The 133,950-nt window shown below is 33.4% G+C and overlaps 6 protein-coding genes, 1 long non-coding RNA gene and 3 pseudogenes across 11 annotated transcripts; 1 reads left to right on the forward strand and 9 right to left on the reverse strand.

Annotated features, from left to right (window-relative positions):
- Positions 1-6,681: 6,681 nt before the first annotated feature.
- Positions 6,682-12,889, reverse strand: LOC112008882 (probable CoA ligase CCL13). The gene is made up of 3 exons (XM_024041246.2): positions 12,689-12,889; positions 7,862-8,488; positions 6,682-7,650 (listed from the first exon to the last, which is right to left on the reverse strand). Exons 1-3 carry the CDS (start codon positions 12,884-12,886, stop codon positions 6,832-6,834), a joined length of 1,644 nt encoding a protein of 547 aa, XP_023897014.2. The 5' UTR covers positions 12,887-12,889; the 3' UTR covers positions 6,682-6,831.
- Positions 12,890-15,575: 2,686 nt separating this feature from the next.
- Positions 15,576-15,694, reverse strand: LOC112036639 (5S ribosomal RNA; annotated as a pseudogene).
- Positions 15,695-33,602: 17,908 nt separating this feature from the next.
- LOC112036634 (endochitinase) lies at positions 33,603-35,996 on the forward strand. Its single transcript, XM_024069468.2, has 4 exons — positions 33,603-33,808; positions 34,308-34,736; positions 35,136-35,250; positions 35,517-35,996. The coding sequence occupies exons 2-4, from the start codon at positions 34,472-34,474 to the stop codon at positions 35,881-35,883; spliced, it is 747 nt and encodes a 248-aa protein (XP_023925236.1). The 5' UTR covers positions 33,603-33,808; positions 34,308-34,471; the 3' UTR covers positions 35,884-35,996.
- A 14,438-nt stretch (positions 35,997-50,434) lies between these two features.
- LOC111993388 (probable amino acid permease 7) lies at positions 50,435-53,627 on the reverse strand (annotated as a pseudogene).
- Positions 53,628-55,327: 1,700 nt separating this feature from the next.
- Positions 55,328-59,750, reverse strand: LOC111993389 (probable amino acid permease 7). Of its 4 annotated transcripts, none has more exons than XM_024025220.2 (8): positions 58,849-59,749; positions 58,217-58,324; positions 57,886-58,119; positions 57,669-57,762; positions 57,201-57,415; positions 56,715-56,848; positions 56,338-56,565; positions 55,328-55,776 (listed from the first exon to the last, which is right to left on the reverse strand). In XM_024025220.2, the coding sequence occupies exons 2-8, from the start codon at positions 58,284-58,286 to the stop codon at positions 55,375-55,377; spliced, it is 1,377 nt and encodes a 458-aa protein (XP_023880988.1). In that variant the 5' UTR covers positions 58,287-58,324; positions 58,849-59,749; the 3' UTR covers positions 55,328-55,374. The 4 variants fall into 4 exon arrangements, with proteins under 4 accessions (XP_023880988.1, XP_023880987.1, XP_065620615.1 ...); XM_024025219.2 differs by having other exon boundaries at positions 58,845-59,749; XM_065764543.1 differs by lacking the exon at positions 58,849-59,749 and adding an exon at positions 58,720-58,836.
- A 4,138-nt stretch (positions 59,751-63,888) lies between these two features.
- LOC111993391 (probable amino acid permease 7) lies at positions 63,889-74,531 on the reverse strand. The gene is given in 8 exon segments (XM_024025231.2): positions 63,889-64,435; positions 65,011-65,238; positions 65,379-65,512; positions 65,909-66,061; positions 66,064-66,122; positions 71,805-71,898; positions 72,799-73,035; positions 74,136-74,531. Coding segments are annotated over 8 exon segments (1,395 nt in total). The 5' UTR covers positions 74,224-74,531; the 3' UTR covers positions 63,889-64,033.
- A 1,097-nt stretch (positions 74,532-75,628) lies between these two features.
- Positions 75,629-82,657, reverse strand: LOC111993399 (probable amino acid permease 7). 2 transcript variants are annotated; one of them, XM_065764545.1, is made up of 7 exons: positions 82,440-82,656; positions 80,853-81,089; positions 80,134-80,227; positions 77,454-77,668; positions 76,934-77,067; positions 76,551-76,778; positions 75,629-76,118 (listed from the first exon to the last, which is right to left on the reverse strand). In XM_065764545.1, the coding sequence occupies exons 1-7, from the start codon at positions 82,525-82,527 to the stop codon at positions 75,717-75,719; spliced, it is 1,398 nt and encodes a 465-aa protein (XP_065620617.1). In that variant the 5' UTR covers positions 82,528-82,656; the 3' UTR covers positions 75,629-75,716. The 2 variants fall into 2 exon arrangements, with proteins under 2 accessions (XP_065620617.1, XP_065620618.1); XM_065764546.1 differs by having other exon boundaries at positions 76,002-76,196; positions 82,440-82,657.
- A 10,760-nt stretch (positions 82,658-93,417) lies between these two features.
- On the reverse strand, positions 93,418-97,066 carry LOC136063738 (uncharacterized). The gene is made up of 5 exons (XR_010625357.1): positions 96,659-97,066; positions 95,794-95,910; positions 95,659-95,712; positions 94,358-94,448; positions 93,418-93,787 (listed from the first exon to the last, which is right to left on the reverse strand). It is a non-coding gene; the product is annotated as an uncharacterized LOC136063738 (long non-coding RNA).
- Positions 97,067-99,312: 2,246 nt separating this feature from the next.
- On the reverse strand, positions 99,313-120,190 carry LOC111993405 (probable amino acid permease 7). Its single transcript, XM_065764548.1, is given in 7 exon segments — positions 99,313-99,547; positions 100,661-100,730; positions 100,733-100,841; positions 101,191-101,418; positions 101,569-101,702; positions 102,086-102,300; positions 120,076-120,190. Coding segments are annotated over 7 exon segments (981 nt in total). The 5' UTR covers positions 120,081-120,190; the 3' UTR covers positions 99,313-99,327.
- Positions 120,191-128,459: 8,269 nt separating this feature from the next.
- LOC111993401 (vacuolar cation/proton exchanger 5-like) overlaps positions 128,460-133,950 on the reverse strand; it is a 10,721-nt pseudogene continuing 5,230 nt past the window's right edge.

Below are 133,950 nucleotides of genomic sequence, written 5' to 3' on the forward strand. Positions count from 1 at the left end.
ACAGACAATATTTTCAGACCCAATCACTGCCAATTCAACATACTAGATGATATTTCGTGCGATGTGTAGATACTTTACAATTTTATTCAAAATAATTTTTATGTATATTAAGACCTATTATAATACTTATTTTGTTGTATAGTATTTATGTCTGTCCACAATATTATTGAATACTTTGAAATTTTTTTTTATTTCATATTTTATTTAAAAAAATTGTATAACACTATAAAGATTATAATATATTATAATATTTACTGTTTGAATACTTTGAAATTTTTTTTTATTTCATATTTTATTTAAAAAAATTGTATAACACTATAAAGATTATAATATATTATAATATTTACTGTTAAAATTAGAATTTATTTTTAAATTGATTAAATGATTTTGAAATATATAAATAAGAATGTAAAACATAAAATACTTTTATATCCTAAAATTACATAAATTTAAGAAACCTCCCAAACATTTCTTCAACCTCTCTATTCTCATAACCAAATATGGAGACCACAATCTCAAACCCTCAATTCATTATCTCAATGAAATTAAGGAAATCATTTGTGATTATGAGTATCAACATAAAGAGAACATGATTAAACAAAGGGAAATCGGCTATAAGCACATCCATTTATCAAAATTTAATTATTTTTAGTTGGGCTTCTGAATCCTATAAAAAAAAAAAAGAAGGAAAACACTTTGAAATCATCATTGATTTTTATTTTTATCACTATGGCTCATATCTTACAAAATAACAGTAAAAAACCTACAAAAAAACCTACACATTATGAGTTCTAAAAAAGAAAAAAGCTAATTTCATAAATAATCAATTAGAATGTTTCTTTTTCTTTCTCTTTAGTTCTAAAACAAAATAAATTTATGACATTTCCAAACCAAAATCTCAAACACCCAAAGATTTAAAGTAAATCACAACCTTCATAAAATCCACAACGTCCAACTTCCACATCAAAACCATAAGCTACCATCACTGAATAAAAAAAAAGCAAGCCCATTTCCTTGTTTATAGCCTACTCATACGTGTTAGGATAAAATGGTATAACACTGTTGGAGTTATGTAAGTGTCATTGTAAGGTTGAAGACTTGAAGGTAAATGACATCGTTTTTGGTTTGAGTGTATTTAAGATGAGATGACATGGAGAGTTGTGGGCATGTGTATATAAATGAGTAGAAGTAAAAATGGTGAATGGAAATGCAAAGAGTTTTTTTGTGTGAAAGAGAGGAAAAGTCTTGAAATATTGAGCCAAATGAAACAAATAGTAGTTTTGAAACATTATTGAATAAAATTTAACAAGAAGTAGTATTGAAATATTAAACAAAAATAAATAAATAAAGAGTCCCTATTTTTAAAGTTGTTCTTATCTCTTATATGGTTTAAGAGAATTTCAATTCTTTTTAGAGTGTGCCACATGATAGAAACTCATGCTCTCATGCATGAGGTCTTTGCTTTATATATATATATATATAATTTTTTTTTTGGGATGATTATTGCATAGGCCATTGTATGTCCAGTCATTAGTAAATCAATTCATTCACAAGGTGATGGTAAATGCCCTATTCCCTCATCCACAAGGTTCATTGAATACGGAAGGAAGACTTTAAAATGCAGTCACAAATCCTATTGCTATTGCTAATTGGCAGCACCCAAAGAGCAATTCAACCGGTAGATATAATGGCATTAATGGACCACACCTCAGGATGATCACAATTGGGCCCATTTGGTAATGTTGTTTGTATTTCTTGGAAATACGTGTGGGTGAAAAAATGTGTGAAAATACGTGTAATGTTGTTTAAAAATTGAAAATATGTGTTTAAATACGTGTACCAAACGGGCCCTTGATTTTCCTATTCTTTGTAAGACTGGTAAGCTAACATTTGTATTTGGCTTTGAACTTACTCAAGCCACCCTTGTCTTCTCTCAAAAATAAAAAAGCCACCCTTGTCGAGCTTCTTTGACATTTTTGAACAAGAGATTGATAATTACCAAACCAAAAATGGGGAATAGGAAAGAAAAAGTTGTCATGCTCTCTTTGAATTAATTCGTTCGCAATACAAAACATCTTGAAATCAAACAAGGATTGAAATCAAACATCTTCATACTATAATTATCCTTGTAAGGTTGAATTTAATCAACCATTGTGTTGGCTTTATTCCATACCAAATTTGATTGTAATTTAGCAATTAGTAACCTTGTATTTAGGTGGGAATTATGTAAAGGTAGTGAGTGAGAGAGTGTGAAGAAATACTCAAAATTGTACAAGGATACAGAGACTCGCGGCTGGGACTTGCGGGTGACTCGCGACTGGCAAGCTGCCAACTACAGCACACGAGTGAAGGCAGAGAAGATGAACAATCACGTCAGCTGGAGCACTACAAGACAAAAAGTCCAGCCTGGCCGTTTTGTTATCTCGTGGCTTGAACTCGCAACTCAGTCAAGTCGTGAGGCCAAGCCGCCAGCTAGCCCTGTTTTGAAAAACCTGACTCTTCGCATTCCACTCTCACCCTAGTATAAATACCCCTTATACCCACGAAATGTAGAGAGTTTCCAGAGAGAATTTTGAGAGAGAAACCCTAGAGAAAAACAAGATTGATTCATCTATAATCTTTACATAGAGACTCTTCAAATTCCTCTACTCTCATCTTCTCTATTGTTACATCCTTGAGAGGTTCTTACCTAAATCCTTTTCTCACCATACCCACATATGTGAGAAGGCTATTTGGTGCTTTGGGAAGCAGTTAGGAAGGGATCAATGGTTATTAGTTGATGCTATGGGCTATAGCGGAATCCGATAAGCTAGAAAAAAACAAAGGTTCGGCGTAACCTTGTTAGAGCAAGAAGTTTGGAGGGCTTAGGTACACTGGGTAGATTAGGCTTGGAGGGTCTATTGCTGTTCATGTATCCCAACTTCATTTTCTAGTGGATTATTGACCTCTTGGAGGGCAGCAAAGAGGTTTTACGTCGAGAGCTTCAGTTTCCTCTTCGATAACATATCGTTGTGTTGTCTTTGTATTTGCATCTCTCTTCCCTTGATCTTTTCCATTTAATTTCTGTTGTGGATGTGATTTTATTTGGTTTAGATTGCTTATCAATTCTGTTATAAGCTTATGTTCATTTTCGGCACCTACTTTGTTTGATATTAAGCTTGAATTGATAATTTGTAAATTGGGGGTCTAAACGTTCATAGTGTTTTACACACTATTTGAATATTCAATTGGTATCAGAGTGGGTGCACTTTCTGTGGTTTAAACACCTTAGTGCGATCCTTGACCCTGTATTGAGATGGACAGGTCTCAATCTTTAAAAGCTCTACCATATTTTGATGATAGCAACTATGCCTTTTGGAAAGTCAGGATGAGGGCATTTTTGTGTTCTATGGATAAAATCGTTTGGGATGCAGTGGATATTGGATAGACTAGGCTGGAGGCTGCCAAATCTATGTGGGATAAGGCAACCCTCGCGGCATCTCATGCAAGTAGCAAAACACTTAACACTATTTTTTGTGGTGTGTCTCCAGAAGAGTTCCACAGGATATCTTACATTTCTATTACCAAGGAGACATGATAGATATTGGAGACCACGTATGAGGGAACAAAAAAAGTAAAGGATACCAAGCTGTAGATGCTGACCATTCATTTCGAGGAGCTGAAAATGAGTGAGGATGAGTCTTTTGACTATTTCTATAGCAAGCTGAATGAAGTAGTCATCGGCAAGTTCAACTTGGGGGAGAAAATGGAGGACTCTAAAGTTGTGAGGAAAATGCTTCGTTCTGAACCCACTTAGTTGGCCCCATTAATGAAGAAATGACCCATAAATAGTGTCATCACAGATCATAGCCTGGTGTAGAAACCTTCTAGTAAAGCCCTGATGGGACAAGTATCAAAGGAAATGAACCCTAACCCTTCAAGTGGAAGGCCAAGATACAACCTGGGAGACCATATGAAGCAGAAAGGCTTCTGTGAAAAGGGGTTGAAAACATCTGAGAAGACAGAGAAATAGAGAATCATCATTGTAATCCTAGAGCAAGTGTAATTTGTATCTCGAACCAAACTTGAGGAACGTAATATAAGCAATCCGAGGTTGTCTTTAACCAACTCTTGTGTTTCGTGCATATACTTAACACTTATCTTTTCATTTTTAGCTTAGTTCAGTCCACCTAAACAGGGGGATTAAAAGGTTGATTGGCATCCCACCTCTATAAATTAATTGTGTGAGGAAAAAACAAGTTTGACCTATTTTTGCCCGCCATAGAAGACATAATACTTTATCATTATTTATTTATTTATTTTTGTGTTGAGTTACCACCAAAATCACTTAAATTTATCACAATTCTTCTATGAAATCTTGCATATATGAGATGCTTATACATATCGTACATATTTATATAGAAAAATATTTTCTTTTATTAAGAAAAGAAAAAAAATATTATCTATTATTATGGTTATGAAAATGAGTAATGTTACAGTTATAAATTATTTTACAACATACCTGACAAGTTTTTTGTCCATTGTTTATCTTCTTAATATAAGATGTGAAAATCCACTTAAAATATTATTTTAAAATTTAAAATAATTTTTTTTTCTTCACATGGCCATTTTCTTGTCCACTTTTTTTAATAAATTTTTTAAAAAATATTCTATTATTATCAATTCTTAAACTTTAACATTCAAGTTAAGTTGACCCTACCGTCTGTTAAGGTCTATAGAATTAACACTATTCGTATATGTGACATGATGTCATTAACTAAACTTAACGATAATGGACATTGTCAAAAGGAGCAATTTGATAGAAATGTTAAAAAAATATAAAGACTAAAAATGGTAAAATTAAACCTTAAAAAAAAATGACAATCTTTCCAAGCAGTCACACACTGTCCCAGTAGTGTTTAATATAATTTGGTAGAGCGGTACTTCTTTTTTTGGTAAATGTGGTAGAGGGGTACTTCAGTACTTTCACAAACCACCTGAAAAAAATTTGAGTCTCCTGGATAAGTGAATATATGGTCCCTAGGGCTAGGACCCCAACACCTAGATTAGAAAGGCACATGGCATGGGGCTAGGATTCTGATTCCTAAAAGAATCTTTTTTTTAATTAGTTCACCTCCTTAAACTCTACAATTTTCTGCAAGGAAATTAATATTATCATAATTTTAGTCACAACTTATTTGAGTGATAAGTCGTGAGTGGTAGAATAAAAGTGGTGGATTCATGTGAGTTCACAACTCCACTACTTATAACTTGCCACATGAACAAGTTGTAAGATGTAGTAAAAGTTATAGTCATACCATTACTCTTCCTCCCATGCCACCTAAAACATGTGACTCATCAATTGATAGGTTATAAAATTTTGGGAGCCAGACTGTCAATTTTCAATTTATTAGTACGTAACTATGAATCCATTTATAAAAGGGTAATTAAATTTTATGCCGATGGTCAACTTATTTTAACCCTATTTCTTTTTTGGGCTTGGGACAGACTATAAGTAAAATATAGAACACTAATTACGAATCCAGGCAAATATTGGGCCATTCCAGATCCATTCCAGATCGTCATGAATTTTTCTTACCCAAAGAGGAGGAGGAGGGGACACCTATGATTTGTCCCTACCCCACTTTGTTGCCATGTTCATATGGTGGTGGGCGTTGGGTTTTGGACTTTGGTGAATGAGGTGGGTTATATAGGAGATGAGTTTGGCTTGAAGAAGGAGAATATTGCACGTGACATGGGGTCAAGATGGCAATGATGCTCTAAAGAGTGATGGCTGTTGATATAGGTATGAGTGGAGTGGGTTTGTCAAGATGGTGAACATTTAAGGGATTTTTTTTTTTTTTTTTTTTTTTGAGAAATGAATTCCAAATTTGAAAAAAAAAAAAATCAGAGTTCTTTTATAAATTTTATCTATTTACTTTTTCAAATATACTCTTTAACATATTTTCTTATTTTTTTTACCCCATTTATTATATGGTTCTTCACTATTTCTTTATTCTTTCTTAACAGTCATATTTTTCAAAAAGTAATGTTTTAGTATAAAGAAGGCCATTGCCTCTCTAATTTTCATTACCCAATTTTCTCTTTCATTCACATTATTGTCTCTATGGCTAGTAATTACATATGCAATATGTTTCTTATTGACTCTGTCTCCAATGATGATTTTAAGATATATGCACTTCTTGTATGGAAAAAGAAAGATGGGTAAGTTAAGACAACATCACAATCATGTTATGGTAATGTTCAGGGCCACACATCATCCAGTGTGATTTTTTGCAAAGCAATCAATGACTTTTTCTTAACTATTTTGCTGAATAACTGGTGTATCCTTCTAGCGTATTTCAGAGGAGGTTTCCAATAAATCATCATTTTCTTTGTTCTTCATATTTCCTTTTACTTTATTCTCCTGATGATTCCTCTCCATAACCTATCTCAATATAAAATCTAAAACTTTAAAATGAAAATTCAAGCCATTGGAAAATTCATTAGTTGTAGGACAGAGAAGGTTAAGTTGGAGGACCTCACCATTTGTTCTTGGTTGCAAGTATTTGGATGGCCAATTATAGGGACAAATTGTAGTGGTATGTAACAATGGACCATGATCCAAGACAAATGCACATGGTGTAAGTTCAAATTTCATGCTTTATTTCTGTGCATTGTTCCTTGACAAGGACAGTATTACATTTCAAATCGATCTACCTCAATAAAATCACCCCTCAATCATTATTAGTAAATTATGCATAAATTGATAATTCATACAGCAACCAAGTTACTTTATTTTCATCTAACAAGCACACATGCAACAAACATTGTACAATGGAACAATGGAGCTCATTTTAGAGAGCCATTCTGCATACCCATGGTCTTGGCCTTCTCTCTAAGAACAAATTTTTGTATCTTGCCAGTTGAATTGACTGGCAAATCCCCAAAAACAACACTATGGGGAACCATATACTTTGGCAATCTCTCCCCACAAAACTCAATAATCTCTTCTGGCACACAATTATCACACCCCTCCTTCAACTTCACAAATGCACAAGGCTTATTTGTTCCCACCACAGCAGCTTCAAACACCTTTGGATGACTTAGCAACACTACCTCTACTTCAAGTGAGCTTACAATCTCACCACCCCCACAAATGATCATATCCTTTGCACGGTCTTTCATTTCTATAAAACCATCTTGATGTCTAATTGCAAGGTCCCCTGTACGGTACCATCCACCCCTAAAAGCTTCTTGAGTTACTTTTGGTTTTTTAAAGTACCCCAACATCATAGTATTGCCTTTAAACATTACCTCACCAATGGTTTTCCCATCATGAGCTATGCTTTTCATAGTACTCGGATCTTTTACATCGACCCCATCCATTATAAGGTTGTGAAGCCCTTCAAGACGTTTTGTTTTGGCTTGTTCATCCAAGGTTGAACTATATTGCAACTCGGGTGTACATGGGGTAACAATGGCTGGGCCAAGAGCCTCTGTCATACCATAGCCATGGCTCACATTGAAGCCTAATTCAATAACCTTGGTCACAACTTGGGGTGGTGGTAATGGACCAGCAACAATAATTTCCACTTTGAATGGCAACGGCCTCGCAAGAGACTTTGCTAGTATGTTTAAAATGATGGGTGCACCACACAAGTGAGTTACCTGTCAGAATAATGGTTAAGTGATTAAATTCAACTTTTGTTAACAATTTAAATTTTTGGGACAATAGGTAATTTGTCATTGTATCCGAGTTAAATTTTTCTATATCCTAACCTTGTCTCTGTTCTACCTTTCATTTAAAAAGTTGGAAATTTCATGTGTTAGTCAATAGTCCCATTTATTAAGGAGGAAATGTTTGAGTAATTTATCATACCTTGTGAACAAGAATTGCATCAAATATAAGTTTTTCCGTTAGAGTACTTCTGAGGCATATATTGCTGCCACCAAGAGCAGCCACTGCCCAAGGGAAACACCACCCATTGCAGCGGAACATGTCAACAGTCCATAAAAACACAAGCTTTTCTCTCACATTGATGCGAAAAATTGTTGCTATTGAATTGAGATAGGCAGCTCTGTGGCTATATATTGCTCCTTTAGGAATCCCAGTTGAGCCAGAGGTGTAATTCACTGAAATAGGATCACATTCATTTTTGGGTCTAATTATCTCAAAATCTGCTTGTCCCATTGCAAGAAGGTCATTGTAGTCCAGGCTACCTGGTGGGGTTGCTTCAACAATTGAGAATGATTTTTTATCACACTCAGCTATTAAAACAAGTGGGGGTGGTTTGCCTTCTCTCTCGGAAATTATGTTTAATGCTCCAAGAACAACTTCAAGGAACTCATGGTATGCAAAAATAATTTTGGCCTCCAATTGTTCCAATAACAAGGCTAACATGGTTGAGTCTAACTTGGTGTTAAGTGCAGAAATAACTGCCCCAGCCATTGGAACGCCAAAATGTAGCTCATAGAGTGCTGGAACATTAGGTGCAAAAGCCGCAACCTGCTTACAGAACAAAAACAAAGATGTCTATTAGAGATATTAGAGCCCATTGGATCTAAATCTATCCTTTGAGGACAAGCAACCTTGTCCAACTGAAACTATAATAGGTATTAGTCAATCTATCTTCGAGGGCGACTCTGAAATAGCCATAAACTTCCTCAAGCAGGGAGATGCTCTACATCTGCTTATGGTCACTTGATAAGAGACAGTCTTGTTCATGTAAACTCTTTACAAAGTTATTTTTTCTCTTATATTTATCGGCAAGTCAATACTGTAGGGCATGCTTTAGTTAGGAGAGCAACTTTTTCTTTCCCTCTTTTAATTTGGATGGAGGATGCTCCTTTTGATTGCTATTCCTTTGTAATGGTTGATTTACCAGTAGATTAATAATACCTCAATGGTCTTCTCCCCCCCCCCAAAAAAAAATGTATAGTAAAATCACTTTGAATTTGCTCTCTTCTCACAGTACCCAACCATGGTTGTGCATTCATATTCACATATGAGTAGACTTGGCAAATTGGCTGGTTCTGACCGGGCTAATTGGGTTCATGTCAGAAATGGGTCATTTGTGAGTAGGCTGAGTTGATCAAGTTAATTGGGTTATGGGTTGACCTCTATTTTTTTATTTATTTTATTTTTTAATTTTTTATACAAGATAGAATTTTTACTAGCTCTAACCTAACCTATAAGTATACATGTATGTGAAACTCCCTCATGAAGACTTGAATTTCGGCTCTTACCCTTCACATCCCACACACACTTATACTTGTGGAGTGACTATCGCATCAAGAGTGTGTGGTAATAATACCAAAATTTTTAAGTTTACACAATCCATAATTTACTAATGATATCATCACCATAAACGCATGGAAAAAAAAAAGTTGTAGACCATAAATTTTTAGGTACAACATATCATTACTATAAATTTTAAATGTCGTGGACCAATAATAAAACTTAAAATTCATCACTATAATCCAGTAATTGGAACAAAAGAAAGCCGAAATTTGTATCTTATCTTTAAATAAATAAAAAAATAAGCATTTTATTTTATTTTTATTAAAAATTCAGTTCTTTAAAAAACGGGTTCGATACAGGTTGACCCGTTTTTCAATGGGTCGAGTTATTCTCTTTGAATGGGGTTGAATTAACGGGTTCGGGTCCATTTTGTTAGGTGTAAAACGAGTACATGCCATGCTTCTAGAAATTATATAATGACAAGCAAAAGTTTCGAATGATTTGATTATTCAACGCAATACTAGGAACCTCTTAGTGGGGGAGAAGCTTAAATATATTGAGTAAAGGTAATTATGTCATTGTGGTGACATTGATCTTGATGAAGTCATGCCGACTTAGGTAAGATTCTTCTCATTTTGAGGGGTGAGAATTTAGGTGAAAGCAGGACACAAGTCACTCTAATATATTAATCAATGATTGATTTTGTGTTAGAGCAATTTATTCTTAAAATATTGATGATCATATCAACTTATTCATAAAGTTTTTAACGGTTTAGTATATATTACTTTTATCTTATTTTCCATTAAAATTAGCTATCAAATAATACAAATCGAGCATCTTTCAACTTTTCAATCCTGTATATTGACATAATCATAGTTCAATTATAAAATTGATACTTAACACATAATTCAAGGACCAAAATCATAATTTATACAATGCTTTTGAATTTCATAAAGGTCATACATTTATGATGGGAAAGAAAAGGAAACTAATCAATCACTATAAGATGACACATGTTTATATAATGTGTACGCATGTGTGTGACTGTGTATTAATATATGAAACATGCATGCTATGTTTTTTGTTTGACATTTTTTTTTGGGATAAATATCCATCTTGACATTTCCTATGCTGTTTACCAACTAAGTCAATTCATGGAAACTCCACGTTTCACTCATGTCATTATCGTTTTTAGCATTCTTTGCTACATCAAAGGCACCCCTTACCATGGTCTCCACTTAGAGACCTTATTGATCGCTACTCCAACATAGGTTTTAGCATCTTGACCCGTGATTCTCTCATTTCATGGTGAAAGCAAAACAAACTAGTCTCCACTCAGAGACCATATTGATTGGGCCTATTGTACTTGTACTAATCTATGTTTATACTTCTTTACATGTATCTTGAAAACTAGCTTGAAAGGGAGAGTGTCCAAGAGTTTATATATACATGGTTAAATTTACACTAAATCCATGTGGAATACTATGATCATAACATACTATCACTATCATGCTCTTCGCTGACATCCATAACGGCTCACTTTATTAACATGACCGATGATAGTCCTTAATTTCTTCTCTTGATGACTCCATTCACCTTTTAGTTATTTTAATCTAGCTTCTAGAGATCTGATCATAAAGCCGCAACTCATTTAACCCTATACTCAATGAGCTACGTTCGATTACTCGACTGGTGTTTAGCTTTGATACCAAATGATACAAACTCACGAGTAAACTTATATACACATGATTAAACTTTCACTTAATCTATGTAATACACTAGAATCCAAACATTGTATACATATAGTTTAGCATAGGAATTATAAAATGATTTCTGAATGATTTTTTATTATTCAATGTTTATCAAAAAGATTTTATATTATTCAATGAGATCCTAGGAATCTTAAATCTATTTGAATAAGGGAAATTGTCTCCTTGCGGTGACAAGGATCCTATCCTACGTTAGTAAGATGCCTCTCTTATTGAAGGGTACTAATTTGCGTGAAACGCATGACCACAAGGCCACTCCAATTAGTAAACGAGTCCAAGAGGGAATCAAAGGACTTCCACTACTATAAAAGTCAATTAATATATATATATATATATATTTGGGGTCAAATTACTATTTTACTTTATGAACGTTGAGTTGGAGAAATTTTGTTTTTCAATTATTGATTGTATCAACATTTTTTTTTTTTTTTTGAGAAAAATTGTATCAACTTAGTCCATGGTGTTTTGAAACCATTTAATATATATATAACTTTTGATACCACGTCCCATCAAAGTTATCTACCAAAGTAATACAAAATAATGCTTCTTTCGAACTTTATAATCTCCAATAGTAAGTATCAACTACCGCACTTCTTGGGAGAGTTGGTACCTCCCCTAGCACAAAATGTTTGAGGGGTCTTAACTCTTATGGGTAGGGGTTCAAATTATAGACAGCTAGGTATTTCTAACCATAAAAAAAGAAGAAGTAAGCATCGAAGTTAACTATAGATTAAATTACTCAATTTGTTAAAGATTTCATAGGGTATCCAATGATAATAAGGACAATAGTAACGTTGACAATAAAATTTTCTCCTATTGACTTATAAGTACAAGGAATAGAATTTTTAAAATATTAATATAATACGAAAGTATTGAAAGGTGTAACATTAATAAAAAGTTACATTTGATCTTGTCATTCTATATATAATTATATATGCACATGCACATATACATAATAATATGAGTTCCAGTTAATTTAATTGTTAAAGTATCTTATCATTTAAGAAGAGATTTATAATTTGAGCTCTATACCTACACTAAAAATCAATTGACGTATTAGCTTAATGTTAAAAAAACAATTATCTTGAAGCGGACATCATATATTAAATTCTATCATACTTATAAAAGAAAAAAAAAAAATGAAACACATAATAGTTTCTAAGAAAAATAAGAAGTACAATAGTAACAATGACAAGATAATGATCTACTCCCATTGTTTTTTAAGTATACTAGGGTGGAAATTTTAAAATATTAATTTAATATGAAGGTTTTGAATGGTGTAACGTTAATAAAATGTTACATTAAATATAACTTGATCCTTTATATATATATATATATATATATGAGAAATGCTAATGAGTGCTTTTAGGGTATTGGTTAATAATCCATTTAAAGAAATTTTTTATTGGAAATGAAAAAAAAAATAATTAATATTTTGACAGTTTTTTTTTATTTTCCATAAAAGTAGTATCAAAATTTTTTTAAAATAGATTATTAATCTGTGCTCTATAGGCACTCATTAGCATTTTCCTATATATATATATATAGCAACAACAATTATTAAATCTTAGTCCCAAAATTTTGAAGATAGACTATAGTCATCAATAGATTAATTAAAGTTGATTACGTAATTCAATATCCATTTTCATGAGACATAAAAGAGTGAAGCAATTGAGGACCAAAGTGTCAAACTTACAATATCACCACGAGAAATCCCCAGTTGGACCAAAGCCGAAGCAAGCTTGATGCATCGTTCATGTGTTTCTCCCCAAGTAGTTTTCTCAGTACCATAAACCATGGAAACCTCATCACCATACACAATGGCTGCTCTATCCAAGAAACCTATAGGTGTCAAAGGTACAAAGTTTGCAGAGCATTGAATCACACCCTCCATTGATTTATGCCTAACGATGAGGGTCTCCTACAAAATGCAAGATAGTAATATAGGTGATATTACTCTATATATAGAAAGTGAGCTCTGACTCAGCCATACGCGTACGGATAAAAAAATGCAAAAGACAAATTATAGTGTTCAATGGGAGGAGGTTAAGATAAGGACGGCAGTATATTTAGTGCTTAATGCGTTTATTCATCAGCAATCATAGACACTTCTTTTGTCATCATTTGTGACATTTATGAATAGTTTTTGATTCTCGATAAATCTTTACTAACTTTACCTGCCTTTTACTGAGATTGAATACAATTTTGTTAGAGCACATGAATGTGAACTTGGCCATGTATACACGTGCTGATATTTTTCAGGACTTGCATGCAATATTATTGGCTAACTTTATTGGCTTTAATCTCAAAAACATTAAAGGCTTTACGGTAGCATTTTATTTGTTAATAATTATATCATGTATTGGATTGGATATATGTTTGAGGGAGCTAAAAATATTATGTAAACATAATAGATGAAAATTTTTTCATGAAAAACTTGAACTGCTCAAGATGTTAATAGAATGTTATATATATATATATATATTAGAATGTTAACATTTATTGAGAAAAATGCTTTAAAAATCAAACTTGTTATGTTACAATAATTAATCTGAATTAAAATTAACATATTATCTCGTTGTTTTTCTATATATGCTCGTTATTAGCAAATTATGAGAATATACAAGTCTTCTGTAAGGGAAATATCTAGAGAAACCACCATGAATATCCACGTCAATGCCAGTCTGATATATGTTATTGAGCGGCCATTTTGAACATGAAGCTAACTGATGAATATTTGAAGCCAATATCTATGTTTTTGGTAAGAAACTATCCACAGCCTGTACTTTGGAATTAAATTCTCATGAACTAGAAGACTGCTTGTCTTGTACATGACAAGCTACATTTTATTAAACTATGAAAATACAGCAGAACTAGATGATTATTAAGAAAAGACATGTGGAGCTCGATTAAAAGATTTGTCTTGTACATGTCAAGCTCGATTCATTAAACTTTGAAAATAGAGAAGACAAGATTATTAACAAAAGACAGGTAGATTTTGTTTGCTTAATCATCATCTGCGTCAGTTGCAATTGGAGTAGTAGATTATCTTTGGTTTGTAGCAGAGTTCCATTTGTGTTAAGCAAACTACTTGTCGTGTTATCATTATATAAAAAAAAAAAACTACGGTTGTAGATGTTAACAAAAGGTTTGTTTGCTACCACGTAGTCAGAATCAAAGCTTTTTTTTTTTTTTTTTTTTTAATAATTTTTTTGTTGTTGAGAAGTTCCATTTTTTTTTTCTCAGGGAAAAAAAAAAATCTGAGTATAGTTAAATGGTGAGCTGTTGTGTAGTTTACAATGGATTTTCTGTCCTTAGTGAAGTTATTGCTTACAACATGTCAACATGTGGAGAAGGGAATCTTCGAATTCTGACTTTAATCATGTGGGAGATTTTGTTTGATGTTGAATACTAGTATAATAGAGGTTGACAAATTTTATTATTGACTTTAATTTCACTTGAAGTTTTCTTGAAGAGATTCGATTGTATCTCTCGTATATTGTGATTTTGTTCATTAAGTGAGATGCCTCACGTCAAAATTGGTATTTGAGCCAAGTTATGGGTGATTCACACGTTGAGTTACCCTACAAACTAAGCTTGATGAGATGAAAGAGGTTTTATTTCTACTTAATACTTGTCTTGATTAACTTACGTACGAATTGTGTTGCAGCAAGATCTCCTCTATGCTTGGTGTTCTCTCTATTGTTATGTTGACCTAAAATACGTTTTAATATATTTTGAAACTCTAGTTCACAGATTTCTAAGTTACTTGGTCAATGTGCTGTAACTTGTGAAAACGGAAATCATGAAGCTCGATCAGTCGATTGGAGTAGAGGTTTAATGAACCTCGATTGATTGAGGTGCGATCGAGGTAGCAGTCAAGGCAACAAAACCCTCACTTTTCTGAACAGTTTCTTGTGTTTTCATTGTAAATTTTCAATTACTTCTAGACACTAGAATTTACAGCTTAAATACATGAAAAAGAGTTTGACTAAAGATTTGCCAACACTTAACATAATTGACCCTAACATACCCATCCTATTTAATTAGTAGATGGTTTTTTCATGAAACATAAATTACTTCTTAAATCATGCCCAAATAAATGAGGCTTCAAACTACTGCACACCTTTGGCGCGATGGTAACTCTATAATTATAAGTGTTTGTGGGGAGTGGGGGGTAAGAGACCAGGTTCAAGTCTTTAGGAGGGAGTTTTACACACATATATACTTAGATTATGGTAGAGTAAAATTTTTACCTTGTATCCAAAAGAAAAAAAAAAAAAGTTTCAAACAACCTATAAATTTTAAACCCTTCTTTCCATATTATATAAAATATAAAAATAAGTTCTATACCTTAGAGCTTTGGATATGTTTTATTTAAATATTAAGCTTTAAAAATATTTAATTTAAATCTCAATATTTTGAAAAAAATTTGTTTAAAATTTTTAGTATTATATAATTTTATTTAAACTTTAGAGTATTGGGTAAGTTTTATTTTAATGGAGTTAAAGAAAACGTAATAGAATAGTCAAATGAAACATTTTGAAAGTTTTTTTTTTTTTTGGTTGAGAAAGTAAAAGAGAGGGGTGCAACATGAGGACTTCCCAAGAGGTCACTTGTCCTTGTACTACTCTCACCTAAACACACATAATTGTGGAGTTCTGATGGGATTCGGTACATTAGTCTTAATATGATCGCACCTAAATGAAAATGTTAATATACCAAAACTCTCATAAAAGTTTTAAAGGTAATTTATCTAAAAATATATTTTGTTAGAAAGAGAATTAGTTATGTGGGGGGGGGGGGGGTGAGAATCCAAAACAGCTGATAGGATAGGTAAGGGCATTTCTAAGGAGGTGAACTTCACGGAATATTGGCGGCATGCCCTTGGAAAGTACTCATCTAACTTGTGAAGAGGTTGAACTACTATAGTTGACAAGGACACCGAGGATTCCTACCTAACCTCGGAAAGTCAAAAGTCAGGAGTGAAGGGAGCATGACATAACCCGAGGGAGAAAAATGGTGACTTGGCTCTGAACGAGGAAGAGAAGAAAAAGGAAGGAAAAGCAGCCATCCTCTTCGCATTGAATGCACTTCAACCACTTAACTGGCCATTAATGAGGAAATGATCATAAATAGTGCTCATGTAACTCACACCTGAATGTAAAGAATAGTGCTCATGTAACTCAAACCTGAATGTAAAGCCTTCTAGCAAGGCTTTGATGAGACGAGTATCAAGGAAATCTAATTCTAACCCTACAAATGTAAAGTCTAGATGCATTTTTGGCTGACTATATCAAGCCAAGAAGCACCTGGACCAGGGAGGATTCTTTGGAGAGAGAGAGAGAGAGAGAGAGAGAGAGAGAGAGAGAGAGAGAGAGAGAGAGAGAGATCACTTGTAGCATTTTCCTCGGACTCAAATCCAAGGATGAACACTTACCCATTCAGGCTTTTTCCAATTGAATATATTCACTTTACACTAGAAACTGATCTAACTATCAACTCTTGTCACATAATGGGTACTTATAAATTTACTTTGCATTCCACCTCTAAAAATTAATTGTGTGAGCTAACAGTGATATGATTAACACCTACTTAATGTTTCTGTTCTACTTTTTGCCCGCCACAAGTTACAAACTAAAATTTATGGGTATTATAAATCTAATGGTGAGTGGTCGTATATTGATTGACGAGACATATTATTTGATAGCACTTTGTGAAGAAGTCCCATGTAATTACTTCTTTGTGATTGATGATTTAGAGGAAATTTAAATTTTGAACATTTTCGTTAAAAACAATAAGAAGTATTAGACTATTAGTTGAGATATAAACCTCTTTACCCGTGAGATGGTTTTTAAAGTGTCAGTTTTATTCATTAGTTTAAAAGGTTCGTTAACCGCATCCTGTCTTTTACTATTAAATTTGGTTGGTTTAGCAATCTCACTACTCACTAGTGACATATCTACATAGAAGACACACTTTGAATCAGCTCCGCAAATCACATGTCATAGGCCTATTGGCAATAATTAGCAATACTGAAAATTAAGCCTATTTGGTTGGCTCCTAATCTAGACTAGTTTTGTGTGAATTCAAAAAAATCAATTAATAATTTTAGTCAATGTAAAAAAAAATAAGTATTGTCAAATTTATCTAGTCATCATATCATTCACATAGAAAAACATAAATATTTATGTGAAAAATTTATTAATTTTCTTAAAAGAAAAAATTACAAAACAAACTCCAAATAAATTCAATATTAAAATATCTCTTTTTAAGTTTATGTCTAATTTAAGATCTACTCCAAATACAATAATATATTCACTCTACAAATTAATACAAAAACTTACTTGATATCTTTACTCGTCTTGATTCTCTTGAATGCAACACTCTTCGTTGTCGTAGCACCCAAAAACCTTTTCTTTATATATGTCTCAAAACTCAAAACTAAAGAAAATTTTCCTATTTTCGTTGCAATGGCAGACGCTATTATTCTCTCATCAACGGCTCTCACATTGCCTGTTTTCTCTTTTTTCTGACGATCTCACGCAGCTAGTCACGCTTTCCACACTCTTCTTTGCGCTTTCCACACTCTCTCCTGTTATTTTCACGTGAATCTCCTAAACCACACCAAACTGCCATTTTATAATAAACTTGAAGGTATTGCTTTTAGTGGAGCACATGATATGACACAATTTCAAATTAAATAGGAAGCCCCCCCCCAAAAAAAAAGGTTGACCTCAATATATATACACTGTTTTTGAGGAATTGGTTCACTTTAATATTATAAGGATTAATTTCTTTATGGATTACTAGCAACATCGTTTCAATATATATAGTTTGGGGTGTAAGACTATAAACTTAAGTCTAGGTCTTTTAGATTTGAATATCAATTAAATATAATTATTTTTTTAGAAGAAAAAAAAGAAAAATTTAAAACTAATCAACTTAAGTTTAATTTGATGTATCAATACTAACAAAACTAAAGTTGATTTTATATAGAGAACCAAATATTATGGGTTCAAGCATAAAATTTAATAAAATGAAATGAAGATTTATGATTCTTTTAGAAAGAGGGTTTATTTTAACTAGGATAAGGTGATGCATCATTGAAAATTATGATTTTGGAGTTACGAAATAAAAAGAGATTATTTGGTGTCTAACCATGTGAGAAATTAAGTGGCTAATATTAACAATTCATTGTCTAGGATATTGGATAAAAAAATTAAAGCTTCAAACATTTTTTCCCCAAATAGTTTATGCTATCAATTGGGTTAGGTTTTTAACTCTTTTTTGGTTTAATGTTTTGGACATCTTTTTGGAGATGAAGAAATAGTACACAATTTTGAAAATTGCTTTTTATTTTTTATTTTTATACAAGATAAAATTTTTACTATAGCCTAATTTAAGTGTATATGTGAATGAATCTTCCTCTTGTAAATTTAAACCCCAACTCTTCTCCCCCATACCTCACAAGTATTTATATTTGTGAAGTGACATCACATCAAAGGTGCGCAGTGGTTGAAAATTGCATACGATACTATAATTTTTATTACATAAAATTAACAAATTAATGTCNTGCCACAAAATCATCTGCAAACTTTGCATGATGAGCTAAAATATGGACAGGCTTATTGCCTTCTCTTTTAATGTGTGAAAAATCAAAAGAACGAAAAGATTGGAGGTGAAGAAGATTGCCATCGATGACATTAGCAACAGCAGAAGGGGCTAGAGAGAGTCAGGTTAGAGCATTGCAGACTTGAAATATTGATAAACGATATATTTTTTTTCTTGCTGGAAATTTTAAATCAAATTGCTAAACAGGCCAGAAAAAAACAAGATCTAAATAGTGTCTAGAAGTGGAATCTTAGTTATCAATGAAATTTATAATTGGGCAAGCTGCTCTGCCCATGAGAGACTCTCTAGTGTTGGGAAATGCTTTATTGGTGTATAAACTATTTCTGATTTTGAAGATCTTAATAAAGTTAATAATTGGATACGTAGTTACGTACGCAAGTTCTGGGGAATTTTCCTCATTTTTTATTGTAGCTATTGGTTAGGAGTTTGCGTTTCATCACATCATAAAAAGGCAGAGGGTCTACAATTAATGGAGCTTTTGACAAGAAACGCACTCTTACTGTATGTTGAAAATATACCAAACACTCAATTAGTAAGTGGGTTAACCTAATCTGTTTCTCAAAAAAAAAAAAAAAAATTCTTAACCTAATCTTTATGGTATCAATGGCATTCCTCTCTGACCATCAGTGGCAGTTCAATCAATCACACAAAAAAACAAAAAAAAAAAAAACAAACAAACAAACTATCATTTATTTATTAAGTAGTTGAAGCACGCCAATCACATTTATTATGAGGAGACTCCGCAAAGTTGTATCTGAACTGGAAATTGGGTATAAACCTAAGGAGGAGTCGGGGAAGGTAGCAAATATCTTCCAAGGCCATCACCTCCACATTAAATGCTTTCCATCTAACCCTCTGGCTGCATTTAATGTGGAGGTGATACCTAAACAGTAACTAAGCAGCTTTATGGCCACTGAGCAAAAGTTCCGGTAGGTGCTGGATGGGACAGAAAGGAGCTCCCAAGATAAGAACTATACGTGTACGATGGAAATGGAGGATAGAACGGAGTATATAACATAGAAACGGATGATATTACAAAGGGAGAAAGAAAAAAAGAAAGCAAAGAAGGACGGAGATTCCATGCAGAAGAGAGGCTTACTGAAACCTAGCCGAGGAGAGTTTTTCTCATACAATCAGCCTAAAATATCCCTTGTTACTCAACGAATATAACCTTTCCTGTCAAACGGTACCAGTTCTTGTACCCATGCTCTAAAAATTTATTGTTTGGGCTTGTTGGGCTGAAAACCCATTCATACTCCGGGTCCAATCCAAATTGAGTCCCTACATATATATATTTATATATTTAGCAATGATTTGTTAATACAATCCCTCTTAACCAATAGACCATCCCTATATCATATATCATATAATAAAAGTTGGGCTTAAAAATTGTGGTTGTGTCAAGTGGTTTCACCAAATTATAGTAATTTTTAGATAAAACAACATTTTATTTGTTCTTATCAATTTCTTTGGATAAAAGAATAATAAGTGCTTTTTTATTTTATTTTGTTTAGACAAGATAGAAATTTTACTCTAGTATAATCTAAGTGTATATGTGTGGGAAACTCTCTCTTAGAGATTTTGAACCCCGACCTTTACCTCGACACTTATACATGTGGAGTGACCATCGCACCAAGAGTATGCGGTGGTAAGAATAATAAGTGTCTTAACAAAACATGCAACCTACAATAAGTGTTTTCTAAAGTTTCAAAAAGAGATTAAATTTAGTTGGTTGGTGCCATACAAATACAACCTACAATTATGTCTATCTAAAATATTATCAACAAAGCCTTTGGATAGAATTACCTATAAAAAAAGGATAGAAGTTAAATAAAAAAAGAGATATTAAAATAATACCTATAAGCAAATAAGATAGAATTAAAAAAGAAAAGAAAAAGAAAAAAGATAGAATTGAATACTATTGTGATCAACCTACCCTTTTTTTTTCACTACTTTTTTTTTTGGGGGATAAATAAGCATCATATGTCATCTTTTTCTTAATAATAAAGCAACAAACTCCTTATTTTTATTCACATCAACTTCTTCACAACTTAAAATTATCTCTCTATATAAACACAATTTTTTGGTGTATTCTTCTTTCAACTACCTACCTTACAAATGTTTGCTATATTCTTCCCTTCTTGTCTCTTCCTTACCTACAACATTGCAAGTATTTTTTTTCCCATCAAATTGAATAGATTTTGTGTATTTGTTGCATTTTTATTATTTACTATATGATTTTTATCAACAAGTTTTATAGTTAGGTTGAATTCTATCTTTGTGTTTACGGATTATGCGGAAAATATAAACCTTTGTCTCTCTTAATATCAGAGTCATCACACCTTTTGTTTTTGTTGTTGTTGTTGTAGACATCTCATTTTTTTTAATGATAGCTTATAAAGTTTCAATATGAGGTATCCAAAGGAATTCTACAATAATGTAATGGTGTGGAATGTTTTCCCTTTTAGAAGATTATATAGCAAGAAATATATTTGTATAATTTATTTTCTCATCATATGATTATTTATTGTTGACATCAATATTTTATTGTGGATTTATTTTGTTGTGGTTTTTGTTTGGTGCTTTGTTCCATGTAGTCTATCTTATTTAAAAGCAAAATTTGTTGCCAACATAGAATTGGATATAAGACAAAAAGAATGATCTAATAATGTTCTTACATGTGGGCTAGGCTAAATTAGATCTATCGGTCCAAATTTCTATGTAAGTATATCTTTACTTAACTCCGTATTTTTTTTTTTTTTAAGTTTAGAAATTTGGATTGTTTTTCATTGTTAGGACATATGTGTTTTACATGTTAGGAACATATGTCACTATTTTATGTAATTGACTAATCTTTTAACAAAACATACTTTACTTGTAATTGGGTAGATCTAGAATATGTTTAATACTTCAAGAAACTTTGTTTCAAGTTCAAGTGTTAAAACCATGCAAGGCTGTCCAAGATTCAAGTGAAGAAAGTGCTGTTCATTAAAGCTCGATAGCTAGTTCGACAGCTAGCAATCTATAGAGTCTTGAAGAGCTGTTTCAACCCGTGGCTTGACAGCAGCTTGACAGATAGGGTATTTGTCGAGGTTTATGAAACTCAGAATTTTTGGTCTGTTTTTCATCAAATCCGTGATTGTATGTTTGGGCTTTCTTTTCTCACAACCCTAGACATATAAAAAGATTATTTTAAGGGTTGTCAAAGGAGACACAAGCTGTACAAGTGTTGAGCAAAGTTTAGTTCAAGCAAATTGTGACTGGAGACAGAATTTGCTCTGGTTCATTTTTCTTGTGAAGAAGCTGTTGTATTTGTACACTGTAGGGTTTTGTGACCAAGTATCTTCTTGATCTTCATCGTCGGGATGAACTGAAAAACTTTGCAGCCAACGACCTTCTCTAGTTGGTGATTGAAGTCACGTACTAGGAACCGCGTAATTGATTAGTCATGTACTAGGAGCTATGCATTGAAATGAGAGTTTGTCACTACAGAACAAGTCCAATTGGGTATTGGGGTAAGAGTTCAACTGTAGGTTGATATAAGGTACTAAGATTCCTTTTCTTGTAATTGTTTGTTGTGATAATAGTGAATTTTTGAGAGTGGTGATCTTAAAATCACCCGGTGGGGTTTTCGCTGTGTAAGTTTTCCCCATTCATAAACAAATTACCGTGTTAATTTATTTTTTGTTGCATACTTAATTTATTTGGTGATTTGTTTGTGCTATCACGCACTTTGCATGTTAATTTGATTAATTAATAAACTTGGCTTATTAATTAATTAGTTCATCACAAGGAGTCAATACGTTTTTGGCCTATCATTCATTAATGAATTGATATTTTGGCTTAATTTTGTTTTCAAATGTTTTAATTATTAAATTCATTATTTTTTCATGTGTAATATTAATATATGTGTTCTTAAAGGCTAATATACAATACAATTAGAGACATTACTAAAAGTTAGGGTGTTATATTTATTTATTAGTAAGTTGGAATGTTACATGTGGATACTATTACATAAGCCGATTTTACTACTAAGTGGGCGATATAACCATTGGAATAAAATCAACACTAAAAACAATTATTTAAATATCAAAATAAGACATAAAAATTGAATTTCTTTTACGTGTGCAAGTACAATTGATTTTTTAAGCTTAAATATGGAATCATCAATTCTTTTGTGCTAACCTTATTCATGCAAGTATTAGAAACAATTTAACTATTATAGAGTTCAAATCACCCTCTTCATAAATAAATAAGGATAAAAAAAATCAGAAAAGATTTTATTAATCATTGTAATTAGATATATTATATAAAAGGACAAATATACAAAATTATGCATTTTATAAGCAATTAATTACAAGTTATAATAATAATAATTTATTTAGTTAGATACAAGTTCTAAAACTATGTAATAATAATTAATTTAGTTATTGTTTCTCAAAAAAATATATAAAGAAAATTCATGACTAAAACCGTGCAACACACAGAGCTTTCACTAGTATATAATAAAAGTTGGGTTTAGAAAACCGTGATTGCACCAAGTAGTTACTCTAATTAATTAGTAAATTAATTTTATAGTTTTTGTTAGGATATATTTCCTCAATTAAAGGGTAATATTTACCAATTTTTTAATTTAGGTAAAACTTTATCATTCAAATTTTAACACTTTTAAATTATATTCAAATTAAAAGTCTATTATGAAAAATTTCTAAACTTAAATCCTACACAACAACCCATGTTTTCTTTCTAAAAAAACTCTATGTTTTGACTAAGGGATAAGATTTAACAATAATTTAAAACAAATTTAAATTCTATTTAAATTAAAAGTTTATTATAAAAAATTTCTGAACTTAAATTCCACACAACCCATGTTTTTGTTTTGTTTTGTTTTTTTGTTTTTGTTTTTCCTCAAGTTACATCTTATTAAATTAATGTTTTATTAGGATATTAAGCAACAAAGCTCTTGACTAAGGGATAAGATTTAGCAATAATTTAATTTAGATAAAATTTTATCATCTAAGTTTTAGAAATTTAAATTATTCTACTCTAACTAAAAGTTTATTATCAAAGTTTTTAGAACTTAGAACTTATATATATATATATATATATATTTAATTAGCCATGGCTTTTTGATACAATCCATCTTCACTAATAAGCCATCCCTATAATTAAATCCCACACGATACACCCCATGTTGTTATTATTATTTTATTCAAAATGCAACTTAGGCTTATGTTTTAATCTAATAAATTCATCCTACTTACTATTCTTTACTTTTGAATTTATGTGCAGGATATTATGCCAAAGAAAGTTTACTATATAAGAAGCAAAACAATGGATATCCATTTAAGTTCTTATTGGTTCTCTTATGTAAGTTTATTTATTTATTTTGTATATTCTCAAATTTTGAACTCTTTTTTGTATGTTTTAATTTTTGGTTTTGGTTATTGTATTTCATTTGTAAATGTGTTTTTCCTTTTAAAAAAAATGTGAGTGTGTTGATTTTTTCAATTAGACTATTAACCCAAATAAGAATGATCAAACTCATTCCATATCTAATATTAAGAAATTAACACAAAGTACAAAGAGAATTTTAAAAATATAAAATTGATAGATATTGATAAAGTCTAAAGTCTTAACAATCAGAATTTAAAATGTTTTTTTTTTAAATTAAATTTTTTAAATTATTTTATAATTTATTATTACTATTTATTTAATAATTTAGTTTTAATTATTTTAAAACTTTTGAGCTTACATATGAATTTTCATGAATAATACTAATTAACTTATAAAACTAGTTAACATATAAAAGGGAATAGTTATTAGTACTCCTTAAAGTCTTTGATGAGGACACGCCTCTATTTATTTGATGGATTTTCTTTTTTAGTTGGCTTGGAATACAAATTTTTTTTTTGTTGTTGAGGAAAGACACAATATACAACTCCTACTAGCAAACTATAAGAAAAAAAAAATGTTTGAAAATTTTAAAAACAGAATAAAGAAAAAAGGTGAATTACAAAACCTAGTACTATTTTATTTTTTTTGGGTGTTGACAAAATGTGAGTGAGTAATGGTCAAACGTGGTCGTGGAACTCGTATAGCTGTGAGGGGAATATAATTTGCACAGAAGATTTGTGGAAAAATCCTTTGTTTTGGTAATATATTATACACCGGCCAAAAAAAACAAATGGTTTTATAATTTAACTTGGGATGTCCATTAATTATCATCAAGACTCTGTGATTTATAAATCTTATTTTTGTACGGCCATTTTAGATGGAACCGCTATTAGCTCTTATTTATTTTTTATTTTTTTTGAGGGGGATTAGCTTTTATTCCTAAGTCTTAATGTTGCTGACTTACATATATTAATATCGCTATGCTTGTTTTTAAATTTTGCGTTTAAATATTATTTCACATCTAATAATGTCCACACATCCTAAAAAAATGTCCTCACTCTTTTACATTACATATAGAATATGGCTATTTGACATTATGTAAAATATGAATATTTGACATTATGCAAATATTTCAAGAATATAAAACAATAATTAACACAAACATCCATATGAAAAAGTACTGCGTCTACAACATTTTTACAAAAAAATACTATGTCCATGAGTTATTATTGGTTTTGATTTGAACACACTATTGAAATAACTTTTTTACATACTAATAATAACTAATAACTAATAACAACTTGCAATTTATAATTTATTGTAAAAATGTTGTGAATATAGCATTTTTTTATATATAAAAAATCTACTAGAATCTTGTAATCATAATGAGAAGCATTAAGTGGTTTTTTGTCAAAAAAGAAAAAAGAAAAAAGAAAAACCAATTAGACAAGCCCCACTGTGAATTATTTAAATGGAGATGATCTGCAGCCAGCTCCCCCAATGAAGAAAGCATTACATGGGTTTTACTTTTAAGTCAAACATAATAGAATGCAAATGACATGCCCCACCATCTGATGACTAACATTACCACAATTAATTTGACATCACTAGCTAGAAAGCAATAGTTTGATTTATATTATAAAACAACTGCTAATGCTCTCTATTATTTTTTTCTTTTCGGCTCCTTTTAAGTCAATGCTGCGGTTTCAATCCCATTAGGTGTGTGTGGGCAGTGTACAAATTGCACTTGGGTTAAAAATATGTTATCTTAGTTCTTGCTTCCCATTTTTTTGAGTGATGCCAATGTATTAAAGTATATATAGTTACTAGATAGTCATGACGATTCAGATGTTATCTTAGTTCTCGCTGGCAAACCATATTCCACCACGTACGTCAAGTGTTGTTTTTCTAGGCATATTAATTAGACCCGGTATTTACTATTTAGCCTACCAAAAATTAGAAAAAAAGAAAAAGAATAATTAAGAAGAGAAGATGATGTAGGACTTTATGGTATCTTGATAGCGAGCCACGTACTCAACATCAACAAGCGAAAAGGAAAAGAGCAACGATAGTTTTATGCTTTTTATTATACACGCATGTTGTCATATATATATATATGATTGAAATTGTGTTTTTAAAACATGATTTTGAAAGGCAGTGTATATGGAGTGTGTAATAAAATTTTTTGATAGAAAAATGCTTAGAGTATTACAAGTTTTACTATATAAAAATTACAAATTAATGTGATAATATAAATGATTAGTAAGAACTCAGTTTATAAACTTTATATAGTAAAACTTGTAGTCTGCCTAGAATTACTCCAGCAAAAAAATACCTACATGCTAGACGTGGCTTGAATCAATAAGACCGTAATGCCATGACATTCGGACATTACTAACCCATACATCAATATAGCTACATCTACAGAAATGAATCATTGAAACTTGAAAATAACGGGCATTACAATTTTAAAAAGATATAAACTTGAAGGAAGAAAGTACACACTTCTTGAGTAATTTCTTCGATCTTTCACTAAAATATATAGAAAAATCAAACTTAAGCACCGGAGCATCAGTGGTGGGACACCGCACCGCTTTTCTAGATTTTCTTCATTTCACTCATTGCAGGTGCTTTAGTCAAGTTTAGCTTGCAATTATCTGAATCATTAGTTAGTATTGGATGTGAGAAATCACATATTTATCTATTCCAAAGACTGTATGGTTCAAACTCGATCAATGGATGCTCGTTAATATAGAACTGTTACGCAAAGTAACAACAAAACATTGGAAACGATAACACACATGTGATCGATCGCCCTTGAGCAATGTAAAATCTCACTCTTTATCTATGGAATACAAATTTGGATTAATATTATTAAAGTGAATATTGTCATGCTAAGTCGCATCAGCATGGGCATGAACAACCAGACGTAAAGCCCAGTTTGCACATTCCTCAACCTTCTTTATTCAGGACCCAACGAACTGCTCATACACTCAACGACAAGACAAGGAAACAAAGCCCAACATATCGGGCAATGGTAAGCATGCATGAAAGCTTAAGCAAAAGAGCTTGAGCATGAAAAACGAGCACTAGTTGAGAGATTTGAGCATAATATCCAGACTGCTTTTACCCCCGTTATGGGGATAGAAGATTACAAATAAAAAAATCTTCACTATTTTAATATGTTAAATATATTAGTAACGCGATGTGTTATACCATGTTGTATAAGTTAGAGTGGATGCGGAAAGGGAAGCATAGAATAGGAACACTAGAACACAAGGATTATGCGGTTCAGCCTTGTCGGCCTACGTTATTCACGGAGGAATCTCTTAAGGGCTACAACTTTATTATGTAAGAGTGTAGTACAATAACCTATATTACAATGAACTCTAACATAAGTATATATAGGCGACTAAACCTTAGACTACTAGTATAAGCAGGAGTGAACTTGAGCCTATTACATTGGATTAATATGTTTTAATATATCTCTAATACCCTCTCTCAAACTCAAGGCGGAAGCTCGATGAAGGCTTGAGGTTAGATAAACTTGAGAAGATCACTTGGAGATGTCTTGAAGAAACCACAATGAAGAATGTTCCAATTGACCAATTTTGGAGCTTTAAACGAAGAAACAGAGTCTAAAATTGGAATCTACACGAAAAATTGAGAGAGATAGGCTCTTTCGAAAATTTTAACTTTTGGTCAAAAGTCAACGCAAAAGCCAAAGCCAACGAAGGTCAAAGTTAACAGTCAGTGCTCATAGGTCAAATATGAGTGGTCTGGGTCAACGGTTAGCTAGGTGACGTAGTATTGACGAGGCAACACTATTGACGTGGCAAGTTGCATGGCTGCTGACGTAGCTAAGGCTGATGTGGCCCTTAATGATGTCATTGATGACATCAACATGCTTCATCAGCGCGTGCGTTATCCACTGGTGCATGGAGTTGTGACCAAAATTTTGGGAGGCTTGTGAGGGCACGTGTACTATCGTATGAGGGTAAGATTCTCGAGCTACGTAGACTGGCAGATGACAAGGCCTTCATTGCGGTGAGTGTGTCCAAAATACAATCTAGGAGTGAAGAATCTATGGTGACACGTGGAGTGAGTGTAGGATCTTGGTTGGCATGTACAGATTCCTATGGAGACTAGTTTCTTGGGTTTTGGTCACGAGAGGCCATGGAGCATGTCTGTGTGGTTGGTTTCATTAGACAAAGCCTTGATTTGCACAAATCTGCAAGGGAGAGGCACAAATTGCTTAGGCTTGAGAATGTTGACATAGCAGTGAGTCATGGTGGTTGCATGAGTGGGCTTGGGCGACTAAACCTTAGACTACTAGTATAAGTAGGACTGAGCTTGGGCCTATTACAATGGGCTAATATGTTCTAGTATATCTCTAACATAATATTTCAGCAAATATGTAATTAAAGACTTAAAAAAAAACTCACATATTAGTTCCAACATGCTATTAAAAAAATTTAACTTTCAACTCTACCTCGCCACATCCATCGAGATACAATTCCTCACTACCAAATTTATAATTCTCTCTCTCTCTCTCTCTCTCTCTCTCTCTCTCTCTCGCGTGCCTGACTCTTAGTTTTTCTCTCTTTCTCTCTTCTCTCTCCTCTCTCCATCTTTCCTTCATGCGCCAATCAACATAAATCGGTGGTGGCAATGCTAGTTTTGTCTCAGTCTAGCAGAGGTGGTAGATGTTGTGATCTGGCGTGGTGGATTTGGGTGTTTGGAAGTTGATTTCTATCGGTTTGTGGATTTTTTGGCGTGAAGCTTATGGTTTGTGGGTTTTTGAAAGCTGATTTTTATGGACACATGTTTCACTCTAAAATTTTGCTAAAGGCTGAAGCTGATTTGAATGCTCTTAGATCCCTCAATATAGTGACTAGGCTATTCATGGAAGAACCACAATCAATTTGAATGCTCTTAGATCCCTCATTATAGTGACTAGGCTATTCATGGAAGAACCACAATCAAGGAAATCCCTAATGAGAGAGGTCTATATATGGAAGAATTGAAATTTAAAACAAGTATGAAAGTGATCCCTTACACTCATAAACACTTCATTAACTTAGGCATTGGAGCAACTAGGCTGATATCACATTGATCGCGAATGTCATTCTGAGATTTCTTTAATTTTGTGGACGTCCGTTTGGCTGGTCAACTATATGACCTATAATTCATCATTAGATAATCTAAAAAAAAAATGATCAATCTTTTACAATCTCAATTAGGGGTGGAGCCAAGAATTTTTGCTTGAGAGGTGGAGTTTTTTTTTTTTTTTTTTTGGGTGAGTTTTAATATAAAGATAGTAGTCAATACCTGTATGCATGCATGTATGCACATGCACGCGCATACACATATATACTTAATTTTTAGAATTGATATTAAAAAAAAAACAGTGAATATAAAAAAGCTGTCTAGTTTGATACTAAACATTTGCTTATATATAAAAAAAATAGCTTATTACCTCTTATCAAGTATGAGAAGTGACAATATCTTTTAGACTAAAATTCATTTAATATTATGCATCTTCAAATAGAATCACTTAAAATTTTCATTTTGAGCGTAAAATTACCAAATTGTCTATCAATGTGTACAAAAAAATTACAATAGAACCAATGAAGTCTTCAAAACCACAAATGTGCCAAAACTTTATCAAATATAAGAGTCAATTTTACAATAGAAAATTAAATAGAGAGAAAAAAAATATAATTGATCTCTATAATTACAGAACAAATCGCTAAATTTTTTTTAAGGAATTATTTATTATTAAGGGAATAATTGGAATTATTTGGGACCCGCGGGGGGGGGGGGGGGGGGGGGGTAATCGAACGTAACTCATTGAGTATTGGATCAAATGAGTTGCAGTTTTATGATCGGATCTCCTAGAAGCTAGATTAAAATAACTAATAAGTTAATGGAGCCACCAAGAGGAGAAATGACTATCATTGGGTTAGTGTTAATAGAGTAAACTGTTATGGATGTTGACTGCAGAGGGTAATAGTATGTTATGATCCTAATATCCCAGTTGGATTAAGTGTAAGTTTAACCATATATATAAACTCTTGGACACTTTCCCCTTTTAAGCCAGTTTTCAAGGTACATGCAAATAAGTATAAACATAAATTAGTACAACAAGTACAATAGGCCCAACTAAACTTGAGCCGAAGAATAACATAATCCAAAAATCCCTCAAAACTCAAGGTGGGCTATAGGACTTTGAGTTTGAACCCAAGTTCATTAGAGCTCCCTAATGGATGGTAGGGTAATTAGGTTTTAGTTATATATATATATATATATATAGAGAGAGAGAGAGAGAGAGAGAGAGAGAGAGAGACGGCGCTGAATGAGAGGCTGAGTGAAATGCGTGAGGCTAGGTAGGGTAATTAGGTTTTTAGTTTATATATGTGTGTGTGTGTGTGTGTGTGTGTGTGTGTGTGTGTGTGTGTGTTTTTTGTAATTTAATATTTAAACGAGTACGGGTCAAGGGTCGGGTCGGTTTTTAACAAAATCCGGACCCAACCCGGACCCGTTTCGGGTTTTTTTTTTTTTTTAACCCAAACCCGATCCTACTGTTAAATGGACTAGGTAAAATCCAGCCCATTATGGTAGGGTCGGGCCGAGTACCCATAGGTCGGGCCTTTATTGCCATCCCTACTGACTCTATCTTCATCGACCCTATTTCTAGTCCAATTCTTTGTGGAAAATCGTGTTGTTGAGGTTAGGCTGTATTTTATGTCTTGTTTTGTGGATGGACCATATCCAGGGCAGGACCCACTTCATCATGGCTGAAATATTATACTACGGAAAAATAATGAAGAAAGATGTTTAGATTTCTAGATGATGGTTAATTTCAAGACTTTTTTTTTTTTTGTTAAATGTGAGTTTAATTTTTNTTCAGCCGCCGTCTCTCTCTCTCTCTCTCTCTCTCTCTCTCTCTCTATATATATATATATATATATAAACTAAAAACCTAATTACCCTACCATCCATTAGGGAGCTCTAATGAACTTGGGTTCAAACTCAAAGTCCTATAGCCCACCTTGAGTTTTGAGGGAATTTTTGGATTATGTTATTCTTCGGCTCAAGTTTAGTTGGGCCTATTGTACTTGTTGTACTAATTTATGTTTATACTTATTTGCATGTACCTTGAAAACTGGCTTAAAAGGGGAAAGTGTCCAAGAGTTTATATATATGGTTAAACTTACACTTAATCCAACTGGGATATTAGGATCATAACATACTATTACCCTCTGCAGTCAACATCCATAACAGTTTACTCTATTAACACTAACCCAATGATAGTCATTTCTCCTCTTGGTGGCTCCATTAACTTATTAGTTATTTTAATCTAGCTTCTAGGAGATCCGATCATAAAACTGCAACTCATTTGATCCAATACTCAATGAGTTACGTTCGATTACTCGACGTGGTGTTTGGCTTTAATACCAAATGATACAAAATCACGAGTAGAACTTATATACACATGATTAAGCTTTCACTTAATCTATGTAATACACTAGAATCCAAACATTGTATACATATTATTAATTTTAGACTTTATTTAAACTTATAGTCTTCCACTATACATTTTAAAATCTTTCATAATATAATATACACATTCAGTTTAGCATAGAAATTATAAAATGATTTCTGAATGATTTTATATTATTCAATGTTTATCAAAAAGATCTTATATTATTCAATGAGATCCTAGGAATCTTAAATCTATTTGAATAAGGGAAATTGTCTCCTTGCGGTGACAAGGATCCTATCCTATATTAGTAAGATGCCTCTCTTATTGAAGGGTACTAATTTACGTGAAACGCATGACCACAAGGCCACTCCAATTAGTAAAAGAGTCCAAGAGGGAATCAAAGGACTTCCACTACCATAAAAGTCAATTAATATATTTATATATATATATATATATATTTTTGTCAAATTACTATTTTAGTTTATGAATGTTGAGTTGGAGAAATTTTGTTTTTCAATTATTGATTGTATCAACTTAGTCCATGGTGTTTTGAAACCATTTAATATATATAACTTTTGATACCACTTCCATCAAAGTTATCAACCAAAGTTATACAAATAAGTATCAACTACCGCACTTCTTGGGAGAGTTGGTACCTCCCCTAGTACAAAATGTTTGAGAGGTCTTAACTCTTATGGGTAGGGGTTCAAATTATAGACAGCTAGGTATTTCTAGCTATTAAAAAAAAAAAGTAAGCATCGAAGTTATACAAATAATGCTTCTTTCGAACTTTATAATCTCCAATAGTAAGTATCAACTACCGCACTTCTTAGGAGAGTTGGTACCTCCCCTAGCACAAAATGTTTGAGGGGTCTTAACTCTTATGGGTAGGGGTTCAAATTATAGACAACTAGGTATTTCTAGCTATTAAAAAAAAAAAAGTAAGCATCGAAGTTATACAAATAATGCTTCTTTCGAACTTTGGGGTCTTAACTCTTATGGGTAGGGGTTCAAATTATAGACAACTAGGTATTTCTAGCTATTAAAAAAAAAAAAGTAAGCATCGAAGTTATACAAATAATGCTTCTTTCGAACTTTATAATCTCCAATAGTAAGTATCAACTACCGGACTTCTTGGGAGAGTTGGTATCCCCCCTAGCACAAAATTTTTGAGGGGTCTTAACTCTTATGGGTAGGGGATTATAGACAGTTAGCTATTAATGGTATTTCTAACCATTAGAAAAAAAGTAAGCATCAAAGTTAACTATAGATTAAATTACTCAATTTGTTAAGGAATTTCATAGGGTATCCAATGATAATAAGGACAATAGTAACGTTGACAATAAAATTTTCTCCCATTGATTTATAAGTACAAGGAAAAGAATTTTTAAAATATTAATATAATACGAAAGTATTGAAAGGTGTAACATTAATAAAAAGTTACTTTTGATCTTGTCATTCTATATACACAAACACATAATAATGTGAGTTTTAGTTAACTCAATTGGTAAGGTGTCTTATCGTATAAGAAGAGATTAGAATTTGAGCCCTACATGAACACTAAAAATCAATTGACGTATTAGCTTAATGATAAAGAACAATTATCTTGGAACGGATACCATAGATTAAATTCTATCATACTTATAAAAGAAAAAAAAAATGAAACACATAACAATTTCTAAGAAAAATAAGAAGTACAATAGTAACAATAACAAGATAATCTACTCCCATTGTTTTTTAAGTATACAAGGGTGGAAATTTTAAAATATTAATCTAATATGAAGGTTTTGAATAGTGTAACATTAATAGAAAGTTACATAAAATATAACTTGATTATATATATATAGCAACAACAATTATTAAATCTTAGTCCCAAAATTTTGAAGATCGACTATAGTCATCAACAGATTAATTAAAGTTGATTACATGTTATGTGATTCAATATCCATTTTCATGAGACTTAAAAAGAATGAAGCAACTGAGGACCAAAGTGTCAAACTTATTACAACTGAGCTCACTCATTATTGTAATAAGCATCACCAAATTTTAGTTTATATATATATTGTAATAAGTAGCCCTATCTGGCCTCACTCATTTCACTCATTTCACTAAACCTCTCATACAGCCGACGTCCCTCTCTCACTCAATCTCCTCTCCCACTCTCATTCACGCTCACTCACCCTCAAGCTCACCGCCTGTCTCACTCACCCTCAAGCTCACCGCCTGGCTCACTCACTCTCCTCTCCCACTCTCACTCACACTCAAGCTCACCGCCGGTCTCAAGCTTCTTCACAGGTTCGTTTCAATCTTTTCAGTAAAAGAACTTGCGATTAATTTCAATCTTTCGATTTTTTTCTAGTTAAAAACTTGCGATTTATTTTTTGTTTATTTTTTTTTTTTAATAACTTTGGGTTTGTTAATGAAATCGTTATTGCTAAAATCGTTGTGATGTTTCTTTGTTGGAATGGTTGATAATATATTTGGCTTTGAAGTGGTTCAAAATGTATCAGTCGGCTTTCGGATTTATTTATTTATTATTATTATTATTATTATTTATTTATTTTTTTTTTTTGCTCTTAATCAGTCGACCTTTGGTTTAAATAAGGTGTAAATTTTTTGTTGCCCTTTTTAAAATTTTTTTGTTGTTGAGAAACACAGATTCTGTCGTAGTGGGTAATCTTGTTGTTTGAGTAGTGTTTAGGGCTAGTTCATTGTAGTTGATCTGTTGTGAAAGCAGTTGATTTGTTGTAGTTGGTTTGTGGTTGATTTGTTTTTTGTGTTGTTGTTAATGCAGAGCCTAGAAGGGAAATGGGAGACATCGTTGGACAGTGATTGGGCCTTAAAAAAAAGACAATTTGTTTAACCAATCCATTTTGTCCTGCTAGAAAAGTATTGTCCAGATAAACCCATTACACTTTCCTACATACACATTCTCAAAGCAAAAAAAGAAAAAGAAAAATGAAGCTCTTTACTTTGATACTTTTCTTAGCTCCCTTCTTACTTGGTTGTAATGGCGATGTTAGCAGCCTCCTCAACTCGACTCTTTTTGAAAGTATGCTTAAACATCGAAACGATCAAATATGTAAAAGTAATAGATTCTACACTTACAATGCTTTCATAACTGCTGCCCAATCTTTCGGTGCCTTTGGCACAACTGGTGATGTTGCTACACGTAAAAGAGAGCTTGCGGCTTTCTTTGGTCAAACCTCTCAATGCACCACAGGTTATTTACTTTGTTTTTGTACTATTGAAGTTGTGTTAAGGACCTAACAAGGTGTTTCACAACTATTGTCCCTAGAATTACTCTAATTACAACAAGTGAAAAATATTGTGTCCCTGTAATAACTCAAAGACTTATAGGTTTACAAAATGAGAAGAACAAACATGCCATTATTGTAATAAGTATCTCCAATATAATATAATATTTAAGTGTGTGTTTGGTATCTCCTACTTTTCATATAATTAGGAATACTAGGCTGTAACTTTTACTAACGTATAAAAACATACATCAGTTATGATAATACTGGTAAAGTCTTTTTGTCGTCGTCGGATACTAGTTGTTTGTTTTAATACGTGGGATTGGCCTAATTTTAATTGTAAAAGATGATTATATTTTGTGTAGGAGGGTGGCCTAAAGCACCTGATGGACCATATGCATGGGGATATTGCTTTGTTAGGGAAGTTAATGGGCAAACCGGAGATCAATACTATGGGCGAGGACCTATCCAACTTTCTTAGTAAGTCTTTAAAATAATAAATTTGTCAATTATAAGTTAGGGGTGCAAATTTTTTTTTTTTTTAATACAAACTTTCACAAATATGGTTGACATAATTTGTTGTGATTGGTCCATAATGAAACTCATGTTAGTGGTGAAGTTAAATGAAATTGATGATGCTCATGTCAATATATATCAACAGTTAAAAAATATGTGTCAGAAGTATTACTGTGACACACAAATCAAAGACTTTGATCCTGACTTTGATCATCTTATTGACATGTTAGCGAATATAACTACGATCAAGCAGGAAAAGCCATTGGAGTTGATCTTCTAAAAAATCCAGATCTAGTAGCCACAAACTCCACCATATCATTCAAGACAGCCATATGGTTTTGGATGACTCCACAAGGAAGCAAACCATCTAGTCATGATGTCATCATTGGAAAATGGACACCCTCCCCTGCTGACGCTGCAGCTGGTCGAAAATCAGGTTATGGTGTAATCACCAACATTATCAATGGGATCGAATGTGGCCATGGATATAATGATGATGTGTTTAATAGGATTGGGTTCTATAAGCGGTACTCTGACATGTTGGGAGTAGGCTATGGGACCAACTTAGATTGCTATAATCAAAGGTCTTTTGCCTAAATAGCTCTGGTCCAGAGCAAGAAAATGCTCAGCCAAGTACAATAAGAAGACCATATAAATGTATGATCATGAATTGGAGATTTTCTTATTCAATGAGAAATCACTTATTTAAACCTTTCCTCTCAATCATTTACACTATACTTGAATTTTTTTTTGGGAGGGGGGGAATGCCCCCAAGCTATATGGTAGCTACGCTCCTATTCTCAACCAAGAGGACAATTTCTTATCTCTTAACCTCTTCTCTTTAAAAATTTCACGTTTCTCTTTTAAAATTTCACGTTTAAAGACTGTACACGCACAACTTACTATTAATTTAAAACAATTAATCAATATCAAGTTCAAGTTGTTAATTAGGCGGTTATAAGTGTAATATGGATAAAACAATCACAACAAGAATAATTACCCTCACAAGATGAGGAATTGTTCACGAAGTGAAAACCCAACAGTAAGACCTAGCTATAGTTGTCAGTATCGTATGATACGCGATACGTATCGTATCGTGTGTAAAAAATTTTGTATCTAATCGGCGTATCGTAAGTGCTTATGAATCGTACGATACAGTGTACGTATCGTACGAATAGTATCGTATCGTAAAATCATACGTATCGTATGATACATAGAACAAATGCTTTAAAATGAAATTTTTTGTTAAAATTTGTACTTTTATTTGAATCTAACAAGTTGTTAAACTTGTTTTTAACGCAAAATTATTAGGTTACTTTATTTGGCCTAATAAAATAACATATTCATAAGTTTTTTTCTCCTCTCTTTCTCTTATAAAATTTGGACTACACAATACACACTTACACTTCACTTTAATATTTGCAAATTTATTTTCTATACTATGGATAAGATATTAATTGACAATATAATTATTTTTAATTTGTGTCATTATTGTTATAAGTCCAAGAAACTAGAATGCCAAGAAGAATTTTTTTTTTTTTTTAGTTATTAAAATAAAAAGAACAAGAAGAGAGAGTAAATGTTAATGATGATGAGAAAAATTTTAATGAAGAAATAAATTTGCAAAATGATAAACATGATAATAGCCTTATTGATTAAAATTTGGAGGCTTTTTTTCTACTTGGGGCCCTAGACGGCTGCATCAATTGCTTTACATATAGAGCCGACACTGCTTTAAAGTAATCCAACACCACAAGTAGATTGCTAGCTGACTGCAAAATTGATTTTTGTAGTCTCTATGATTTCCAACAACACAGGTGTAGATCTTGTGGTGGGTGATGAATTCTCCTCCCAATGATTTCACCATTGGAGAGGGTTGGAAGACAAGAATATTGAGTTCAAAGTTATTTATTTATTTATTTAGCTGTCTTCCTTCTCTTGAGTTTAGGGTTAATTTACATATAGTTATGTAGGGTTTTGGGCTAGAGTTTGTCCCCAAAAAGACAATTGGAGCAAATCTCAAAATATTTTGTAGCAGATTTTGGTCGATTGAGAGTTAACTGAGATTTTTTGCCTAGAGCTTGGATTACCAAGAATGTGCTCGCATGACCAAGAATTCCAATTTCACACTACCCGAACTTGTCTTTGAATTTAGCCCTCAATACCCCTTGTACATTACAAAATTAAAACTCAACATTTAACCAAAAAAAAAAAAATCGTCTTGAAATTAACCATCTATGGACGACTAAATTTCTCGGTTCGAAATAAATCAAACAAGTAAAATAGTGTCACAAGTGTGAATTTGTATTGATGATTGTGTGGTACAATTCTCTGTGATTACAAATGAGTGATCCTCTGATTCGATCTCCTTGAAAGATTTATTGATTACAGTTGTGGTAATGTGATTTTGATTTAAACATCAAATATACTTCAATTTGGCTGAAGAATGGATTGAAGACCTTTGAAACAGAATTACAATGAATCTCTAGCTATGAGCTTGTTAGAAATTCTTTGTTCTTCGTGTTCTTCGTGTTCTTGGTGCGTTCTTCGTCTTTGAAGATTTGTGGTGGAAGTTCTTCGGTGCTTTAGAGGCTTGAATCCGTAGAGCTTCACTGATTTGTGGTTTATGAGGTTTCTGGAGGCTTTTGAGCTTGATTCCAGTGAACTTTGAGATCTAGGAATATGATTTGGATGATTCCTCTTCGAATGTTCTTGTATTCGAAGGTTTGTGGTGGAAGTTCTTCGGGGCTTTAGAGACTTGAATCCGTAGAGCTTCACTAATTTGTGATTTGTTGATGTTTTCGGACACTTTAGGCTTGATTCCCACAAACTTTTGGATCTAGGCGGATGATTTGGATGATTTTCCTTCGAATGTTCTTCGTATTCGAAGTTGAAGTTCTTGGAGGCTTTAGAGCTTGATTCCGGCAGAGCTTCTAGACTTCTGAGTGCTTCAAATGGTTTGGTGTCCTCTCCAAATCTCCTGATCTCTAGATCTCCTTCTCAGATCTCCTTAAATGCCTTAGGAAGGCTTCTATTTATAGGAGTTTAGGGGTAGGTAAGCGACACACGGCGGAGCTTGATTGGTGACACGTGGCAGAGCTTGATTGGTCCGCTTATGTCATCGCTTATACGTGCGAGACTGATTATGTCATCGCTTACATGTGCGATGATGTGTGATTGGTTTTTGCATGACACTTGGCAAATTTCTGTTGGTTTCTGAGTAGTGATAGCAAAACCTAGCAGCAATACGTGGCGCTTTGTAATTGGCCGTATTTTGTGGACTTAGTAGTGTGACGTGTCAGCTTGTGATAGGTCGGGAATTTTTCCTATCTACAAATGCCCCCTCGAGACTCGTTCACACACACAGTTTCAGAGTGTGGTGTGAGAATGAGTTTCGAAAACAGACTTTTACTCTTGGCTCTTCAAATGAAGTAATTGAAGGTGGCGGAGCTTTCAGTAGGATGAGATAATTTCCGAGGAGTAGACCCACCCATATGAAAGGTTTTGATGAGGCTGAAAAGAGGTTTGCAAGTATTTGAATGTACTTACATGACCGAGCTTTCTCAGCAGAGGTTAAGTTGAAGTAACTTCAGAAGAGTATTTTTGGATCGTTGGCGGCGATCACATGGTGTAGAAGATGGGGAAGACGCGAGGATGGTGGCTGGGTACAGCATACAGAGTCATGGGGCTAGCCTCGTGCTTTTAAGAACCGTTGGTGAAGTCATCTCAGAAGGGTATACTTCAGATTACAGCGAGGCCATATGGGAAAGTGGTTGAGTGCGCTTGTGTCATCGCTTTACTCAGGTTAAGTTGAGGTAATTTCAGAAGCTTATAGATTCTGGAGATGATGATGTTGGTGGTGAAGAAGACGGGGATGAAGCAAAGCGAAGGGGTGAAACATACGCCACCATGGTACTGGTCCTGTATGTCGGGGACCCTCTGGTGTAGGTGTTTCTAGGAGATACACCTTCGAATATGGTACTGACTGTATGTTGCATGGGGTCTGACAATAAGTCGTAGAATGTGCATGCGTGATTGGACTGCATTGATAGACGTTAAGTTGAAGTAATTTCAGAAAAGCTCAATCTGAAATACTTCAAGTTGAATTTAAGTTGGAGTAATTCCAGAAAGTGTGTTTTGAGGTACCAGTAGCGATGACCTTTGAGTCCCATAGTGGTGGGGACATGGAATAAGGCTCTGGTGACCATTTACCAGCCCCAAAGGCTGAACTTTGATGAGCTGGTGCCTTGAAGGTTGTTTCGAGTGTTGGATGAAAGACAATTTGTAGGATACCTCAACACTTTTTACCATCTTCTTTTACTGCTTCTTGTTGGAAAAGCACAAAAAAATGAAAGATGGAGCTAACTTGTGATTCTGGTCCTAAAAACCAGCCAAGTTGCTGTTTGTTCCGAACCGCTGCTTCTGTTAGAAGGCCAAACAATTGGAAAGAGACTACGGGAGACCTGAGATTAGGAACCGGTGTCTCTGCTGGACTTGGATTTCCTGGCCAACCAAATCCACGGAAGCATGGAAGGTCGATGCAGGCCTTGTTATGAATAACTTTATGGACAAACGTAGTTGTTAGGTGGAGAAACAAAATTTGTTTGGATCTCAAAACTACAATGATGCTGCGAAGAGGGTTTTTGCCGAACCATGGGAGGGTTGATTTCAAACTGATTATGAAGCGATATTGGTTGCTAAGTGTTGAGAATGATGAAGCCATAGTGAGAAATGGCTGTGAGAAGGAGGACTTGAAAATTTGAAAGAAGCAAATCTTCATTTCATGACTCAGTGTTTTTTTTTGGATAAGTTCTTGATGAATCCGGCCCTTCTATTTATAGCGAAGAGATGAAGAATGGTGGATGGATAGTTGAGAATGGCGGATGTGAATTTTTGGTGAGACCGGTGGATGAGAATGGTAGGTTGGAGACCGGTAGAGAACGAGAATGGTAGGTGAGAGAGATGAAGAATGGTAGGTGGGAATGTTTGGCATCGAAAGGGGAATTGTAGGTTGGATGGGTGACCCGATGTGATTTCAAGTTCAAGACACACTTGTGAGAGTTCATCTGTACTTTTGAAAGGGAAGCCTTGATGAAGACTGGAGAATAACCTTGAGGGGATCCAAACTAAATGGATGAATCTCAAATTTTGATATTGAGAGCTTTAGTTTTGGACATTGTCAGTACTTTGGTGATGTGGGTCAGATTGGCGACTTCCAAGTTGCGAAAAATTGACCAAGACAAGTTTGGCTTGAAAATCTTGACTTTGGGTCGAATTCAACACGAAAATCAACTAGCTTGGAATTGAGTTATTTGTGCAACTTGGTCAAGGTATTTTTTTTTTTATCTTTTTTTTTTTTTTTTTTTTTTTTTTTTTTTTTTTTTTTGAGGTAGGTTGAGACCGGTAGGGAATGAAAATGGTAGGTGAGAGAGATGAAGAATGGTAGGTGGGAATGTTTGGCACCGAAAGGGGAATGGTAGGTTGGACAGGTGACCCAATATGATTTCAAGTTCAAGACACACTTGTGAGAGTTCATCTGTACTTTTGAAAGGGAAGCCTTGATGAAGTCTGGAGAATAACCCTAAGGAGATCCAAACCAAATGGATGAATCTCAAATTTTGATATTGAGAGCTTTAGTTTTGGACATTGTCAGTACTTCGGAGATGTGAGTTAAATTGGTGATTTCCAAGTCACGAAAAACTATGCAAGACAAGTCTAGCTCGAAAATCTTGACTTTGGGTTGATTTCAACATAAAAGACAACTATCTTGGAATTGGGTTATTTGTGCAATTTTTGAGTCTCAAATGATAGAACGGACTCCAAAATTGGAATGTACACGAAAAATTGAGAAAGATAGGTCCATCTTAAAAATTTTGACTTTTGGTCAACATTTACGCAAAAGTCAACTTTTTAAGAATTGGACGTTTACACAATTTTCGAGTTTCGAATGAAGAAACGGATCCCAAAATCGGAATGTACTCGAAAAACTGAGTGGGACAGGCCCGTCTTGAAAATTTTGACTTTTTGGTCAAAGTCAAAGGTCTAACTTGGTCAAAACTTTTTTTTTCCTTTTTTTTTTTTGGCGGTTCGGACCGGGTCAGGATCAACGGGTCAAATCGGGTCGGTCTCGTCAAACGGGTCAGATGACGTCATTCATGACGTCACCGAGCTGAAGCGTGTGACACGTGTGGCGCGTGTATGCACATAGCGCGTGGCAGCGCGTGGCGAGTGGGATAGTAGCTTCGGCGCGTGTTAGCGCGTGAGGACTGATGGAGGCGCGTGGGAGCGCGTGAAACAACGTTGGTGAATACCGGACCTTCTGGTGGCGCGTGGAAGCGCGTGGCTGCTCTTTTGGTCCCAAAATTTTTGGGTTTCGTCGATCTAAAGCCGTAGAAGACAATGGTTTTGTCATTTTTCTAAAATTGTGAACCTATTTGCATAGGTTTGAGAAACTAAACCGTAGCCCATCGCGAGCTTATGGCGGCGCGTGGTGGCACGTGGTGGGTCCTTTGTTGATGGCCTTTCTGGGTGTTGTAGATCGAGGGCCGTTTGAGATTTCTGTAGGGTCAGTTTTGTGAAATGATACCTGGATTTTCACGATTCTGAATGAGAAAGCCACGGGTCTTTGTTGGACTTATGGCCTACTTTGGTCTAATTTTGCGGTGGCTACCCACAGGATGGTGCCAGGATTCAGATTTGTGAGGTAGGTAATGAGCCAATATCTTCTGTCTCCATGGCTGAATATCTTCCGTCATTTCAAAATTCAGTGCAGTCTTCTTTGACTTGAGTGCTGTGAATGTGCAAAATCTGACTTTAAGCTCCACAAACCTTTCTATATAAGACCAACCTTTCTATATAAGACCATCCGGGCATGAACTAAATTAGACAAGCAGAGTTTCCGTGAGTAGAATAATACTTTGAAGTGTAGAGAAATTATGTCTTCTCTTCTTTTTTTTTTTTTTTTTTTTTTTTTTTTTTCTAACATACTTAGTTTGTACTAACCCTTTTTTTTTTCAACAGACTAGAGATTACAATTGAAGCTCTCTCTTTCTCTAATTTTTATTTATTTATTTATTTATTTTTATTTATTTATTTAGACGTGCCATGAGATTTATTTATTTTAATGCACATCTTTAATTTTCTCAAAGTCCCTCTCACTCCACGCTCCACCACTCAACAAATGACACGTGTCTACTTATATTTTCTATTCTTAATCAGGGGCTGCGCTATATGTGTTTACTGTTTGTACTTTGTAGTGTTTTGATATAAATTTTTTGAGTTTTGAGATTGGGTTTTACTAGTACATATGCCAATATATTAGTAAACTATTTTAGGAAATTTTTTATGGAAATATGAAAATTTTCAATGTTTTGACAACTTTTTTAATTTTTAGTAAAAAAATTTCCAAAAAAGATAATTAATGTATGCTCTAAGGTATACATTAACAGGACCCTTTGAATTTTTGTTGATTGCACTTTTGACTCTTTGTAAACACTTAGCCAGTGGGAAAGTCTGATTATGTGCAAAGACATTTCACACCTCTTGCACTTTTCTTTAAGCTCCAACGGATTGTTTCTATTATCAATCTAGAATGAATATTTGTAAGATTAGTGTGCATTTGGCATAGCTTAAAAAAACTAGCATTTTTTACTATTTAACTTAATTTTACTGCTATTCGTGCGTTCCACTGCACTTTTTGATATTATTCATGGGTCTCATTGTACTATTTCAGTTACCTTTTAATTTTATCTGTAATGTTTTCAGCAAAAAATTTTCAATTTCAGCTAAATAAGTTGTTCCTAAACGGATACTTAAAACTTAAAAAAAAAAGACATTAACGCATTAAGAATAGAAAAAGAATTAAATAGATGTGTTGAGTGGTGGAGCATGAACTGGGACAGGAACTTTGAGACAGAGGATGCGCATTCGAATCAACTACTTAATTTTCTTTCCTTTTATTTCTTGCTCCTAATACATGCAAAACAAAGATAATGTTGAGGAACATAATTTAATTCCCTACAATCACTCTAAAAATAGGCATAAATGACGTAATATTAAATGTCATAAAAGAATATTAAATGTCATAAAAGATTTAAGTAGGTCTTTCTTATCACCGATATATGTTTATATACTAATACATATCTATATCTATATATATTTAAAAGTTAAAGCGTAGCATTTATTGTTACTACGCTTCTGTTGAGCCACATCATTGGTCACATCATCCTTTTTTTCCTCTTTTTTAACTTTTATTTTTCCTATTCCCCCCCCCCCCCCCTCCACCAAAAAAAAAAAAAAAAAAGCACTCTTCTTCTCCCTACTAGTCATCGTTACACTTTCTCCTTTTACCATTTCTCTTTGTCTGCTCCGCACTACCCTCTACTTTATCATTACACTTCTTTCATCACTATTACTTTCTTATATTTTGACTCTTCTTCCCTTATTTTATTTTGTATAAATTTGGTGCAATTTCTCCCAAGTAATCCTTATTTTTTCCACAAAATAACTGAGTACTCTCTCTCTCTTGGTGGATTTTTGTTCTTTTTTATAAATTTTTTATGGGTCTTTTTTATAATTCTGATTATGGTTGATTTTTATTTTTTGAATATTTGTTTTGGTTAATACATAGTTTTTTTTTTTTTTTTTTTTGAATATTTGGTTTGGGTTAATACATAGTTTTTTTCGAAAAAAGGAATTTGAGTTTCTATCAAAACACAATCTACATGACTATAGTTCTTTTTCTTTTTCTTTGTCCTTCGTGATGAAAATTTAGATCATTGGGCACCATTGCCTTTTCTCTACATTGTTGAGCACCACCTAGATGGTGGGGAAATGAAAGAACTAAGCTACTCCACTATATATAGCAGAGAGTACTTGGAAATGGAAAAGTAATGAATGACACGAGACTGAAAGAGTAGATGAAAGGCTAACCAAATATAAGATGCTCAAAGCGCAATAATGTTTAGTCCAGTAGGATTTTATATTATTATTACTATTTTCTTAAAAATAAGCTGGAGGGCTATCTCTGGTCGATGAAGTCCATGCGGTACATGTTTAGTTCACATTAGTCTCTTCTCCTTAACCCACAGACAAGAAAAATAAATTTCTCCACTTTTACAAAGTAATGAATTTTTTTATATGGGAAAATACAGCTCACACACTCTATTATGTACAATTTTACACATGTCCTTGAAACGCACTAAAATCTATTTTTTAGGGTATGTATAAAATTGTGTAATAGACGCTCTGTTTGTTTTGAAGTAAAATATTTTTTCAAATATCAGTAAAACATTGGATTTGAAATTTTGTTTCTAAATTTATTTGTTGTTGTGTACACTTAAAAAAAATTAATTTATTAGAGAAATTCTACAGAGTACAAACAAAATTAACGCATATACTTTATATAGAGTGAAAAAGAGCTTGGTAAATCCAAGGATGCATACATAAAGCATAGTGTCCAGACTTATGTTTATTTTTGTTATTGAAATAATAATGTTCTATTTTAGGTATCTAGCTATTTACTTTAGTTGTTTTCAGAGTTTAAGCAAAGAACAATTTTCTACCGTAGTCATGTCTTGCTAGAATAAATTAGGTAGGACAACGTTTACGGAACACGAAGAAATGTTTAAAATGTAGAAGTGTGCTTTTTTATAATAATTAGTCACAAACTCATGTGATGCGTAGGAATATTATTAATGATCATTTTATGGCTAAACTTATTTTAAAGTAAAAAATTATAATAATAATTCATTAAAGATTATTTTGTGAATAGCCAAAAGAAAATTCTTTACAAATAAGTTAGTAAACTACCATTACTTAAAAAAAAAAATTAAATAACCAAAGATATATAACGTAACGTATTAAATTATTCAAACAAAATCTTTTAAAGAAATCATTTAAATCGACCATCAAATATATGACTTACCCTAGAAACTTTATAATTAAATAGTGTAGAGTAAACATGGTTTTACAAAAACAATGACTTTAAATTGGCATCTCTTATTCTCCCCATTTTATTTTATATAATTTGATATCATTTCTTCCATCACAATTTGATATCATTTCTTTTGGTGGATTTTTGTTTTTTCTTATAATTCTGATTAAAGTTGATAATTTTTTTTTTTGAATATTTGTTTTGGTATTGTGCTTTTTTAATTTCCCTTTAATACTATTTTTTTTTTTTTTTATTATTATTATATATAGAAATTTGAGTTTCTAACAAAACACAATCTACATGACTATGAATTTGAATATGCCTACCAATTTTTTGAGTAATAAATTATTATAAAGTCTAACTTTTATTCCTTTGATTTCATTTTAATTTTGGTTAAGATGGCATTGTAATTTTGTGATGAGTTTTTATTATTATGATAATCTCTTTATTCCTTAAGAGATGAAAATTTTGAATAATAAATTTGAAACTTATAAAGTTTAGTTGTATATTAGGCAAATATAACACACTACAACAGAAGTTAAAAGACTATAGTTCACCTTAAAAAAATATTAATCAAACAAAAAAAAAATAGAATGATATATTTGTAGAGATAAAAAGATAAAAATAAAAACCTGTAGAAATTTTTTTAAATAGATAATATTTGAATTAATTGTTACTCTTGATATATTATAGTCCATTACATAATATTATATATTCTCACGCATCGCGTGGGTCTACGGCTAGTAATAATAATAGTAGGTTCGGTTTTATTCTGGAGTCTAGAATGTTTGCTAATGCACAATTGAGTAAAGAACTATATATTTGTTACTGGCTGATTTGATCTTAGATGCTTGGTTTGGTGCAATGGAGATCAAAATGTCAGTCTCACCTCCCTTCTGTAGGAATCTTGTATTTTTCCCCATCTCTTACTCTTTGTGAAACGCAAATATATAATCAAAATGTTACAAGTGTAACTTAATTTCTAATTGTAAAATTTAAAAAATTTTATATCTGAAGTAATCATGAAGATGTTATAATTTTGGATATTGATTTATCGTTAAAAGAATACGCCAAATTCTTCTCAAAAGCAGAAGAAGAATACACCAACTTGCTCACTTGTCATGTGCTTCATCATCACAACAACATCCTATATATATATGCCGATATTCATCAGGCCACTAGTTTAACCATCCATTGGCCATAGCTCCTATTTGATCTTTCGTACCATGATAAGTTACCACTTCCTTGCTTTCGTTAAGGATGGACATAGGCCCAAATCAGGCCATTTTATTTGGTAGAGAATATGAATATCCGCCCATTCTATTTGGTAGAGAATATTTGTCCAAAGATTGAGAGAATATTAGGAATGCTATAAGCATATAGATAATAATTGTTGTATTGAAATTTAGTTAGTTAGTTACAATTCCAAGCATGTTAATCACATTTAGCACATATTGGAATTATTAATGCACATGGGGAATAATAGAATCAATAGGATAAGGCCATGTGGGCCAATGAGATTAGAGCTAGTCTCTTATAAATATATAATTGTAATTCAATATTAGATATCAATGAAGAATAAACCAATTTCTTAGTGCATTAGTGCATCCCTCTCTCTCTCTCTTTTAATCTCTCTATTTCTCTATGGAGGGTGACTACCTTGAATTAAGTCAATTTTCCTACAATTCCCATCAATCCCCCTATAATTCCTATCCATCTCCATTAGGAACCACCTAGTTCCTAACATTTGGTATCAGAGCTGTCAATCTTGAGACGGGTGAATATGACCGACAAGAAATCTTGAAAATAGTAAATGAAGTTTCAGAGAATTTCAAGACTTTGTAGAATCTCACAATGCCATTTTAGAGAAGGTCAAGGCCTTGGATGAATCTAACATGGCCATGAAGGAAGAACTTTCAAGAGTGCAAGAGGATCTTGAGAATATGTTTGATGAAGAGATATAGCTTCTTGAAGGTACAAGCGACAAGTTTAAGCTTCGTGAATCAACTGAACTTGCCCATGATTTTGAAGATCCATGTGATAATCTTTGTTGTTCATTAAGCAAAAGTCCTAAGAAGCTCAAAGAACAAACAGTGGTTCTTGAGAAGAGTAAACCGATTGCGTTTAGTGAATAAAGAAAATTGAATAATAGTTCCTTCGTGAGTTATCATTTTGGTATAACTCCAACATTCTTCGTCAATGCAGATCACTTAGAGATCAAAATCTCACTGGGTGCTTGTGGTCCATTGCATGGGAAGGAGATTTGGCCAAAGGTGAGAAATTCTGAACCTTGTGATATAGTTGGTACTATGGAAATGTTTTGGATTGATACGTACTTCCCATTCACCAACCATCCATTTTAACACCCCTTGGCATTGAGTATGATGTGTGGGTATGAAGTTTATGAGAAGTTGGCCTTTGTAATTACAAAATGGAGTGGTGAATTTGTTTCAAAGGACAAGGAATGAAGGAAATATTGGCTACGTGGAAAGGTATAAAATGTTTCAAGTTCCTTGGTGCTTTGGCTATGGTCTACGCAAAAAAAAGAAGATGATGTATACCACGGACAACAAAGAATGATAGAATTCGGTCTTATTGGTCCAAAGGGACACACTCTCATATGTGATGGTGTACTAGTAAACTTTCTTGTTGGGATTGTTGTGCATGGCTTCAATCATCCAAGAAATCAAAGGTCAAGGTCCTGTAGGGAGTGTTCATTTGCTAGTCTAATTTAGTTTGCTAGTCTAATCCGAAATAAAACCTGTTTACTCAAATTTTGGGTAGTGATTAATTGATTTGGAGTTGTTGGCGTGTTCAACGGTCAAGATGCCTTGAGGTATTGGTGTAGTGGCCAATCACCCCTCATGAAATTACAACAACACCTTGTGGGAAAGGTGTTTTCAAGGGGAGGGAAATGTTATGAATGCTATAAGCATATAGATAATAATTGTTGTATTGAGATTCAGTTAGTTAGTTATAATTCCAAGCATGTTAATCACATTTAGCACATGTTGGAATTATTAATGCACATGGGGAATAATAGAATCAATAGGATGAGGCCATGTGAGCCAATGAGATTAGAGCTAATCTCTTATAAATATATTATTGTAATTCAATATTAGATATCAATGAAGAATAAACCAATTTTTTAGTGTATTAGTGCATCTCCCCCCCCCCCCCACCCCCCCCCCCCCCTCTCTCTCTCTCTTTTAATCTCTCTGGAGGGTGACTTCCTTGAATTAAGTCAATTTTCCTACAATTCCCATCAATCCCCCTATAATTCCTATCCATCTCGATTAGAAACCATCAGGTTCCTAACAGAGAACCGGTCAAATTTCTCAAGAATTCTTTGATGTCAGACAAAATCTAAAATTTATTTTTTGTTATTTATTAATTTTTGTATTTAATTTGAATTTTTAGAATTTTAGGGTTAGGGTATTTATTTCATTGTTTTTAGGAGTATAGAACTTTTTTTAAAAAAAAAGTAAAATTAGAGTTATTTATTTATTTATTTATTATATTTTATGGCAGGGTATTAATTAAGATCTATTTTAGAATATATTTTTTTTGGTCTGTCATGTTTTATGAAACCTTTAAATAAGTCTGCAAGTCTATAATTTTTTTTTTTTTTAACAATTCAATCATTCAAATTAATAAATAAATAAATAACCAGTTTTTTTTTTCTTCTCTATTTTTGTTTCTCTTGTGGATTCTAGACCTATCATCTTATGGATTCAAAAAACCCCTTGTTGATTCAAGGTTATGTTTCAAGCAAATATGTTTTGTTTCTTGCACATTGAAATAGACGAATTCTATTTCTCATAGTTATTATTCCACTACATTATTCTTAGTGCCAAGGTAAGCTTCTTAGTTTCTAACATCTTTTATTTTTCAATCCTTCATCCAAAATTTCAGTTTCTATCTTTAGTTTTTGCTCGTTTTGCCTTCTGGTTGCTTTCTTTTATGTTTGAGTAGAGTTAGCAACATTCCTAGGATAGAAATGTAGTAGAATTAGGGTTTCTGCTTCTATATGGGGTACATATGCATGGACCAAGCCTATGTACACACCCCAGAAACCACAATTCATCGTGCCTTTTTGTTACCTAAATATGCATGGGTGCTGGTCCTAACTAGGTACAGATGTCTTCCTCTTTCAAGTTCCTGAATGAATACATGATCATGGTAGATATTTGGAAATGCTATAAACATGTAATTAGAGAGGGAACCCTATTATTCGGGACCCCATCCTAATGTATAATTTTTGAGATCCTTTGTACAACACATGAAATTTATCTATTTAAAGACGACACGCGTGCTTAGGAGGGATCTCACTTAGGGCAATCCATAGAACATGGCTAGGAGGTACAAGTGGAGGCTGATCCATCGACCAAAAAGATTTGGATGCCTAACATCTTTCCACGTTCGTACCTTCACTCCAAATTCATAATTTGGTTAAGTTGGACCTTTGCATAAGGGTCAAAAAATGGTTCCTGGACCAATAACCAACTAACAATTCCAATCTTCACGCAACCTTTGAGTTAATGGCATATTTCTAGGCCCGTACATATGTCAGGATGGGCCCACACCGGGTAGCACCTCGAGAAAACTGTTAAGTTGGCAGACATGGCATTCACGGTCCACACCTTAGGGCGTTCACAACTATTTGCAGAGATAACACTAGCATTCACAGTGCATCCTTCAAAAAGTGCGATGTTCAAATGACTACAAGTTTATTACTGTTAACAATTTAGAATCAGTGGTTTCAGATGATTGACTCCCCTATGTTTAGCCATTTACACAACCAGTATTGAATAGAAGATGAAATAATACAATCCTTGCGGATCATAATATTAGATCCAAACCATACTGCCCTTGCAAGTTTACTAAGGAACAAGTGATCCAATGATGCTTCTCTCTGTTGGCATAAATGGCAAGTGATACAAAAAACAACAGGTTATAAAAATTATTTAAAAAGTAAGAAGAAGAAGAGATTTGACTTGGAACCAAGGAAATGGAAAATATATGTATGAAAATGGAAGTTGGGTTACATTACTTCTGCATGTAGAGGAAAATGTTATATAAGATTTCAGCAAATGTAAATAACATTTGAGCAAAAACAAAATTTCTGCAAAGTCAATAATAAGATAAGTCATGATTTTTTACAATTTTTAATTTTGATATAAATTGGTAGTACCTGATATCCTCCCATCAAATGTATGAAATATTGTTAAGAGTGAAAAATCTCATTAACTTGCTTAATGATACATGGCTTTGATCCTTCTATACAATCAGAGACTAACTTAACTAACTTAATAAACATCTTAACAGAAGAATAAAGCGCACACGTGCACACTCACGTGCACACTCACGTGCATTACTGAAGCTATTTACAAGACTGACTAAACTACACACAGTTTAAGCTATATACAATACAAAGACCAAAGCTTCAAGTCGTTTAACCATGAGTATCTGCACTTCTATAATTTTGCTCTGACTCTTCTTGCTGTGCTGAGTCTTCTTGCTGTTGCTGTTACCTTGATCTCTGATAAAATGAAGAGCAATGCAAGCACTAGCAAAATCAATGAGAGCATTATCGGGCCCGAATTCTGTCAACCGGTTTCCTAGTATAGCAATCCCTATAATCCTGAAAATGTACTAGCCTTCTCCATGAAAATTCAGCAATGCCTACATCAAAAGAAATAGTTAAGTCCAAGCTTTATCATACTTGGTGAATCAATAGCAATTTTTTAGACGTGCATCCTCCTTTCCATTACAAAAGGACTCAAGTGCAGATTCTAGCTCAGTCTTGCACTTATATAAGTCCTTCAATCGAACCAATCAAGGCGAATAATGTCACAAGCAAGCACACGATGCTGAAAGTTTGAAGCATGCCCACTTTTTTGTCCAAGCTCCAATATTCCTCTGCTTAAAGTACATCTCCACAGGAAAATATATAGGTAAGGGCCAAAAGTTCAAGCCCCCATATATTCCCATAACCTGATTAAAGTAGGGGAACATCATTTTAATTCCTGTCGTTGACACCACATAAACACTCCGGAAACACAATCTGAGAAGATTTAATCTAATAACCGGGAGTGATGGCAATTTCAAAGTGTGATTATTATTTACAACTCCTCTACTTGGGAACTTCTTGGCAAACCTTCTTTCAACATTTGCAAACAGTGGCTGACTGAAAATCTGTCAACATAAATACATGCAAAAACACAATGGTAAAACTATTATAACAGTGCAATTACTGTATATGTTGACTATATCTACAGTACTGTTGTACATTTTGCATTTCTTCTAGTGATACAAGTAACAACAAGTATAGTCTTGGCCACAGAGAGAAACAAAACTAGGGCCTATTCCTTGTAATGGCAGGGAATTAATATGGCAACAAGAATTAGAAGATTTAAATGTGATAAACGTAGCATATAAAGTTGTACCTGATATCCTCCTACTAGATGAAGCACAACACAAGCGCTAGCAAAGTCAATGAGCCAGTGTGGTTCAAAGAATTCGAACCCCATCAAGAAGTTCCCAGGTGAATCATCCCCAAAGGCTGCATATCCAAAGCCTCCACAGCTGAGGTAGAAGAGGGTTGTAACTATGATCGCTATTGTAGAGGCCTTTTTCATTGTCTGGTTTTCTGGTGGGGATGACTTCAAAGTATCCTTCATGTTTTGCAAAATGCATCATATATATCAGCCTCTTTCCTATTTTAAGTACTTGAATCGTTATATACATAATGCTTTTTTGAAATGGATTTCACCCATATGAGACCTTAACATGTCAAACCTGTATCTCAATAAGAATGAGAGGGTATGGATTGGCAAATGCAATGCCTCCCAGGGCTTGAGACACCAACCATACTTTATCAGCTGCACTCAGAAGTTGAGATTTCTCCAATGCTGCCTTTAACAACTCCATCTCCTGCAATATTTATGACAAGAAAATTATTATCTTTGGAATAAAAAAATAAAATAAAATAGAAAAACAAGAAAAGAATCACTACTAAGTTTCTAATACCTTGCAATATCCCCCCTCCTCTTTTTCAGTTTATGAGGTAATATCATTAGCTAGATAATATACTAGTGAATTCACTAGCATACCTATAACTTTTGCAAGGCCAAGTCCCAATCTAATGGAAGAATAGGTGAAGGACATGGCTGTAGCAAGAATCGATAACCATTGTATATTGCGGAACTCGGGGATCTGAGAGAGTACAATTTGGACAACTCCAAAGAGTAACATACAAGTGGTATTTCCAAAGTTACATGCAGCCTCGTGCCCTTCTTTGTGGTAACAGTTCGATTTCTGAATTGCTCTGCATCCATAGTGAGAAAAAAGGAATAAAAAAAGGGACACTAATAGAAAAGGTTTGACTACGTAAATCATATAAGTGCCAATTCTATGATTTTGGATGACACTAACAAAATATGAAATCAATATTCAACATTTCAAACCCATGTTGCATTTGGTTATATAAAATCTTTCTGGAATTCTAATATCCCAGATGATAATTTTGGCAACAAAAAGGCATATAATGTGATTCTATATCATTAAATGGTTACCATTCTTGAAAAGCTAAAGCCAAAACTACTAAGCTCAAAAATCAAGTTGGGACTGGGAGGAGTAGCTTAAAAAAGCTCATGCTGATAGCAGATGTATTGTATAGGCAATGCCTATCCCAAATAAGCTTAAATGCACCAAGATGACACACACCCGTGCGTTCCTTTTTCCAGAAATCCATTTTAAGCATCAACAATCATTCTACTTGGTGGGTTTTTTTTTAGATAAGTAGAATATATGGTTTTTTTTTTTTTTTAAGCAAATGAAGAAAGTAAACTTCTCTTTCTTTTGGAGATGATTGGGCATTTTTTTTCAACTCATGAAGCTAATGCTGTAGCTCATAATTCCACCGAGTTATAATAAATTTTAAAGAAAATGGTCAGCCTGTCTTTTACAAGATTTGTATAAGATATTTGGTTAAAGCCTACCTTATATATGAGTAATCAAATTACCTTTTAGTTCATCATGGAAAAAAATAAAGATTGTTTTCTCTTGGGCATAACTACAACCAAATTTAACAATGGAGGATAAGGAGCTTACCTAAACTCATATGGACAACTTCAAGGTAGGACCGATTTCTACCGGGACCATATTCAGGATCAGGAAATCAACAGCAATTGCAGAGAAGGAATGTAGAAATAAAAGTGATTAAAGCAAAGAACAACATGGCCAAAGGACCTGCAATCCACCCAAGTTGTGCAATGCTCCATGCTAGTGATGGTACTCCTGATCCTATCACCCCAGTTATTATATGTTCTACTGCTGTCCATATGTTTCCTTCACAATTCAAATATTCAATATTAAAAAATCACCCAAGGTTTTTTTTTTTTTTTTTTTTTCCAAAAGTGAACTTCAATATTTCCCATCTCATTCTCTAATTCTCTCATTATTCCATGGAACATAAAAAACACTTTGGCACATAAGAAAATGAAAAAAAAAAGAAAAAAAAAGAAAAAAAAAAGAGAGTGAATTTTTAATTCAAGGGAATTTTGATAATCCTGAAAAACAAAGAAGTTTGAAGCCCTTGAATCTTTATTCATACAAAGCTCTTTTTGATCATCACGATTGAATTTAAACTAAAAGAAGGGTAAAGGCAAGGGTGAACTGGCAAAAGTGAAAATAAACCAGTTCTCTTGAGAGGAAGATCAGCTGGTTGAGTTTGTAATAAAGGGGTCTGATTATCTGCAGTTTTTTCTCCCATGGCCTTCAGTTCTCACTTTTGTGAAGAACCCACCTGAAAGAAATTGAATTTATAGCTGAAATTCGAAAAAATGATATACTTGGCCCGGTGAGAGATTCTATGAGGAAAAGAAAAAATTCAATGTCCCAGTTTTGTGTTCTAATGTAGAGTTTATAACTTTATACTATTCTGTTGGAAGCTTATTCTTAAACTAGTGGCAACGATAGAGATGTATAATGTTAGTTGGCTTAATTTGGATACTTTTTTCGAGCTTAAATTGGATTCTTTTTTCGAATTTTAATTAATTCTAATTTCAAGAAATTTTTTTTATTTAAGTCTTTATCTTCTGTACACTCATTAAACCATAGATGGCTCAAAAATTAGGAAATATGAGACTTGCATAAGCCTAAAAAACTTTCTTAATGAAATATTCTTTAATTTCATGCTTCTGATAGAAACAAATGAGATGCTGATTTTTGATCTGTTCATGCACAGTGCCTGCAGATAAATTGTTAGAAGTATTTTGGGATATATTAGAAAGTCATTTGAGATGGTTTGGTCATATGGAGAGGAGAGTACTTAATTCACCAGTGATAAGGACTGAGTAGATTCAAATTGAAGGAACAGAAAAATATTGAGCAGGACCTAAAATAAATTTCCTAGAAATAATAAAATAGGACATGTCAATTTGAATTACAGAGGTATGAGAGAATGATTTTGGATAGGATAGAAGGACAGGTAAGAATGCATCTGGCTGACTTAGCCTATTGAGAATCCATAACTGACTCCAAAATTTGGGACTAAGGATCGGTTATTGTTGTTTTTAGGATATCTTGCAGGTTACAATTTTCACCCCCTTTACTATACCTTTGACAGTTGCCGCATTTTGCATGGAGTTGCATCTATGTTTCATTAGTATATAAGCTTAGTTAGATGGCTTTCTTTGTGCATATCACGTTAAAATATGTGAAGCTGTTCTACATTGATCTTGAATGCTTTACTAGATGTCAGGGAGATCACAAAGTCAGTCTTGCCTCACTCCAAGAAGAGTTCTTTCCTCCTTTTTTTGTAGAATTTGTGGGTTTTCATGCTTTATTGGGAATGCAGAACAAAATTAAAATCTTACAATCTACTTAATATCTAATTGCAAATTTTGGCTACTTTATATGTGAAGCAATTATGGAGATTTTATAATTTTGTACATTGATTTGTGGTTAAAAGCCACTACAAATTAGTATTGTAGTTGTGGATTGCTCAGGGAAGAAGCTGAGAATTGCAGCCTGAAAGCATTACAGCTTAAAGTGAAATCATAGCACCCTGAGAGCTTAGATTATAATTATGGTCATTGAAAGTATAAGACAATGTCTTTTTCCCATTCATTTAGAATTACAGTAATGCCTCAGCTCAGTTTGGCACTTATAAGTCCTTCAAGTGACCCAATACAACCAACAACTGTCACAAGAAAGCAAACAAAGCTAAATGTCCTAAGTACAATCCATTTTTTTGTCCAAGCCCCTACTTTCTTTTGTACAAAGTACATTTCCACAGGGAAATGTATAGCCAAAGGCCAAAACGTCACGGCCCCTAACAGTCCCAAGACTGAATTGAAGTACGGGAAGAGCATCGCAATTCCTGTGGTTGACACAACGTATGCAGTTCGGAAACATAGCCTGAGAAGATTTAACTGAAAGCCTGGCAACAGTGGGAGTTTGAAGGTGTGGAAATTATGTACAAAGCCACTGTTTGGGAATTTCTTGGCAAACCATCCTTCAGCAAATGCAAAGATTGGCTGACTATAAATCTGAGAGAAAAAAAAAATATTGGAAAATGAATGTAACTACAAGCAAACCAAGGATGCATAGAAGTAACAAAAATTCAGCACTGCCTACATTATGGAATCGAAGACAATGGCTAATCATTACTTAGGTTTTTTTTTTTTTTTTTTTTTTTTTAAGGATGGATTTGACTAGGAAAGAAAGAAAAGGAAAATATTTGTCTTTAAATGGAAAACCTGATATATTGTTTTGAATAATTTTGAAAAGTTGGGATACAATACGGTCAATACTTATGCATGCCAGGGAAAATGATACATAGGATTTCAATCTTGTTCGAGAAGCCTCTCTAAAAAAAAAAAATTACTTGTTGCATAAACCATAATACCTTTTGCCAGTGAAGTCAAGGAAAATGTTAGATAGAATTCAAGAAAATTTTCTTTTTAAAAAAAAAAATTGATGCATAAGCCATATTACCTTTGCCAGTTAAAAGTGTCAAGAACATTTGAACATAAACAAAATCTTTACAAGGTCAATGAGAAAGTAATTTATGGTTTACTATTTTGAAATTCTATGTTAATGGGTAGTACCTGATATCCTCCTATCAAATGAAGAACAATGCAAGCATTAGCAAAATCAATGAGCCAATAAGGTTCATAGAAACCAAATCCTGTCAATAGGTTTCCTGGGGTATCATTTCCAAAGGCTGCATATCCAAAGCATCCACAGCAGAGGTAGAAAAAGGTTGTGACAAAGATGGCAACCTTTGAGGACCTCTTCATGGTCTTGTTTTCTGGAGGAGGAGACTTCAAAGTGTCCTTCATTTAACAAATTTCACAATTCATTTAGATACTAAGTTATATGAGCAACTATTTATTTATTAATAAATATATAATGTTTACTTTAAACTTAAATTTTCTTATGCTTTTTCTTATAAAATAATTTATTAAGAGATAGTTATCCTTACCTGGATCTCAATGACAATAAATGTGTATGGATAGGCAAAAGCAATGTCCCCAAGTGCTTGGAAGATTAACCATATTTTATTAGCAAGACTAGAAGCTGGGACTCCTGTAATGCTCCCCATAATCTTCCCATTTTCTGCAATTACATACATTTCTATTACCCTCCATCTGCCTGCTACATTCTGACATTTTTTTTTCTTGATGAAACTAGCTGGTTGCATTAGGCTTGCTCATATGAGTGGAAGCTTTTTTTTTTTTTTTGGCTGAATTTTTTTTTTTTTTTTTACAAATTTAAAGTGACGTGAAAATATAAAACTCAAAGCTCTGATTTTCTATCATTTTTATAGTTTATCTCAGCAGCCTGATGGAGTACTACAGCTTCTTAGTGAATGAAACATCTTTTCCTTCTACAGTATATAGCTATAAGTGATCAAAGGGTTTGTGTTTTTGTAGTAATTGACAAAAAGAAGGCAAAACCACAGACATACCTATTACTTTTGCAAAGCCAAGTGAAAATCCAATAAAAGAGTAGGTAAAAGACATAATTGCAGCAACCACAGAAAGCCATTCCATGTTATGGAAATCTGGAATCTGTGACATAACGATCTGAATAAGTCCAAAGAGCAGCATATAAAAGGTAGCCCCATATGCACATGGAGCTTGGTGCCCTTCTTTGTGGTAACAGTTTGATCTCTGGATTGCCCTGCATATGTATTAAAGAAAGGAAAATAAAAGAATTAGGAAGAAGGCAATAGCTGAGGAAGAAAGAAAAAAAGTGGATAATAAACATAGCTGAGGAAGAAGCCAATCATTATAAAATGCACATTCAAAGGGGAATTATTTGAAATTAAAATATATAAAAATAAAATAAAAAGAAAAGATAAATAAAGAGAGATGTGCAGAGACAATTTCCTAATTCAGAAATTTCTGTTATGCTATATTCTCAGTGGAAGTACCTCATACTGGTAGCTGTAGTAATTACATAAGCAATACCAGTCCCATACATGCTCAAATATTGAAGCAAACCACAAAACCACGTGTGTTTTCTTCCTGAACTTTCAATAAACCAAGTCAGGGTGCATATAAAACATAACAATCTTTGTAAAGCATATCCTAAGTCAAAGATTCTATAGAACCTTTAAAAGAAGGGAAAGAAGTTGGTGCTTATACTACCAAGATTCACTCTAACAGCATCCATGTAACAGTAGTTTCGTGTCCCGGTTACGGAGTCAGGACTCCTGTAACAATCGGAAATGAGGAACACGGAAACATAGGTGACAATTGCAAAACAAAGCAAGGTAACTGGCCCTGCTATCCATCCTAACTGTGAAGTACTCCAAGCCAGAGACAAAACTCCAGCTCCAATAACAGCAGTAATGATATGCGCTACACAACTCCACAAGGTTCCTGATTGTGTTGCCCACAAAAGGCACTGAATTCAACACTGAATTGGAAGTAAATTTAAAAGAACTAGTGGATGGTCCTAGAAAAAAAAAATCTTTACCAGTTCTTCTCGGATGCCCATCGTCATCACAGGAACCATTAGCTACTTCAAAAGAGTGTTGGACAGCCATGTTTATTCAACTCAAAAGAAGGCCACGGAGTTTGATACCTGTATACCCAATATAAAAGGCCTAAGAGGCAGAGACACAGAACACTGTGCCACAGACCAATATAAAATTCCCCGAACACAAAACTGTCAAAACACTACGTGACACATACATCAATGCATAGAAAACTACCATGCTTGTGACAGCTAAAATTTTATGGTGCTATTATGTGATGGACAAATATAGATGTGGCCTTTATTATGTAATGGACAAATATAGTTAGCGACCATGAGTAATCTTAATGAAGGTTTCTATAACATAAGAATGTTCCATTAGTTCTATGAAGCTATGATCATCACTTCTTCACTCTTAGAGAAGCTTTAAATAGGTCCTAAGCGGGCGCATGCATGTGTTCGCATTTATGTATCAACATCATTGATCAGGTGATTAAAATTACATGAGAACTCGATCATGGCCACATAAGCTTCATCAGTTGTGAAGTGTTCCAATGATTCTAGAAAGCTGTAAAAGACAATAAAAGAGTTGCCAGCTACTTGATGGAACTTTTTGTTTGGTAAGTACCTACTTGATGGACTAGTAAAAGGAGAAACCAATCAAGTACTTGCCACTCTTGTACTTGATGCACCCCAATTTGACAATCGTTTGAAGGCTGCAATAGGAATTAAAGCCATCCCAGCTTTTTTGAAGCCATGATCAGTGAGATTCTGCAAGGTTAGACTCACAACTTACAAGGCTGTTGCAAGGATAGTTTCTCAGCATAATGAAGATATATAATCTCATTTAGAACCTAAACAATAATGGAGAAATTGACTGTCATGATCATCATGGAATTTTCACCTTCCCACTTTATTACTTTCTCCCTACTTTATTTTGAATCAACTAGTAGCTATGAGTGGGTGAGTGATAGTATTCTTTTCTAACAAAGTAAATGATTGAAATCAAGCATAAATTTTTCCCTTTGCAATGGAGAATACTCCAATAGCTAATGTCCAGAAAAAAAGGCAGTACCCCTTTTCTCATAGAAAGTTTGACACACAACCTCTTTAACTGATACTGATTCAAACATGACACCATTTCTAAAGGGATGTTTCATCCTTTTTTTGACTCTTGTTGCTGTGTTTGTTTCCTCAATACACCTAACATGACCTTTCACATCATTTGCAAGTTGAGAAACTTTGGACTTGCTTTCAAGAATTTTAAAATCTAACTAGAAAAGGTAAAACAACATGAAGGAGACCCTCAGTCATGTGTCAGCTGCACCCTTTATTCAGTCCTATCCTTCCTTCGCACAATATTACAAGAGTTATGCCTCTGATCCTGAGCTGAAAACACTGACATGGGTCAGGTTTTTTACTTCAATTTCCCAGGATGAACTGGGTGTTCTAATGTAATAAGAAACCATGCAGCCTTTGCATCTTATGGTTTTAGTAAGATACTAAAAAGTACAGGAATTGGGAAATTAATGAAACTAGTAAGTTCTAGCAATATGACACCCCCTTATATATACTTGCCGACATGGCTTACATATACACCACAGGTATTTCTTATCCTCTTATTTAATACTGATTCCAAGTGTCTTATTGTTACACATAAACAAGTCGCCAGCATCTTCTCTAGCATTTATGAATAAGTATGGTGACACAAAAATTTGCACTACTTTTATGTAGTAATTGGTACAAAATAAAAATGCTGTCATTAGTGATATCATATAAAAGTAATGTTATTCCACTCAAAATTTGACACCTAAGCAAGTTGTGAAAAAGCTCTTTATTGCAAGCATATCTAATCTTTTGCAGAAAGCAATTGATTCTTTGGTTAAGAAAGCATTTCTTACTTTAAACATCGGTCCAGAAGCTAGTGTTGATATAAATATTTCCATTATTAAAAAAAAAATGTATATTATTTGTACACCAATCTCCATAACAAACCTAGTTAAAAATTTTATTTTTCATTTGCTACTCGACCTTTGTACTCTTTTTTGTTTCTAGTTTCTACTATGTCACATGTGAACACTCTCTGCTGCCGTCTCACTCACACCAAGGAAATTAGTCGATCGGTTGGTTTGGGAGCATGTTGACAAAAGGTAAGGGCCCATCCCATGCACAAGATTCCATCCAAATGTACATTATTTATTTTCTTCGGCAATACTAATCTCATTCTCATCCTTTATGTTTTGTCTTTTTTTTCATTTCAAAGATCCAATTTTGGGGCTGGCGGCTAGGCTCAAATCCAGCTGGAAACTGACACTGCAAAGGCGCAACAAGTTACAGTGTGGGACTAGAAACAAGAGTTTCCAGTTTCCACAGCCCAAGTCCCTAGAGCTCTCTTCATCTTCATGTCAATGCAACAAAATAAATGGGCACGTGCGTAGAAAAGTTATTATAGCTAGTTATGGTTTTTCTCCTCTTATTCTTTCTTGGGAAAAAAAAAAAAATAGAGGTTATCACATTGGTTTAAGAAATATTTTTTTATGAGTAAAGGAAAAAAAAAAAGTACTATGTAATTGATTTTTTTTTTTTTTTAACTTTTATATATTTTCCATAAAAATGATATTACAACTTTCTTAAAATGACTCGTTAACAACTTCTTTAAGGACAACCATTAATAGAGCTCTTCTTTCTTTAGAAGACAAAAATACCATTTTAGTCCCTATATTTTGAGGTCGCGAACATTTTGATCCTTGTATTTTGGTAACAGTCAATTTAGTCCATGTTAGAAAAAATAAATACAAGATTTTAATATCATAAGAAAAATGTAATTTTATTAAGAAACTATCAACATTATGTTGAGAATTTGACATATTTGTCAACGAAGCAACTTCTGTTTCTACACAAACCTTTGCTCCCGAAGCATCACTCAAGTGGACTAAATTAGACAAAAAGAACTAAAATAACTTAAATATAAGTAATAAAAAATAGCATATCATATTGAGCTAAAAAGGTATGAGAGAGTGGTTTTGGATAGGATAGAAGAACAGAAAAGAATTGTTAAGTCTTTAAGTGTTGGCTAATACCATGACAAATTTCATTCATTGTATTTGCGCTTCAATATTTCTTTGTTTCTATGTAAATTTTACATGTACTGGGCTTGAGGTTTGAAATAGTCCAAGTGCAAAAGAGGAAGCTTGCTGAAGTGTTTATCGTACCTACGAACTGCATTGGTACGAGGCAAAGATGATACGATAATCAAGTTTGAAAAGCTGTTGATTTTAGTGAGCTCATATGCAGCTCGCCTCATGCTCATACCTTCAGCATGGTAGAGTATTCTGTTATGAAATTCTCTACTATACCAGCCCTCTTTCCCACCTTTATTAGTCCCATTTTCCACGAAATTGTAAACCTAATTCCCATCTAAATATGTAAGAGGACCATACTATAGAATACTAGTCGCAAACTTGTGCAATGCACAGAAAAATTTGATATAATTATTTTTTATTGGTAATTATTGAATTAATATATTAGATTATATATTTTTAAAAAGTCAATATGTATTATTTGAAATTATGTTTTAAATTGGAAGTTTTTTGTAGTGTAACAAAATATATTTTGTTGTTGAGTATTATATATAGTGAAATATGTATGAAAATACAATGCAATAATATATTTTTATAGGTATATTTTTCTCCAAAACGTAGATCCATGTCTCTATCTTCCTTACAATTGAAACAAAGTGAAAAAGTAAATAAAGATAAATATGCAATAGATCATAATCAATAAATAATATATCATAAAGTGAAAATATAAAATAAAATAAATGCAAAAGGCAAATTTTTTTTTCATCATGAAAAAATCTAGCAATATATATCTCTTCAAATTCTTAAACCACATGACAACTTAGATTTTATAATAATTAGACCAACCCATCCATTATGATATTGCAATGTAGTCTAGATATAATAATTATATAAAAATCATGTTTTGTTGATTTTGTCTCATAAACTAAAAGTATCATCTATACATCTAATAAGATCTTTAAAGAGTAACATATGATGGAGAATTCTTAACTTGAATAGATGATTATATATATATAAGACACCATAAAGAATGTCACTAAACTATCACTTGAACCCCCAAAAATTAATCTAAGAGGCTAGAAAATGGGATGGAACAATAACAGAATACTTTTTTACTTTTTTGATACTCTACAAATAAAGACAAAAAAAAAAATGTTCATAATCAATGTGTTTCAGTAGGCCAAATAAAATTGCATTGACAATTCTAAGTCAATTAACAATAACATAAGCCAATATCATTGAAAATTTTACGAAGGAAAACAACAAAATCACATCACAAAATGTAAGAATACTAAAAAGAAATTTATAAAAAATAAATAAAAAAAAAAAAAGATCACTTTTGATTGTGCGTTTTGTTCACCTCAATGGTCTTCCTATTGCTGCCTTAACTTAGAATATTTCTGACAAAAACAATCGATGTCTTCTCAAAATGGTGAAAATTAAAACTTGATTGAAAAATATGGAGAACAATTATTATTGTGCTAAAATTTTTGTTGTAGATGACGAGGTGATTGTATCTAGAACGTGCATTGGTATATATAACATTGTAAGACTTAAATAAATAATCAAGGTGTGAGTGAGAGAGAGACAAGGTTGTGAAAAACAGAAATTTTGGAAGAGAAAAAATTATAACGATAGATAAACAAAGAGACACTAAATGCAACTCTAAGCTAAAGATTTGGGTGCTAAAGTTTGGTTTGGATACTTGAAATTTTAATTGTATCCACTAAAAAGATAATGAATTAATCAATTTTAACAATTACTTGAAATTAAAAAGAATAAAACGAAAAGTTGAAATCAATTTGGATAGCTAGATAGTCATGTACCTGTATCCAACACATACTAACATTTGTAATTTGGAACAAAAAATTTTGCATTTAAGACAATTGAATAGTATTTGTAATTTGGAACAAAAAAATTTGCATTTAAGACAATTGAATAGTAATGGAGTACATCAACAGGTTTGCCCATGAATTATATGTAATTCTGTTATATAAAAAAATAGAAAAATCAAATATCATAAACGATTAAATGATTAAATATATATATATATATATATCTATATAATGTGACTGCTAAGGTGGCTCAACAGGAGCATAGCAACATTAAATGTTACGTCTCAGCATTTAAATATATATACAATATAGATATAGATGTGAAGACTTTGTAGATTGCAATCGGAGAACATAAATTGCAGATCCGGAGCTAGAGTTGAGAATGGACTAGCGATGGCTTTCTTTGTGCAGATCACATTAAAATATGTGAAGCTGTTCTACATTGATATTGGATGCTTTATTAGATGTAAGGGAGATCGTAATGTCAGTCTTACTCTTACCTCATTCCAAGAGGAGTTTTTTCCTCATTTCTTTGTAGAAATGTGAATTTTCACTTTTCATGCTCTTTTGGAATTTAGCACCGTTCATATGTGAAGCAATTATGAAGATGTTATAAATTTGTACATAGATTTGTGGTTAAAATCCACAACAACTAGGTGTTTAGGCATGCCAACTTCCAAAGTACTATTGCATGTGGTTGTGGATTGCTCAGGGGAGCAAGCTGAGAATTGCAGTCTGAAAGCATTACTGCTTAAAGTGAAATCATAGCAACCTGAAACTTTGGATTATATCTATGGTCATGAAAAGTAGAGGACATTATTTCTTTTCCCCATTCATTTAGAATTACAGTAATGCTTCTTCTTTAAAAAATAAAAATAAAAATAAAAAAATACTGTAATGCCTCAGCTCAGTTTGGCACTTATAAGTCCTTCAAGTGACCCAATAAAACCTACAACTGTCACAAGAAAGCAAACAAAGCTGAATGTCCTAAGTACAATCCATTTTCTAGTCCAAGCCCCTATTTTCTTTTGTACAAAGTACATTTCCACAGGGAAGTATATAGTCAGAGGCCAAAAATTCAAGGCCCCTAACAGTCCCAAGACTGAATTGAAGTACGGGAAGAGCATTGCAATTCCTGTGGTCAATATAACGTATACAGTTCGGAAACATAGCCTGAGAAGATTCAACTGAAAACCAGGCAACAGTGGGAGTTTGAAGGTGTAGAAATTATTTACAAAGCCACTGTTTGGGAATTTCTTGGCAAACCATCCTTCAGCAAATGCAAATATTGGCTGACTAAAAATCTGAGAGATAAAATATGGGAAAAAGAATGTAACTACAAACAAGCCAAGGGTGCAAAGAAGTAACTAAAATTCAGTACTGCCTACAATATGGAATCAAAGACAATGGGTTATCAATGGTATTTATTTTTAAAAAAGTGGGATTTGACTACGATAGAAGGTAAAGGAAAACATTTGTTTTAACAAAGAAGCATATCCTGATATATTTTCCTGAATAATTTTGAAAAGTTGGGATAAATTACTTATGCATGTCAAGGAAAATATCACACATGATAGGATTTCAGTCTTGTTCAAGAAACCTCTCTTTAAAAAAAATAAAATAGATTTTAAATTTTTAAAAAAAAAAAAAAAAAAAAATTGCTGCATAAGCCATGATACCTTTTGCCAGTCCAGGAAAATGCTTGTTGCTTAAAAAGCTTTCTTTAAAATATATATATATATATTTGTTGCATAAGCCAATATTACCTTTTGCCAGTAAAAGTGTCTAGAACATTTGGCATAGACAAAATATTTACGAGGTCAATGAGAAAGTAAGTTATGGCTTTACTATTTTTAAATTCTATATTAATTGGTAGTACCTGATATCCTCCTACCAAATGAAGAACAATGCAAGCATTGGCAAAATCAATGAGCCAATAAGGTTCATAGAACCCAAATCCTGTCAATAGATTTCCTGGTGTATCATTTCCAAAGGCTGCATATCCAAAGCATCCACAGCAGAGGTAGAAAAAGGTTGTGACAAAGATGGCAACCTTTGAGGCCCTCTTCATGGTCTTGTTTTCTGGAGGAGGAGACTTCAAAGTGTCCTGCATATAACAAATCTCAGAATTCATTTCAGATACTAAAATTATTTGAGTAATTACTAAATATATAATGTTTACTTTAAACTTAAATTTTCTTATGCTTTTGCTTATTATTTGGTTTATTAAGAGACAGTAATCCATACCTGTATCTCAAGAACAATAATTGAGTATGGATAGGCAAAAGCAATGTCCCCAAGTGCTTGGAAGACTAACCATAATTTATTAGCAAGACTAGAAGCTGGGACTCCTGTAATGCTCCCCATAATCTTCCCATTTTCTACAATTAAAAAGACATGAATGTTAATATATAAATGTCAAAGCAGCCAGCTTTTGTACTAGATAACAAACATTTCTATTACCCTCCCTTTACATGCTACATTCTGAAAATTTTTCCCTAATGAAACCAGATAGTTGCATTAAGCTCACTTGAGTAGAAGTTATTATTTTGGCAAGTTTGGAGTGACAAGAAAATATAAAATTCAAAGTTCTGATTTTTATCTTTTTCGTAGGTTATCTCAGCAACCTGATGGTGGTGGAGTACTGCAGAATTTTAGCGAATGAAACTACTTTTCTTTCTGCTGTACATAGCTTTTAATTGATCAAAGGTTTGCGTTTCTGTTGTAAAATTGGAGTCCTGTAATTGAAAAAAAGAAGGCAAAATACACATCCATACCTATGACTTTTGCAACGCCAAGTGAGAATCCTATTAAAGAGTAGGTAAAGGACATCAGTGCAGCAACAACTGAAAGCCATTCCATGTTATGGAAATCTGGAATCTGTGACACAACGATCTGAACGAGTCCAAAGAGCAGCATATAAAAAGTATCCCATAATCACATGCAGCTTGGTGACCTTCTTTGTGATAACAGTTTGATCTTTGAATTGCCCTGCATTAATATATCAAAGAAAGAAAATTATAAGAATTAGGAACAAAATATTTAGCAAACTTGAACTAAAGTAGAATGGGAGAAAGAATAAAAAGAGTGGATTATAAGCATAGATTAGGAAGAAGACAATCATTATAAAATGAACATTCAAAGGGGCATTATTTGAAATTTATTATTAAAAATAAAATAAAATAAAAAACCACAAGAAGAAAAGGATAACTAGAGAGAGATATGCAGAGACAATTTCCTAATTCAAAAAATTATATTATTCACTATTCATTGTGGAAGTACCTCATACTGGAAGCGGTGGTAAATACATAAGCAATACAGGTCCCATACAAGCTCAAATATTGAAGCAAACCACAAAACCACGTGTGTTTTCTTCCTGAACTTCCACTAAATCAAGTCAGGGTGCATATAAAAGATAACAATCTTTGTAAAGCATGTCCTAAGTCAAAGATTATATAGAACCTTTAAAGGAAGAAGAAGGAAAAAGAAGTTGGTGCTTTTACTACCAAGATTCACTCTAACAGCATCCATGTAACAGTAGTTTCGTGTCCCGGTTACGGAGTCAGGACACCTGTAACAATCGGAAATGAGGTATACAGAAACATAGGTGACGATTGCGAAACAAAGCAAGGTAACTGGCCCTGCTATCCATCCTAACTGTGAAGTACTCCATGCCAGAGACAAAACTCCAGAGCCAATAACAGCAGTAATGATATGAGCTACGCAACTCCACAAGGTTCCTGATTGTGTGCCCACAAAAGGCACTGAATTCAAGACTGAATTGAAAGTAAATTTAAAAGACTAGTGGATGGTCCTAGAAAAAATCTTTACCAGTTCTTCTCGGATGCCATCGTCATCAAGGAACCATTAGCTACTTCAAAAGAGTGTTGGACAGCCATGTTTATTCAACTCAAAAGAAGGCCAGAAGTTTGATACCTGTTACCTAATATAAAGGGCCTAGGAGGCTAAGACACAGAACACATGCCACGACCAATATAAAAGTCTCCGGACACAAAACACCATGTCACAATACATCAATGCATAAAAAATACCATGCTTGTGAAGCTAAAATTTTATGTTGCTATTATTTCCCTCTAAAATACTAGCTAGCTGTGGCCTATTATGTGATGGACAAATATAATGACCATGAGTATCTTAATGAAGGCTTCTATAACATAAGAATGTTCCATCAGTTCTATGAAGCTTTGATCATCACTTCTTCACTCTTAAGAAGCTTTAAATAGGTCCTAAGTGAGCGAATGCATGTGTCTGCGTTATGTATCAATATCATTGACCAGGTGATTAAAATTACATGCGAATCTTCATCATTTATTTAGTGTTACCATAATTCTAGTAAGCTACTTGATGCAGATTTTTTTTTTTTTTTTGGTTAGTACCTGCTGATGGATTAGTAAAAGGAGAAACTTATTTACTTGACACTATTTTGATTGCTCCCAAATTTGACAATCGTTTGAAGTCGCAATAGGACCTAAAGCCATTCAAGCGTTTTTGAAGCCATATCAGTGAGATTCTGCAAGGTTAGACTCAACAACTTACAAGGCTTTTGCAAGGATAGTTTCTCAGCATCATGAAGATATAGTCTCATTTAGAACCTAAAAAATATTGGAGAAATTGACTGTCATGTTCATCAGGAATTTTCACCTTCCCCTTTATTACTTTCTCCTACTTTATTTGAATCAATAATAGCAATGAGTGGATGAATGGATAGTCTTTATCTAACAAAGTAAAGATTGAAATCAAGCATAAATTTTTTCCTTTGCAATGGACAATACTCCAATAACTAAAGTCAGAAAAAAAGGCAGTACCCTTTTCTCATAGAAAGTTTGAACCAGCCTCTTTAACTGATACGATTCAAACATGAGACCATTTCTCAAAGGATGTTTCATCCTTGTTTTTGACTCTTGTTGGCTGTGCTTGTTGTTTCTCAATACACCTAACATGACTTTCACATCATTTGCAAGTTGAGAAACTTTGACTTGCTTTCAAGAATTCAATATCTACAAGAAAAGGTGAAAAACAGGGGAGACCCCAGTCATGTGTCAGCTGCACCTTTATATGGTCCTATCATCCTTGCACAATATTACCAAAGGGTAGTGCTTCTGAGCTGAAAACACTAACATGAGTCAGTTTTTACTTCAATTCCCAGAATGAACTGGGTGTCTATGTCTAATAAAAAAGAACCATGCATCCTTTGCATCTTCTGGTTTTACTTAAGTACAAGAAAGTGAAGTTGCGAAATTATGAAACTAGTAAGTTCAAGCAATATAACACCCCTTGTACTTGCGACATGGAATGACTGTTACATATACACCACAAGTGCTCTTATCTCTTATTTATTGACAACAAAAGTATCTAACTTTGGAGGCCATACCATTTTTACTCAACCTCCACTGTAATACTGATTCCAAGTTTCCTATTATTACACAAACATGCAGCAATTGATACACAATAAAAGTGGTCATTGGTAAGACTATATCAAAGTGATATTATTACACTCAAAATTTGACACGAGCAAGTTGTGAAAAAGGTTATGTTGCTAGTATCTCTTTATTGAAACCATATCATAATCTTTTCAAAAAGCAATTCCCTCATTCATTATGAAAGCATTTCTTACTTTAAGCGTTGGTTTAGTTGCTGGTACTGAATTAAATACAAAATGATGATAATTACACACTATATATACGAAACACACCATACTACATTAGCTGAAATAGTTTTTTAAAAACACGATTTGAGTTAAAATTTGACCACTTCAAAATTTTATCTGAAATAAGGAGTATATAACATGAATAGCCTTGAATATAATGGCTTCAATAAAAAAAATATTTTAAAAAATGTATATTATTTATACACCAATCTCTATCACACACCTAGTTAAAACTTTTCAATTTTCATTTGCTACTCGACCTTTTACTTTTCTTGATAGTTCTGCTCTTTTGCCTTCTCAATCATACCAAGGGAGGGGAAAGCAAGTATGTTGACAAAAATTCCAAGGTCTCACGCACAAGATTCCATCCAAATGTAAATTCTTAATTGACCCTACATTATTTTATTTTGCTTAGGGAATGGAGTACTAACCTCATACTTTATGTTTTGTCGTTTTCATTTGACAGGTCCAATTTTGTGGCTGGCGGCCAGGCTTGGGATTTGACTAGGCCAAATCCAGCTGGTGCCCAACTTATTACAGTGTGTGACTAGAAACAAGAGTTTCCAGTTTCCAAAGCCCAAGTTCCTAGAGATATCCTTTTTTTTTTTTTAGAAGACGCTAGAGCCATCTCAATAAACACTAATTATAAAGCTGTTCATACCAGATATAATATATATATATATATTCTTAAACTTCTCAAAAAAGAAAATATATATGTCTTCTAGTCGTCAATCAAAAGGTTTGTTGCCCCCTTATCCCTTTGTTTAAACTAATAATTTCTCGCGCGATGCGCAGGTACTGTAATTTCATTTGAAAATAATTTTTATTTTTTTAAGACTTATATATAATAATCATTTTATTATATAATATTAATTATGTTTTTCATAATATTGTTGAATGCTTTGAAATTTAATTTTCTTAATTCATATTTTATAATTTTAATTTTTCCTTATTCTAGAAGTAGTTTCCGACTATTGAGTGGATTTTCTTTACTAATATATATATATATATGTATGTATGTATGTATGTATATATATATATATATATGTATTGTAATTACATAGTTATTAGAAATTTCTAGGAGTTTACACTATATTATAAATTTAATATTTAAAATAATAAAATAACATCTAGATAAAATGTAGACTTTATCTCTAAAACTGAACACTTCCTCAACCACTTCATTCTCACCACCAAATCCTAAGACTCCAATCTCAAACACTTTGTTCGTAATCTAAATGAAACAAAATTATTTGTATACCAACATATAGAGAACGTAATCAAATAAAGAAAAATTGGCTAAATACATTTCCATTTATCAATATTTAATTGCCTCTAATATGACTTTTATATTCTTTAAAAAAAAAAACAAAGAGAATTCTAAAATTCAAGATAAGTATAAGTTAAAAATGGAAGAACTAATCTTGTATTATTAACAAACCACAACAATTATAATTTACAACACTAACAAACGTAATAAAAAATATATAGGTGGATAAGTATTATACATGAAAGATACATGAGAAGAACATAAAAATTATGTGAAGAACTACCTAATTGTAGCTTTGATGGAGAGAACTAACAATATGATTGTGATTTGTACACCGTTTCACACTATTCCTGAATAGTTGCAACTAAACTTAGGATTGCAACTAAAGTTGATATAATCTTGATTCACAACAAAGAAAACTCCATAATAATCATTGTTTTTTACTTTTATGGTTGAGGCTCATACTAATACCTCACTAAATAGTACTAAAAAAATGATAGGAGAGAACTAACGATATGATTGTGATTTGTACACCGTTTCACACTATTTTTGAATAACTGCAACTAAACTTAGGATTGCAACTAAAACTGAGATAATCTTGATTCACAACAAAGAAAACTCCATAATAATCATTGTTTTTTTACTTTTATGGTTGAGGCTCATACCAATACCACACTAAATAGTAGTAAAAAAAAATGACAAAGAAACCAAGAAATTGTGAGGGCTAAAACAGAATCAAAAAGCACCTAACCTATGGCATTAAGATGAAAGAATATAGGTAGGTGTATATAAAGTAGTAGAAGTGCAAAAGGGGTGAGTGAAAAATATGAAAAGTTTTGTGCTTTGTGAGAGAGAGGAAAATCTTGAAACAATGAACTCAAGAAAATAAAGAGTCCTTATCTTTTAAATTTTAATTAGTCCTTATCTATAATGTGGAACTTGAGAAATGTCTTGATACAATGAATCTAAGAAAATAAATTTCTTACCTTTTGAATTTTTTTTCATGGAAATTATCATTTGAATTTTAATTAGTTTTTATCTCTTATGTGGCACTTGAGTAAAGAATTTATGTGAACAAATTCTTTGTCAAAGAGAACGCCACATGGCAGAACCTCATACTCTCCACGTGAGTTCATACTCTTCCACGTGAGGCCTCTGCTTATATATATATATATATATATATTGATTTCATTTTGAGGTCCTTCTTTTTTTAGATAAAAGAAAATGTATATGTGGTTAAAATTTTAAAATATGAAAAATATAATAAGAATATATATATATATTAGAGATAATAAGAAAATACAATTTAGTTTTAGTGTTTTACAGTTTTACTACATCATCATCAATAACATAAAAATAGATATTAAAATAGGAATAATAAAATTTTCTTTAATATTAATGGCATGATCAAATTTAAATCACCCACAAATAGCCAAAGTTTTAAAAACTCAATAGTAAAGTTAACATGAGAACACTAATGTACTCTTTATAATCCTCTGTAGTATAATCATTGTCAAAAACTCTAGAAAATTCTCACTCTCAGAGGACAATGACAACAACAACAAACAACCAAGCTTAATCTCAAAATTTTGAAGTCAACAATGAATATTCAACAAATTAATTAGTAATATAGCATATGACGAACAAAACAAGCAAAAAGAAATTAAGACCAAAAAAAAAAACCTATATTTCAATACAAAATACAAATTAAGAGAAAGTGGTTCATGAAGAATACTTGATGCTGCTAGCAGAGGTGATGACATAGGCAATTGCAGTCCCACATAAGCTCTCCTGCACAATCACTCCACACACCTTATGGCTCTTCTCTCCTATAATTAATCATTATAGAGTCAATGTGCTGACTAGTGGAGTCTATATATGTAGGTTACGTGCACTAAAAGAAAGTTATTCTCTCTTTTTTAGCAAACCAAAACTAAGGGCTCTGGTCAGAGTTTTTGCCCATGTAATATGAGTAACAGACACAAATTAATTTACAATATTTTTACAAATTGCTGATGTAATTTTAATAATTTTTAAATAATTATTGGTAAACATTAATGTGATGTTAGTGGTGAACCTATATTAGAACTAATAAGAATTTGCCACATTAATAGTTTGTAAAAATGCTATAAAATAATTTACGAAGGTAGTATTACTCCTTTAATATTGCTTCTTTTGGTCTTATTGTGTAAATTATGCCCATAAAATTGGCATGCTCAGTTAATTAATAGGGTAAATTCATTAAAAATTTATAATAACTTGTTTTGTCCACGTGATGATTGTTATAATGTGATGCTATTAATTCCAATCTTTTGACACTGCTCAACGTTAGAAAATGTTAAGGTGAAATTCATTCAAATGTACTCTATATTTATTTCTGTCTTGAATGTTTATTCACCTTAAACAAAACTGACAGATGAGACAGCTCAAAGAGAAAACAGAAATGAAAGAGATCTATAAAATATTTTGCTAATCAGAGCCTTAACCTGCTCTCACCTAACTTAATCACGCTGAAAATTATAGATTAATAAATGCAATATAAGTAGCGTAACAAACCACAATTCTTGATTATTTTTTGGGCTAAGTGGTGGTCCACAGTGTAGAAATTTCAACTTGTAAGACAAATAACACTTGCTATGAGTCTAAGACATTGCATTATTGATCGACTGTTGAGATGTGAATCATGTGACATAGATATAGGTTAGAAAAGTTGGATTGAAATCTCTCACCTAAAAAAAACTTGACAGCTTTCATAAAGGACCTATTTCTAGCTGGGCCACATTCAGGATCTGGGTATCTATAGCAATCACATAGAAGGTTTGTGGAAACAATGGTGATGCCTGCAAAGGCTATCATGAGCAATGGACCTGCAATCCACCCAAGCTGAGCCACACTCCATGCAAGAGACAAAACTCCTGCCCCAATCACTCCTGTTATTATATATGCTATTGAAGTCCACAAGGTCCCTTCACAAGAATAAATATTAATATTAGCCCAGAAAGTTGTTACATGAAAGCTTAATTAAAGTATATTCTAATTGATTCTCAAAACTAAATAATAATAATAATAATAATAATAATAATAATAAAAGTATATTCTAAGAGGGAGGATGTGGCATGAAATTCATCTTGGTTAAATTCAATATAAGATTCCAATTTCAATAACAGGCTTTGTATAAATAATAATTGTACTATATTGAAAAGGAGCTGTCAAGAGTCAAGACTCAAGAGTGGTAGGTATCTAAATTAAAGTTGGGACCACTTTTGGTGTTTTGAGTACCTCTTTACAAATATTGACCTCCAATATTCCTACCTACCAAACTACTGTACTGTATATATTGCTGAATCACAGTTTGGAGAATGATAATAGGCAATAGGATTTACAAACGAAGTATAGCTGAAAGTACATAGCTGAAAGTACTAATATAGAAAAAGATGGAGAATTTATATATATATATATATATGGGTCCACCAAAAAAAAAAAATCTTAGAAAGCCCAAAAACTAACTTTTTTTTCGCTCTTCCCATATGTAATCTTAGAGAAAAAAATATCCAGCATCCACTTGAATTAATATATCATATTTTCTCCAGCAATTGAAGATAGAGATATGCCTTCAACTTTTGGAGATGGAATGCATATCTTGTGCATCCATTACATGCAGGACATGGTCTATTTATGTGCAAGTCACCACTTACTATGAGACGTGCATAACTATTTCTCCTCCATAATAAGGATAACTTCTCAATTGAAAAATGGTCCTCTCCTACTAATAGCAGAAGATTTGGTCATATGGCACTGCACTCAAAGATATGATTTCAAGTTTTCAACTTCCATCATTGCCCATATTAGACTTAGCTACACAATAATTATACACCAAAAGAGAAAGAGGAGAAAAAAAGACATCCAAAGTAAATGAAAGCTCTTAGGATAGATATGATCAAGGAAACAAAAAGCCAAAACCAAATGTGTGGAAAGTAAAGACTACATACCTTATCTTGTAAAACTCTCTATCAAAAAGATAAGAAGAAGTGAAACCATATTATATGCAATTTGCAAGTCCAATTACCTGTTCTTTTGAGAGGCTCCTCAGTTTCATCAGGTTGAGAAGAGCTTGTTAGTAAAGGTGATTGCTGATCTTCTTCCTCACCACCCATATCTCTCCCTTGAAAATTTATCAAATTATATTTGTCTTATACTTTTCCAATATCACAAGGCATACACCAGTCTTGAAAAAGGTGGGGTCATTTAGTGCAACAGCTTTCATACAATTAGTTGAAGAACAGGATCCATCAAATCCCAGAAAGGATTGAAAGTAACTCGTCTTGACCCCGTCGGATAGCTTCACTTCTTGTGATTTATCAAGCACATATTTCTTGGATCTGCCATTCCTAACTATATAAAGTCTTTCTATCACTACCTTATACTGATTAAAGAAACAAAGACATGAAAGTCTTATATGCTTTGCTTATACAAATTTAGTTTTGAAAGTTTGGTGGAAATTAAATGAAAGCTACGCGCGCACGTACTATTGGGAATATTGAATGCCAAAGGTTGGACTTCATCACATGGGATTGATCTCAATTTTTTTTTTTTTTTTTTTTTTTTTGAGAATCTATTGATATCAATTTTGAAATAGTTCTTTTCTAACAACTTTTTAAATGACTTTCTTCCAAATTACTGTCAATTTCTAATCAAATGTATGTTTTTTTTTTTTTTTGCAATCTGTTTTCTTTTTTAGTGAAAAGGGCTTTTAAATCATTGTCAATGTTTAATCAACTGTGTTCGTGATAATACACTAAAATATAATAAAAATTAAAAAGATAATTAAAATTAGAATAAAATTGTAATGAAATAAATTATAGGTAGGGAAAAAAATTAGAACGAATTAAACTAGTTAGATTAAAGTATGAAAATCTCACTTTCTTCAAGGAAATTCATACTCTCTGCAGTTGGTAATTCCACAAATCAATTCAGCAAAATTTCTATTTGACTTGTCCCTCTAGGACACAATAGCCTGATTGTGTGGCTAGTAGTTGAACCCTAAAAAAACGAGTTGGTTTTCCCTACATCTATCTGATCACATTAGATTCATGCTCTGTTTTTCCTTTCTTTGAAATCGTTTAATTACGTATATTGGACTTTAATTGTCAGTAAGGATTTATTGTGATTAGGCCGTAATATATACATACTATTGGGGTCTAAATATTTGCTATTATCTCACAGTAACCTTTGGCCACCAACCATGCTTTGTATTGCTCCACGAAACCATCAGGGTTGTACTTGACTTTGTAAACCCATTTGCAACCAATGAGTTTCTTGTCCAGTGGAGGGTTTGTGAGAGTCCAAGTGCGATGGTCGAGGCCATAATTCAATTTTGAAAACATTTTGAAAATTTTGAACTAACAAAGAGTTAATGTCAAAATATACTAGAAATCTTAATGCAACTCAATGTGATCACAATTGATTTGTGGTTAAAAGCCCACTTCCAAAGTAGTATTGTGGTTGTGGATTGCTCTGGGAAGAAACTGAGAATTGCAGTTTTTATCTGTAATCATAGCATCCTGAAAGCTTGGATTATATTTAAGATCATGAAAAGGATAAGATATTGTTTATTTTCCCCCATTCGTTATAGAATTACAGTAATTACTCAGCTGAGTTTGGCGCTTATAATAGCTTCAAGTGATCCAATAAAACCGACAACTGTCACAAGAAAGCAGACAAAGCTAAATGTCTGAAGTGCAATCCATTTTTTTGTCCAAGCTCCTACTTTCTTTTGTACAAAGTACATCTCCACAGGGAAATATATAGTCAAAGGCCAAAAGTTCAAGGCCCCTAACAGTCCCAAGACTGAATTGAAGTAAGGGAAGAGCATTGCAATTCCAGTGGATGATACAACGTATGCAGTTCGGAAACATAGTCTGAGAAGATTCCACTGAAAACCCGGCAACAATGGGAGTTTGATGGTATAGAAGTTATTTACAAAGCCACTGTTTGGGAATTTCTTGGTAAACCATCTTTCACAAAATGCAAATACTGGCTGACTATAAATCTGAGAGAGAAAATATGTGAAAGAATGTAACTACAAGCAAGCCAAGGATGCAGAGAAGTAATTAACATTCGGCACTGCCTACAGTATGGAATCAAAGAAAATGAGTTATCACTACTACTACAAAAATGGATTTGACTAGGAAATAGGGAAAAGAAAAAAATATGTTTGAAAGTCAAAGCAAATCTTGATATATTTTGCAATATAATTTTGAAAAGTTGGGTTACTTATGCATGACAGAAAAATGTTATGTAGGGTTTGAGTCCTGTTCAAGAAACTTTTTTCTCTTTAAGCAATGCTTCCTGCATAAGCCACAAGACTTTTTGCCAGTGAATGTGCCACGAACATTTGGGCATAAATAAAAATTTTGAAAAGGTCAACGAAAAAGTAAGTTATAGCTTTATTATTTTGAAATTGTATATTGATTGTTAGTACCTGATATCCTCCCACCAAATGAAGAACAACGCAGGCATTAGCAAAATCAATGAGCCAATAAGGTTCATAGAAACCAAATCCTGTCAATATGTTTCCTGGTGTATCATTTCCAAAGGCTGCATATCCAAAGCATCCACAGCAGAGGTAGAAACAGGTTGTGACAAAAATGGCAACCATTGAGGCCCTCTTCATGGTCTGGTTTTCTGGGGGAGGGGACTTCAAAGTATCCTTCATTTAACAAATTTCACAAAACATTTTAGATACTGAACTTATATCAGCAATTATTTATTTCTTTATTACTAAATTTATAATGTTAAGTTCAAACTTAAATTTTCATATGCTTTTGTTTATAATTTGGTTTATTATGAGATAGTACTCCATACCTGGATCTCAAGAACAATAATTGAGTATGGATAGGCAAAAGCAATGTCCCCAAATGCTTCGAAGACTAACCAAAGTTTATTGGCAAGAGTAGAAGACGGGACTCCTGTAATGCTTCCCATAATCTTCCCATTTTCTGCAAATAGAACTCATGAATGTTGATATATAAATGACAAAGCAGCCAACTTTCCTATTAGGTCAACCAAACATCTCTAGTACCCTCCATTTAGCTGCCGCATTCTGGAAATTTTTTCTTGATGATACCAGATAGTTGCTTTAGCCTCATTTGAGTGAAGCCTCTTGTTTTTGCAAGTTCGGAGTGATAGGAAAATATAAAACTCAAAGCTCTAAAATTAATTCTTTTCATAGGTTATCTCAGCAACCTGAAGAATAACTACAACATTTTAGAGAGTGAAACAACTTTTCATACAACTGTATACATCTTTATGTGATCACAGAGTGTGTTTTTGTTGTAAAATTGGAGGCCTGTGATTGACAAAAAGAAGTCAAACATTGCCATACCTATTACTTTTGCAAAGCCAAGTGCTATTCCAATAAAAGAGTAGGTAAAGGACATCATTGCAGCAACAACCGAAAGCCATTCCATTTTATGGAAATCTGGAATCTGTGACATAACAATCTGAACAAGTCCAAAGAGCAGCATATAAAAAGTATCACCATATGCACATGGAGCTTGGTGCCCTTCTTTGTGATAGCAGTTTGATTTCTGAATTGCCCTGCATGAATATGCCAAAGAAAGGAAAATATGTGAATTATGAACATATCAAACAAAGGAAAAATATAAGAATTAGGAAGATTAAACTTAGCCAACTTGAACTCAATCAGAAACAGCAAAAGAAAAGAAGAAAAAGAGCGGATCATAAACATAGCTGATGAAGATGACACTCATACCAGAATGAACGTTCAAAGGGTTAAAAAGGAGAACGTGAAGAAGAAAAAAAGAGAGACGTGCATAGACAATTTCGCAATACACAAATTTTTATTATACTCTATTTCTACTGGTTGCTGTAGTAATTACATAAGCAATCAGACTCAGTCCCATACAAGCTCAAATATTGAAGCAAACCACAAAACCATGGCTTTGTTCTTCCAGAACTTTCACCATACCAAATCAGGGGGCATATAAAACATAAATATCTTTGTAAAGTATATCCTAAGTCGAATATCATATAGAACCTTTAAAACCAAGAAGAAGAAGGAAAAGAAGTTGGTGCTTTTACTACCAAGATTCACTCTAACAGCATCTGTGTAAAAGTAGTTTTGTCTTCAAGTTATGGAGTCAGGACATCTGTAACAATCAGAAACGGGGAATGCAGAAACATAGGTGACAATAGCAAAACAAATCAAGGAAACTGGCCCTGCTATCATTCCTAACAGTGCATTACTCCATGCCAGAGACAGAACTCCAGAGCCAATAACAGCAGTAATGATATGAGCTGTGCAACTCTACAAGGATCCTGATTGAGTTGCCCACACAAGGCACTGAATTCAAGATTAAATTTGGAAGTAAATTTTGAAGAACCAGTGGTTAATCCTAGAAAAAAATCTTTACCAGTTTTTCTCAGACGCCCATCATCATCACAGGAACCTTTGGCTACTTCAAAAGAGTGTTGGATAGCCATGTTTATCCAACTCAAAAGAGGGCCATGAAGTTTGATACCTGTATACCCAATATAAAAGGCCCAAGACACAGAACACTATGCCACGCACCATTATGAAGGTCCCGGATACAAAACACTATGTCACACATACATAAATGCAAATAAATATACCATGCTTGTGACAGCTAACATTTGCTGTTTCTTATTACCTCCATCTAAACTAACTAGCTTGCTGTGGCCTTTATCATGTTATGGCAAATATGACCATGATTAACATAAGAATGTTCCATCAGTTCTACAAAGCTTTAAATTGGTCCCAAGTGAGTGCATGCATGTGTGCACGTTTACATATCATTGATCAGCTGATTATAATTACATTAAATTTTGAACGTGGCCATATAAGCTTCATCATTTTTGTTGTGTTCCAATAATTTCAGTAGCTGTAAAATACAACACAAGAGTTGCCAGCTACTTGATGGGCTACTAAAGGAGAAACCTATCATGTACTTGACAACATGGTGATTGCTCCCCAATTTGACAATCATTTGAAGGCTGCAGTAGGACCTAAAGCCATTCAAGCGTTTTTGAAGCCATGATCAGTGAGATTCTGCAAGGTTAGGCTTAAAACTTACAAGGCTTTTGCATGGATAGCTTCTCAGCATCATGAAGATATACAGTCTCATTTAGAACCTAAACTATGATGGAGAAAAAAAGGCAGTTTGATACACAGCCTCTTTAGCTGATTCTGATTCCAACATGATACCATTTCTAAAGGGATGTTTTATCCTGTTTTTTGACTCTTGTTGCTGTGTTTGTTTCTTCAATATATCTAACGTGACCTTTCACATCATTTGCAGCTTGAGAAACTTTAGACTTGATTTCAATAATCTCAAAATCTAACCAGTAAAGGACATGGAGTGGACCCATAATCATGTGTCATCTGGTTGCACTGTTTATTTAGTCCTATCACCCTTTGCACAATATTACCAAATATATATTGGCATAAAATAGTGAAGGTAAATGAGTGTAAGAGAAAATTTTTCCTTTTCCCTATTATTAACCTTATCCCTTAGGTTTTTTCCTTTTCATTTGAAGGTCAAATTTTGTGGCTAGCCAGGCTTGGCATTTGATTGGACCAGAGCCAGCTGGAGACTGAGACTGCAAAGCCCATTTAGACTAGAAACAAAAGTTTCCAGTTTCCATGGCCCAAGTCCCTGGACCTATCGTGTCTTGTTATACTGATTATCTTGTACCCCCATCTATGGAGTGACCTCTTACAAGTCTGTGACTCCTGCCTAGAAGCTTGTTTGGCACCCACTCCATGAAGCTGACATAGGAGATGGTTTCTCATTAGTAGGATGGTTGTCTGAAATGTAGACTAACACACATATCTTCATGTCAATACAATAAAATAAAAGATTTTCTTTGAAGAGATTTAGACAGAGGAGTTAATCCAAAGGACTATTAATATTTAAGAATATTAGTGATTTAGCTAGCTAGCATGTGACCCCAAAAAAAAAAAAAAAAAGTAACGTTTTAATAAAGAGTATGAAGTAGTGAAAATGGTTCATGAGGAGTACCTCATGCTGGTAGCAGCCGTAATGACATAGGCAGCTGCACCCCCCCATAAGCCCTCCAGCACAAGCACTCCACTCACCTTCTGGCTCTTCTCTCCTGCATTTCCATGTACATTATAAGGTCCATGTTTATTATTAGATGTATTGGCACCCCCAATAAAAAGGGTTTTCACTAGTGCAGACTAGTGAAATATCTGCAGGTCTGGTGGACTAGTTAGTTCTTTCTTTTTTAGTAGACAAAAATAAAGACTCTGCTCAAAGCTTTGGTCACTTTACATTACTATTAAATAGGTCATGTGATTAAAAATAATATATAAAGTTATTCAATTGCAATTTGATTAAAGGAAATTTTGTCCTTAAAATGATTATTAACATGAATTTCATCCTAATGAACAGTTTATGAACTTTTGTTTTTTGTCATGTATTACTGATTGACTTAAAAAACAAAGCTAAAAGGGATTTAGAATTTATTTGTTTCTTATTTTTACTAATCAAAGCCCAAACCTAATATTAGCTAGCTTAATCACACACTAAAACTTATAGATTAATATAAATGGAGAGTAACACACACACAATTCTTGATTTCTTTTTTGCTAAATGGTTCCATATTTTAGAAATTTCAACATGCAAGACAAATATCACTTAGCTAAGACAATACATCATTGATTGATGGCTGAGATTAGACGTGACAAAGATAAGAAAATTTGGATTAAATCTCTCACCTAAATACACCTTGACAGCTTCCATATAGGACCGAATTCTAGCAGGGCCACATTCAGGATCTGGGTGTCTATAGCAATCACATAGAAGGTTTGTAGAAATAATGGTGATGCCTGCAAAGACTATCATGAGTAATGGACCTGCAATCCACCCTAGTTGAGCCACAGTCCATGCAAGAGACAAAACTCCTGCCCCAATCACTCCTGTTATTATATATGCTATTGAAGTCCATATGGTCCCTTCACAAAAATAAAGAGGAATATTAGCCCAAAAAGTTGTAACATATAAACTTTTTTTTTTTTGGTTGATAATTTGATAGTTGGGGAAGGGGTAATTTGAAGCCTAAAGATCTCTGTGAAAAACACCAGATGCTGGTTCATATATAAGACACTTAGCTACATGACAGCTTAATTAAAGTATATTCATTCAGCAAAAAAAAAAAAAAAAGTTTATACTAAACGTATTAGTAAAAAGCTCAACTAGTGGGAAGAATTAGTGGATAGAATAAAGCTGTGGTATGAGGGTGAAGGATGAAACTTAAATTTTGAAAATTAAAACGGATATTAGAAGGCCAAGATAATCATGCTTGGTTCAATTATATATAAGATTCCAATTTTAATAATGCTTTGTATAAATAATTGTATTGTATTGAAAGGGAGTTGTCAAGAGTGGAAGGTATTTTAATTAGAGTTGGGACCATCTTTGGTGTTTGTGCTCTCCTGCAAATTGCAACCTCCAATATTCCTTCCTACCAAAATACTACCACATACTAAAAGTGAAAATATCTAACTTTGTGCAGTGCATATTGCTGAATCACATTTTAGAGCATAGTAATATGCAATAGGGTTAACAGTCCCAAGTGTGCGCTTGCTGATTGTTTGTTTACTGAAAAGTATTATAGAAAATAACAGAGAAAAGTTTTTTGTACGGGGTCTGCCAAAATGAGCTCAAAAAACACAAAAACTGACTTTTTTTGCACTTCCCATATGCAATCTAAGTGAAAATATCTAGCACCCACTTGAATTGTTATTTTCTCTGACAACTGAAGATAAAAATATGCAGCAGTTGCATGCAAGATATGGCCAATTTATGTGTAAGTCACTACTTACTATGAGAGATTATATGCATCCAATGAATGCATAAGATAATTTCTTTATTGGAAAATGGTTCTCTGTTCCCAAAAGGCATACGATTTGGTCATATGGCATTACTGCAGTCACCCATTCTGTTTTCACCAAAGTCATTATTAGGCTCTACCTCTCCGGCAGTAGAGATATAGGTATTGTTTCAAATTTTCAATTTTCATCCTTACCCATATTAGACTTTAGATACTCAATAAATTATATACCAAAAGAGAAAAAGGAGAAAGGAGACATAAAAAGGAAATGAAAGCTCTTAAAATAGTTTTCTTTTTCTTTTTTTCTAGAAAACTCTTAAAAAATAGACATGATGAAGGAAACATATAGCCAAAAAAATGAGGAAAGTAAAAAGAGTATTCCTTGTCTTGTGACATTATCTCTACTGAAAAGATAAGAAGAAAAGACTAGTATATGTGCAATAACTGCAAAATTAATTTCAAGTCTAATTACCTGTTCTTTTGAGAGGCTCCTCAGGTTCATCTGGTTGAAAAGCGCTTCCTAGTAAAGGTGATTCCTGATCTTCTTCCTCACCACCCATGTCTCTCCCTTGAAAATTATCAAGTTCTATTGCTTCACACTTTTCCAATATCACAAAGGGACAGACCAGTCAAGAGCTCTTAACATATGTCATGAAAAAACCTGGGGACACTTGGTGCAATAGCTTTAAAGTCATATTTAGCAACAGCAAAAATAGCTTTAAAGTCATATCATTACTAAAAAAACAATTGATGCATCAAATCCTAGACAGGATTGAAAGTAACATGTCTTGGCCTTATTGCAATTCTTCTTGATTGGCCAAGAAAATACTCCTAACTTTGGCAAGTTTTTCAATTGCTACCTTCTCTATTGACTAAAGAAACAACAAATTGGTCAAAGATCTTGAAAGCTCGGATTTGTGTTAAAAACACAAGAGCTTGTTTAGACTTCCAATTAAAAATTACAGCTCAATTGATTTTACTCTTACTTAATCAAAGTGCAGAAACAAGAGTACATGTGTGCAATGAGCCGATACTACTTTAGTGCATAAATATGAACAACAAACAATAAAAGTAAATCACAAGAGTAAGGAAAAAGAGATGCAAACATAAGATAACACCAAGATGTGTTATTGAAGAGGAAACCGAAGAACTCGGCAAAAAGCCTCTCCGCTGCCCTCTAAGCAGTAAATCGATCAACTAGAGAATGAAGTTGAAGTACACGAATAATAAAAGACCCTCCAAGTCTAGTTTACCCAATATACTTAAGCCCTCTAAGCTCCTGCTACCAACTAACTTCGCCAAGCTTTATCTTCTCTAACTCTCCGGATCCCACAATACGCCCGATTGCATCCGCCAAGCCTCACCGGCTTCTTTTGGAAAATCCCTAAAACTTCCCAAGCTCCAAAACACTCTCTACACTTTGAAAATGTGTGGATTGTGTTTTGGTACAAATTTCCTCTCAAGGTATGACAATGAGAGAGAAAATGAGAAGATACAAGAATGATATATCACTAAGGATGAGTAGCTCTCTCTCTAAAAGGTGGGTGTGTGTTGTAGAAAACCTATCTAGGTTTTTCTTTTGGAATGACCTCCTTACAATTTGTGGGTAATAAGGATATATATAGTATAGGTGAAGGGTAAAAAAGTCACACTTAAAAATCCTCCAGATAGAATATTTCACGACTACCTCACCAGAAGGCCTTACCCGCGAGACATTCGCAAAACTGACAGTCTGGCATGACTCTTCAACTTCTAGTCATGTGCTTCTCATGTGGCTACTTCATAGGTTAGCTTCTCACGAAATCCACTTAATCTTCAATTAAGCTTGAGTCTTCACACCAACTTAATACTAAACCCAATACAATAAAATCCCACAAAAATACAAGAAAACAAATTTATGCAATTACAACACCTTTTGTCATGGAATAAGCCAACACTAATGTTATAAGAAAAATCATAACTTAACAGATCTTGTAGTTTAATTAACACATCTCCATGTACAAAGTACTTAAGGGTCTAGGGAAAAAAAAAATTATACAGCAAAATTAGCAGTATGTTGTAATTATCTTAAAAAAAAAAAAAAAAAAAAAAAAAAAAAAAAAAACAACAACAACAACAACACACAACAACAACAAAGAAATGAAAGTCTTATTCTTGCTTATACGCATTTAGTTTTGAAATTTTGGTGGGAAGTTTAGTGAAAGCTTAGCTACCACAGTTTGAATCTATATATATCTAAAAGGTAAAGCGTAAAATTTAATGTTGCTACTCTCTTATTTGCCACATCATCCACCTATTTTCAGCTCGTACTCTCTCATTTTTGGAAAATTATTTGTACTCTGGAGTACCATAAATGCTACTCCCTCTCTCACATGAACGGTGGGTCCCACCATGATTTCATGGTAGGACTCACCATTCATGTGAGAGGAGGAGTACGCATTTATGGTACTCTAGGAGTATCTAATAATTTTCCCTCATTTTTAACTCTTCTTCTCTTTATTAATTTCTCACTTTCTCCAACATTTCCTTTTATCTTTTACCTTTTGATCTTCCTACTCCTCTCTACCCTACCGTTACTCTTTCTCTATCCATTCATCTTCCTCTTATTTTGACTCTTCTTATCCCATCCTCTTTACTATAAATAAACTATTATCTTTCATTCAATCCATATTATGAATTTTTGTTTTGAACTCTTCTCCAATTAAAAAAAAAATGTGATTACTCTCTCTCTCTCTCTCTCTCTCTATGTATGTGTGTGTGTATATATATTCTTTTGGTGGATTTTTAATTCAACTTGCATCTCTACTTAAGTTGATCTAATTTGGTGTGTTTTTTAGCTGTTATTTTTTTTTTCTTTGGCTATTAGATTGGTCCTATTTATTATAAATATATTATATATTAATATTATGTTATTCTATTACATTGTATGGTTTTGATAATTTGGTGTTTACAACTATATCTTTTATTTGGAATATTCTTCTTATTATTTTTTTATTTTATATTTGTTACTCTCTCCCCAAAAATGTGATATTCTCTCTCTCTCTCTCTCTCTCTTTCTTCTCCTCTTCTTTTCCTCCTCTTCTATATATATATATATATATATATATATATCTTTCTTGCAAATCTTGATACGTGTTAGTGTTGTGTTTTTTGAGTTTGCATCAGTCTTTTCACTCCCTCTTATAGTTTTGGTTTGATATTTATTTGAGTTAATCCTTAGTTATTTGGAAGTGAGAATTTGAGTTTATATCAAAACACAATCTACATGACTATCATGAATTTTAATGTGCCTTTCATTTATTGAATAATATCAATTGTACTTATGTGATAATCTCTTTGAGAGAATGAAATTTTAATAATACATTTGAAAGTTAAAAGATTTTAGTTGTACTAAAGAAAATTAAGAAAATAATTCATAATATATATATGGATCACTTCAACCAAAAGGATAATATCAAACAAAAATACCAAAAATATAAATTTATATATTTGTAAAAAAAGAGAGAAAATTATTTTTAGAAATTGTTTAATATTTCGGAAGAACAAATTATATACAATTAAGTTAAAGAGTAAATTATATATTATACTACATCTCAAAATAATCATATATTCCCACGCATCGCTGGGTCTACAACTAGTTGGAGTTAAAAGTGTGACACGTACTGTGGAAATATTGAATCATTGAAGCAAAATATTCTCACATGGGATCAATATAAATCATGAAATTAGGAATATTACATGTCACATGGAATCAATTTAAATCTTGAATATGGTTCTTAAAAAAGGCTCCCTTCGAAATCATCATCAATGTTTAATAAAATATATGGATTTTTTCACAACTTGATTTATGTTTTTAGTGTAAAGGGCCTATTGTAAGAGCATTCGAGCTGGCATGGTATATGCCATATCTTGCCAAGATTTACCATTTCACACCAAAAAAAAAAAAAAAAAAAAAGAATCAACAACTGGTCACAGCTAGCATGGTAAAGCTAAAAAAATTTGCAATCTGCTAAGTAATCACAAATTTGCGATGGTACTATAGCAGTATTGCAAATCCAAAAATTATTATTTTATTCTACCTACAACTTTTGATGGTCTCATATCCTCTCTCCACTGTCTCATTTTCTTTCTCTCTCTTCAAAACATATTATTTCATTATATAGATATATTATTTTATTTGTAGGATATTATTTTTTAATGTGTAGTATGGTAAAATAAAAGTTGAGATGTTAAGTGTATTGTAAAATGGTATTTATAATTAATAAAATAGCTTTTTGAGATGGTAAATTAGAATAGGATAGATTTTCAATTGTGAATGCTCTAACACCCCATCCTGATACCAAAAAAAAAAAGAGGAAAATAGGATTAGATTTTTTGGAGAGCCACACATCTGACCCCACCTACCCCACTCTCCTCAAACACTCAAATCTCACAAATATCTTTACCTTTCTCTTGGCCGGTCAATTTAGTGGTCCTCTCTACTTTTATTTCTCATTTTATCATAAACACACTAACACTCCCTCACACTTCCTCACTGGTACCTCACTATATACCATCATCTTCACCATTTTATTTGAAGTAAAAATTTCTAATATTTTTGGTGAGTTTATATGCTTTTGCTAGAGACTTTCTTTATCTAAGCTTTGATAATGATACCTGTAGGGTTAGGATTTGTGGCCCAAGCCCAAAACAATGAATTTGTAGAGTATGGGTGAAAGAGCTAGGTTAAGTATGGGCTCAACAACAACGAATCACAACCCTTAAGCACAAGCCAACATGAATTTGCACGTAAAGAATGGATATCCGAAGAGCTATATTATTGATTATCTGGCGAATACAAATCTTAGGGTTACAGCAAAGTTCCTCCCCCTTTTGTTAGGAGCTTCTTGCCTTTATATAACCTCCCTTCTCTTCATCTCCATCGTCCACTTATTCCTCATCCGTGAGTCTACTTGAGTATATGTCATGTCAAGCATCTCCTTTAGCTCTGTGTGAGTGGCGGTAGGTGAGGATACACTGTTCAGAGGTCTTCTCCACATAAATACGGCCAGAAAAGTTGCTTCAGAGCATTAAATATGGTGGTAGCAGCTTTTCCTTTAGATATTTCTTCATCCTTATCGTCTTCCAATATACTCAGAGCTTATCTTAATTAGAAGGAGTCCTCGGAAGATCATTTTGACCTTTTATACGTTCAATTGATCCCTACTATTTGCGTCAGAGGAGTGTGACCTCTTCGGACAGAAGGCGACCTCTTCGGATTGTAATCACTTTTCCCTCTGTGGGTCCCTCTTCCAGATGGGTCTTGCCCTTACCAACTCCTTCTTCTCGGTCGCACAGTGGTCCTCATATGGGCTCTCGGCCCACTATGTTGGACTGGCCCCTTTTCCCCCCACAATACCCATGTGATTATGAGTTTTGAGAGTGATATTCATGTGTTTATGCGTATGAGTTTTGTGTTAGTGGATTTATTTGATGAGTGGGTTTATAGTTATTTCAATGGTGGCTATCTAAGTAGTAAAGATTTGAGAGTTTTGGTTTTTTAATATGAAATAGATGGTGAATATAATTTTTATTGATTAATTTAAGTTAGTTAAAGATTCAAATTGTTTGTCTTGGCAAATATTATGATTTTGGTGTCATGGGTGTCTTGATTATGTTGTGTAAATCTTGTGGAAACTACTTGTAAATACTAAGTTTTTAGTATTAGGGAGATGATCTACAACAAAATGTATTTCTAGTGACGAAAAAATTCGTCACTAAAAATCCATTTTTTTGTCACTAAGGACCTTTAGTGACAAATTGAACTTTTACTGACAAAAATCATTTCATCACTGTAGCCCCGTCACTAAAAGTCTTGGTGACGAAAAATTTCGTCACTAAAAGTCTGATTTGGTTTTTTTTTTTTAAAAACTTTTAGTGACAAAAACGTTTCGTCACTAAATGTTTTGCTCACTAAAAAGACTATTCAGTGACAAAAATATTTCGTCACTAAAAACACTTTAGTTTACTAAATCATATTTAGTGACAAATAATTTCGTCACTAAAACTATGTTCGGGTATATATAGTGACAAAAAAATTCGTCACTATACCTATTTTTAAGAAAATCCAGGCACATATAGTGACGAAAATTTTCGTTACTAAAACTATTTCTTACAAAATTTTGCTATATTTAGTGACAAAATTTTCGTCACTATAACAATTTTTTGTTGCTATATTTGTGATGAAAAAATTCGTCACTAAAACTTATTTTTTGTTTCTATTTTTTTCATGACTTTGATATTAACCTGTAAGTAACCTGTCATTACATTATTAAAACCTCACATTTGAATAACACATTTATAAAAAAAGATCCATACATTCCACAAGTAAAAAATAAAACAATTATCCAATTCAAACTCCTTCCATACAATAATTTTTTGCAATAATTGTTTGCAATACATACAATAACTCTACCTAAACCCTATTTTAGAACTAACAGAAGATGTCCTCATATGTCTTCAAGTAATGCCAAAAGTAAATCCCCTAAAAGCCACCAATAAGAAATCTGCACAAATATAAAAACAATACGTCGTTAAAATCATAAAGTAAAAACATTAACTATGTTATAAGAAACATTTCTAACAATGCATTAAAAGTAACCACACCAATAAATTAAAATCACAACTCCTAATATATAAGTTGTAGAAAGCAAATAAAGTACTAACCAAAAAGTGTTTTAACTTGAAATTGAACGACCCCCATAAGTAAGAGCATCATCATAACCTTTACTCCTCAAAAAGTTAAAAATATTCTTTTAGACCTCATCTTGCTTAGTTTGTGCCTCTTAGTCCTTAGCTTGCTCGTCTTGATCTCTAGCTCTTGCTTTTTTGAGCTTAATTATCTCATTTTCTAACCGTTGGATATACTCCACCGATGAATTAGAGGAGGCAGTGGTTACTAGAGAAGAGGAAGGTCTCATGCCAAGTCCTTTTACAATACCGGACTTCTTCTTAAACACCAAGTTTGAGATCTCCTCTTGTGTAAGCGAAATTGCATTAGGATCTTGACAATGATCTGCTTGCACTTTGAGAATATTTTCCTATCATTTGAAAGAGAGAAAGAATGCATTGACCCCTTCAATATATGGATGACTTAATCTGCCATCAAGTGTCTTACCCATTATCATCCAACTTTTATCCATGTTTGACTACAATTGCAAGGTGAATGCTACTTTAGTAAAATAAAGACAACTCATGCATAATGTATTCTAACATCTAAGTCTATAAGCTACTTAGATAAAGTTCTATCTCATTCATGAATGCACAAGTCTATATTAATACTTAAACAAATATACATTGCACACACAAATATGCACTCCCACTATTAGTTTAAACCACCTTATAACATCATGCAAGCCACTCGCTTACTCCAACACAACAACCTACCATAAAACCAATCACAAACATCACAAGTATAGAGTGTTTACAAGTATTGAAATCATTTAAAGTACTATTCATCACATTTAATCAACAAGTTCCATTCACATTTGCAAGAAATGAAAAACACTCCCAATATTAGTTTAAACCACCTTATAACACCATGCAAGTCACCTGCTTGCTCCAACACAACAATCCACCACAAAACCAATTCCAACATCACAAGTATAGAATTTTACAAGTATTTAAATCAAATAAAATACTATTCATCATATCTAATCAACAATTCTCATTCACATTTGCAAGAATTGAAAAACGCTCCTAATATGTATTTAAACCACCTTATAATACCATGCAAGCCACCCGCTTGCTCCAACATAGCATACCACCACAAATCCAATTTCCAACATCACAAATATAGAGTTTTATAATGTTTTTAACTAAAATTTACTTACTTTGCTCAAGCTAAACTTACAACTTTCAGAAAAAATCCAAAATTATTGCAAACAATGTGAATTTAGTCTACAAAAGAAAAGTTAAATTTATAAATACTTCAGTCTTAAAAATGATCCTCTCATAAGTTATTACACAGACTCATAGCTTACACATTTAAATGAAGTTTATTTTATAAATTGAAGTTTATACCTTGTGAATTAAAGGGTTGGGTAACTTTGGAAGTGGGATAAATTATCTGTGAGGCTAAATACTTAGGCTTGTCTAATTAATTGCTCAATTAGCAACTCAGCAATCTCTAATTCATAGCTATACACAATGTCAAGTTTTATGCTTATCATGATAGGTTCACTTGGAATTATCTAGGTTCTGACTAATCTCCTTTAGAGTTTGGAGAATTAGGCATTTTGCATGTTACAAGGTAAGTAGCTTTTTAATGGAATTTTTTAGAAAATAACCATGTTTAATAAACATTGTTTTTGGATGAAACACATCTTGAAAAATTATTTGTGAGATTATGTTTTCTTAAAAAGTTTTGTGTTGTGACCTTATTATATATGATTATATATAAAAAGCGCATCATATTTAATATTGCATATGAGGAAATGCATGAATTGTAGACATGGAAATATGAGAACCTTTGATTTAATCCTTTAATAATGAATTCATGGATTTTGTGGCATACTAGAAAATTTAAAGATGCTTACCTTGTCTTCTTACTTGGGAAATTGATACAAAATATTTTAACAATATACAAAATATTTTGACAAGAAATGGTTTTGAGGACTTTGAGATTGTTGTGGATATTTGGTTATTAAAATATCTTATGAAACTACTTGGAAGTAAACTATGTATTTGAATACATTTAACTTGTGAGCTTTTGATGTGGGTTTGCTTTTGTGCTATGATGTTGGTGATCACCCCCATCTTTGTGACAACGTCTTTGTGACATGTGATTTCCCCGTCTTTGTGACAACAAGTCAGGTTAGAGCCTTTCACTTTGCATGACACAGGTAAATCCTTGTGTGTGGGGGTGAAGCTGCTGCCCATAGGGCCAAAAGACCACATGCAAAAGGGGTACTATGTGGCGCATTATTCGTTGCTACCCATGGGGGGAAGAGGTAAATTCTTGAGTGTGTGGATAAGGCTAGGCAGGGTCAAGAGACCACATGCAAAAGAGATACTACATGGCGCATTATCCCCTGCTGCCCATGTGGGGATAGGTATATCATTGACGGTGTGGGTGAGGCTAGGTAGGGCCAATATATCACATGCTAAAAGAGGTATAATATTTGTGACATTTCCGTCTTTGTGGTGGCTTGTCGTGTGGCTTGGGTTGGCTTTTTAGTTTTTTGGAAAAATGTTGTTATGCTCACAGTATATATATTATGTAGTTTCATGATGATCACTTTTTTAGAAGCCTTGGGTGGCATTATTTGATCGTTCTTGTCATATTATTATTGAAATGATCTTACAGTATTCAATTAGAAATTTTTCAAACTAAAACATGCTTTGTAAATTATTCATTATCATAAAACTTGCATTTTCCTCACTCTCATTAATTATGCTACTTACTGGGCCTCGTCTTATCCCATTCTTTTACAAAAATTTTTAGAGTAGGCAACAATCATTTTGAGATAAGTTTTTATGGCTAGCAGTAGTTAGACTAACTATTGATGGAGGCTGGACTTTTGTGATAGAGATGTTTAGATGATGTATATCTTAGAATAGACTTGATTCTTTCTTTTCTATATGATAATATGTAATTATTTATTCAGACTCCATTCTTTTGTGGCCAATAGTCCTTATAATTATTGCATAGAGCTATGACTTACTTTGGGAGTGTCTTTAATGGAATTATTATGATAATTCTTGATGATGTACTTGATATGATTTATTTGGATTGAATTTTCAAAAATAAAAAATCTACAGGTACCTTTGAGACATTTTCCTCATGCTTTGGACCCTTTTGGACTTGGGACATAACACCTATAATCTTTGCAAATGTTTAAAAAAAAAAAATGGACATACTTTAACTTGTTTTCTTATTTTAGAGAAAAGGGCCTAATTAAAATGTATAGGATTTTTTTTTTTTTTTTTTTTTGGGTTGAAAAGGGAAATTTTATTAATTCATAAGAACTATATATACAAAAGGAACAGTCACGAGTCACTCTCACTTAGTACCCAATTTCATCAAGTCCCAAGCAAAACATTGAAAATAATTTTTATATTTTTTTTAAGACTTATATATAATATTCATTTTGTTGTATAATACTTTTGTTTTCTCAAAATATTGCTGAACACTTTGAAGCTTGATCTTCTTAATTCATATTTTACAATTTTTGGTCCTAAAATTAGTTTTCAAGATTTCAAATATTGAGTAGAATTGTTTTACTAATCTAGATTTTTCCGAATATGGAACTGCCTAGTTTTCAATATTTATAAGAGACTACAACATATTATTATATGTATTTCCGAATATGGAACTGCCTAGTTTTTCAATATTTATAAGAGACTATAACATATTATTATATTTACTATAAAAAGTAGACTTCACTTTTTAAATAATAATTTAAAACATAAAATACTTTCATATCCTAAAATTAGGAAAAATTAGCAACCTCTCAAACACTTTCTTAACCATTTAATTATCACAACTAAATATTGAATCCCAATGCATGTAACCACATTGATCATAAAAACATGACCAATGCATGTAACCACATTGATTTGAGAAGCATACCAGTGATAATACCAGTGATTTCAGTTTGCAACACAAGAGAAAGAAAAGGCTAGGAAGAAAATTCAAGCAAAAAAGAGCACTGAGTGGCTGGGAAAGGTTATTATGTATACTAGTCGTAGGCTCACACAATGCATGGAAATAAATAATTATTTTGTAAATATTATATAATATATAATTTGTTCTGTAAAATTTGCAAAAGGTAACTTGTTCTCCCTAAAAATTAAACAATTTCTATTCAGTCTAATTAGATCTGCTTCGGTCTAATTTGGTCCATTTTGGACTAATTGGACCTTTAATTGATTTTTTTTTTTTTTTTAGGGGTAGCCTTTTCAAGTTTAGTTCAAAAATTATTATTTTTTTCATAATTTTTGGATTGAAAAGTATGAAATTTTATATTTGGGCTAAACTCTTTAATTTTGAGTTAAAAAATACAAATAAAATAAACATTAGAAATTAGAAATATGAGCATTAAAAATGAAATAAAAATTATAAATATTCAAAATCCTATTCCGTCCACTTTGGTCTTATTTGATCCACATTGGTCCTATTCAATACACTTCATTTTTATTCGGTCCACATTTGTCCTATTCGGTCCATTCTGCCCACTTTAGTCCTATCCAGGTCATTCGGTCCATTCTATCCACTTTAGTTCTATTCAGAACACATTCGTCTTGTTCGGTCCATTCTATCTACTTCTTTCCTATAAAGTCGACGTTAGTCCTATTCAGTCCACTGGTCCTATTTAGTCCAATTTGGTCCTAATCTGGATTATATCCCATTTCTAAAACTGTTGGTGTTTACCCATTGTATTATCATACCCAAAACTCAAAAGGGTCTTCAATTTGAACCATCAAATTCAAAGTACATGTCTCAAATACCACTTACCAGTCCAACAATGTCATTAAGCTCCTGACACAAAACCACAAATATACAGCTACTAACCTACCAATGCTTTTTTTTTTTTTTTTAACTTCCTACACATGACAATCTTCTTGAGTCGGGCCATTACAAAATATCACAAACACCATTAGATAAGGTTTAATAAAAATAATAGAAAATTACAATAATAATAATAATGAAGTAACATTTTATAATTCCTAAAAAAACTCTCAACTACCAGTCCCAATGGCTTCCATAAGTTCCAAAAATCCCACTTATGATGACAAATTCATACTTTCAAATGAGGCATACAACATTGGATGCGTGTCCTGTAATATGGAAAGGTACATGTCATATAACCAAAAAAATCTCAATTTTATATAACATGCAAGATGCAAATGTGTAATCCGAAAATCCCTTCCATGATTATGAATTTAATTCTTCAAATGACACAGACCATATAACCAGTATTTCATTGGGTGTTTCCCCTTCATAACTAAATGAAAAGGTACAAATTATTTAACAAGAAAAAGTATCTCAATTTTTTACAAGGCACTTCTGTCTTGTAAATATAAGTGAACATTTGACCACCAAGCAGTAGTTGAAGAAGAGAGAACATAACAGGCAAGATACCAATCAATTGAATTTACTGACAATAACAAGCAGAAAGCTAAAAACAAGGACCAAAGCTTTTGGAAATAGTCCTCATGAATCCATTGCTTCATTAACTACATTTTTGTATTGCCTATCATCTGCAGACACAATGGATTACTGATACAGTCACCCTCCACTTCAAGACAAACTTTATTTAGTGTGTTCATATAATTATAAATTCTCAATGGGAAATAAACTAGGTGCAAGTTGAGCTTGAAAAATGGACACTTCAAATCAGAACTGACCTCCTGCAGATGAATCATGTACAAAAAAACTTGCAGCAACTATCAGATAGCAAAGAAGTATTAGTCCCTTAAAATGGTGGGAAGTACCTTCCTGCAAAAAAGCATTTGCAGCATATAGGAATGTGTATATAAAATTAACAGAAGTTAATAATAATTACAAAAGAAAATGGAATCCATAACAATTAAAGGAAAACTATTAGCACAAACTTGTTTAAAACAAAAGAAGTGAACAAGACAACTCAAAAAGATGTTGAAATATACAACTTCAGAATTTCCCATCATCCAGCTTAAATTAGAACCCATCATGACATTTATTACTTAAAATGCTTCCTTCTCTTATAAAAATTTGACCACATCATGGAGATTTGCTTTTCTATCACTGAAATACAAACCTGTAGCATTAAGGCTGCTACTAAGTTGTCTCAAAAAGCTGAAAGATTAAGTCCATAGCTTGCCCCATAATCCAACCAAGGACTACAGAAAAAGGAATCCGCAGCAATATAATAATGGTTTTTGCAGATATTGATAAAATAAAATAAAATAAAAATCTTCAATGAAGTAATACTAAACAGCACAATCATCAATACAAATGTATCTCAAAGGGATGCCAGTTTTTGGTGCTAAACATGTCTCCCTACTTGTACATTTCTATCCTTTCTTTTCTCTAAATTAATTTGTCTCAAAGGTTTCTTGCTCAAGCTGTAATGAACATCACATCACAGGCAGCAAAGATCACCCAAACGAAATTCAAGTTAAAAGGTATTAACAGGAGCACATCATTGACGGTGTATCAAATAAGTTTCAGACAGATGATGCAAAAAGAGCTGTGCAGAAAGTAGAAATTACTCATGATCAATATGATCATCACCAGCTCTCTTTTCCAGTTAAAATTTGTATCCATTTGCTGAGAGACAGCCAATGTGGTGCAAAACAAAAAACTTTGAAAGAGCTTTAATTCCCAAACTCTGGCAGACCATTAGCCTTGATATGAATTGAGATGTCTGTTATATGCACCAATTACTAACATATTTTTAACTACAAAAGACATTGTAGCTAAACTTCAAGCAACCAAAAAAATAATAAATTTACTATCTTGAGGAAGCAATAACACAAAGTGACTCATCAATAACATAATGATATATTGACAATTGAAACATCTCCAAGCATTTACTTGCTTCAAATATTGGTTCCAAGGTAATTTAGATTAAACTGTACAAATACTAACTGTAACTAACTCTTATTTTTTGGAAGTAAAAAATGTAAAATAGAAATTAAAAGGAACTCATATTGTTAATACCTACCACAAACAAAGCTATCTGTGTTGATGATCCTATTAAGACTCCTAATGTTATGTCCTGTGGAGAAGCTCAAATTGTTAAAACTCATTCTAAAAAAAAAAAAAAAAAAATGTTAAAAGTGAATGTTAGAAAGCTTACAAGCTGATCTTTCATGGCAAATGTGATAGCACTTGCATGATCTACAGCATTCCCCACAAGTGGGAGCAAAATAACACTAATAAATGAAAGTGGAATATTCAATGCAATAGATGTTCACTGCAAAACAATCACCCAATCAAAAAGTTGATTAAACAATTTCTTTTGATAAGTAAATAATTTCATTAGAAAAGGATAAGAGGGGACGCATATAAGGATGTGTGATCCCTTTTCAAAGAATACAAATCATAGGAAAGGAGAGTAAAAAAATCAATAAAAGACATCGAAGGGTTGTTGCCTAGCACATGCATCCAATCACATAAAGACTGCAAAGTGTGTTCTTTGATTGTAAAAGTAGGGAAGATCCACTTATTTTTTTTCTTATTACAGATTCTTCATGACAGAGGCACGGCTCACACACCTTGGCTGCTCTATGGCAATAAAAACGTCTGTGCCAAAATCCTAATAGCTCATACATAGATTTGGGCGTCAACAACACTAACCCAAAATATTTGAAAACAAAGAACCAAAAATTTGTTGTGACAGGACATTGAAGAAGCAAGTGATCAATAGACTCCACGCTGCTCTAACACATACTATACCAACCATCATCAAAAGCCTCCTACAAAGATTATTGAATGCCAAGATTTTTACAAGAGTTTGCAGTCCATACAAAGTACACCTCCATTCAAGGGGCCTTAGCCATCTATGTGCTCTTCCACGGGAAGAAAGAAACTGTGGAGCCCTTAAGGGCATTATAGAAAAAATTAAGCTCAAACATCCATTTTTTTCAATGATGTCCACAAGGCACAATCATTCCCTCACACAGAAGGTAAATTATCATAGAGTAACTCAAAAAAAGAAGAACCTGATTACAGCTCCCAATCCCAAAAAGCGTGAATAAAGAGGACTCCAATGTCAGATCTCTCCTTCATCTGGGTTGGCTAGATATGATGCTACCAATGCCTCCTTGTTCACCACCGAGGTGTAAAGGTCTGGGAATTCCTTGAGAGCATTGTCACCACACCAAATGCTTGACCAAAATCTCACTCTGAACCATCTCATACTTCAAAATGTAAAAAATTTGGAGGACTCACATCCCCTGCTTATACTTTTCCACAAGTCAAGTCAACCCCATATGGACCCTTGAATGGTTCCACTTTCCATCCTCCCAAATTTTCACCTTGCTTTGCATAAATTATACTTCTATACTGATGATTTGTAGGTGTTCGAAATCTATAAAAAAAAATAGAAGTACTTTTGTGCATAACTATGAATTATGGGTTTTACATATGTGAGGCCATTCGAGCACTTGCAGCAGTGGAGTTAAATAGCTATATAGCTATTTTAGCTCCACCAAAACACCAAATAGAAGCATGCAATAGTGGAGCTATACTTATTTTTTTAGCTCCATTGCTATAGTGCACATCTATCTATAGATGTGCACTAGAGCTAAGAGCTAAACAAAAAAAAAAACAATTTTTTACTCTCGGCCCGATTAAAATAATAAAAATGGTTCTCTCTCTCTTAATCACTCCATGCCTCTCTCTCTCAGTGCTGAAGCTCTCATCATCTCTCAAAACTCTCTCAGGCTAACTCTCTCAATGTTACTCTTTCAAGCTCCCTCATTCACCGCCACCGGCCCGACTCATCCTCAACATCGCCGCCACCGAAGCTCGATGTCACCGACCCACCAGCCGTTCCAAGCTGCCGAACAACCTTTGAACCACGCTACCATCTGCCTCAGACCCACGCCGCCGATCACCTCAGACCCACTTCTCTTCTGTTTTCTCTCTCTCTCTCCGTTTTTAGCTCTGATCGGGTCCCACATTACCCGACTCACCTCAAATCGAAGCAGTCCATTTCACTTTGCACTCATCATCACTGTTCATGATCACTGATCGATGATTGGCCCAAGTCTCATCGGCCGGTACCAAATCGGACAGAATATCAGGCATGGGTTTCAGTTTGGTTGTGTTGATTTTTCTGGGTTTTTGTTTTGTTCTTCTTCACTGATTTTGATGGGCACGATGGGGTTGTGGTTGTGTAGTGATTTTTATGGGTTTGATGATGGTTGTGGTGGTGTGTTGGTGGTTGACTGAAATATTATTTTATTGTAGTGTTGATATTATTTTATTTTGTTAAAAGGTAAAATAGCTCCACTGCTGTAAGGTGTGAGAAGGTAAAATAGATAAATTGACTTTTTGTGTAGCTAAAAAGCTAAAAATTTAGATCCACTGCTGTGGATGCTCTAAGATGTCAGATAGAAGCAAGATCTATCTGCTTTTGATGCCTATATTATAGTAATTCATAAGTCTTAGCATTTAAATAGATTTTAGTTTTTTGGGGGTGATACTGGAAAAGTTGACAAACAAGTCACTCTTAGTGCCACTCATACCGCTCCTAATTCAATTCTTTTGACTTTTTTTGGATCCTTTTCCTAGAATCTCCTCCCTTATTTTTAGGATTATTTTGTTATTTATATCAACTCTAAATTATTCTAGAGTTTGTAATAAAATCATGAATTTTTTAATGGGATTTCTTGGACGATAATTTATCAATCAAATTAGGAGTTGGAAGCCTTACTAGGTTAAATAAGATTCAATGAGCCAAGAGCCTTGTAGCTCAATTGATTTGCACCTTCTTGTGTTTCCAACTATCAAATTATCCACAAAAAAAGAGTCAAAGAGTCTCTACAAATATGATTCATTTTATTTAAAGAATTTAACCTTGAGCAATGGAATTATGAGTGATTTGCGTTATTGAAGAACTATGTGCCTAAAATGTTCTTCTCATCTCTCTCTTCTTGGTCTTCTTCTTCTTTGGGCTGATATTACTATTCAAGTCTGTAGTTCACACAACCCCTAAAAAAATTCTCTCTTTTCCTTCTTTACAACCCCAAACCAAATCCTTCTGCTTACATATCAAAACCCGAATTAAAACCTCATATACTTTGTCTACCAAATCACCCATCATACGAGATTTTTTAGGATATTATTTGCTTGTTGCCTACGAAATAATTGCAACCTGCTTGTTTTCTATTTCCCTTCTTTGCTATTCAATTCTGTGTCTTCAAATCATTTAAAATGTACAAGACTAAACCATAATGCATAGCTCTAAACCTCAACTTTAAAACCCTAGGCCCATTATAAGCACACCTAGAAATGTAACCATATACCAAGCCAGCATTTGATATAAAGAAAGCAAAATAATGTATTACAAGGTTTATTAGAGTGTCCAATTGCAATGGCTCCAAGATGTAAAAAGGGGAATCAGACTAGTTTATCTAAAAATATATTTATCCATTGATTTTTTATGCATATAATTTTTATGTTAAGTTGTTCTATAAAGCTATTTTAGAATTGTTATGAAATATTATTTCCATAATTAAAGTATAACAATTTAACGTTGGTTTATTTCAACAATCAGTTAAATTATACAACATGCCCTAGAATATTTTTAATGTATTTTATTGTCTTCTAATAAGTAAAATGACCCCGCACATTGCGCAGGTTAAATGCTAGTTATAGTAATTACTCAGCTGAGTTTGGCACTTATAATAGATTCAAGTGATCCAATAAAACCGACAATTGTCACAAGAAAACAGACAAAGCTAAATGTCCTAAGTACAATCCATTTTTTTGTCCAAGCTCCTACTTTCTTTTGTACAAAGTACATCTCCACAGGGAAATATATAGTCAACGGCCAAAAGTTCAAGGCCCCTAACAGTCCCAAGACTGAATTGAAGTAAGGGAAGTGTAAAGTTGAATTTAATCAACCATTTAATTGGCTTTATTCCGTGACCAATTTGCTTGTAATTTAGCACTTAGCAACCCTGTATTTAGGTGGGAAAATTGTAAGGGTAGTGTGTGAGAAAATATGAAGAAAAGCTCAAGAGTGTGCAAGAAAAACAGAGGCTCGCGGCTAGGGCTCGCGGGTCGATCGCGACTGGCAAGCCACGAAAGGCAGGCACGTGAGAGGCACACTGGGAAGCTGAAGGGTTGCGCCAGCTGTTACGCTACAGGACAAAAATTCCAGTCTGGCCAGGCCGTTACGTCACGACTTGAACTCGCAACTTGGACAAGCGGCGAGACCAAGTCGCCAACTTGCCCTGTTTGGCAAAAACTGACGTTTTGCATTCCCTTCTCACCCTACTATATATACACCCTTATACTCATCATATTGTTAGAGTTTCCAGCGAGAATTTTGTGAGAGAAAACCCTAGAGAAAAACAAGATTGTTTCATCCCCAATCTTCATCTAAAGAGACTCTACAAATTCCTCTACTCTCTTCCTCTCCATTGTCATACTCTTGAGAGGTCATTTACCAAACTCTTATCTCACCACACCCACGTCTGTGAAAAGGTCCATTTGGTGCTTTGGGAAGCAGTTTGGAAAGGAACCAATATACATTGGTTGATGCTATGGTCAAGTAGCGGAATCCGGCAAGCTAAAGAAGAAATAGGTTCGGCGTAACCTCGTTGGAGAAAGAAACTTGGAGGGCATAGGTACTTGGGTAGATTAGGCTTGGAGGGTCTTCTGCTGTTCATGTATCCCAACTACATTCTTTAGTGGATTATTTGACCACTTGGAAGGCGGCGGAGAGATTTTACGCCGAGGACTTCGGTTTCCTCTTCGATAACACATCGTGTGTTGTCCGTGTGTTTGCATCTTCCTTCCCTTTATCTTTGCCTTATATTTACTGCTGTGGATGTGTTTATATTTAACTTAGATTGTTTATCAATTCTGTTATGAGCTTGTTATCATGTTCCGTACATTAATTGTTTGATATAAAACTTGAATTGGTAATTTTATAATTTGGGGTCTAAACGTTCAAGGGTGTTTCATACCCATTTTGAACTTTCAGGAAGAGCATTGCAATTCCAGTGGTTGATACAACGTATGCAGTTCGGAAACATAGCCTAAGAAGATTCCACTGAAACCCGGCAACAATGGGAGTTTCATGGTATAGAAGTTATTTACAAAGCCACTGTTTGAGAATTTCTTGGTAAACCATCTTTCACAATATGCAAATACCGGCTGACTATAAATCTGAGAGTGAAAATATGTGAAAGAATGTAACTACAAGCAAGCCAAGGATGCAGAGAAGTAATTAACATTTGGCACTGCCTACAGTATGGAATAAAAGCATATCCTGATATATTATGCAATATAATTTTAAAAAGTTGGGTTACTTATGCATGACAGAAAAATGTTACATAGGATTTCAGTCTTGTTCAAGAAACTTTTCTTCTTAAACAATGCTTGTTGCATATGCCACAATACCTTTTGCCAGTGAATGTGCCACAAACATTTGGGCATAAACAAAATTTTTACAAGGTCAATGAGAAAGTGAGTTATAGATTTTATTTTTTTTAAATTGTATATTGATTGTTTGGACCTGATATCCTCCTAACAAATGAAGAACAATGCAGGCATTAGCAAAATCAATGAGCCAATAAGGTTCATAGAAACCAAATCCTGTCAATAGGTTTCCTGGTGTATCATTTCCAAAGGCTGCATATCCAAAGCATCCACAGCAGAGGTAGAAACAGGTTGTGACAAAAATGGCAACCATTGATGCCCTCTTCATGGTCTGGTTTTCTGGGGGAGGGGACTTCAAAGTATCCTTCATTTAACAAATTTCACAAAACATTTTAGATACTGAACTTATATCAGCAATTATTTATATATTACTAAATTTATAATGTTTACTTCAAATTTAAATTTTCATATGCTTTTGTTTTTATTTGGTTTATTATGAGATAGTACTCCATACCTGGATCTCAAGAACAATAATTGAGTACGGATAGGCAAAAGCAATGTCCCCAAATGCTTCAAAGACTAACCAAAATTTATTGGCAAGAGTAGAAGCCGGGACTCCTGTAATGCTCCCCATAATCTTCCCATTTTCTGCAAATACAACTCATGAATGTTGATATATAAATAGCAAAGCAGCCAACTTTCCTATTAGGTGAACCAAACATTTCTAGTACCCTCCATTTAGCTGCCGCATTCTGAAAATTTTTCCTTGATAATACCAGATAGTTGCTTTAGCCTCATTTGAGTGAAAGCTCTTGTTTTTGCAAGTTTGGAGTGATAAGAAAATATAAAACTCAGAGTTCTAAAATACATCCTTTTCGTAGGTTATCTCAGCAACCTGAAGAATTACTACAACATTTTAGAGAGTGAAACAACTTTTCATACTTTATACAGCTTTATGCGATCACAGGGTGTGTTTTAGTTGTAAAATTGGAGGCCTGTGATTGAAAAAAAGAAGGCAAACAGAGCCATACCTATTACTTTTGCGAAGCCAAGTGCTATTCCAATAAAAGAGTAGGTAAAGGACATCATTGCAGCAACAACCGAGAGCCATTCCATTTTATGGAAATCTGGAATCTGTGACACAACAATCTGAACAAGTCCAAAGAGAAGCATATAAAAAGTATCACCATATGCACATGGAGCTTGGTGCCCTTCTTTGTGATAGCAGTTTGACTTCTGAATTGCCCTGCATGAATATATCAAAGAAAGGAAAATATGTGAATTATGAATATATCAAAGAAAGGAAAATATAAGAATTAGGAAGATGAAACTTAGCCAACTTGAACTCAAGCAGAAATCGCAAAAGAAAAGGAAAAGAGTGGATCATAAACATAGCTGATGAAGATGACACTCATACTAGGTGTGAGTTTGGATGTTGCTGAAATGATTTTCTTAGTGCGTTTGGCGTTTTTCTGTGAGTCCCATGCACTGTTCACGGGACTCACAAGTACGAAATTCAACAAATTTTAAGTTAAAACTAGGTTCCACGGCACTATTCACACATTTAAAAGTTATTTTGCTTCAGTGTTTTTAGTTTTTAGCAATAAGCAGTATTTAAACAAACCCTAGAATGAACATTCAAAGGGTTAAAAAGGAGAAGATAACGAGAGATGTGCAGAGACAATTTCGCAATACACAAAATTTTATTATACTCCATTTATACTGGTTGCTGTAGTAATAGCATAAGCAATCAGACTCAGTCCCATAAAAGCTCAAATTTTGAAGAAAAACCACAAAACCATGCCTGTGTTCTTCCAGAACTTTCACTATACCAAATCAGGGGCATATAAAACATAACAATCTTTGTAAAGTATATCCTAAGTCGAATATTATATAGAACCTTTAAAACCAAGAAGAAGAAGAAGAAGAAGGAAAAGAAGTTGGTGCTTTTACTACCAAGATTGACTCTAACAGCATCTGCGTAAAAGTAGTTTCATCTTCTGGTTATGGAGTCAGGACATCAGTAACGATCGGAAACAAGGAATGCAGAGACATAGGTGACAATATCAAAACAAATCAAGGAAACTGCCCCTGCTATCAATCCTAACTGTGCAGTACTCCATGCCAGAGACAGAACTCCAGAGCCAATAACAGCAGTAATGATATGAGCTGTGCAACTCCACAAGGATCCTGATTGAATTGCCCACACGAGGCACTGAATTCAAGACTAAATTTGGAAGTAAATTTAGAAGAACCAGTGGTTAGTCCTAGAAAAAATCTTGACCACTTCTTCTTAGACGCCCATCGTCATCACAGGAACCTTTGGCTACTTCAAAAGAGTGTTTGATAGCCATGTTTATCCAACTCCAAAGAGGGCCATGAAGTTTGGTACCTGTATACCCAATATAAAAGCCTAAGACTCAGAACACTATGCCACACACCAATATGAAGGCCCCGGATACAAAACACTGTCACACATACATAAATGCAAATAAAAATACCATGCTTGTTACAGCTAACATTTTGTGTTCCTTTTTATCTCCATCTAAACTAACTAGCTTGCAGTGGCCTTTATTATATGGTGGCAAATAATGACCATGATCAACATAAGAATGTTCCATCAGTTCTACAAAGCTTTGAATTGGTCCTGAGTCCTAAGTGAGCACATGCATGTGTGCACATTTACTTATTATTGATCAGGCAATTAAAATTACGTAAAATTTTGAACATGGCCATATAAGCTTCATCATTTTAGTTCCAATAATTCTAGTAAGCTGTAAAAGACAACACAAGAGTTGCCAGCTACTTGATGGAACTTTTTATTGGTAAGTGCCTATTTGATGGACTACTAAAGGAGAAACCTATCATGTACTTTTTTTTGGTGAAAAACCTATCATTTACTTGACACCATGGTAATTGCTCCCCAATTGGACAATCATTTGAAGGCTGCAATAGGAACAAAAGCCATTCAAGCATTTTTGAAGCCATGATTAGTGAGATTCTGCAAGGTTAGACTTAAAACTTACAAGGCTTTTGCATGGATCGTTTCTCAGTGTCATGAAGATATATAGTCTCATTTAGAACCTAAACAATGATGGAGAAATCAGCTGTCATGTTCATCATGCCATTTTCACCTTTCTTCCTTATTACTTTCTCCTTACCTTATTTTGAATTAAATAGTAGCAATGGATGGGTCCTTGAGTTGATAGTCCTCTTATCTAAAAATGTAAACGATTGAAATCAAGTAGAAATTTTGTCCCTTGCAATGGAAATACTCCAATAGCCAATGTCCAGAAAAAAAGGCAGTTTGATACACAGCCTCTTTAGCTGATTCTGATTCCACATGATACCATTTCTAAAGGGATGTTTCATCCTGTTTTTTAACTCTTGTTGCTGTGTTTGTTTCCTCAATACACCTAACATAAACTTTCACATCATTTGCAGCTTGAGAAACTTTAGACTTGATTTCAAGAATCTCAAAAACTAACTAGTAAAGGACATAGAGTGGACCCATAATCATGTATCAGCTGCACCGTTTATTTAGTCCTATCATCCTTTGCACAATATTACCAAAGAGATATTGGCGTAAAATAGTGGAGGTAAACGAGTGCAAGAGGAAATTTTCCCTTTTCCCTATTATTAACCTTATCCTTTAGGATGTGTCCTTTTCATTTGAAGGTACAATTTTGTGGCTAGCCAGGCTTGCATTTGAATGGACCAGACCCAGCTAGAGATTGGCACCGCAAAAGGCCCAGTAAGATACACTCTAGGACTAGAAAGTAGAAACAAGAGTATCCAGTTTCCATGGCCCAAGTCCCTGGAGCTATCTTGTCTTATACTAATTATCTTGCACCACCATCTATGGAGTGGCCTCTTACAAGTCTATGACTCCCAACTAGAAGCTTGTGAGACCACTCCATGAAGCTGACATAGGATATGGTTTCTCCTAACACATATATCTTCATGTCAATATGTTAGGAACTCATGGATAGAACTCACCCTTGAAAATCGGCTTGCAAGGGGTGGCCAAGAACTTATAAACACATGGTTAAGTTTACACTTAATTCATGTGGGACACTAGAATCATAAAATAATACAATAAAATAAATTGAAGAGATGTAGGCAGAGGAGTTATTACAGTCACATTTAGATAATAAACATTTCTTTAAATATTGATGACATGATAAAAACTGAGGGTGAGTTTGGCATTAGCTTTAAACTTTAGCTTTTAGCTTTTAGCTTTTAGCTTTTAACTTGTATGTACAGTTTTTTAAAATCTCACTTTTTTCCATTTTTCCTCACTTTTTCAAAAAAATTCAAGGTACAAGTATACTTTACTACACTTTCAACAAAAAAAATTTCAACAAAAAGATAAATAAACCGTTCCAAAGAAACCTTTATTCATCCATAAATGATCAAGATTTAAAAACCCTAAAATAGAGTTAACTTGAGAACTTCAGAGAATCCAATGGACTATTAATATTTAAGAAAGTAGAATTACCTCAAAGCTTATTATTTATTTTAAGTATATGCATACATCATAATGGCTCAAATAACAATGGTGTAAAAAGCTCACCAAGTGAGAGGATTAGTGAGTAGAATAAGGCTATGATATGAAAGTAAAAGTTAAAGCCTAATTGTTGATGGAATATTAGAAATCCAAGAAATTCCTACTTGGTATCATTCGATATAAATTTCCAATTTCAATATTGTAAAATTGAATTTATTCAACTATGTGTTAGCTTTATTTCATACAAAATTTGCTTGTAATTCAGCATTTAGAAACCCTGTATTTAGGTAGGAATAATATAAGGGTTTTGTGTGAGAGAGCGTAAAGATTTGATCAAGAGTGTGCAACAAGAAGGTGACTCACAACAGGAACTCGCGACTGACTCGCGACTGGTGACTCGCCAAAATAAAGCACACATGTGAAGCATGCAGAAAGATGAAGAGTCAAGATAGCTAGATCACAACAAGACAAAAGTAGAGTCTGGCCTAGTCTGGTAACTGGCGACTGGAACTTGCAACTCATTCCAGTCGCAAGTGACTCGCCAATGCTCCCTGTTTTGCTGAAAAGTGACTTTTCACATTCCATCTCATACCCTACTATAAATACCCTTATACCCACGAAATGTAGAGCAAAAAAAGCTTCTAGAGAGAACTTTAAGAGAGAAACCCTAGAGAAAAACAAGATTGATTCATCCACAATCTTATACATTTGATTCTCCAAATTCCTCGACTCTCACCCTCTCCATTGTCATATTTATAAGAGGATTATAAACCAAATCCTTACCTCACCAAATTCAGAATAGTGAAAAAGTTCTTGGTGTTTGGGAAGTAGTTCAAGAGATAACCAATTCATATTAGTTGATGCAATGAGCTAATTGCGGGATTTAGAAAGCTAAAGAAGACACGGTGGGAGTAACCTTGTTGGAGCAAGAAGCTTGAAAGGCTTAGGTGCATTGGATAGATTAGACTTGAAGAGTCTATTGCTATTCATATATCCTAATTAATTTTCTAATGGATCATTTACCGCTTGGAGGGTGGCGGAGAAATTTTTTGCCGAGTTCTTTGATTTCCTCTTCGATAACACGTGCCGATGTAATTTTGTATTTGCATCTCTCTTTCCCTTACTCTTAGCTTTTAATTTTTGCTAGTTGTGATTAATCAAAGGCTTAAAGTAGTTTCCTCATTTGGGTATTGCTTATATTTCATATTCTGCACATATACTATTTGAATATAAGCTTATTTTGGAATATTTGTTTTTGAAGGTCTAAACATTCACAAGTGTTTTAAACACTAAGCAAGTTTTCAAATATCTTAGGTATGGTGTTGGCAAATCCATGACAATATATCTTGTTTTGAGTTGTAAGCATTAAAAATCAAGTACAAGATCAAGTCCAAGGTTCAGCACAAGAAAGGACAATCTCGGGAATTTTGATTGACCCTCGATCATCTCTCAATTGATCAAGAGTGCTTGTTGACCAACTCTCGATTGAGTTGATTGATGAAGAATCAGAAAATCATGTTTTTTTTTCCTAACGTGTTCTATTTGAAGTCCGCTAATGGGGTGGGTTATTGTAACCCTAATTAGAGAGTCATGAGTACAAAAGAAAATAGAGAAGATATTCTACGATGTTGTTGCCATTAGCGTGGCCAATGTTGCCAATCATATCTTCTTTGCTAGATACCGTGTTTCTGCCTACAACAATCTGTCACTAAACATGCATTTATACTTTTATGTCTTTCTTATAAGAGTTAATCTGTAATTTTTCCTATTTATTTATAGGACATCTATTGGATGTTTCTTTACACAGATCTCTTTTTTTTTTTCTTTTTTCTTTTAAATATAATTGCTTAAGTGTATATTGCCATGATCAACACAAAGATTAATTAATCTTTCAGATGACTCTTGAAAGCAGTGAAACCAACTCTTAAAATTTGTGTTTCTCCTCAAAAAATCTAAACATGTGCACATTCTCGAGGATTGATTCATTTGTGAACAACTTGCCCAGTTTTGAAATTCACAAATATATGAAAAAAATAAGGATACAATTGAGTGTTTGGTGATAGATGATTTAGTTCTTGACCATTTTTTCTAAGTTCCATTGACACATAATAGGATGAAAAATGAAATAGTTGGGTATATTTCTAATCAATTAGCTATAGGAAAACAATTTTGATTAATTCTTTTCCAGTTTAGTGGTATCATCTTAATATCTTTTGTTAATTTTTTGTTCATAGTTGGTGAAATTTCTTTTGCTAAAGATCTATATGGTAGTAGTATGTTTGGTTTATTGCTTTAGCATGAACCTGCAATTCTTTCATAAAACTTTTAATTTTACTTCCATTGCTTCAGCCTTTCCTTGTAATTAAGGCTGTGATGACACGTAAGGAAAATTGCCCACTTAAAAACCTGCCACACTTACAATTTAAAGGTTACAAAATACCGCATGTTGCACCATTTGAGGCTTTAAATTTTAACTGTTAATTGTGCAACCTGCACAGGAATTTTTTTTCCAAATAACATTAAATATCAAAAAATTTAGTTAGTTGTCACGTTTCAAAACAATGTTGTAAACTAGCATCTCGAGTGTCTAAAACTCAAGTTCCAAGATAAAACTTAAGTTTTTAAGTCTCGATTCATAAGTGGTGGGAGCTAATGTGGAAGAAAATCTACGTAGAATTTGAGTTTTTAAGACTCGAGTTTCACCATTTTAACTTCTTCTTCCTCGCGTTCTTCTGAGTTCCGACCCAGTGGTCTTCTTCATGCAAATTTGAAGACCAAATCGTCCAATTGCCCACCCAGTGTTCAATCATACAATCGGAGCTCCAGCGTTCTTGGTTCTTCCTCTATTCTTCCTCTGTTCTTCATTAGATCGTTGCTCTATTCTTCATCGTCAGATTGTTGTTCTTAGTCGTCAGATCGTTCCTCTATTCTTCTTTAGGTCTGTTGTTCTTCAAGTACCAAAATCGAGTCTTAAAGTACCAAAATCGAGTCTTAAAGACTTGGTTTTGCTTTTTAGAACTCGAGTCTATGAGACTCTAGATCTATCTGGCGTCACATTTCCAACTCAACAAATGGGAATCGAGTCTTTAATTCTCAAGTTTTAGACTGAAATCGAGTCTATAAAACTCGAGATGCTAGTTTGCAATTTTCTTCCAACTGCATATTAACTTATGATATTCTTTCTTCTCACTCTGCTAGTCTACAAATTCCCTCACCTACACAATTTAAAACAGAAAACACAATTAGATTGAGAGAGAGAGAGAGAGAGAGAGAGAGAGAGAGAAACTGAGAAATCTACCCCCAACTGTGTCAAGCGACAGTCCAGGCCTCTACCATCATCAAACCCATTCCCTCCGCCTTTTTTTTTTTTTTTTTTTAATTTGGGATCAAATCTGATTTAGGTTTGGGCATTTTGACTAGATTGGATTGCATTAAGTTTTTTTGGCTTAGATAGGTTTTGTAAGGAATTTGGATCAAGAATGGTTTTTAATATCCGTTATTTGTGTTGGATTTGGTTTTCCTTCAGGATATTTGATTTCAATTTGTTTTGAGTATATCTTTACACTTTAAAGCTTTCATTTTATTTATTCTTTTAAAATAAAAATTTGAAACATTTTTTCCGTTTATAATTTCGTTTCTCATGTTTCTTTTCTAGCATTTTTTCCGTTTATAATTTTTTCATTTCTCATTTTTTCTGTTTATAATTTCCTTTGGGATATTTGGGTTCAATTTGTTTTTGAGTATATCTCTACACTTTAACCCTTAACTCTCACTATGGAATTGTTGTTTTAAATTTTAATGCGTTATCCTTTCTTATTTATCCATTCATATGCATTTAGTTTCTTGCTCCTTTCATGTTTGATGCATCTTAATTTGTTATAATATTTTGCTATCTTGGAGGTAGGGGTGTCCAACTAGCCCAGCATCTCGCTCAACCCGGCCAACCCGCCCATGTCCGACCTGCCACCACCCTATCCGACGACTCCAGCGATCAGACGCAGGTTCTGAGCTAGCCAATCCGACCCTACGCGGGTTGCTAGTCGGTTTTCCATTTCAAAACCCGTGGCACCCGACCCGAACCGAGTCCTTTACCATTTCCGGTGAATTATTACGAATTTCAGACCAATTTCGATGAGATCTAGTCCAGATCCTTTGAGATCTGGCAAGATCTCACCGTTATCCGATGAAATACGGTCCCTATCTCGACGGATTTGCCAGATTTCGGCCAGATCTAGCCGGATTTGGCCAGATTTTGGCCCCAATGATAAAACCTGAGACCGACTCGAATCAACCCGAAACAGACGAGACCTAAACCAAAAAATCTGACCAAATCTCCAGGTCAATTTCGAGTCAGATTTTTATCCACCCACCTCATTCGGGTCAAGTCCAGGTTGGGCACAAACTCGACCCGGCCCGACCCATGGATAGCCCTACTTGGAGGGTTAGTCATGTTGTTCAAGTGTTTTCCACTAGAGTCACTAAGTACATTCTCATGTTTGTAAGATTTCAATTTAATTTTTCAAAGTACAAAATTTTAAAATCTTTCACTGGGTGAGTTTCTAAATGCTACTCAATGACAGTTTGTGTTTGTAAGGGCATTCAAAAATCAAACAAAGAGGTACTTAAGAAGATTTTTGAAAGCGTGAGAAGGTTTATTTACACCAAGGACTATGAGCAAGTCCAAGGACGAGGCTTGAGGCTTTATTTTTTTGAAGTAACGTTTGAATTTCATAATTAATTGTTTTGTTTTGATGATAAGCAAAGAAGTGAAGTTACCATGTTAGCTTTTCTGTTTATATAAATTGATAGTTTTGTTTGATTGAACTTGGATCATTTGAAGGTTTTTTTTCTTTTTTCTTTGTTTGACAATTTTCTTTACTGGGATGTGTTACAATTCAAACTTAATGTATATTTCCCTTTAGTGCTGTGCATGTGCTATACTCAATTTTCTTTACTAAATTTGCTGTGAAAAAAATGTTTTTTTTTTTTTTTTTTAACTTATATTGACATTGACTTGACTTAATTTCGATTTAATTAACCCGCCCATGTCCGACCTGCCACCACCCTATCCGACGACTCCGGCGATCAGACGCAGGTTCTAAGCTAGCCAACCCGACCCTACGCGGGTCGCTTGTCGGTTTTCCATTTCAAAACCCGTGACACCCAACCCGAACCGAGTCCTTTACCCTTTTCGGTGAATTATTACGAATTTCAAACCAATTTCGATGAGATCTAGTCCAAATCCTTTGAGATCTGGCAAGATCTCAGCGTTATCTGATGAAATACGATCCCTATCTCGACGGATTTAGCCAGATTTCGGCCAAATCTAGCCGGATTTGGCCAGATTTTGGCCCCGATGATAAAACCCAAGACCGACTCGAATCAACCCGAAACAGACGAGACCTGAACCGAAAAATCTGACCAAATCTCCAGGTCAGTTTCGAGTCAAATTTTTATCCACCCACCTCATTAAGGTCGAGTCCAAGTTGGGCACAAACTCGACCCGACCCGACCCATGGGTAGCCCTACTTGGAGGGTTAGTCATGTTGTTCAAGTTTTTTCCACTAGAGTCACTAAGTACATTCTCATGTTTGTGAGATTTCAAGTTAATTTTTCAAAGTACAAAATTTTAAAATCTTTCACTGGGGGAGTTTCTAAATGCTACTCAATGACAGTTTGTGTTTGTAAGGGCATTCAAAAATCAAACAAAGAGGTACTTAAGAAGATTTTTGAAAGCGTGAGAAGGTTTATTTACAGCAAGGACTATGAGCAAGTCCAAGGACGAGGCTTGAGGCTTTATTTTTTTGAAGTAACGTTTGAATTTCATAATTAATTGTTTTGTTTTGATGATAAGCAAAGAAGTGAAGTTACCATGTTAGCTTTTCTGTTTATATAAATTGATAGTTTTGTTTGATTGAACTTGGATCATTTAAAGGTTTTGTTTTTTCTTTTTTCTTTGTTTGACAATTTTCTTTACTGGGATGTGTTACAATTCAAACTTAATGTATATTTCCCTTCAGTGCTGTGTATGTGCTATACTCAATTTTCTTTACTAAATTTGCTGTGAAAACAATTTTTTTTTTTTTTTAACTTATATTGACATTGACTTGACTTAATTTCGATATAATTTATTTTCCATTTTTATAATTATTCAATCTTTGCTGTGAAGTGTCATAGTCATTGGGTTTTTTCCCCTATTAATTTACATGTAAGGGTTTGCTTTGCCTTGAGCCACATTGTCTAAGGAAGTTAAAACACTTTAGTGAAAGTTCTGTTTTTGTTTATGTGGCTGTATGTATGTTTTATTCTTTGGTTGATTTACTAATTTTCCTTAATGTGCTATATCATAATAGGTTGTTGGTGGTTGGTTTTTCATCATGACCAAAAGGTGAAGATAAAAATTAGGCGTAAATGCACTTTTAGTCCCTACATTTTGACTTTTTTTCATTTCGGTCCTTACATTTTATTTTTACCACTTTTAGTCCCTAAACCGATTAACGCGTGACATTTAAGTCCTTATCGTCACTCAACTATCAAAAAATGCAAACGTGGCTGACGGCACAGTAAAATAATAATTAAAAAATCTATTTTAACATTAAAAAATTGCCACGCCAGAATTTAAATTAAAAAAAAATTAATTTATTAATTTTAACTAAATGAAAAAAATTAAAAACAAAAAAACAAGCCATCAAAACACCACAATCCCATATCACAACTCTCTGAAACTCTCCTAATCGGTCTTTCCCAGATCGGTCTCTCAATTTCTCTGCCTCCATTCTTTCCTTTTCTTCTTTTTCTTCTCTCTCCCTCTATCTTGGTGCTTAGCCTTCTTGAACTCTCTTTATCTCTTGATTTTGCTCAAACCCAAACCCATATGCCTCAAGCTCCTCTCTCAAATCAATAGGTCTCTCTCTTTGGCATTTTTTTTTTTTGTGGGTTTCTGTGCATATGGTGTTGCCGACTTGTCGTGGTGAGGTGGAGGGCGTGGGTTTGTGGGGATCGGCGTGGTGGAGGTCTGAGTTTGTGGATCGACGTGGCAAAGGGTGGGGGTTTGTGGTGATTGGCGTCTGTGGTAGAGTTTTGGAGATGGCACAATCAGAGTTTGGGTCGGTCGGTGATGGGTTGCATGATTGTTCAGTGGCTGGATCAGTAATGGTTGGTGGTTAGATTGAAGTTTGGTTGTGGGTTTCAGTGGCTGGATTGAAGTTTGGTGGTGGGTTTCAATGATGGCACAGATCGGAGTTTGGTGGTGGGATTCATTCACAGATTGTAATTTGGTGATGGGCTTCGTTCTCAGATCAAAGAGGAATGGCGCCTGGACTAGCTGAGTTTTTTTTTCTTTTTTTAATCAAATTTGGGTGGAATAGTTTGCTCCGATGGGTTTGTATGGGTAGTGGATGGGTTTATTGTTTTGGATTTGTGGCGGATAGTTGATGGTTTTGTGGCAGATTCCGGTGGATTTGTGGTTGTAATTTGAGGGCAGTCATGGGTCAAGAAAGAAAATTTTGTGTTTAGGTTTGTGTTCTTGAGTTCTTTGATCTGGGTTGGAGTTCTTGTTTTCATCACGTTCTTCCTGAGTTTTTTTTTTTTTTTTAGTTAAAATTAATATATCATTTTTTTAAATTTAAATTCTGATGTGGCAATTTTTTTAATGCTAAAATAGATTTTTTAATTATTATTTTACAGTGCCGTCAGCCATGTCAGTTTTTGCTTTTAGTTGGGTGACGGTAAGGACTTAAATGTCACGCGTTAATTGATTTAAGAACTAAAAGCAGTAAAAATAAAATGTAGGAACCAAAATAAAAATAAAAATAAAAGTCAAAATATAGGAACTAAAAATACATTTACGTCTAGAAATTACCCTTATCAATACCTGCCATGCCTTCGTCATTATCACAAGATGTAGATAGACTTCTTCTTTTTCTTTTTTTCTTTTTTTCTTTTTCCCCCAAACCTCATCTTGCTTGATAAACCTTATATTTATCTATTTTTACCACATATATTTATCTATTGATTTTTTATGCATATAAATTTTATGTTAAGTTGTTCTATACAGCTATTTTAGAATTGTTATGAAATATTGTTTCCATAATTAAAGTTTAACAGTTTAACGTTGGTTTATTTTAACCATTAGTTAAATTATACAACATGCCCTAGAAGAATTTTAATGTATTTTATTGTCTTCTAATAAGTAAAATGACCCCGCACATTGCGCAGGTTAAACGCTAGTTACAATAATTACTCAGCTGAGTTCGGCACTTATAACAGATTCAAGTGATCCAATAAAACCAACAATTGTCACAAGAAAGCAGACAAAGCTAAATGTCCTAAGTACAATCCATTTTTTTGTCCAAGCTCCTACTTTCTTTTGTACAAAGTACATCTCCACAGGGAAATATATAGTCAACGGCCAAAAGTTCAAGGCCCCTAACAGTCCCAAGACTGAATTGAAGTAAGGGAAGAGCATTGCAATTCCAGTGGTTGATACAACGTATGCAGTTCGGAAACATAGCCTGAGAAGATTCCACTGAAAACCCGGCAACAATGGGAGTTTCATGGTATAGAAGTTATTTACAAAGCCACTGTTTGGGAATTTCTTGGTAAAGTAGAATTACCTCAAAGCTTATTATTTATTTTAAGTATATGCATACATCATAATGGCTCAAATAACAATGGTGTAAAAAGCTCACCAAGTGAGAGGATTAGTGAGTAGAATAAGGCTATGATATGAAAGTAAAAGTTAAAGCCTAATTGTTGATGGAGTATTAGAAATCCAAGAAATTCCTACTTGGTATCATTCGATATAAATTTCCAATTTCAATATTGTAAAGTTGAATTTATTCAACTATGTGTTGGCTTTATTTCATGCAAAATTTGCTTGTAATTCAGCATTTAGAAACCCTGTATTTAGGTGGAATAATATAAGGGTTTTGTGTGAGAGAGTGTAAAGATTTGATCAAGAGTGTGCAACAAGAAGGTGACTCACGACAGGAACTCGAGCAGACATGTGAAGCATGCAGAAAGATGAAGAGTCAAGATAGCTAGATCACAACAGGACAAAAGTAGAGTCTGGCCTAGTCTGGTAACTGGCGACTGGAACTTGCAACTCATTCCAGTCGCAAGTGACTCGCCAATGCTCCCTGTTTTGCTGAAAAGTGACTTTTCACATTCCATCTCATACCCTACTATAAATACCCTTATACCCACGAAATGTAGAGCAAAAAAGCTTCTAGAGAGAACTTTAAGAGAGAACACCTAGAGAAAAACAAGATTGATTCATCCACAATCTTATACATTTGATTCTCCAAATTCCTCGACTCTCACCCTCTCCATTGTCATATTTATAAGAGGATTATAAACCAAATCCTTACCTCACCAAATTCAGAATAGTGAAAAAGTTCTTGGTGTTTGGGAAGTAGTTCAAGAGATAACCAATTCATATTAGTTGATGCAATGAGCTAATTGCGGGATTTAGAAAGCTAAAGAAGACATGTGGGAGTAACCTTGTTGGAGCAAGAAGCTTGAAAGGCTTAGGTGCATTGGATAGATTAGGCTTGAGAGTTATTGCTATTCGTGTATCCTAATTAATTTTCTAATGGATCATTTACCGCTTGGAGGGTGGCGGAGAGATTTTTTGCCGAGTTCTTTGATTTCCTCTTCGATAACACGTGCCGATGTAATTTTGTATTTGCATCTCTCTTTCCCTTACTCTTAGCTTTTAATTTTTGCTAGTTGTGATTAATCAAAGGCTTAAAGTAGTTTCCTCATTTGGGTATTGCTTATATTTCATATTCTGCACATATACTATTTGAATATAAGCTTGTTTTGGAATATTTGTTTTTGAAGGTCTAAACATTCACAGTGTTTTAAACACTAAGCAAGTTTTCAAATATCTTAGGTATGGTGTTGGCAAATCCATGACAATATATCTTGTTTTGAGTTGTAAGCATTAAAAATCAAGTACAAGATCAAGTCCAAGGTTCAGCACAAGAAAGGACAGTCTGGGAATTTTGATTGACCCTCGATCATCTCTCAATTGATCAAGAGTGCTTGTTGATCAACTCTCGATTGAGTTGATTGATGAAGAATCAGAAAATCATGTTTTTTTTTCCTAACGTGTTCTATTTGAAGTCCGCTAATGGGGTGGGTTATTGTAACCCTAATTAGAGAGTCATGAGTATAAAAGAAAATAGAGAAGATATTCTACGATGTTGTTGCCATTAGCGTGGCCAATGTTGCCAATCATATCTTCTTTGCTAGATACCGTGTTTCTGCCTACAACAATCTGTCACTAAACATGCATTTATACTTTTATGTCTTTCTTATAAGAGTTAATCTGTAATTTTTCCTATTTATTTATAGGACATCTATTGGATGTTTCTTTACATATCTCTTTTTTTTTTTTTTTTTTTAAATATAATTGCTTGAGTGTATATTGCCATGATCAACACAAAGATTAATTAATCTTTCAGATGACTCTTGAAAGCAGTGAAACCAACTCTTAAAATTTGTGTTTCTCCTCAAAAAATCTAAACATGTGCACATTCTCGAGGATTGATTCATTTGTGAACAACTTGCCCAGTTTTGAAATTCACAATATATGAAAAAATAAGGATACAATTGAGTGTTTGGTGATAGATGATTTAGTTCTTGACCATTTTTTTAAGTTCCATTGACACATAATAGGATGAAAAATGAAATAGTTGGGTATATTTCTAATCAATTAGCTATAGGAAAACAATTTTGATTAATTCTTTTCCAGTTTAGTGGTATCATCTTAATATCTTTTGTTAATTTTTTGTTCATAGTTTGTGAAATTTCTTTTGCTAAAGATCTATATGGTAGTAGTATGTTTGGTTTATTGCTTTAGCATGAACCTGCAATTCTTTCATAAAACTTTTAATTTTACTTCCATTGCTTCAGCCTTTCCTTGTAATTAAGGTGTGATGACACGTAAGGAAAATTGCCCACTTCAAAACCTGTCACCTTACAATTTAAAGGTTACAAAATACCGCATGTTCACCATTTGAGGCTTTAAATTTTAACTGTTAATTGTGCAACCTGCACAGGAATTTTTTTTCCAAATAACATTAAATATCAAAAAATTTAGTTAGTTGTCACGTTTCAAAACAATGTTGTAAACTAGCATCTCGAGTGTTTAAAACTCAAGTTCCAAGATAAAACTTGAGTTTTTAAGTCTCGATTCATAAGTGGTGGGAGCTATGTGGAAGAAAATCTACGTAGAATTTGAGTTTTTAAGACTCGAGTTTCACCATTTTAACTTCTTCTTCCTCGCGTTCTTCTGAGTTGACCAGTGGTCTTCTTCTGCAAATTTGAAGACCAAATCGTCCAATTGCCCACCCAGTGTTCAATCATACAATCGGAGCTCCAGCGTTCTTGGTTCTTCCTCTATTCTTCCTTTGTTCTTCATTAGATCGTTGCTCTGTTCTTTTCGTCAGATTGTTGTTCTTAGTCGTCAGATCGTTCCTCTATTCTTCTTTAGGTCTGTTGTTCTTCAAGTACCAAAATCGAGTCTAAAGTACAAATCGAGTCTTAAAGACTTGTTTTGCTTTTTAGAACTCGAGTCTATGAGACTCTAGATCTATCTGGCGTCACATTTCCAACTCAACAAATGGGAATCGAGTCTTTAATTCTCAAGTTTTAGACTGAAATCGAGTCTATAAAACTCGAGATGCTAGTTTGCAATTTTCTTCAACTGCATTTAACTTATGATATTCTTTCTTCTCACTCTGCTAGTCTACAAATTCTCTCACCTACACAATTTAAAACAGAAAACACAATTAGATTAGAGAGAGAGAGAGAGAGAGAGAGAGAGAGAGAAACTGAGAAATCTACCCCCAACTGTGTCAAGCGACAGTCCAGGCCTCTACCATCATCAAACCCATTCCCTCCCGTTTTTTTTTTTTTTTTTTTTTTTTTTTAATTTGGGATCAAATCTGATTTAGGTTTGGGTATTTTGACTAGATTGGATTGCATAAGTTTTTTTGGCTTAGATAGGTTTTGTAAGGAATTTGGATCAAGAATGGTTTTTAATATCCGTTATTTGTGTTGGATTTGGTTTTCCTTCAGGATATTTGATTTCAATTTGTTTTGAGTATATCTTTACACTTTAAAGCTTTCATTTTATTTATTCTTTTAAAAAAAAATTGAAACATTTTTTCCGTTTATAATTTCGTTTCTCATGTTTCTTTTCTAGCATTTTTTCCTTTATAATTTTTTCATTTCTCATTTTTTCTGTTTATAATTTCCTTTGGGATATTTGGGTTCAATTTGTTTTTGAGTATATCTCTACACTTTAACCCTTTACTCTCACTATGGAATTGTTGTTTTAAATTTTAATGCGTTATCCTTTCTTATTTATCCATTCATATGCATTTAGTTTCTTGCTCCTTTCATGTTTGATGCATCTTAATTTGTTATAATATTTTGCTATCTTGGAGGTAGGGGTGTCCAACTAGCCCAGCATCTCGCTCAACCCGGCCAACCCGCCCATGTCCGACCTGCCACCACCCTATCCGACGACTCCGGCGATCAGACGCAGGTTCTAAGCTAGCCAACCGACCCTACGCGGGTCGCTTGTCGGTTTTCCATTTCAAAACCCGTGACACCCAACCCGAACCGAGTCCTTTACCCTTTCCGGTGAATTATTACGAATTTCAAACCAATTTCGATGAGATCTAGTCCAAATCCTTTGAGATCTGGCAAGATCTCAGCGTTATCCGATGAAATACGATCCCTATCTCGACGGATTGCCAGATTTCGGCCAAATCTAGCCGGATTTGGCCAGATTTTGGCCCCGATGATAAAACCAAGACCGACTCGAATCAACCCGAAACAGACGAGACCTGAACCAAAAATCTGACCAAATCTCCAGGTCATTTCGAGTCAAATTTTTATCCACCCACCTCATTCGGGTCAGTCCAAGTTGGGCACAAACTCGACCCGACCCGACCCATGGATAGCCCTACTTGGAGGGTTAGTCATGTTGTTCAAGTTTTTTCCACTAGAGTCACTAAGTACATTCTCATGTTTGTAAGATTTCAAGTTAATTTTTCAAAGTACAAAATTTTAAAATCTTTCACTGGGGAGTTTCTAAATGCTACTCAATGACAGTTTGTGTTTGTAAGGGCATTCAAAAATCAAACAAAGAGGTACTTAAGAAGATTTTTGAAAGCGTGAGAAGGTTTATTTACACAAGGACTATGAGCAAGTCCAAGGACGAGGCTTGAGGCTTTATTTTTTTGAAGTAACGTTTGAATTTCATAATTAATTGTTTTGTTTTGATGATAAGCAAAGAAGTGAAGTTACCATGTTAGCTTTTCTGTTTATATAAATTGATAGTTTTGTTTGATTGAACTTGGATCATTTAAGGTTTTTTTTCTTTTTTCTTTGTTTGACAATTTTCTTTACTGGGATGTGTTACAATTCAAACTTAATGTATATTTCCCTTCAGTGCTGTGCATGTGCTATACTCAATTTTCTTTACTAAATTTGCTGTGAAAAAATTTTTTTTTTTTTTTTAACTTATATTGACATTCCCTATTATTAACCTTATCCTTTAGGTTGTGTCCTTTTCATTTGAAGGTACAATTTTGTGGCTAGCCAGGCTTGCATTTGAATGGACCAGACCCAGCTAGAGATTGGCACCGCAAAAGGCCCAGTAAGATACACTCTAGGACTAGAAACAAGAGTCTCCAGTTTCCATGGCCCAAGTCCCTGGAGCTATCTTGTCTTATACTAATTATCTTGTACCCCCATCTATGGAGTGACCTCTTACAAGTCTGTGACTCCCAACTAGAAGCTTGTGAGACAACCACTCCATGAAGCTGACATAGGATATGGTTTCCTTCTTAGTAGGATGGTAGTTTAAAGTGTAGACTAACACATATCTTTATGTCAATATGTTAGGAACTCATGAGTAGAACTCACCCTTGAAAATCGGCTTGCAAGGGGTGGCCAAGAACTTATAAACACATAGTTAAGCTTACACTTAATTCATGTGGGACACTAGGATCATAACATAATACTATAAAATAAATTGAAGAGATGTAGGCAGAGGAGTTTTTACAGTCACATTAGATAATAGACATTTCTTTAAATATTGATGGCATGATAAAAACTAAGGGCGAGTTTGGCATTAGCTTTAACTTTAGCTTCTAACTTTTAACTTTTATGTACAACTTTTTAAAACCTCACTTTTTCTCATTTTTCCTCACTTTTTCAAAAAAATTCAAGGTACAAGTATACTTTAATACACTTTCAACAAAAAGATAAATAAACCGTTCTCAAACAAACCTTAATTCATCCATAAATTATCAAGATTTAAAAACCCTAAAATAGAGTTAACTTGAGAACTTCAGAGAATCCAATGGACCATTAATATTTAAGAATGTTAGTGATTTAGCTAGCATGTGACCACCAAAAAAAAAAAAAAAAACCTTACAGTTTAATAAAGAGTATGAAGTAGTGAAAATAGTTCTTGAGGAGTACCTCATGCTGGTAGCAGCCGTAATGACATAGGCAACTGCACCCCCCCATAAGCTCTCCAGCACAATCACTCCACTCACCTTCTGGCTCTTCTCTCCTGCATTTCCATGTACATTATAAGGTCAATGTTTATTATTAGATATATTGGCACTCCCAATAAAAAGGGTTTTCATTAATGCAGACTAGTGAAATATCTGCAGGTCTGGTGGACTACTTAGTTCTTTCTTTTTTAGTAGACAACAATAAAACTCAAAGCTTTGGTCACTTTACATTACCATTAAATAGGTCATGTGATTAAAAATAACATAGATAGTTATTCAATTGCAACTGGATTGAAGAAAATTTTGTCCTTAAGATGATTATTAGAATGTGATTCTAATAATTCCAATCTTTTAACAAGGATCAACATTAGAAAATGTTAACTCAACATGAATTTCATCCTAATGAACTGTTTATGAACTTTTTTTTTTTGGTCACGAATTACTGACTAACTTAAAAACAAAACTAAAAGGGATTTAGAATTTATTTGTTTATTATTTTTGCTAATCAAAGCCCAAGCCTACTATTAGCTAACTTAATCACACACTGGAACTTATAGATTAAAATATATATATATATATATATATATGAAGCCTAACACACACAATTCTTGATTTTTTTTTTTGGCTAAATGGGTCCACATTTTAGAAATTTCAACTTGCAAGACAAATATCATTAGCTAAGACAATACATCATTGATTGATTTCTACCAAAAAAAAAAAATATACATCATTGATTGATGGTTAAGATTAGATGTGACAAAGATCAGGAAATTGGGATTAAATCTCTCACCTAAATAACCCTGACAGCTTCCATATAGGACCGAATTCTAGCGGGGCCACATTCAGGATCTGGGTATCTATAGCAATCACATAGAAGGTTTGTGGAAATAATGGTGATGCCTGCAAAGACAATCATGATAATGGACCTGCAATCCACCCTAGCTGAGCCACGCTCCATGCAAGAGACAAAACTCCTGCCCCAATCACTCCTGTTATTATATATGCTATTGAAGTCCATGTGGTCCTTCACAAAAATAAAGACGAATATTAGCCCAAAAAGTTGTAACATTGAAATATTTTTTGGTTCATAATTTGATAATTGGGGAAGGGGTAATTTGAAGCCAAAGATCTCTGTGAAAACCTACTAATGCGAGTTGATATTAAGACTCTTAGCTACGTGACAGCTTAATTAAAGTATATTCATTCACCAAAAAAAAAAAAAAAAGAGTTTATCCTAAGAGATCGTTTGGGATGGGCTGAAATTTTAAGCTTATTTGCAATTTTAGCTTATTTTTATTACTATTTATTAGTTCTACTGCACTTTTTGATACTATTTATAAGTCTTATTATACTATTTAGCTTATTTTTCAACTTTTTTTTACACTTTCAGCAAAAAAAATTCAGCTTTAGTGTGTGTTTGGCAAAAATTAAAAAGCCAGCATATTTTACTATTCAGCTTATTTTTGCTACTATTCATACCCTCACTACACTTTTTGGTACTATTCATGGGTCTTACTGTATTATTTCAGTTAACTTTTACCTTTATCTATAATACTTTCAGCAAAAAGTTTTCAATTTCAGCAAAATAAGCGGATCTCAAACAGACCATCAGCTAAATAAACTTCTCAAATAGACCCTAAATGTACTTGTAAAAAGCTCAACTAGTGGGAGAATTAGTGGATGGAATAAGGTTGTGGTATAAGGGTGAAGGATGAAACTTAAATTTTGAAAATTAAAATGGATATTAGAAGGCCAAGATAATCATGCTTGGTTCAATAGGGTCTGTTTGAGAGCTGCTTATTTGCTGAAACTGAAAACTTTTTATTGAAAGTACTGTAGATAAAAGTAAAAGTTAGCTAAAGTAGTATAGTGGAACTCACAAATAGTATCAAAAAGTGTAATAGGACCCATGAATAGTAGCAAAAATAAGCTGAATAGTAAAATAAGTTGGCAAAATTAATCATGCCGGACACTAAATATAAGATTCCAATTTCAATAATGCTTTGTATAAATAATTGTATTGTATTGAAAGGGAGTTGTCAAGAGTGGAAGGTATTTTAATTAGAGTTGGGACCATCTTTGGTGTTTATGCTCTCCTGCAAATTGCAACCTCCAATATTCCTTCCTACCAAAATACCACCACATACTAAAAGTGAAAATATCTAACTTTGTGCAGTGCATGTTGCTGAATCACATTTTAGAGCATAGTAATATGCAATAGGGTTAACAGTCCCAAGTGTGCGCTTGCTGATTGTTTGTTTACTGAAAGTATGGTAGAAAATAACAGAGTAAAGTTTTTTGTATGGGGCCTGCCAAAATAAGCTCAAAAAACCCCAAAACAGACTTTTTTTGCACTTCCCACTTGAGTTGTTATTTTCTCTGGCAACTGAAGATAGAAATATGCAGCACTTGCGTGCAAGATATGGCCAATTATGTGAAAGTCACTACTTACTATGAGAGATTATATGCATCCAATGAATGCATAAGATAATTTCTCTATTGGAAAATGGCCCTCTGTTCCCAGAAGGCAGAAGATTTGGTCATATGGCATTACTGCAGTCACCCATTCTGTTTTCACCAAAGCCATTATTAGGCTCTACCTCTCCGGCAGTAGATATACAGATATTGTTTCAAATTTTCAATTTTCATCCTTATCCGTATTAGACTTAGCTACACAATAAATTATATACAAAAAGAGAAAAAGGAGAAAGGAGACATAAAAAGGAAATGAAAGCTCTTAAAATAGGTTTTTTTTTTTTTAGGAAACTCTTAAAAAATAGATATGATGAAGGAAACATGTAGCCAAAAAAAGTGGAAAGTAAAAGAGTTTTCCTTGTCTTGTGACATTCTCTCTACAGAAAAGATAAGAAGAAAAGACTACTATATGTGCAATAACTGCAAAACTGAATTTCAAGTTTAATTACCTGTTCTTTTGAGAGGCTCCTCAGGTTCATCAGGTTGAGAAGAGCTCCCTAGTAAAGGTGATTCCTGATCTTCTTCCTCGCCACCCATGTCTCTCCCTTGAAAATTATCAAGTTCTATTGTGTTATACTTTTCTAATATCAAAAAGGGATAGACCTGTCAAGAGCTCTTAACATATGTCATGAAAAAACGTGGGGTCACTTGGTGCTATAGCTGAAGTCATATCATTACTTAAAAAACAATTGATGCAACAAATCCTAGAGAGGATTGAAAGTAACATGTCTTGGCCTTACTGCACTTCTTCTTGTTTGACCATGCCTTAACTTTGGCAAGTTTTCCATTGCTACCTTCTCTATCGACTTAAGAAACAACAGATTGACCAAGGGTCTTATAGTTTAATTAATATCTTTCCATATAAAAAGTACTTGAGAGTTTAAGAGAACAAAATTTTATGCTCCAAAATTAGCAGTATATGGTAATTGTCTCTAAAAAATCAAACAAATAAAAGTCTTATCCTTTGCTTGTACGCATTTAGTTTTGAAATTTTGGTGGACGTTTAGTGAAAGCTTAGCTACCACAGTTTGGATTGTAGTTAAAGTGTGACACGTACTGTTGGAAATATTGAGTCATTGAATGCAAAATATTCCCATTTCTCACATGGGATCGATATAAATCATGAAATTGGGAATATTAAATGCCAAATAATCTCACATGGGATCATTATAAATCTTCAAATGGTTCTTTTTTAACACCTTTTTAAAAAGGCTCTCTTCGAAATCATCATCAATGTTTAATACTAAAATATATGGATTTTTTTTCACAACTTGTTTTCTGTTTTTAGTGGAAAGGGCCTATTGTAACGCCCCAGCCCGATACCAAAAAAAAAAAAAAAAAAAAAAAATTTTTTTTTTTTTTTTTTTGGGAGAAGCGCATTTCAAGTCTGATAGCTAAACTCATATTACTGTTCACAAAATCCACAAACCTCTTTTTTTAACAAAATTTTCATTAAAAATGAGTCACACGGCACTATTCGCACATTTAAAAATTATTTTACTACAATGTTTTCAGTTTTCAGTTTTCATTTTCTCACAAACACACTAAACACTCCTCTCTCACTCCCTCAAACTTCCCCACTGGTACCTCACTTCCTACCACCATCTCCACCATCACTGGAAAAATCGAAACCTCTAAACATCTTTATCCATTTTATTTGAAATAAAAATTTCTAATCTTTTTGATGAGTTTATATGCTTTTGATAGAGACTTTCTTTATCTAAGTTTTGATAATGATACCCATGTGATTATGAGTTTTGAAAGTAATATTCATGTATTTAAGTGTATGGATATTGTCTTAGTGGATTTATTTGATAAGTGGATTTATAGTTTTTACGATGGTGGCTATCTAAGTAGTGAAAATTTGAGAGTTTTGGTTTTTTAATGTGAAATAGATGGTAAATATAATTTTTATTGATTAATTTAAGCTAGTTAAATATTCAAATTGTTTGTCTTAGAGAATATTATGATTTTGGTGTCATGGGTTTCTTGATGATGTTGTGTAAATTTTATGGGAGCTACTTATAAATTGTTAAGATCTTAGTATTAGGGAGATGATTGAATTGTATAAATTGAAGTTTATGTCTTGTGAATTAAATTGTTGGGTAGCTTTGGAAGTGGGATACATTATTTGTGAGGTTAAATACTTAGACTTGTCTAATTAATTGCTTAGTTAACAATCTCTAATTCATAGCTAGACACAATGTCAATCTTTATGCTTATCATGATATGTTTACTTGGTATTGTTTAGGTTCTAGCTAAACTCTTTTGGAACTTGGAGAATTAGGCTTTTTGCGAGTTGCAAGGTAAGTAGCTTTTTAATGGCGATATTTTGGAAAATAATCATGTTGCATAAACATTGTTTTTGGATTAAACACATTTTGGAAAATTATCTGTGAGATTATGTTTTCTTAAAAAGTGTTGTGTTGTGACGCTATTATATATGATTATATATAAAAAGTGCATCATATTTAATATTGCATATGGGGAAATGCAGGAATTGTTGACAAAGAAAATATGAACATCTTTAATTTAATCCTTTAATAATGAATTTGTGGATTTTATGGTAAATTAGAAAATTTAAAGATACTTATCTTGTCTTGTTACTTGGGAAATTGATACAAAATATTTTGAGTAGAAATGGTTTTGAGGACTTTGAGAATGTTGTGAATATTTGGTTATTGAAATATCTTATGAAACTACTTGAAAGTAAACTATGTATTTGAATACATTTAACTTGTGAGTTTTTTTATGTGGGTTTGCCCTTGTGCTATGATGTTGGTGATTATCATGTCTTTGTGACAACAAGTGAGGTTAGAGCCTTTCACTTTGCATGACGCACGTAAATCCTTAAGTATGTGAGTGAAGTTGCTACCCTTAGGGCCAAAAGATCACATGTAAAAGGGGTACTATGTGACCCGTCATTCCCTGCTATCCATGGGGAAAAGAGGTAAATCCTTAAGTGTGTAAGTGAGGCTAGGAAAGACCAAGAGACCACATGCAAAAGAAGTACTACATGATGTGTTATCCCCTACTGCTCATGGGGGGATAGGTAAATTCTTGAGGGTGTGAGTGAGGCTAGGCAAGACCAATATACTACATGCCAAAAGAGGTACATATCATGCTAGTGGTTTGTGGGTTTTGACTTGTCTCTATGGCAGTATAATGTCTGTGACATTTATGTTTTTGTGGTGGCTTGTCTTGTGACTTGGGTTGGCTTTTCAGTCTTTTGGAAAAATGTTGTTATGCTCACAATATATGTATGTGTATATATATATATATATAGTTTCATGTTGGTCATTTTTTTAGAAGCCTTGTGTGGGATTATTTGATCATTATAGACTAACTACTGATGGAGGCTAGACTTTTATGATGAAGATATTTAGATGATGTATATCATAGAGTAGACTTGATTCATTCTTTTGTATATGATAGTGGTTATGACTTTATTTCCATTGATGGGACAAGTATATAATGTGTAATTATTTATTAAAACTTCATTCTTTAGTGGCCAATGGTTTTTGTAATTATTGCATAGAGCTCTAATTTACTTTGAGAATATCTTGAATAGAATTATTATAATAATTCTTGATGTTGTACTTGATATGATTTTTTTGGATCGAATTGTCAAAAAAGAAAATCTACAAATATCTTTGAGATGTTTTTCTCATGCTTTGGACCTTTTCAAGTTTGGAGCATGACACCTATAATCATTGCAAATGTTTTTAAAAAATGTATGTATTTTAACGTGTTTTCTTATTTTAGAGAAAAGGGCCTAATTACAATGTATAGGATTTTTTTTTTTTTGGGTCTGAAGGGGAAATTTTATTTCTTCATAAGAACTATACATACATAAGGAACAGTCACAAGACACTCTCGCTGAGTAAAACGTTGAAAATAATTTTTATGTTTTTTAAGACTTATATATAATATTCATTTTGTTGTATAATACTTTTTTTTTTCTCAAAATATTGTTGAACTCTTTGCAACTCAATCTTCTTAATTCATATTTTATAATTTTTTTTTTCCTAAAATTGGTTTCCAAATATTAAGTGGAATTGCTTTACTAATCTAGATTTTTCAGAATATGGAACTGCCTAGTTTTTCAATATTTATAAGAGACTATAACATATTACTATATTTAGTATAAAAATTAGACTTCACTTTTTAAACTAATTAAACAATTTTGAAATCTATAAATAATAATTTAAAACATAAAATACTTTCATATCCTAAAATTAGGAAAAATTAGCAACCTCCCAAACATTTTCTTAACCATTTCATTCTCACAATCAAATATTGAAACCCAATCTCAAATACCTATTTCATTATCTCAATTAAATGAAATTATTTGTAAGTACCAACATAAAAATAAATAAATAAAAAATAAAAAAAACACTTAACCAAACAAAGAAAAATTGACTAAAATCACTTCCATTTGTCAAGATTTACTAACTCCAAGTTTATAGATGACTACAGTTCTTCATTCTCCATGGAATTGATGATGAAGACAATTTGACCATAAAAACATGACCAATGCATGTAGTTGCATTGGTTTGAGAAGCATACCAGTGATAATATCAATGATTTCAGTTTGCAACACAAGAGTGAAAGAAAAGGTTGGGAAGGAAATTCAAGCAAAAAAGAGCATTGAGCGGTTGGGAAAGGCTATTATGTATACTAGTCACAGGTTCACGCGATGCGTGAGAATAAATAATTATTTTGTAAATGTAATATAATGTATAATTTATTCTGTAAAATTTGTTGAAGATAATTTGTTCTCTCTAAAAATTAAACAATTCTATTTGGTCTAATTAGGTCTGCTTCAGTCCAATTTGGTCCACTCGGTCAATTTCGGTCCCCTTTGGTCCATTTTGGACTAATTGGACCTTTAGTTTTTTTTTTTTTTTTTTTTTTGGTAGGTAGGCTTTTCAAGTTTAGTTCAATTTTTTTCTTCTTCATAATTTTTGGCTTGAAAAGTATAAAATTTTATATTTGGGCTAAACTCTTTAGTTTTGAGTTAAAAAATAAAAATAAAATAGACATTAGAAATTAGAAATATGAGCACTAAAAATGCAATAAAAATGATAAACATTCAAAAGTCTTATTCGGTCCACATTGGTCTATTCGGTCCACTTGGTCTTATTTGGTCCACATTGGTCCTATTCTATACACATTTTTATTCGGTCCACATTGGTCCTATTTGGTCCATTCTGTCCACTTTAGTTCTATTCTGGTCATTCGGTCCATTCTACATACTTTAGTTCTATTCAGTCCACATTCGTCTTGTTCGGTCCATTCTATCTACTTCAGTCCTATAAAGTCGATATTGCTCCTATTCGGCCCACTGTGGTCCTATTCAGTCCAATTTGGTCCTAATCTAGATTATATCCAATTCCTAAAACTGTTGGTGTTTACCCATTGTATTATTATACTCAAAACCCAAAAGGGTCTTCAATTTGAACCATCAAATTCAAAGTACATTTCTCAAATACCACTTTCCAGTCCAACAATGCCATTAAGCACCTGAAACAAAACCACAAATATACAGCTGCTAACCTACCAATGTATTTTTTGTAAACTTTCTACACATGACAATCTTCTTGGGTCAGGCCATTACAAAATATCACAAACACCATTAGATAAGATTTAATAAAAATAATTTAAAATTTCAATAATAATAATGAACATTTTATAATTCCTAAAAAACTCTCTACTACCAGTCCCAATGGCTTCCGTAAGTTCCGAAAATCCCACTTATGATGAGAAATTCATACTTTCAAATGAGGCATACAACATTGGATGCATGTCCTGTAATATGGAAAGGTATGTGTTATATAACCAAAAAATCTCGATTTTATATTATACGTGAGATGCAAATGTGTAATCCGAAAATTCCTTCCATGATTATGAATTTAATTCTTCAAATGACACAGACCATATAACCAGTATTTCATTGGGTGTTTCCCCTTCATAACTAAATGAAAAGGTACAAATTATTTAACAAGAAAAAGTATCTCAATTTTTTACAAGGCACTTCTGTCTTGTAAATATAAGTGAACATTTGACCTCCAAGCAGTAGCTGAAGAAGAGAGAACATAATAGGCAAGATACCAGTCAATCGAATTTACTGACAAGAACAAGCAGAAGGCTAAAAACACAGACCAAAGCTTTTGGAAATAGACCTCATGAATCCATTGCTTCACTAACTACATTTTGTATTGCCTATCATCTGCAGACACAATTGATTACTGATACAGTCACCCTCCACTTCAAGACAAATTTTATATAGTGTATTCATATAATTATAAATTCTCAATGGAAAATACACTAGGTGCAAGTTAAGCTTGAAAAATGGACACTTCAAATCAGAACTGACCTCCTGCAGATGAATCATGTACAAAAAAACTTGCAGCAACTATCAGATAGCAAAGAAGAAGTATTAGTCCCTTAAAATAGTGGGAAGTTCCTTCCTGCAAAAAAAAGCATTTGCAGCATATAAGAATGTGTATATAAAATTAACAAAAGTTAATAATAATAATAATTACGAAAGAAAATGGAATCCATAACAATTAAAGGAAAACTATTAGCACAAACTTGTTTAAAACACAAGAGGTGAACAAGACAACTCAAAAAGATGTTGAAATATACAATTTCGGAATTTCCCATCATCCAGCTTAAATTAGAACCCACCATGGCATATATTATTAAAAATGCTTCCTTCTCTTATAAAAATTTGACTAAATCATGGAGATTTGCTTTTCTATCACTGAAATACAAACCTGCAGCATTAAGGCTACTACTAAGACGGATACAACAAGTGTAGTTGTCTCAAAAGCTGAAAGTTTAAGTCCATAGCTTGCCCCATAATCCAACCAAGGACTACAGAAAAAGGAATCTGCAGCAATATAATAATGGTTTTAGCAAATATTGATCAAATAAAATAAAATAAAAATCTTCAATGAAGTAATCCTAAACAGCACAATCATCAATACTATCTCAAAGGGATGCCAGTTTTTGGTGCTAAACAAACAGATAATAATAGACTTAAAATTACTATCTCACCAACATCTTCAACGTGTATCCCTACTTGTACATTTCTATTCTTTCTTTTCTCTAAATTAATTTGTCTCAAAGGTTTCTTACTCAAGCTGCAATGAACATCACATCACAGGCAGCAAAGATCACCCAAACCAAATTCATGTTAAAAGGTATTAACAGGAGCATATCATTGAAGGTGTAAATGACATAAGTTTCAGACAGATGATGCAACAAGAGCTGTGCAGAAAGTAGAAATTACTCATGATCAATATGATCATCACCAGCTCTCTTTTCCAGTTAAAATTTTTATCCATTGCTGAGAGACAGCCAATGTGGTGCAAAACACAACTTTGAAAGAGCTTTAATTCCCAAACTCTGGCAGACGACGGGCCTTGATATGAATTGAGATGTCTGTTATATGCACCAATTACTAACATATTTTTTAACTACAAACGACATTGTAGCTAAACTTCAAGCAACCAAAAAAAATAATACATTTACTATCTTGAGGAAGCTATAACACAAAGTGACTCATCAATAACATAATGATATATTGACAGTTGAAAAATCTCCAAGCATTTGCTTCCCTCAAATATTGGTTCCAAGGTAATTTAGATTAAACTGTACAAATACTAACCATAAATAACTCTTATTTTTTGGAAGTAAAAAATTTAAAGTGGAAATTAAAAGGAACTCATATTGTTAATACCTACCACAAACAAAGCTATCTGCGTTGATGCTCCTATTGAGACTTCTAATGTTATGTCCTGTGGAGAAGCTCAAATTGTTAATACTCATTCTAAAAAGAAACTGTTAAAAGTGAATGTTAGAAAGCTTACAAGCTTATCTTTTATGGCAAACGTGATAGCACTTGCATGATCTACAGCATTCCCCACAAGTGGGAGCAAAATAACACTAATAAATGAAAGTGGAATATTCAATGCAATAGATGTTCCCAGCAAAACAATCACCCAATCAGAAAGTTGATAAATCAATTTCTTTTTATAAGTAAATAATTTCATTAGAAAAGGATAAGAGGGGACGCATATAAGGATGTGTGATCCCTTTTCAAAGAATACAAATCATAGGGAAAGAGAGTAAAAAAATCAATAAAAGACATCGAAGGGTTGCTGCCTAGCACATGCATCCAATCACATAAAGACTGCAAATTATGTTCTTTGATTATAAAAGTAGGGAAGATCCACTTATTTTTTTCGTATTACAGATTCTTCATGACACATAGAGGCACGGCTCACACACCTTGGCTGCTCTATGACAGGACATTAAAGAAGCAAATGATCAATAGATTCCACGCTGCTCTAACACACACAATACCAACCATCATCAAAAGCCTCCTACAAAGATTATTGAATGCCAAGAATTTTGCAAGAGTTTGCAGTCCATACAAAGTATGCCACCTTTCGAGGAGCCTTAGCCATCTAGGTGCTCTTCCACGGGAAGAAAGAAATTGTGGAACCCATAATGGCATTATAGAACAAATTAACCTCAAACATCCATTTTTTTTCAATGACGTCTGCAAGGCACAATCATTACCTCACACAGAAGGTAAATTATCATAGAATAACTCAAAAAAAGAAGCAACTGATTCCAGCTCCCAATCCAAAAAAGCCAGAATAAAGAGGACTCTAATGTCAGATCTCTCCTTCATCTGGGTTGGCTAGATATGGCGCTACCAATGCCTCCTTGTTCACCACCAAGGTGTAAGGGTCTGGGAATTCCTTGAGAGCATTGTCACCACACCAAATTCTTGACCAAAATCTCACTCTGAACCATCTCATACCTAAAAATGTAAAAAATTTGGAGGACTCACATCCCCTGCTTATACTTTTCCACAAATCAACCCCATATGGACCCTTGAATGGTTCCATTGTCCATCCTCCCAAATTTTCACCTTGCTATTCACCAATTATACTTCTATACTGATGATTCGCAGGTGTTTGGTATCTATAAAAAAAGAGTACTTTTGTGCAGAACTATGAATTATGGGTTTTACATACGTGAGGCCATTATAAGATGTCAGATAGAAGCAAGATCTATCTGCTTTTGATGCTTATATTATAGTAATTCATAAGTCTTAGCGTTTAAATAGCTTTTGGTTTTTTGGGGGGTGATAGTGGAAAAGTTGACAGACAAGTCACCCTTACTACTTAGACCCCTCCTAGTTCAATTCTTTTGACTTTGTTGGATCATTTTCCTCGTTTGAGAATCTCCTCCCTAATTTTTAGGATTATTTTGTTATTTATATCAGGTCTAAATTATTCTAGAGTTTGTAATAGAATCATGAATTTTTTAATGGGATTTCTTGGACTATAATTTATCACTCAAATTAGGAGTTGGAAGCCTTCCTAGGTTAAATAAGAGTCAATGAGTCAAGAGCTTTGTAGCTCAACTGTTTTGCACCTTCTTGTGTTTCTAATTATCGAATTATCAACAAAAAAGATTCAAAGAGTCTTTAAAAATATGCTTCATTTTATTTAAATAATTTAACCTTGAGTGAGAGAATTATGAGTGATTTGCATTATTGAAGAGCTGTGTGCCTAGAATGTTCTTCTCATCTCTCTCTTCTTGGTCATCTTCTTCTTTGAGCTGATATTACTATTCAAGTTTGTAGTTCACACAACCCCTAAAAAAATTCTTTCTTTTCCTTCTTTACAACTCCAAACCAAATCCTTCTACTTACATATCAAACCCCAAATTAAAACCTCATATACTTTGTCTCCCAAATAACCCATCAAACGAGCTTTTTTAGGTTCTATTATTTGCTTGTTGCCTAAGAAATATTGCAACGTGCTTGTTTTCTATTTCCCTTCTTTGCCGTTCAATTATGTGTCTTCAAATCATTTAAAAAGTACAAGCCTAAACCATAATGCATAGCTCTAAACCTCAACTTTAAAACCCTAAGCCCATCATAAGCACGCCTAGAAAAGTAACCATATACCAAGCCAGCATTTGATATAAAGAAAGCAAAATAATGTTTTATGTGGTTAATTAGAGTGTCCAATTGCAATGGCTCCAAGATGTAAAAAGCGGAACCAGACTTGTTTATCTAAAAATATATAATAACAAATTTCACGGAGAAAGAAACATTAACAAGAAAATATTACCTCTATTGTATCAACTAAATATTTAGATAGGATTGAGACGCAAGTAGTTATAACCAAAAGCCAGATTACTGATTCCCATTTTGAGATTTGGGGAGCTTCGTCATCATCTGCACCCTCTTCAATCTGAATCCCTTCTTATGTTCATGCCAAATATAACATCACAAATATATATCTTTTTAATTTTATAATTTGATAGTTACAATGAGAGGGGGGAATTTGAACTCTAACATTTCAATCAAAAACACCAGAAAGTGCCAACTAATTGAGCTATAAGCCTCTTGGCTTATCATAAATTAATTAATTGAACAATGCCTCATTGTAAGTTGTAAAGACACAATAAGTCACTAAGCCAATAAAAGTCTCAATATAAGAAGGTTGTATTAAAATTATTGGTGTGGTCGGCTGAGGTGGTCTCAGTGGAGTTCAAATGTGCATTTATCCCTTTTTGGCATTAGAACTATGTTGCATTTCTCTCCAACCTAAACCAAAGAAAAAGATATGATGACTTGTATTTATGGCATTAGTAGCTACATCTTTACTATATTCTCAACTACATATTACAATGAATCCTAGTAGGGTATATATAGGGACTATAGGAGTTGTGTTAGCCCCATATAGGCTTTACAACATAATTGGGCCTCTTGAGCCTTTAGTCATAATAAAACGCATAAACCCAGTACAAATGTATTTCTAACACTAGAATCTCTACTTAGTCATTGCCCCCTATAAGGTACAACAAAAAATTTCAAAACAGTCACTGCTAGAGCAAACTATAAAACTACAACAGTAGCAATAATAACCAAGCCATACTCCCAAAATTTTGGAGTCAGCTAGCTTTGGATCTCAACAGAATAACTCGGGCCAGCCAAATATATTCTTTTTAGCAAACTATATACATTCGGCAAATACAATTGATTGGTGTACTTTGAATATGCTGCAGCAGCTACTTTTAGAGACCATTAGAAAAACCAGCCAAATGTAGAAGATGTTCAATCTCTTAATTGTATTAGTGCCAAAGATATAGAAGAGACAGCTTAAAATTGTAGAAGTCTAAACAATATCTGTTAGATGAAAAGGCTTTAACTCATCAACTTAAATTATTAAATAATATAAGTATCTTTTCAGGTTGACATTTTATAATAAATTGAAGGTTTTTTTTCTTTTTTTTTTCGTGGGGGGGGGGGGGGGGGGTGTCG

This window comes from Quercus suber, unplaced genomic scaffold (genome assembly GCF_002906115.3).
Source record: "Quercus suber isolate HL8 unplaced genomic scaffold, Cork oak 2.0 scaffold_568, whole genome shotgun sequence".
Classification (NCBI taxonomy): Eukaryota; Viridiplantae; Streptophyta; class Magnoliopsida; order Fagales; family Fagaceae; genus Quercus; species Quercus suber.

What these genes read in the sequence shown, in the direction of transcription:
- LOC112008882 (XM_024041246.2), bottom strand. Translation starts at nt 12,886, where the DNA reads ATGGAGGGTGTGATTCAATGCTCTGCAAACTTTGTACCTTTGACACCT. An exon ending in GGATTTCTCGTGGTGATATT is followed by an intron (nt 8,489 to 12,688) that starts GTAAGTTTGACA and finishes TTCTGTAAGCAG; the next exon opens with GTTGCGGCTTTTGCACCTAA. An exon ending in ATGCAATTCTTGTTCACAAG is followed by an intron (nt 7,651 to 7,861) that starts GTATGATAAATT and finishes TTATTCTGACAG; the next exon opens with GTAACTCACTTGTGTGGTGC.
- LOC111993399 (XM_065764545.1), bottom strand. Translation starts at nt 82,527, where the DNA reads ATGGGTGGTGAGGAAGAAGATCAGGAATCACCTTTACTAGGAAGCGCT. An exon ending in GGAGCCTCTCAAAAGAACAG is followed by an intron (nt 81,090 to 82,439) that starts GTAATTAGACTT and finishes ATTTTTGTGAAG; the next exon opens with GGACCATATGGACTTCAATA. An exon ending in AGCTGTCAAGGTGTATTTAG is followed by an intron (nt 80,228 to 80,852) that starts GTGAGAGATTTA and finishes ATGGAAATGCAG; the next exon opens with GAGAGAAGAGCCAGAAGGTG.
- LOC112036634 (XM_024069468.2), top strand. Translation starts at nt 34,472, where the DNA reads ATGAAGCTCTTTACTTTGATACTTTTCTTAGCTCCCTTCTTACTTGGT. An exon ending in AACCTCTCAATGCACCACAG is followed by an intron (nt 34,737 to 35,135) that starts GTTATTTACTTT and finishes TATTTTGTGTAG; the next exon opens with GAGGGTGGCCTAAAGCACCT. An exon ending in GGACCTATCCAACTTTCTTA is followed by an intron (nt 35,251 to 35,516) that starts GTAAGTCTTTAA and finishes TTGACATGTTAG; the next exon opens with CGAATATAACTACGATCAAG.
- LOC111993389 (XM_024025220.2), bottom strand. Translation starts at nt 58,286, where the DNA reads ATGGCTGTCCAACACTCTTTTGAAGTAGCTAATGGTTCCTGTGATGAC. An exon ending in ACTACAGCTACCAGTATGAG is followed by an intron (nt 57,416 to 57,668) that starts GTACTTCCACTG and finishes ATACATATGCAG; the next exon opens with GGCAATCCAGAGATCAAACT. An exon ending in TTATTGTCATTGAGATCCAG is followed by an intron (nt 56,566 to 56,714) that starts GTAAGGATAACT and finishes TGTTAAATGAAG; the next exon opens with GACACTTTGAAGTCTCCTCC.